Source organism: Sparus aurata, chromosome 17, assembly GCF_900880675.1.
Source record: "Sparus aurata chromosome 17, fSpaAur1.1, whole genome shotgun sequence".
Taxonomy (NCBI): domain Eukaryota; kingdom Metazoa; phylum Chordata; class Actinopteri; order Spariformes; family Sparidae; genus Sparus; species Sparus aurata.
The window spans coordinates 37,826,001-37,948,182 of record NC_044203.1 but is presented as its reverse complement, the minus strand read 5'-3'; the positions used below and the strand labels follow the sequence as shown (position 1 = coordinate 37,948,182).

General features: G+C 46.6%; 11 protein-coding genes across 24 annotated transcripts; 3 read left to right on the top strand and 8 right to left on the bottom strand.

Moving 5' to 3' along the window:
- The first annotated feature begins 5,396 nt into the window (after positions 1-5,396).
- On the top strand, positions 5,397-18,857 carry LOC115567219 (CKLF-like MARVEL transmembrane domain-containing protein 6). The gene is made up of 5 exons (XM_030393583.1): positions 5,397-5,536; positions 6,527-6,647; positions 10,962-11,138; positions 15,700-15,798; positions 15,950-18,857. The coding sequence occupies exons 2-5, from the start codon at positions 6,534-6,536 to the stop codon at positions 16,115-16,117; spliced, it is 558 nt and encodes a 185-aa protein (XP_030249443.1). The 5' UTR covers positions 5,397-5,536; positions 6,527-6,533; the 3' UTR covers positions 16,118-18,857.
- On the bottom strand, positions 12,128-14,762 carry LOC115567218 (THAP domain-containing protein 7-like). The gene is made up of 3 exons (XM_030393581.1): positions 14,252-14,762; positions 13,117-13,781; positions 12,128-12,737 (listed from the first exon to the last, which is right to left on the bottom strand). The coding sequence occupies exons 1-2, from the start codon at positions 14,609-14,611 to the stop codon at positions 13,428-13,430; spliced, it is 714 nt and encodes a 237-aa protein (XP_030249441.1). The 5' UTR covers positions 14,612-14,762; the 3' UTR covers positions 12,128-12,737; positions 13,117-13,427.
- A 1,492-nt stretch (positions 18,858-20,349) lies between the features above and the next one.
- On the bottom strand, positions 20,350-23,687 carry LOC115567215 (uncharacterized). 3 transcript variants are annotated; one of them, XM_030393578.1, is made up of 6 exons: positions 23,519-23,687; positions 22,872-23,258; positions 22,432-22,701; positions 22,096-22,198; positions 21,808-21,856; positions 20,350-21,128 (listed from the first exon to the last, which is right to left on the bottom strand). In XM_030393578.1, exons 1-6 carry the CDS (start codon positions 23,568-23,570, stop codon positions 21,102-21,104), a joined length of 888 nt encoding a protein of 295 aa, XP_030249438.1. In that variant the 5' UTR covers positions 23,571-23,687; the 3' UTR covers positions 20,350-21,101. The 3 variants fall into 3 exon arrangements, with proteins under 3 accessions (XP_030249438.1, XP_030249437.1, XP_030249436.1); XM_030393577.1 differs by lacking the exon at positions 23,519-23,687 and having other exon boundaries at positions 21,820-21,856; positions 22,872-23,456; XM_030393576.1 differs by lacking the exon at positions 23,519-23,687 and having other exon boundaries at positions 22,872-23,455.
- LOC115567214 (thyroglobulin-like) lies at positions 21,061-53,672 on the top strand. Of its 4 annotated transcripts, none has more exons than XM_030393574.1 (51): positions 30,551-30,687; positions 34,613-34,712; positions 34,795-34,908; positions 35,421-35,529; positions 35,634-35,731; positions 35,865-36,020; positions 36,250-36,409; positions 36,500-36,606; positions 37,073-37,216; positions 37,537-37,722; positions 38,031-38,524; positions 38,883-39,267; positions 39,478-39,516; positions 39,998-40,228; positions 40,404-40,508; positions 40,649-40,726; positions 41,327-41,430; positions 41,575-41,686; positions 41,792-41,953; positions 42,130-42,321; positions 42,629-42,756; positions 42,955-43,105; positions 43,209-43,367; positions 43,452-43,595; positions 43,721-43,885; positions 43,989-44,093; positions 44,295-44,404; positions 45,550-45,655; positions 45,763-45,960; positions 46,085-46,255; positions 46,368-46,454; positions 46,772-46,843; positions 47,813-47,950; positions 48,037-48,213; positions 48,296-48,410; positions 48,686-48,765; positions 48,903-49,049; positions 49,141-49,203; positions 49,321-49,455; positions 49,536-49,718; positions 49,795-49,999; positions 50,093-50,180; positions 50,419-50,569; positions 50,640-50,833; positions 50,986-51,150; positions 51,242-51,376; positions 51,628-51,815; positions 52,200-52,304; positions 52,399-52,539; positions 52,636-52,817; positions 53,461-53,606. In XM_030393574.1, exons 3-51 carry the CDS (start codon positions 34,839-34,841, stop codon positions 53,559-53,561), a joined length of 7,221 nt encoding a protein of 2,406 aa, XP_030249434.1. In that variant the 5' UTR covers positions 30,551-30,687; positions 34,613-34,712; positions 34,795-34,838; the 3' UTR covers positions 53,562-53,606. The 4 variants fall into 4 exon arrangements, with proteins under 4 accessions (XP_030249435.1, XP_030249434.1, XP_030249433.1 ...); XM_030393573.1 differs by having other exon boundaries at positions 34,787-34,908; XM_030393575.1 differs by lacking the exon at positions 30,551-30,687 and adding an exon at positions 21,061-21,197 and having other exon boundaries at positions 34,613-34,908.
- Positions 29,848-33,464, bottom strand: LOC115567217 (uncharacterized). 2 transcript variants are annotated; one of them, XM_030393580.1, is made up of 6 exons: positions 33,331-33,464; positions 32,701-33,072; positions 31,924-32,193; positions 31,586-31,688; positions 31,298-31,346; positions 29,848-30,622 (listed from the first exon to the last, which is right to left on the bottom strand). In XM_030393580.1, exons 1-6 carry the CDS (start codon positions 33,380-33,382, stop codon positions 30,596-30,598), a joined length of 873 nt encoding a protein of 290 aa, XP_030249440.1. In that variant the 5' UTR covers positions 33,383-33,464; the 3' UTR covers positions 29,848-30,595. The 2 variants fall into 2 exon arrangements, with proteins under 2 accessions (XP_030249440.1, XP_030249439.1); XM_030393579.1 differs by lacking the exon at positions 33,331-33,464 and having other exon boundaries at positions 32,701-33,279.
- Positions 53,673-57,401: 3,729 nt separating the features above from the next.
- LOC115568125 (mucin-1-like) lies at positions 57,402-61,545 on the top strand. Its single transcript, XM_030395212.1, has 3 exons — positions 57,402-57,581; positions 58,208-58,336; positions 61,403-61,545. The coding sequence occupies exons 1-3, from the start codon at positions 57,411-57,413 to the stop codon at positions 61,457-61,459; spliced, it is 357 nt and encodes a 118-aa protein (XP_030251072.1). The 5' UTR covers positions 57,402-57,410; the 3' UTR covers positions 61,460-61,545.
- Positions 61,546-64,848: 3,303 nt separating this feature from the next.
- On the bottom strand, positions 64,849-67,896 carry LOC115566743 (S-antigen protein-like). 2 transcript variants are annotated; one of them, XM_030392712.1, is made up of 3 exons: positions 67,126-67,896; positions 65,945-66,327; positions 64,849-65,132 (listed from the first exon to the last, which is right to left on the bottom strand). In XM_030392712.1, exons 2-3 carry the CDS (start codon positions 66,311-66,313, stop codon positions 65,109-65,111), a joined length of 393 nt encoding a protein of 130 aa, XP_030248572.1. In that variant the 5' UTR covers positions 66,314-66,327; positions 67,126-67,896; the 3' UTR covers positions 64,849-65,108. The 2 variants fall into 2 exon arrangements, with proteins under 2 accessions (XP_030248572.1, XP_030248571.1); XM_030392711.1 differs by lacking the exon at positions 64,849-65,132 and adding an exon at positions 65,162-65,407.
- A 103-nt stretch (positions 67,897-67,999) lies between these two features.
- Positions 68,000-72,467, bottom strand: LOC115566742 (nucleoside diphosphate-linked moiety X motif 17-like). Of its 6 annotated transcripts, none has more exons than XM_030392707.1 (9): positions 72,391-72,467; positions 71,332-71,458; positions 71,107-71,223; positions 70,747-70,930; positions 70,351-70,376; positions 70,049-70,141; positions 68,767-68,865; positions 68,540-68,673; positions 68,000-68,463 (listed from the first exon to the last, which is right to left on the bottom strand). In XM_030392707.1, the coding sequence occupies exons 2-9, from the start codon at positions 71,407-71,409 to the stop codon at positions 68,298-68,300; spliced, it is 897 nt and encodes a 298-aa protein (XP_030248567.1). In that variant the 5' UTR covers positions 71,410-71,458; positions 72,391-72,467; the 3' UTR covers positions 68,000-68,297. The 6 variants fall into 6 exon arrangements, with proteins under 6 accessions (XP_030248567.1, XP_030248566.1, XP_030248568.1 ...); XM_030392706.1 differs by having other exon boundaries at positions 72,367-72,450; XM_030392708.1 differs by having other exon boundaries at positions 71,332-71,445; positions 72,391-72,448.
- A 400-nt stretch (positions 72,468-72,867) lies between these two features.
- LOC115568138 (uncharacterized) lies at positions 72,868-77,676 on the bottom strand. 2 transcript variants are annotated; one of them, XM_030395244.1, is made up of 8 exons: positions 77,587-77,676; positions 76,592-76,853; positions 75,711-75,812; positions 75,543-75,599; positions 74,735-74,920; positions 74,258-74,383; positions 73,922-74,058; positions 72,868-73,891 (listed from the first exon to the last, which is right to left on the bottom strand). In XM_030395244.1, exons 2-7 carry the CDS (start codon positions 76,814-76,816, stop codon positions 73,960-73,962), a joined length of 795 nt encoding a protein of 264 aa, XP_030251104.1. In that variant the 5' UTR covers positions 76,817-76,853; positions 77,587-77,676; the 3' UTR covers positions 72,868-73,891; positions 73,922-73,959. The 2 variants fall into 2 exon arrangements, with proteins under 2 accessions (XP_030251104.1, XP_030251103.1); XM_030395243.1 differs by having other exon boundaries at positions 72,868-74,058.
- A 1,672-nt stretch (positions 77,677-79,348) lies between these two features.
- LOC115568109 (semaphorin-4A-like) lies at positions 79,349-111,713 on the bottom strand. The gene is made up of 14 exons (XM_030395188.1): positions 111,572-111,713; positions 105,338-105,498; positions 105,135-105,197; positions 101,282-101,380; positions 100,750-100,840; positions 99,722-99,841; positions 96,840-96,967; positions 96,573-96,754; positions 94,571-94,709; positions 93,721-93,910; positions 93,506-93,621; positions 82,748-82,911; positions 82,130-82,200; positions 79,349-81,660 (listed from the first exon to the last, which is right to left on the bottom strand). Exons 1-14 carry the CDS (start codon positions 111,657-111,659, stop codon positions 80,855-80,857), a joined length of 2,418 nt encoding a protein of 805 aa, XP_030251048.1. The 5' UTR covers positions 111,660-111,713; the 3' UTR covers positions 79,349-80,854.
- A 2,201-nt stretch (positions 111,714-113,914) lies between these two features.
- Positions 113,915-122,176, bottom strand: LOC115568122 (vegetative cell wall protein gp1-like). The gene is made up of 7 exons (XM_030395204.1): positions 122,032-122,176; positions 120,923-121,031; positions 120,450-120,518; positions 119,385-119,450; positions 117,856-117,921; positions 117,139-117,287; positions 113,915-116,542 (listed from the first exon to the last, which is right to left on the bottom strand). Exons 2-7 carry the CDS (start codon positions 121,019-121,021, stop codon positions 116,479-116,481), a joined length of 513 nt encoding a protein of 170 aa, XP_030251064.1. The 5' UTR covers positions 121,022-121,031; positions 122,032-122,176; the 3' UTR covers positions 113,915-116,478.
- Positions 122,177-122,182: the final 6 nt, after the last annotated feature.

The window sequence follows — 122,182 nt, the reverse complement described above, 5'->3', positions numbered from 1 at the left end:
CGGACACCCCGGTCAAACTGAATCCAGTAAAGGGCCGCTGTGGCTGCAGGTTTTCATTCCAACCAAGCAAGAACACACCTGATCCAAAAAGTCAACTGTGTGAAGACAATCATTTGATTGAATAGTCGAGTCAGCTGTGTTCTTACTCGGTTGGAGTGAAATCACTGCATCCACAGCGGCCCATCATGGATCAGTTCGAGACACCACTGGCGAGCTGCTGGTCGTCAAATGCTCATTAATACAAACACATTCAGGACCGTACCTTCCTGGCCCTTCACAATAAAATGACATGCTTTAAAAGCTCCTAAATATGCTGAAAAGTCTTTCTTAAATAAAAATGGATTATTAAATAATTTCCCAGTCATTAAAGTAATTCTATCTAATTTCCATTTTTAATGTAAACCACCACCACCTGACCTGCTCAGGCTGAGCATTGCCCCAACCGTTCCTTACTGCTTTCTCTCATCAAAGGTCACTTCTTTTACTAATTAATAAAAGTATAATGCCCATGTACAAATATGATGATTCTTAGTAGTGTGTAAGTTAGTTCTACTTCAACTTCAGTGGCAGTCACCCAGTAGAAGCACCAGCCCTAATCAGAAGCAGCGTGAATATTATGCTAACATCAGCCAATGTAGTATGAACCTATTCGCAAGCACAATAGAAAATTAATTGAAATATTACACCATTTGTATCACCCGATATATGGCAAATCACATAATTAAAAGAATATATATTGTTCAAATATTGATTAAAAAAACTCCAGTAAACCCAGTGAAATGACTCTTGATGTTTTTTGTGTAGCCTCTGAGCAGCAGATAAGCCAGTCTACTGCTGAAAGGGATGATGAAGAGGCCATGACTGCACAATGGACAGGTAGAGAGGATAACAGAGTAAACCATATAAAGTTATTTCATCTGAGATTAGATAACACACAGCAGAAGTGATGATAGATTCTATATCTATCTATCTATCTATCTATCTATCTATATATATATATATATATATATATATATATATATATATATATATATATATATATATATATATATATATATATATATACACACACACACACACACACACACACATATATATATACACATATATATGATATCCAAATATTCAGAATGAACTTAACATTAGGCTATAGATTCAAAGGTATGTTAGACTAAACAGAGTTCATTGCAGTCATGACATCACAGTGTCTATGCCCTTCTGCCTTTTAATTGCCATGCAATACAGATGAGTCAGATGCTGAGAGAGATGACAGTGAGATCATATCCAGGGAGACAGCAGAAGCCCAGCAGAAGATCCCAGAGGCTCAGGCAGATGCTAGTCTAGATGAAGAGAGTGATCATTTAGATTTTTTTGCTCATCCTCAACCACAGGATCTAGAGGTGTTTTTCAGTTACCATCCTCAGCAGCCCACAAAACACCCCCTACTGGCTAAGGTGTTTCACAGCAAACATGGTACCAACCGCAAGTGGTTGACATACAGTGAGAAAACACAATCACTCTATTGTTCTGTGTGTTTGGCATTTGCACCTGCTGCAAGTGATAGTCCTTTCATAAAGGGAGGTATGAAAACATGGAAACATGTTCATCAGCGGATAGAGGAGCATGAGAAAAGTAAAATCCACAGAGATAGTGCTGATGCTTACTTTCTGTTGGCTCAAAGGGCAGATGTAAAAAGCCTTCTGGCTGGCAAACAAATGTCTTTACATCATGAGCAGGTGAAGAAGAAGCGTCAGGTGATGGAACGCATAGTAGATGTGATCAAAGTCATAGGCAAATGTGGACTTAGTTACAGAGGGGATAAAGCAGAGGCTGCTTATACACTTGAAAATACCGCTGTCAATCATGGCAACTTTCTGGAGTTGATGACACTTTTGAGCCGGTATGATCTGTGCCTTCAACAACACATGAGCAGTTGTATTGAGCAAAGCAGGAGGCATCATGACACTGGTGCAAAAGGAAGAGGTTCTCTTGTGACTCTGCTCTCAAAGGACATTGTTGGTAAAGTCGTGGATGTTCTCAGCCAAGTGATAAAGGGCAAGATTGCAGATGAGGTTAGAGAGGCGGGAATGTTTTCGGTTCAAATTGATACAACCCAAGATGTCACATCAAAGGACCAGTGTGCTGTCATTGTCAGATATGTCACAAATGCCATTCATGAGCAGTTGGTTGCTGTAGTGGACTGTGAAAAATCCACTGGCAAGTACTTGACAGAGCTACTGAAACACACATTAGAAAAACTCAACATTGACATTGGCACATGTGTGGGCAACTCCACTGATGGTGCAGCAAATATGCAGGGACAGTACAAAGGGTTCTCTGCATTTCTCTCAGAGCAATCTCCGACACAGATTTATGTCTGGTGTTACGCACATGTTCTCAATCTGGTACTGGCAGACACAACAGGCAGTGTTATAGAAAGTGCATCTCTTTTTTCATTGCTTAATGAAGTGGCAGTTTTCCTCAGAGAGTCATATAAGCGCATGCAGAGGTGGGAAGAGACAAGTGAGGACAAACGTCACAGGAGACTGTGCCCAACAGGGGAAACAAGGGGGTGGGCTAAGGATCAGGCTCTCACTAAAGTCTTTGGGTGTTTTGGTAATCCCCAGGATGCATTGTATGTTGACCTGCTGCTGACCCTAGCCTCTGTTGAGGGAGATGGGAGTATGAAGCCAACAGTGAGCGTCAAAGCAAAGGGATACATTGAAAATCTTCAGAAATATGAGATTATCCTCACTGCTCAAGCCTTCCTCCGCATTTTCCAACATACATCCCCCCTGTCCAAGTACCTACAGACACAGGGAATGGATATCGTGACAGCTCAGCATCTGGTTGAGGGGACAGAGGATAACCTCAAAAAACATGTCAGGGACTTTGAGGGAGTGAAAGGAGCAGCTGATGAGTTTGTGAAGTGGGCCAATGAAAAGCTGCAAGAGATGGACAACTGTGAGCTAGCTGTGCAGACTGCACTACCAGAGAAGTGTGTCCAAAAAAAAGAAAAGAATGCCAGGAGAGCTTACAGATGATGACACAGTAGCCTCACCTGATGCTGCCTTTGAGGTGAATGTCCATAATGTCAGTCTGGACACTGTGGCAGGTGGCATCAATAGGAGGTTTTCAGCAAATGCAAAACTTGCTTCAGATTTTGCTTGTCTTGACCCTAAAAACTTTCCTGAAATAAGGGCAAATGGGCTCCCCAACTCAGCGCTTAAGGAAATCAGCAAATGTCTGCTTAGGTTCGATGACAGAGCTACTGTTAGCACATTACATACTGAGCTTTCTAGCCTGGCATCCCAGTGGGAGAGACTGAAGAAGTCCCTGCATGAAAGTTACACTGTCAGGACAGGTTGTAAGATGGAGAATGGACAGGAGGATAGTGGTGGACGGTCACATATGGAACCAGAGATGGAACTTGAGAGCAGGACCTGTTCTTCCTGCAAAAACTGTGCCATTTGTGTACATCAAATCCTCTCACAGTATAACCTCCTCACAGATGCTTACCATGTGATTGGGCTGGCATATAAGTTTCTGTTGACACTTTCCATCACTCAGGTTGCCTGTGAGAGAAGCTTCTCAACCTTAAAGTTTGTCAAAAATAGGCTACGAAGCTCAATGACACAGGACCACATGGAGGCTTTCATGCTAATGTGCACAGAGAAGGAAATCCTTATGTCTATAGACAATGACAAAGTGATAGACAAAGTTGCAGAAACCAGTGCATTGCTTAGGCGGCTATTGATGCTGTAGATACTGTTGGTGTTATTTGCAGTTTGCAAGTATAAACCAAAACAACTGTGCAACATGCCTCTCTGTAAGGAAGAATGATTATACAACTTTTTATTTCAAATGTTTAAATTTTAAGCGGGCATATCGTTCTATGTGAAATGGGCAACTGTTTTTTGTTAACTTGGTGAAAAAAAATTAAATTCTATACGTTTCAAACATGTTATGAATAAAACTACACGATAGTAAGAGCTGAACTGTTGCCTCATTTTATCAATTTCAACCATGAAAAAAGTGGGCCGGTCATGGGCCTGAAACTCCCGGGCTGAAAAGTGGCCCCACTCCGGCCCTGCCCCTGGGCGAGGGTGTCTGTTGTGAGACCCGAAACACCCGATGAACCCAGGTGTCAACACTGATGATGTGTCTTAAGTTGCACCAAAAGTGTATTTTAGAACGTAGGAGAAAGTAATGAATTACATTCACTCAGATACTGTACTTAAATACAACTTTGTAGTACTTTTACTTTACTTATGGAGTATTTCCTTTTCATGCTACTTAATACTTCAAGTAAAAGGACTTGTTCTTCAGTAATGTACCTGCTGGACTGGGAGATCCAGTGTGTTTTGAGGAAAATATGATCTCTTCAACGATTAATTTTACACGATCACATTGTGTGAAATATTGACTGTTAATGTTAAAGATAGATAGATATATTTTTTTGATCCCAAGCTGGAAATTCCGGTGTAGCAGCAGCATTATACACAGAGACAATAACAGCACAATGAAATAAGAGAAACAACCTAGACATATTAAATAGCAATAGAAAAAAGTAAAACAGTATACAAAATGTACAAAATACATAAAAATGTATAAATAAGCAGAGTAATTGTAGTGCAAGATGAAATATAAGGTGCGGTGAACAGATTGTATAAAACCAAAGTGCGTAGAGACTTTGAGTTATGACCAGAGTTTTAAATATTAAATATTGAATATTTATTTGCTGAGAAAAACTGAATATGAATGTAAAATATTGTACTGGTACATCTAAAAAAATTAGGAAAAAGTTCAATATTTTTTGTCACCCATTTCAGAAAGTGAAAACCAAACATTGTATAGATTCATTGTCAAGAGGAAGATGAGAGACACCAGAACCAACAATGCAGATGACCTGAAGGCCGCTGACGAAGCAGCCTGGGCTTCCATCACACCTGAGCAGTGCCACAGGCTGATGGCCTCCATGCCACGCTGCACTGAAGCAGTGATCATGCAAAAGGGGGCCAAACCTGACATTTCTGTTTAAAATATCCTTTTTTTTATTCGTTTTATGTAATATTCAAACACTGAATTTTGGGTTTTCATTAGCTGTAAGCCATAATCATCAAAATTCCAAGAAATAAAGGCTTGAAATATTTCACTCTATGTGATATGAATCTTTATAATGTTTGGTTTTCACTTTCTGAAATGAATGACAAAAAATACCCAACTTTTTCATGATATTCTAATTTTTTGAGATGTACCTGTGTTTACTGGCGATCAGACGGTTACCTTTTATAACTCAGTATATACTAAAGCTTTCTTTCTTTCTTTCTTTGTACATGAAACTCTTTTCATTTTAATTTGAAGGTTTGAGCCGGAAGCTGCAGTCCTTCCGGCTGCCTTGACAGAATAAAGCGACAGAATAAACGCGGAAGTTGGCCTAAAGTCAGCTCGGCAGAGGAGAAACAAAAAGACAAGTTGAAGTTTAACTTCACAACTGGACACTTTACTTTTCATCGACCTGTAAGAAACCTGAGCGGTGAGTTTGTTCCTGAAACATCCAACTTTTATTATCTTTTACCTGCAGACTAACTTCCTGTTTCAGCGGGAAAGTTTAGCAGATTTTAGGCCAAACAGCCAACACGTCCGTTTGCTCCTTCCTGCGGAGGAAAGCACCACACCAACCTCCATTCAAAATCCAGTCAATTTAGAAAAAGATGTTTCTGTGAAGGAAACACGGCATGAAGCCTGTTTATGTTTCCTACAGAGGGTTAGGTGAGTAAACATCAGCTCATCTGTCAGAGTTGTTCTCGTCATATTTCCTTTGACGATTTTCCAGCAAGATGTACAGCGGAAAGTGTTTGAAGTGACTTATAAAAGATGAGATATTCGTATAATAAACTGCGGAATGTTAGATAAAGCATATGCCGAATTCACTAGAACACACATCTGTTTACGGGAAGGCTTCCAGTCCCGTCCTGCAGTGGTTCTGTGTCCGTCTGTGAGCTCGTAATCATTAAATAACTAAACTTTAAATGAAGTCCGGTGTTTCAAGAGATGACAGAGGCGTGTCAGAGACCATCTGGTGACAGAAGGTCCACAGGATGTAAGTCAGTTTATTTACCTGTATAAATATCTCTGATCAGTGTTTGAGTTCACTCACTCACCTGGACTCACCTGTCTGCTCGGTTTCACTTTCACTCTGAGTCTTTAATGTCACGCAGCCGTTAACAGACACTCACAGCGTCAGTGTCCTGCAGGACGTGACAGCAGTGTTCATGTACTGCTGCTGCTGTCATGTCAGTTAATAGTGAAAAGGTCTAAATAAGAATACAAGTGGAAACTATATTATTGCATTAGTAATCACTTTGAATTTTTGCAGGTGATTTTTGCATATATTTGCAATGTTTCGCAATAATGTTGTAATTCTGCTCCTGAGGCTGACCTGGTCTGGAGCTGGTGCTGCTGCTGGTTCTTCTGTCCAGTGTCGGTGTGATTCTGTCAGACTAACTCTGGTGTCTCTCTGCAGCTTCATCATGGCGAGTCAAGTTTACTCCCCAACGACGGCGCCGAACCCAAAAGACTCCTGGTTCATGGTGCCATCAGACAATCTGGATAAAATCCGCTTTGGGATCAAAGTTGTTGAAGTGGTGAGTTCAAACGTCCTGAAGTGTTTCAGACCGCTGCGCCAACACAACATCGCCCTGTTGTTTGTACAGTCACAGGTAACCAGTGAGAGTCTGAGCTCATCATGAAGACACGCTGACTGTAGTAATGGTGGACGGCGCTGCTGTGATGTCACCAGCAGGTTTCTGCATCAGAGCCAAAGTATCACAAACATGTTGAAAATCAAACATTTAAATAAATGTATCATTCACTTGTAGATCTGATGCTGAAGCACGTTTAACATCAGATACTTAAAGACTTTTACTTGAGCAATAATCGTACAGTTGACTTTCACTTTTACCAAAGTAATATTTTAACAACATATCTGTGTTTTTACTCAAGTGAGACTTCTTCTTTACAACACTGCAAAAAACAAATGCATCAAAGTCTAATCTGTGGAAAACACTGCAGTCTCATCCGATGATGAATGTGGTTTACACATCTGCAGGTCGATGCTCTCAGAAACACGAAACACAGGACAGATGAGTGTGAACCTGGTTTATACACAAAATACAAGCCGACTGATCTGAGAGCAGTCAGACCGGCCTCAGACCTGCTAACAGGAGGAAACCACAGCTCCCAGTGTGTGGTCTGTTAACAGAGTGCTGTTGTGAGTAATCACAGGGGAAACGTCAGAAACACATTTGATATTCCGCTGAATGTTCCTCAGGAAACTTTGTTAAAGCAGTAAACCAGCTGAGAGGCTGCAGAAGAACTGATCTCAGACCAGAACAAACACTCCTGTAGCAGCTGCAGAGAAACGCAGCAAAACAAAATGTTATTTGTATTTTCTGCAAAAGTTTAACAAACACAAACTGAGGAGAATGTGAGAGGCGATTAGAGAGGATGAAGTCTCAGTGCAGGACGTCGTGTTTCCATCCCCGTCATCACCGTGGTGACTGAAGGCTGAGCTGCAGCTGATGATCATCTGAGCTTTAGTTCATCTGGAGATCATTTATTTAATTACATCGAATGATCTTTAAAGAGTCTTCACTCGTCTGGTTCTGTCCAAAGCTCAGATATAAAACACACAACAGAGATCGTTTGTTAGTTCTTTAATTAATGAACCTGTTTTCAAAAAAAGTTCATTGTTTTTGAAATAATAAAGTTCATTTTATGGTTCCAGCTAATCTTTATTTTTAATATCAGTCTGATCCAAATAAATCCAGATGTCACAAAGACGATGATCACATTATTATTATTATTAAATTATCACACAGCTGAAGAGGATTAAACTGGACATTGGCAGGGTTAAGTTCTCAGCCTCAAACATCATCATGTCCGTCTCCGTCTGACTTCCTGCCTGCAGCTCGTTGATCCAGTGAAGACGTTTATCAGACAAACACGAGGAAACAAAGAATCACTCATTCACTGTTTCACCACGTTTCTTTAAATGAAACACAGATTTAAACCTTGTCAGTTTATACAGAGCTGGTTAGTGTGTGTGTGTGTGTGTGTGTGTGTGTGTGTGTGTGTGTGTGTGTGTGTGTGTGTGTGTGTGTGTGTGTGTGTGTGTGTGACCCCTGTGTGACTGCAGCGGCTCTTCAGGAAGCTGCACTTTGGGAAGTGAAAGTGCTGCAGAGCTTCGTTGGCAGATCTCAGACCAGCTGACCCTCGGCTGTTGCAACAGTTAACAGTCGGCAGGACGAGCTGCATCCGGCCTGCAGGCCGCCGGCTGCGGAGTGTGGGACAGAAAGAGGATGTGCTGGACGACTCTGAAACGTCCTGCTGAGGCCTCTGATGTGTGAGCGTTACGTCTGAACGTCTCTGGATCAGTTGAGTGGCAGTAGTCGTTAATGCTCCTGCTCTCTGAACTATGACTGAATATTATAAAGTCCTCCGTGTGGATCGCTCCTCGTCCTCATGTCTCGGCCTCAAACTTTGCTGCTCTGCTTCGTCCTGAAAAGAGAAATGAGCTCATAAAACAAATCAATTAATGGGACATGTAGGATCTGGTGCTGTTTCCTCCTCTGTTGTTTTGAAGCGGACCAGCCGTGTGACTCAGGAGCTTCACATTAACACCAACATGTTGAGTCCATGTTGGTGGGTCAGGTGTTGACAAGACATTCAACACTGGCCTGCTGCAGGTGCCGGACACTGTGTGCTGCAGGTGCTGCAGGTGCTGGACACTGTGTGCTGCAGGTGCTGGACACTGTGTGCTGCAGGTGCTGCAGGTGCTGGACACTGTGTGCTGCAGGTGCTGCAGGTGCCGGACACTGTGTGCTGCAGGTGCTGCAGGTGCTGGACACTGTGTGCTGCAGGTGCTGCAGGTGCCGGACACTGTGTGCTGCAGGTGCTGCAGGTGCCGGACACTGTGTGCTGCAGGTGCAGGACACTGTGTGCTGCAGGTGCTGGACACTGTGTGCTGCAGGTGCTGCAGGTGCCGGACACTGTGTGCTGCAGGTGCTGGACACTGTGTGCTGCAGGTGCCGGACACTGTGTGCTGCAGGTGCAGGACACTGTGTGCTGCAGGTGCAGGACACTGTGTGCTGCAGGTGCTGCAGGTGCTGGACGCTGTGCGCTGCAGGTGCTGGACACTGTGCGCTGCAGGTGTTGGACACTGTGCGCTGCAGGTGTTGGACACTGTGTGCTGCAGGTGCTGGACACTGTGCGCTGCAGGTGTTGGACACTGTGCGCTGCAGGTGTTGGACACTGTGTGCTGCAGGTGCTGGACACTGTGCGCTGCAGGTGTTGGACACTGTGCGCTGCAGGTGTTGGACACTGTGCGCTGCAGGTGTTGGACACTGTGTGCTGCAGGTGCTGGACACCGTGTGCAGCTCCGTGTTCTCCAGAGGAGAAATGGATCCTAAATGTTTTCAGCCGGCTGCTCTGCAGCTCCAGTGTTTATAAGAGCAGCGTGATGTCAGCTGATCTTATTTTAGCTCTGTGGTTCAGGGTTTGTCTCCGTCTGAAGGAAACAAAGACTTTTTTACGAGCTGACATTCAGTTTTAAACACAGTATTCTGACTGTAAAACCCAGAGCAGAGACAAACACCGTCTAGAGCTTCACCACAGCACAGACGGAGAAAACACAAACTACATGTGTGTTTCTCGTGTGTTTAACGCTCCACACGTCTGAACGTGACAAAGTGATGAAGCATCAGATCTCTGCAGCTCTTCAGCCTCCTTCAGCTCTGGTCTGGGCCGTCGTGCTCCTGCTTCAGTCTGAGACAGGAAGCAGAAGTCCTGCAGCGTTATTCAACCACCACAACAACAAAATACTGAAGTGTTACACTGAATACTATTCACAGGGCTGAGAGACGTGACGTCACAACACACTCACAACACATTCAACTGGATAATCACACATCTCCACAAATCAAATTACAATATTTTTGACTAAATATGTCGATATTGAGACGATTTTGAAGGATGATTCTTGGTACTTTGACACAGTAAAGTCACTTGTAACTAAAGCTGTTGTATGTGGAGTAAAAGGACTAAGATTTCCTCTGAGGTGTAGTGGAGTAGTCCCAGTTAGAGGTACTTGTACTGTACTTAGTTACACTGTGCAGAGCAGCAGAGGGTGGAGACGTGTCGGCCTGAAGTCAGACGGTTCATTAAACATAAGATTTAATACAAAGCGATGAACTTCAGCCTTCAAGTGAAGACGTCCAGGGTTCAGTTACAGTTACTCTGAGTAGTTACATTACTTTACTACAACTGGGATCAGACATTGTGATAGCAGAGTTTTCTTGAAATATCAGTTTTTCAGCCTTTTAATAACTGGATTTAAGGTCCAGACCGCTGCTGTGTTCTCTGTTGGATCGTACCATTAAATGTTCCAGGGTGGGGGTGGGCCGGCTGCTCCTTCCTCTTCCTGTTGACTCAGCTCAGTGCGGTCCAGACACGCCCACTACAGTCCCTGAGTCAGCAACTCCCACTGAGAGCATACTGGTCCCCCACACACACACACACACACACATACACACACACACACACACACACACACACACACACACACACACACACACACACCAGTCTGCACAGGGTTCATTTTTACTTTTACTCTTTCTTTGACTTCCTCACTTGGAATTTGTGTGACGTCTTCAACATGCAGCCACTGGACTCATGTTGTCTATTATGAGTAATAATGTATGTTGGGACTCACCTGTGCTGAGTCAGGTGAGTCCATATATGGACGGTCTTGGTCACGTGCTGAGTTGAACAGGTGATGATGTGCATGTTGTCTGTGAGCATCAGCTGGCTGTGTGGGTGTTTCCTGGATGTTCTCATTAATGAGTTCTGACCCGTCGGACTGAAACACGCTGATAATCTGACGTCTGTGTCTCCGTCAGCTGTTCTCCTTCGTGGCCTTCATCCTGGAGGAGGTGGTCAGCAGCTGCGTCAACTGCTCCTCTCTCTACTTCTTTGAGTTCGTCAGCTGCACGGCCTTCCTCTTCACCCTGCTGCTCCTCATCCTCCTCTCCACCGTCCTGCACACCCGGGTGGGCATCACCTGCTGGCCCAGCCTGGTAAGAGCTCACCTGAACAGCTTTAACTCTCCTTCTTCCTCTCTGAGGGTCACATGTTCACACTGACTCTGCTCTCATGTCTCAACATACAGCTGCAGCTGATTAGCTTAGCTTAGCTTAGCATAAAGACTGGAAACAGGATGAAACAGCTCACCTGCCTGTCCAGCAACAGATGATTATTTTCATCATCCATTAATCTGCTACATGATATTCTTAATTAATCATTAAACTTTAAATCTCTTTTCAGAATATATATAATTTTACAATTTTACTGAAATAATGAATCAATCATAAACAGACGCTGTTCAACTTTCTGACGGTTAAAAGATCACATTAACAACCAATCAGCAGCTTTAAAGTCACCAACATTTTTCTTTATTTAAGGGTAAAAACAGTGTTTCAGCTCTAATGGAGGCGATTGTGTTTCAGTTTCTCAGCGGTTTACAGATTAATATCATTCAGTGTGACATCACTTCCTGAGGACGTCATTATCTCTGATGTCCCTCCAGAATAAATGTCTATAGATCCACTAAGATACCAGAGGAGAAAGAATTTGATCACCAATTATTATTATTATTATGATTATTATTATTTATTGATCAGTTTGAATGTTTTTTAAGGAAAACAGTCTTCATTCTGATGTCAGCTTGTTAAATCTGGTTTCTTTCCTCCTCTGTGAGAACGAACTGACAATGTTTGAGTGGAGGACGAAACACTGATCGACATTTTAGGGACTGAACAATAATAAACAGATTAATAGATATTATAGATATTAATCAATATTCATATATTAATATTCGTCTGTGGGAACAGTAGCCATGTTTCCATAAAGCGGGCAGCGAGTTTCAAGAGAACTTTAGAAAGTTTGCAAAAAATGTCAAATAGTGAATCTGGTGTCTGTTCTGAGAGAATGAACTGAAAGTGTAACCTGGTCAGAGGACGGAGCGGCTCAGGCTGCAGAAGGAAACAGAGACAAACTAGAGACCAGAATGAGTCGACAGGCAGGTTTTAATCGTTCTTGCATGTCAGCTAACATCAACCATGTGGCGTGTTGTCCGCAGACGACAGAGAAAACAGCTGATCAGTTTATTCAGCAAATCTGTTTCTGTCAAACACTTTAACTCTGATTCAAGACAACAACCACCTCAAGCCAGTGAACAAACTTAGAAGAGGTTTATTTGAGTTTTGCCGTTTCCATAAAATGTCTAAATCTTAAACTCTTCATAGAAACACAGCTGCTGACGGCTCGTTCTGCTCAAATGCTTTTAAATTATGAGTCATGATTTTCAGATCACTTAAATGTCGAGTATTGAGAGACGATGTCGACAAACAACATTCATAAAGTTTCATACAGGATGAACTGATCATGGTTCAATAATACAACACATTCAGTTTTTCACCTCAATGTGTTTTACAAAAATACTTTGTGAAAGTAGAAAAGTTTTCTTCAAACATGCTGAAAGTTTGTGACATTCACAACAGTCCAAACTGTCCGTGTGCAGCGGTTCTGCCGTGTGCAGCGGTTCTGCTGTGTGCAGCGGTTCTGACGTGTGCAGCGGTCCGTTCTCACACTTGTTGGATCTTTTGAAAGCGGGTCACCTACAAAGAGAACACACAGACAGACTGGATCATCATCACTGATCAATATTTGAAACTTTTCCTGTGCAGCACATTTAATAATCTGAAGCATCATAAAAACACACTTTGCAGGTTTGATGAAACACGATGTGAAATTAATTTAAATATGAAAGTTTAAATGTACAGAAATAATTGATTACTATCAACAAACAAACAGCGATCAGATTCTACTTGACTTTATTTTGGCGGCAGCTGCTTCCTGTCTGTTTCTGTCTTTTATAAAACCATCTAATATCAAAGTAATGCAGTTAGACATGAAACTGAAAGCTGGTTCAACAGCACGTTAAGTTTCAGGTGACTGCAGGTGTTTCCAGCGCCTGCAGGGACCCAGTATACTGACCTCAGTGTGCGCCGGGTGTTGCACTGGTGTTTCATGTCAGGAAGGTTGTTGTTGACGGGCCGCTGTGTGTTGGGACCACATCAGCTGTGAGTCCAGCTCAGGAGTCCTCTTATGAAGCAGATTGGCTCCACAGCATCCCAGCCGTCACCAGCGTCAGTGACCCGGGTCTCAACTAAGTGTTGGAACAAGGACACCACGGACCAGCACCAGTCTGGACCGTTTGGGAGCAGGTGACAGGCAGCGTCTGCACCTCAGTGTTTAAATACGTCTGTATAAATGTCAGTCCAGTGAAAAGAAGCAGCAGGTGAGTTTCATGGACGCACGTCTCTCAGGTGAGGAGAAGACTTCCAGGTACCAGAGTGTCCTCCATCACAGCTCCACTTCACCCTCATCTGTGCGCCCGAGTGGAACACCTCCTTCTCCACGATGGGCTGTCCACACGTCTGACACGTCCTGAACAGCTCCATCAGGTTCTGGTTGTAAACAATCGTACAGTCCTTGTCCATGTCTTCATCAGACTCATCGGAGATTATGGAGGTGAACTCTGGTTCCGAGTGGAAGCTGTCGTCCAGCGGGTCGACCGACACCACGATGCAGAAGCTTTCATCGGACGCTGCTGCTGCAGGAGGCGTCTGTGAGGAGCTTCCTGCAGCTCCACCAGCCGGCTGTGAACGAAACAAGCAGACAGTCAGGCCCGGGTCATGTGTTCTGATCTGCAGTTCCTCTGACAACAGGCGGGAGGGTCGAGGTGAAGTCTGAACAAATGAGTCAGAACCACTATAGCTGCACTGCCAGCTGATCTACCTGATCCTCTGTGGATCAGCTGATTCTGACAGGAAGCTACTTCTGAGTCTTTGCACCTTTTTAACCAACATGATAAAAATCTGTTTTCAGAACCCTGCATGTCCTACTGATGACAACATACCAACACTACGTCACATGTGTTTAATGACGATAGAGTTAATGATCGTATTAACTGATGGTGACGTCACATGGAGGGCCCGCTCCGCTGCATCCTGTAACTCAGTTAGTGAGCTGGTCGTGTTTAAATGAACAGGTTAATGTGTTGGTACCGACCCAAACAGCGGCATAAAGCACAGCCAGAGTGAACACAGCTCACTCAGTGGAGCTCTACCTGTGTTCTGCTTCTCTTCGGAGCGGGCGGAGATGTCCCGGTGCTGCCCGGCTCTCCGTGCGGTCTCCCGGGGAACACTGACGGCACCGCGCCGCTCTTCAGCATCGGTTTGGGCGGGATGTTGAGTATCTTCGCCTTGAAGTCCTCCTCGTAGTCTTCGGGTCTGAAGTGGAGGCTGCACACTCGCACCCCGCTGTACTTGGACACCGGGATGTTTTCGTGCAGTCTGGGGTTCTGGATCGCTCGGAGCCAGGTCCGGCAGCGCGGCGGGTCCCGGGTCGGTAACCCGTGGAACACGACCCCCATCGACTTGGCCTCGTCGTAGCCTTTACATCCGGGAACACAGCACCTCCACGGCATCGTCACCGCGGCGAGCGGACAAAAACCGGCCGGGAAACGTTAAAACGAGCCGTTAATCACCGACGACTGTTGTTTCATGGCCACGGCAGCGGAACTAGCATGTTAGCACGCAGCTAGCATGCGCCGTTTTTCTTCTTCTACGAATGAATTCCCGGCAGGCTGCAGGTGCTGCGGCGCAGTGCTGCCACCTGCAGGCAGACAGCTGTTATCACATGATCACATGTAACGAAGTACATTTACTCGAGTACAAGTTGGAGTTTTCATACTTCCTATTTATTTGAAATCTTCAGTTAGAAGTTAATGTGCAGATAACAATAGAAATAATAAAAAACAACCAATTCTGTGCTGAATATCTGATAATGAGCACAATGACTCATCAGCCCACCCATACTATACACTGTATACACATATCATTCACTTTGACTTGTACTTTTTGATATTTAACTGTCAGATACTTTACTGGAGTACTATTCTTATGAGTGACTTTGACGTTTACCAGAGTCATAAATTATCAGCAATCAATCAATCAATCAATCAATATTAACACCATAGCTTTACTTCACTGTTGAGTACTTTAAACATCAACACAAATAATCAAAATAGTTTTTCCAGTGAGTTGAAAATACTTTTCTGAAGAGAAAAATATGTAAAAGAAGCCAAAATGTAAAAATCACAACTTGCTGTTTTATGGACGGACAATTTTAATATTAAACAAACAAGATCTAACGTGTTTTGGACCTTTTAGAACTCTGGGCCGAGCCGGGCTAACTGTCCCCCCCCTCCCAGTCTTTATGCTAAGCTAAGCCAATCAGCAGTCAGCTGTAGCTTTATAAGAGTGGAATCTTATCATGAGAACAAACTCACACTCAACACCAAAATAACTCATCATGGACTTCTTTTACATAAACTTTATTTAAACATTTGGAGCCCAGTACTTGAGTGCTCCTGAAATTTCATGTATTTTTGTACAATGACAAATAAAGTCTCTATCTCTAACTTCTAAACTGGTAAAGTGTGACAGGTGTGTTTCCACGCAGTAAACCCGAGACAACGTCCTGAGTTCTTCTTCTTCTCCTCCTCCTCTGCAGGACTTTGTGTACACCGGTGTCATCGCTGTGTTGTTCCTCATCGCCTCCATCGTGTTTGCTTCAGACCACAGCGGCTCGGCTTACGAGAACATTGCTGTGGTAAGAAAACAGACGAACTCCACTGACACTCCTGTCTTTTAATACGTCCTCGTCTTCTTCATTAACTCCCTCCTCTTCCTCCTCGATGGTTAAAGTCACCTCCCTTAACTTCCTCTCAGATTGTTCATGTGCTCGTCTTCTCCTCCTGCAGGTGTTTGGTTTCTTTGCGACGGTGCTGTTTGCCGTTGACCTCATCATGTTTGTGAAGACGCAGGGGTTCCCCTTTAAGAAAGACGGGAAGCCTGAGGCCAGTAACGGCGGCCCGGCGGTGGGTCCGGCTCAGCCAGAGGAAGAGAAACTCAACCCGCCGACACAATAAGTCTGTATGTTTGATCATGTGTGCGTTTTCTACGGAGGTCAGATATTACTTTTCGCACTATTCCTTTAACATGACGACAGGAGGCGGAGCTTCAGTGAGCGACAGCTGACCTGACATCAGGTATAACGCCTGTTTTTATTCCACCACTGAGGACGCTCTGAGCTGTGACTGTCAATATAATCAATGTTTCAATAACGACTGGATCACAGTGCAGAGCGTCCATCAGTGTGTGACACTATGAGACCAGCAGGTGAGTTCTGGTTCTGGTTCTGTGCCTGATTTAAAGAAATTGTAAATGTAAAAAGAAGAGCAGAGACACTAAAACCACAGAACCACTAAATCTTCTGCCGTTTATTTTTATTATTTTTTTAAATGATTTAACGAGTTCAGTATATTGATTTTCTCTTTTCTCGAATATCCAGAATTTTAAGGAGTAATTTTGTCTTATTTGATGATACAAATCAAATGTTGTGTAAATGAATTCCCTAAATTGAGTGAAAATTAAAAGCTTTAAACAGCACACGGGCTCCAGAATAAACCTGAGGGCTCAGAGAAGGAAAACTAACATTATTGTGCAACAATAATGTTAGTTTTCTTTTATTTGTCCTCATCCAATGGTCTCGTTAAAGAGTTTTTGTGACCTGAGGAGGCAAATTTTGCAATATTTCACACAAAAAAGAAACAATCACTGAGCAGTCACACTGATGGAGGTCAGCGTGGTTGTTTATTTCACTGGTCAGACGCCTCATGAAGGTAAAATGAAAGTTTGTGCTGAAGTGTGAATGAAAACTCCACTCAACAGAGAAAATGTGTTTATACTGGACGATGTGACCGTCGGCTTCAAACAGCAGCAGAGAAATGAGTCTTTGATTAGACGTGATGAAGTTTCACTGTTTTTATTTCAGATTGTTTCTAATTATAGAAATCTAGTTTTATGTAATTCTACAGAGAGTCATGATGTGTCCAGCAGGTGGAGCTGATCGACTGCTGCTGGACACATCGACCCTCAAATCTGATTGGCTACAATTAGTTTTGTCCAGCTGTGACTCGTCCAGCTGTGACTCGTCCAGCTGTGACTCGTCCAGCTGTGACTCGTCCAGCTGTGACTCGTCCAGCTGTGCAGCTTGTTGTGATAATAAATGATCAGTAATCAATAGAATACCGATCAATAGAACTGTCAGCTCACAGACATTCTGCTGAACTCACACGTCCAATCAGATGTCTTCTTCTTCGTTGAGTGAGTTTGTTTTTCACCAAACATTCAGCACACACACTTTGCCAAATCTTTCCCATGAGCCTTTGCCAGAAGCCCCTCGTTGACCGCGTTAAGGCGGGTAAACATGGCCGACAGTCCAACCTGACAAAGTTCCGGCAACGCCTCTCGTGTGTATGATGTGTGTTTTCATATTGTTTTATATTTTTCAACTTTTTTAGAATTGTATTTTAGAGGTTTTGTGTTCAGTTCATCTGATCGTCACACTGACAGTTTGTTTTCCTTCTGTTCACCAAACTCTGTTTTATATTCTGCTGATTTCAACACTCGTCTTAATCACTTCATATTTTATAATCGACTGTTTTATGGAGGAAATTGTGCTTTTATGTTTGTCAAATATAAAGACTCTCAGATTAGACTCTCAGTCATTTTACAGGACAGGATTGTCTGGATTTATCTGATTTCATGGTTATTGATCTCAATAATTTAAAGGAATTCTTTGCTCGAGCATTGTTGAGTTAATTACGACCCAAAAATATGAATTTGTTCAAAGTTCATGATTTCCCCCTAATGAATGAAGAACTGAAGTCTGTAACCAAATGTTAAATGTCGGATCATAAAGGAGTTATTGATGGGTTATTTACTATATTAAGACCAACAGCACCAACATGTGGAGAACCAGAACCCTCCTCACTGACCCGCCTGTGCCTCACCTCGTTTTGGGTCTTTTTAAAATGAGGTGAAATATTCCTTTAATATTTTGGGTGTAATTTCCAGTTGATCTCCGGACACACACACACACACACACCGACACACACACAGTGGCTTCCTGTCTCCGTCACATTTAAACATCTTTATAGATGTTTTTAATTTTTATGCCCAGAAAATGAAGCGGACTGCAAGTTCAACACAAATACAACCAGCTGTCATCTGTTCTGTGTGGGTGTTTTAATTTGTTCCAAATGTTTAAAGATGAAACTTAATTTGTTCTTTCACGTTATTTTGACAAGAACATGTTTCGACTTCAGGAGATGAGAGTGAAATGATCACAAAGGTGAAACTGATGTGCAGTTGTCAAATATAAACCTGTTGAGACGAGTTTCACAGAACTGAACAGAACCAGCAGAATGTTTCCAGGGTCAACTTCAGTCCTTTATCATTAATTTCACTTTAGCCATACATGTACATTTTATATCCTGCATTTTACAATCATACTATATATTCTTGATTAATCATTGAATACACTGGAACAGTTGATGAATAATGTTTCCTTATTCATTCAGACAATCCAGGAATGTTTTGATATCAGCCTGATTAACCTTCATGTTCAGAACCAAGTCACGTTTATTTTTGTAACATATATTTCCATGATACTCGTGTGTCTGAGTAATAAATGAGCTTTCTATCCAAACATGTAAAATTTAAATTACTGCATGAAAGTACAGTGAAGAATTCACATGCTGCATTTTCATATCTGAGATGATTATTGTATTTCTGTCATTTAATAAACAGATTTTCAAGAAATAACAGTTCTGAATATATTTTAATGAACTGCTGCAGTTCGTCCTGTTGACTGTGATGGAGTTTTACTGTCGCCGCCATCTTCTCAGCTTCTACCTGTTTATTGAGGTGAGTGAGTGAAGCAGCTTCTCTCCGTCCTGTCGGTACATGAGGTCAGCTGTACTGTGGCCTAACATCGAGCTAATTATAACGTTTACAACGCCACTTTAACAAACAAGCTACGTTTAGCAGGTTAGCTTAGCGTTAGTCTGTGCGTACAAGCTAACTCGTCTTTGTCAGACAGTAAGCTAGCAGCGATGGCGGGAAAACGTTCAGAAGGGAGAAGAAGGTCAAATGGACAAAATGGCGTCAGAGCAGCAGGATGTTACAGGTGTCTGTATGAAGCACTTTAACCACCTCCAGGACAGAGAAGACTGCGGATAAGGTGAGTTAAACACTGCAGCGTCGGTCTGTGATCATCTGCTAGTTCAGCTCATTATCAGTAATTAATTAATTAGAAGGAAGAGTGGCTGTTTGTGCTGTTAGCATCAGAGGTTGTAACTTTACCTTCTTTAACAGTTAGCTAAAGCTGGCTGTCTGTTTTCCACACATCCTTCTCTATTTGAACATAAACTCTTAAATACACAGTTTGTATAACTGAATCTGGTGAGCAGCGAACAACTGAAACTTATTTTTCAGAAGCAGAAGTATTTAATTATTTCATGGCATGATAGAAAATATTATAAAACATAATTATACAAAATTCTGTAAAGTACAAGAAGTCTGACAGAAAGTATAAAACAGTGCATGAATGAAACAAAAGTTTTGTATTATTTTAACTTTAGGTTCATCTTGTTAAATATTCAGATCAGAGCCTTCATGTGTTTCACCAGATAGAAATATTATGAATGTGTTTAAGAACTGTAACTATATATAGAATGTATTATATTAGATCATATTAAAAATACATTTTCTAAATCATTTGGTATTATTTACAAAGCAGAGGAATTGTTGAACAAGAAATGTCTGCATATATTGTATTTCTCACTTATAATGCCATATATGTCATATTGTGTTGAGGTTTGGTGAAATACATGCAGGACATATATAGACCCTGTAATTAAACTCCAGAAAAGAGTTATCAGAATAATAAAGCTTCATATCTGAAACCACTAATAAATTATTTATAAAGTCTGGCATCTTAAAATTCTTAGACATTGTATACATAAAAACATTAGAATACTATTTCGAGTAAAGAGTAAAAGTCTTCCCACCTGTATTCAACAATTTTTTAATTAAGAGGAAAAAAATTATAATTTTAGAGGGTTGTGTGTCTTTGAAATTTGTAAAGTGAGAACTAATGTTTAATATAGATGCATTTAATTTTTAGGAGTTAAATTTTGGAATGGATTTAGTGATGAATTGAAACTGTAGACAGCTGTTGAGTTTCAAAAAAACATTGAAGGGTAAAATAATTAAGGAGTATTGTATGATGATGTAACCGAAATTAAACTATTCATTCATTCATTCAAACTATTTATTAAACCACCAAAGAACAGTAGACAGAGAACTACAATCTTCTGATTCACTGCAGACACAAACAGGAGGGTCCAAACATCTGAGGCCACATGTAAAACTTCTAATATTGTCACATAAACCTGGAAATAATCAGAAAGTTATGTACATTTTAATTAAAAGTTAATAAAAGTGTCAGAAGTCAAATTTCTGATCAAAGAGTCTCTGAGTATCAAATCATGTCCAGACAGAAAAGATGTGATGAAAATACAGAAGGTTTTTCAAAGATACAGATTTTCACTTGAGTTTTTAAAATGTTATTATTAATTGCAATTTAAAAAATCAAAGTAAATCAAATTGAAGTGGACACAGACAACTTCTCCCCTCTTGTGTTTCCACGGGGGGTCATTGTTGGTGTCGTAGCAGAGACTGCTGGATCGTTTCTTTTCCTCTCAGAGTCGTAAATAACAGAAGAAAACACGAGTTAATGGAATAATTTAGTCTAAAATAGAAACAGATCGTTATCCTTCATGCCTGGTGGCAGACACACCTACAGAGAGGTTTACAGGGAAAGCAGATGGTTTGTTCATTATTCGATATCTAATATCTTCTTGTAATGTTTACATGATAACATTGTGAGATCAACATTTACTTCATAATGACGTGTTAAAGCAGAGAGCCTGTCTGTGTGTCTACAGGTTGGATCACAGTGTGAGAGCAGTTAGAGACGATGGCTTCAGTCTGTTGCTCTGGACGTCACAGCTGCTGCGTGAAGTCTGGAGGCTGAAACAGAAAGCAGAGGTCAAACAGACGGAGGAGATGAAGAGGAGAGGCAGAGCAGCAGAGCAGCAGGTGAGGCTGAGCTTACAGTAATATCTCTGTGCTTCAGGCTGAATCCTGATAAACAATTTATAGCTCAATATTCTGAAAGCACAGTTCACACGTGGGCTCAATAAGACTTCTGATGAGGAGGCTGGCTGAATGAAGTCCTGCGTGTCTGGGTAATGTTTGGTGTTTGAATACAGCCAATCAGACGATCTCAGCCAGCAGGCACATAAAATACAGTCACATCACATAACCCTGTAGACCAGCGGTCGTTTCTCATGAAATCTGTTGCTAAACAGCTGAAACATTGATGACATGAAGAGGAAGTGATGACATTGTTTTTATCAGCTTCAAATAGAAACACTGTGATCGTCTTCCTCTGACAGGAGGCAGGTTCCTGTTTCTGTTCAGGTCACAGATAGATTGTTAATGTGTGAGTTAATTCACAGTCTTTGTTAGTGACCTGGTTTCATCAGACGATCTGTCAATCAAACATTAGTTCTGAGATAAAGAGGACAAAGACAAACCATCTGTTTTCAGCAGCGTCACGGCTGAACACTCATTAATCCAATAAAGAGGTGAAGGTTAAATGTTGAACGTGTTGGAATGAACTGGAGATGATGATGTCGTGGCTCACCTGCACTCTCACCTTCCTCACCTCTCTGCTGCTGTCTTTCAAACACATCCTGTAAAGATTATTACATTTATTTATGTTGGCAAAAATGTACCAAAGAAACAGGAAGTCAGACAGTTTCAAATAATATTGAGTAAACACTTGAGGTCGAGGTTACAGCCGTGAGAAACTGCAGAGCTGCATGAAGCGGAACTCAAATATCACACTAAATATCAAGCTTCCACGTTATTATTTAAACTGATGATGTTGTTGTCATGGAGACTCGACATGGAGTGACACTGTGAAAGTTACCTTCTGATGATGATGGACGCCACAGTGATGATGAGCACGGTGTGCAGAGTGAAGAGAAGCACACGGACAACCAGCAGTGTGTCGACTGAAGGACTGATTGTTTCTGTGAGACACACACACGAACAGTTTGTTGTTCAGATGTCCCTCTCTCTTCAGCACTGAGGGGATGATGAAGGAGACTGATGAAGATTATGTGACATGATGTTATTGTGAAGTGTGGGAGATGTAAGTGATATATATGAAGCGCTCCTGGTCTCTGAATGATAAACCTGTGTGACTGTTACATAATGCAGGTGTAACAATCAGTGTCACTACAGAGTGAACTGGTGGACAAACCTTCCTGTCCAGCCTCCACCTGCAGGCTGTACGGCCCGGAGCGTGTCTTAGTGCTGGTCTGTAATCCACAGGTGTAGTTCCCAGAGTCCTTTGCAGTGGGAGAGCTGAGCTGGAGGGCGGGGCCAGACTCTGAGAGGGCGCAGTTGTCTCTGAACCAGGTGACCTTCAGTTGGTGGAACGTGCAGCGTGCAGAGCAGAACAGAGTGACGCTTTCACCTGTTCTCACCTGTCCGTCACTGCTGGAGCTGGTTATCTTCATTGTGTCGCCCTCTGAAATAAAATACATTTAAAATCTTAGTTTTCATATTTGTGTTGTGACAACAGAAACCTGAACATTTAGAAACTGACGTTTCAACGTGTCTGTGGTTTGTAGAAACGATGACAAACATTGATGCTCAGTAATATTCATATAAATGTTGTTAATAATAAGATGATCTCACCACTGACTGAGACTCTCACTCCTGATCGTCCAGTCCAGTGTCCACTGCTGTCGTTAGCTTCCATTCTGAAAACAAAAGTTTCCTCATCTTCCTCCCTTATATCTGTGATCTGTAAAGTGCAGTTTCCCTTCTTGTCTCCCAGATATTTGTAACGAGGGTCGTTGGTTGTTGAATCACTGTCGTACACAGTCGGGGTGGATCCATGACAAATCAGATGCTTCTGACACCAGCGGACTCTGACAATCTCTATCGGAACCTTTCTTCCATCCACATCAACAGACTGAAGTGGTGTGAAGGTGCAGGGGAGGGTGACAGTCGACCCTTTTACAGCACAAACAGGAGGTGGATAGTTTACACTTGGAACCACAGCACTTTGACCCACAGCACCTGGAAGAACACCACACAGTGACAGCTGATGAACAAAAAAGGACGTTGATGTAGAGCGAGTACTCTGATGTGAGAGAAAACACAGACTGACAGCAATAAAAGAACCACACAAGACAGAAGATGATGAAAACCGTCTCGGAGCTGCAGAGATGATTCTAGTTTCATAGAAAAAAGCCTTTAACATGACAAACTGTCAGTAAAGACATGTTTTGTTTTTAGAAATGTCTCCCACAGTAACACAGATAAAGTCCACGTCTTACCAGCCAGCATGAACATGAAGGTCCAGAGAGTCTTTTTGTCCCTGACTGCCATCCTAACTTTTCAACACAGTTTATTTAATGATTTTCTTGTTTGTATGTTCAATCTAAATACAGCAGCTCCGGTAAAGACACAGACCCACTGACTGATGGTGCTTTAAACGTCTCTGGTTTCTCTTTGACTTCCTTTTTTTGTAAGATTCTGTGAGAAAGAGGTTTTATCATTTCCTGTCATGTTGACATCTTATTTCCATCAGAAACATCACAGAGAAACGATGCTGTGAGGCGACTGTTTGAGGCGAGAAGTCATCGTATCTGATGGCAGTATATTAGTAGACATGTGATGTAAAGACAAGATCTGTTGTTGGTCATGTTGGCAGCACAGCTCAGTAATAATAATATGATAATAATAATAATAATAATAATAATAATTAGGGCTGTCAAAGTTAAAGCGTTAATCGCGCGTTAACGCAACTTCCTTTTAACGCCATTAATTTTTTTAATGCGCGGTTAACACTCTGTATTAAAAAAAAAAGAAACACGCATTGTTTGATTTACGGCCGTCGGTGGCAACTGTAGTCTTGATCCAGAGGGTGGCAGAAGAATAAGAAAGGGAATCAGAAGAAGAAGAAGAAGCAGGTTTGGCGTTTGGGGAAAACACGGTGGACTGAAAAGTGAAAGTAAATGGAGAAAGGACTTATGAACGGCAAATTCACTTTCAAAACACTGCCAGATGGTTCAGTCGATAGGACAAAAGTTATCTGCATGTACTGTCGACATGAAATGAGTTACCACTGAAGTACGTCGAGTCTCAGATATCATTTGCAGCCAAACACACAGCAGATGCAGAGAGCCCACCTGCATGATTTAAAGTGTTGAATAAACATTTTCATAAAGCAAGCATATTTTCCCTTTCTTATGTTGTTAAAAGTATTAAGAACATGAAAAAAATGCATTAAGGTACATTTAGAACAGAAAAGAATGTGCCAAAAAAATTGCGATTCATTTGCGATTAATCGCGAGTTAACTATGGACAAAATGCGATTAATCGCGATTAAAAGAATTAATCATTTGACAGCCCTAATAATAATGCATTTTATTTATAAGCGCCTTTCAGGTCACCCAAGGACACTTTACAGAAACAAAAGAAAACAGCAGTCAAACAACAAAATGAAGTATACAAATAAAGTATACATAAAACAAATAATAAAAGTATTACAAATCATCAGGGAAAGCAAGTTTAAAAAAGTCAGTCTTCAGTTGTGATTTAAAAGTAGTAATAGATGTGCACTGGTGCAAACTGTGGGGGAGAGCACTCCACAGTGTGGGGCCACACTGAAGGCTCTCTCACCCATAGAGTCTAGAGGGGGGGATGGAGAGGAGACGGGAATCAGAGGAACGTAGTGAACGGGGTGGCGTGTAGGGATGGAGAAGACAGGATACATAGGGAGGCGCCAGGCCATGAAAACATTTAAAAACAAGAAAAAGTGTTTTAAAAGTGATCCGGTATTGGTGGAGGTGATGTTTTCCCAGGACCGGGTGTGAGTGAGGACTCCGGCAGCTGAGTTTTGGACATACTGAAGTTTTTTTAATCTGTGGGTGGTAAACCAAGGAGAAGGCTATTACAGTAATCCAGTCTGGATGTAGGCATGACGAAGGCATGAATGAGTGTTTCAGTGACAGAGTGAGATAGAGAGGGGCGGAGTCTGGAGATGTTCTTCAAGGTCCCATATTATGAAAAACTGACTTTTCTGGTATTTGGTTTGTTATTTTGGGTCTATGGTGCTGCCACACGCCTAGAAACTTTGAAACAAGACTATCTGTGCTTTTTGAGTGAGATCCAGGTTTCTGACAGTGTCTCCCTGCAGTTTCCAGATGAGCGAGTCAAATTTGGCTTCGGTTGCCGACGTCATCAACCGATCATTTGCATATTCCCACCTACCCCCTCCCTTCACCGCTAGCTAAGGTGTCTCCACCCACCAGCTACAGCGTTACCTTCTCGGAGATCCGCCATTATGTTATGAGAGCACCATGTCGGAGCCCAATGCAAAGTGCTCTGTTTATGGCCGTAAAGAGAGCACACAACACTCCATCGTGTCCCAGCCGCAGAGGACGGAAGAGCAGCATGGATTTATTCATTTTTGAAGGCAACGTCCAGCTACAGTTAGCAAAAACTGTTTGTGTGTGCTAACCACTTCCAAACTGACTGTTTCTCCAACCTCGGTCAGTACAAGGCAGGAGTAGTCAGGAGACTTTTTCTTAACCGTCGGGAACTTCCAACTTTGCGTGGAATACCTGCAGATGAGGGACATGTAAGTATACTAATAATTAGCTGTGTGTTTCTGTAGATAAGGCTGAACTTGTGCGTGATGTACTGTGTGTTTTACCATTGAGAACAAGGTAAGGTTATCGGCTAACCGCTAACGTTAGCTTCTCTGACCACACAAGTTAGTGCTACAGCAGAATCATTGTGTGTAGTACCTTTCTGATCTTGCACACTATGTAATACAAGTCCTAGGGAAATGTCTGCATGTACAGATATTTAGCAATATTACACGAACTAACCAAGCAGTGTCACATAGTACAAGCTAATGCTAACCGTGAGCTTCCAAGCTAATGCTAACCGCGAGCCTCTAGTTCGCGATCAACACGGTCTCCACATGCAAACCCAGAGACGCGGTCGGTCAAGCAGTACATACACACACCCTCCGCCGGGTCTAAGTTTTCAGGATTTTGTGAAATAATGCATTTGAAAATGTTTTCTAAACTGGAATATGTTGGCATTGGCCGGGGCAAAACCAGTGTACTGCTGAATGCTACACAGAGTTTAGATTCTCTGCCCCAGCCCGAGCCCGACCCCGCCAATATCCTCGGCCGGGCCGGGTCGGAATGGGCTGGGCCCTTAATCAAGCATTTGTGCTTTTTTGTTTTTAATAACTCAAAATAATGACTATATTTCCAACTAAAAAATGTGCATCTCTCTCCTCCCCAAATTTTTGTGTTGCTGTGTGGTGTACACGTGAGTTATCCTCATGGCTAAAATGTGACTTGTGACATCACTCCCCGAGACGCAAGAAGAAAGCAAAAATATATATTTTAACTAAGGAAAATGACAAAATTAATTGTAATGCACAGTGACTTGAATAAATAACTTTAACCTGATCACTGGTTTGGAAATATTAACGTGTTAGATTACTCGTTACTGAAATAAAGAGGTCAGATTAGAGTAACGTAACGCGTTGCAGACTTTAGTACTTGAATTATACTGTAACAGTGCTGTCATGTGTTACTCCTATCCATATCTAGGAATGCTGTGCAGGATAATTAAACTGTGATTACTTGTTGAGAACATTTGCCCATTTCTTGCAATTGTTTTCATGTTTTATTGTCTTTTTACTGTTCAAGAATCTACCTGGCTGCACTGCATTACAGTGAGAATGCTGATAGAGGACAAGCCACCACATCATCAGGAGATCCTCTTTACAAACTGAGCTTTCCAAAGTCCAGGAAGGGAGAGTGCAGAGCCAAACCAGTGAAGACATGCATGACATCCTGAAAGTTTTACAATCTTTTATTTGAACCTCTCAAATTAAAATAAACATGGATACACAGGCATCACACAAAAGGTTGAACACAAACACAAACGCATAAAATCTGAATTCTTTTAAGATGGTTTTCAAAATCAATAATAAGGAGAATGTATAAATAAGAAGTATTTAGGAGAAATAAGAGAAACTTCACAACAGTACAGCACAGGGCTTTTTGGTTCTACTGCAGTTTTCCTGTAAACATACATTTGTTTATTGCACTGCAGACTGCGGTGATGCACTGTTGGACCTGCTCTCGTGAAGGTTTTCCAGGACCCTGCCCCATATGTGAACGAGGTGCTGAAACTAATAATCCCTGAAGACCTCTCGGACAACGCAGACAGGCAGCACAACTCTCACTCTCCACCCCAGAGAGCCCCAGCACCAGCTTACAGGGCTTCTGTAGGCTATATTGGCTGAACACAATTCAATATAAAGTCAGCACTGAATGTTTACACCCATGGCAACTAGATACTTTCTTTGTTAGTATTTTCATATTGATATTGAAGTGAATATATAAAGTCAAACTGTTTCACTTTAGTTGTTATTATTTCATTCATGTCAACACATGTTTACAAATGTTTCTTACAATAAAACATCTTTCCTGACTGTTCTGTGTTTTCATTGTTTGATAATTAATTTTCATGGTAATAAGTAAAAGATAAACTATAAGCAATGTAAGATAGAGGAATCAGTTATGTACTTTTCATCATAACACTTTTACGATAAATAAATAGTATTTATGTGACTAAAAGCTTACTGCACTATTCCCCTCAGACGTAAAGGTCCATAGTCTGTCTGATAAATGTAAAGTGCATTCTGCAGTGCAGATACATTCAGGCAGACAGGTTACAGGCCAGGAGGGTCCACCATGCATGATGGTGGCTCAGGAAGCTGCTGTAGTCTTCGTGTAACCTAGAAATTATGAAAGTTGAGTGAGTGACAATAGATTAGAGAAAAGAGAGACAGAAAAATGACAACCATGTTTGCCCAGTGTTCACACTTCATTGTGGTATTTCCATGCAGCAGATATTCTCCGGTTATGTAGGCATTTGTACACAATTGCCACAGGAACACCTGCTTTTATGCAGAATTGTTATTATTCATTGGAAACTATAATCGCTAATCACGTCGTGTTGTTTCTTTGGTAATATATCTAAAGTTTATAAACCGTTGTAACTGGTTAAAAAACATTTCTACTGGTAGAGAGGTGATGGGAGGCAACTGTGGCTTATTGAAAACTTGAAAATTGCTGGCAGTAGCTAATTACAGGTCGTCACTACAAATAAACAGGTTCTCAATCAACTTACCTGGCTACATAAAGGTAAATAATAATATGGGGTTACGCTTTGTCTTGTAACGGCTGTTGCTAAATTGCATCCGCGTTACTGCAACTGGACAGCAGTAAACACCAGCCGAGGTTTGGCTAAGCTTTATGATGTAAACACTGGAGGCAGGAGAAGGGGGCTGTTATCTGTAACAATGCGGGGCAGACGGCCAGCTTGCCCGTAAAACTTTCGTTAGTCTGCAGTTACATAAAAGTAATGTCGAGGTAACAAACTTAACTACTAACCACTGAGAAACATCAATGTTCATTCTTGGCTGTTTACTTTCTTCTGGAGCCTCTTGTTGTTCTGGGTCGGACCGCAGTCTGTTGTCCAGCGGCCATTACTCCCACAAACTCCGCCGTTGCCATGGTCACATGATGCCGTCCTCACGTCTTCCGCAGGCAGGAAGAGGTGGGCGGCACCGTGGGCGGCGCGCAGTAGCTCATTAGCATTTAAAGGGAAAGGCACTGAAACAGGCCACCTGGAGCAGGGCTGTGAAACTGGTGTTTCAAGAACCTTGCTGTGCTCAATCCTTCAGCTTATTTCGACCAAAGCATGTTACTAACATCCCATTTAGACTTCAAGGAACCATGTTAAGAGGCAGAAATTAGCATAATATGGGACCTTTAACAGTTAGCTAAAGCTAACTTAGCTGTTAGTTTTCCACACATCGTTCTGTATTTGAACATAAACTGTTAAATACACAGTTTGTATAACTGAATCTGGTGAGCAGCGAACAACCGAAACTTATTTTTCAGAAGCAGAAGTATTTAATTATTTCATGGCATGATAGAAAATATTATAAAACATAATTATACAAAGTTCTGTAAAGTGCAAGAAGTCTGACAGAAAGTATAAAACAGTGCATGAGTGAAACAAAAGTTTTGTATCATTTTAACTTTAGGTTCATCTTGTTAAATATTCAGATCAGAGCCTTCATGTGTTTCACCAGATAGAAATATTATAAATGTGTTTAAGAACTGTAACTATATATATAATATATTATATTAGATTATATTAAAAATAAATTATCTAAATCATTTGGTATTATTTACAAAGCAGAGGAATTGTTGAACAAGAAATGTCTGCATATATTGTATTTCTCACTTATAATGCCATATATGTCATATTATGTTGAGGTTTGGTGAAATACATGCAGGACATAATATAGACCCTGTAATTAAACTCCAGAAAAGAGTTATCAGAATAATTCATAAAGCTTCCTGGGTTATTTTATGGATTGTACAGGAAAGGCAAAACTAAGCCTCGGCTTCAGCCTGTTCCTTTTTCAGTTAGAAATGTTTAGAATTTTGTTGTAAGAAAATGTTTAGTGGAAGCATATATGGTAATATTCTGTCAGTTGATTGCACATAATGTAAGTATTCTATATTGTAACTAAAATTAAACCATTTATTCATTCATTCAAACTATTTATTAAACCACCAAATAACAGTGGACAGAGAACTACAATCTTCTGATTCACTGCAGACACAAACAGGAGGGTCCAAACATCTGAGGCCACATGTAAAACCTCTAATATTGTCACATAAACCTGGAAATAATCAGAAAGTTATGTACATTTTAATTAAAAGTTAATAAAAGTGTCAGAAGTCAAATTTCTGATCAAAGAGTCTCTGAGTATCAAATCATGTCCAGACAGAAAAGATGTGATGAAAATACAGATGGTTTTTCAAAGATACAGATTTTCACTCGAGCTTTTAAAATGTTATTATTAATTGCAATTTAAAAAATCAAAGTAAATCAAATTGAAGTGAACACAGACAACTTCTCCCCTCTTGTGTTTCCACGGGGGGTCATTGTTGGTGTCGTAGCAGAGACTGCTGGATCGTTTCTTTTCCTCTCCGAGTCGTAAATAACAGAAGAAAACACGAGTTAATGGAATCATTTAGTCTAAAATAGAAACAGATCGTTATCCTTCATGCCTGGTGGCAGATACACCTACAGAGAGGTTTACAGGGAAAGCAGATGGTTTGTTTATTATTCCATATCTAATATCTTCTTGTAATGTTTACATGATAACATTGTGAGATCAACATTTACTTCATAATGACGTGTTAAAGCAGAGAGCCTGTCTGTGTGTCTACAGGTTGGATCACAGTGTGAGAGCAGTTAGAGACGATGGCTTCAGTCTGTTGCTCTGGACGTCACAGCTGCTGCGTGAAGTCTGGAGGCTGAAACAGAAAGCAGAGGTCAAACAGACGAGATGAAGAGGAGAGGCAGAGCAGCAGAGCAGCAGGTGAGGCTGAGCTTACAGTAATATCTCTGTGCTTCAGGCTGAATCCTGATAAACAATTTATAGCTCAATATTCTGAAAGCACAGTTCACACGTGGGCTCAATAAGACTTCTGATGAGGAGGCTGGCTGAATGAAGTCCTGCGTGTCTGGGTAATGTTTGGTGTTTGAATACAGCCAATCAGACGATCTCAGCCAGCAGGCACATAAAATACAGTCACATCACATAACCCTGTAGACCAGCGGTCGTTTCTCATGAAATCTGTTGCTAAACAGCTGAAACATTGATGACATGAAGAGGAAGTGATGACATTGTTTTTATCAGCTTCAAATAGAAACACTGTGATCGTCTTCCTCTGACAGGAGGCAGGTTCCTGTTTCTGTTCAGGTCACAGAGAGATTGTTAATGTGTGAGTTAATTCACAGTCTTTGTTAGTGACCTGGTTTCATCAGACGATCTGTCAATCAAACATTAGTTCTGAGATAAAGAGGAGAAAGACAAACCATCTGTTTTCAGCAGCGTCACAGCTGAACACTCATTAATCCAATAAAGACGTGAAGGTTAAATGTTGAACGTGTTAGAATGAACTGGAGATGATGATGTCGTGGCTCACCTGCACTCTCACCTTCCTCACCTCTCTGCTGCTGTCTTTCAAACACATCCTGTAAAGATTATTACATTTATTTATGTTGGCAAAAATGTACCAAAGAAACAGGAAGTCAGACAGTTTCAAATAATATTGAGTAAACACTTGAGGTCGAGGTTACAGCCGTGAGAAACTGCAGAGCTGCATGAAGCGGAACTCAAATATCACACTAAATATCAAGCTTCCACGTTATTATTTAAACTGATGATGTCGTTGTCATGGAGACTCGACATGGAGTGACACTGTGAAAGTTACCGTCTGATGATGATGGACGCCACAGTGATGATGAGCACGGTGTGCAGAGTGAAGAGAAGCACACGGACAACCAGCAGTGTGTCGACTGAAGGACTGATTGTTTCTATGAGACACACACACATTAACAGTTTGTTGTTCAGATGTCCCTCTCTCTTCAGCACTGAGGGGATGATGAAGGAGACTGATGAAGATTATGTGACATGATGTTATTGTGAAGTGTGGGAGATGTAAGTGATATATATGAAGCGCTCCTGGTCTCTGAATGATAAACCTGTGTGACTGTTACAGAATGCAGGTGTAACAATCAGTGTCACTACAGAGTGAACTGGTGGACAAACCTTCCTGTCCAGCCTCCACCTGCAGGCTGTACGGCCCGGAGCGTGTCTTAGTGCTGGTCTGTAGTCCACAGGTGTAGTTCCCAGAATCCTTTGCAGTGGGAGAGCTGAGCTGGAGGGCGGGGCCAGACTCTGAGAGGGCGTGGTCGTCTCTGAACCAGGTGACCTTCAGTTGGTGGAACGTGCAGCGTGCAGAGCAGAACAGAGTGACACTTTCACCTGTTCTCACCTGTCCGTCACTGCTGGAGCTGGTTATCTTCATTGTGTCGCCCTCTGAAATAAAATACATTTAAAATCTTAGTTTTCATCTTAAAATCATAATTCTGTGATTCTGATTGTGATGAGATCGCGTCCTGATGATCCATAATCCAGACAGAAACCTGCTGCACCTCTCCGGACCTCAGGCGCCAGAATCAGGTGCTGGTGCTTTACGTTTGTGTCACGCCTACATTTCTACAACACGTCATTTCACGCTCACATGTTTGTGACCTGATGTTGATGTTGGGAGGTAGAGGCGGCGCTGGTGGACTTACAGCTGCTGGGTTTTAATCAGATGTGTTGGTGTTTGTGGAGACAGAACCAGGCATGTCAAGACAACACGTGATGTCTTTCTCACCTGAACCAAGAACCTCACCAGAACGTGAGGACGGCGTTGTGACAACAGAAACCTGAACATTTAGAAACTGACGTTTCAACGTGTCTGTGGTTTGTAGAGACGATGACAAACATTGATGCTCAGTAATATTCATATAAATGTTGTTAATAATAAGATGAGCTCACCTCTGACTGAGACTCTCACTCCTGATGGTCCAGTCCAGTGTCCTCCGCTGTTGTTAGCTTCCATTCTGAAACGAAAAGTTTCCTCATCTTCCTCCCTTATATCTGTGATCTGTAAAGTGCAGTTTCCCTTCTTGTCTCCCAGATATTTGTAACGAGGGTCGTTGGTTGTTGAATCACTGTCATACACAGTCGGGAAGGATCCCTGACAAATCTCATGCTTCTGACACCAGCGGACACTGACGATCTCTATCGGAACCTTTCTTCCATCCACATCAACAGACTGAAGTGGTGTGAAGGTGCAGGGGAGGGTGACAGTCGACCCTTTTACAGCACAAACAGGAGGTGGATAGTTTACTCTTTGACCCACAGCACCTGGAAGAACACCACACAGTGACAGCTGATGAACAATAAAAGACGTTGATGTAGAGCGAGTACTCTGATGTGAGAGAAAACACAGACTGACAGCAATAAAAGAACCACACAAGACAGAAGATGATGAAAACCGTCTCGGAGCTGCAGAGATGATTCTAGTTTCATAGAAAAAAGCCTTTAACATGACAAACTGTCAGTAAAGACATGTTTTGTTTTTAGAAATGTCTCCCACAGTAACACAGTAAGTCCACGTCTTACCAGCCAGCATGAACATGAAGGTCCAGAGAGTCTTTTTGTCCCTGACTGCCATCCTTACTTTTCAACACAGTTTATTTAATGATTTTCTTGTTTGTATGTTCAATCTAAATACAGCAGCGCCGGTAAAGACACAGACCCACTGACTGATGGTGCTTTAAACGTCTCTGTGGTTTCTGTTTGACTTCCCTTTTTTGTAAGATTCTGTGAGAAAGAGGTTTTATCATTTCCTGTCATGTTGACATCTTATTTCCATCAGAAACAGTGTCTGTGATGTCGGACTGTCACAGAGAAACGATGCTGTGAGGCGACTGTTTGAAGCGAGAAGTCATCGTATCTGATGACAGTATATTAGTAGCAGGGTTCTCCCCAGACGGTGGAACAACGGCGCTGCGCCGCTATACGGCTAGGTCAGCGCCGCTATACTCAACAATGTTAGCTGCTTTATAGCGGGTGTTTGTGGGCTGCCGCGGTTGACGATGACGAGCGTCCGTCCGTCCCCCGGCTGACGGCGATGAACGATCGAGCGTCTCCCCCCCCGCCCCCCCCCGCCGCGGACTGACAGTGACGAGCGCCCGCACACCCCCCCCCCCCCCCCCCCCCGACTGACGGTGCGCCGCTATACTAAAAATTTCTGGGGAGAACCCTGAGTAGACATGTGATGTAAAGACAAGATCTGTTGTTGGTCATGTTGGCAACACAGCTCAGTACAGCAGGATGGTTCAGACATTCGTCTTCTTCTGAAGATAAACTGTTATAACTTTGGTGATCCTGCGACTGTTCAACTATCGACGCCATCAAGTCAACAGTTTAACATGTTGCATATGTGAATTACCTGACAAATAATACATAAATCGTCCCAAAAAATGTCAAGAAAGTGAAAAATATTCCCAAAGTGACATCATCCAACCACCAGTCCAAAACCCAAAGACGTCAGAAAGGATCAAGACAAACTGCAAATCTTTACGTTTACCAGCAGGAACCAGAAAGTGTTTGATCTTCTTGGTTGAAAAATGAGCAAAACGATTCATTGATTGTTAAAATAATGATTTTCTTTGATTTTTCAACTAATACTTTACCTGCAAACACAATACAACACAAATACCTGCAGAAGAAACAACAGTCACATCTGCGTGTGCGTGAGTGTGTGTGTGTTTGGGTGGAGAGTTCCTCCACCTGTCAGAGTGGTGCACATGTTCACCTGGTCCTCAGGTGAGACAGTCTCTGTTGTACTGAACACAACAGACGTCACACTGAACACTGACCGCCACCATCTGTGTTTCAGAGATCGTCTCGTCCAATCAGAGGGCTTCACGGCTCGCTGCCGGCCTCCTGAGCTGTGGTGAAGGACTCCTGGTTCCACCCAGACGCACCGAGGAGGACGGGTAAGAGGAGGAAGAGGAGGGTGGAGGGATGAAGGTGTACTGTTCTGCTGGTCCTGCTCACGGTGACTCAGCAGGTCTGCAGGTTTATAAAGAGGCAGCGATGCTCAGTGTGGCACCACAGAGACGATGGCCTGGCTGCTCCACATCGCCTGCATCCTGGTCTGCTGCCCACAGCTGCTGCAGGGCAAAGCTTCAGGTAGACTCACCTGGACACACCTGTCTGTCTGTCTATGTCTCTGTTGTTGATGTTACAACTGTTTTTGTCTTTCTTCAGTTGTCTGTAACTTAATTTAAAGTGCATCCACAGTAATTATCTTATTATCAACAAACCTCACGTACAGACTCAAACCATCAATGTTCCTTAAAAGGTTAAAAAGTCTCAGTAATTTCCTGCTCACTGTAGTTTTCATTAAATAAACTACTTTTGGCGGTGAATTAATCCACATTTGGTGCTCCAGTGAGTATTTGTGGGACATATTTGAATTACCAACATGACAGCTGACGGCTGTGAGCTGAAGTGTTGATCCAACCAGTCGGCAGTACAGGAGGTACAGGAGTTTTCTTTACAGACAGTAAAAACAACACTGAGCTCAAGTCACCGATGATGATGAGCTGATGGTGTTTATTAATGCGTATGCTGATGATGTCACCGTTTCCTGATGATGTCACTGTTTACTGATGACATCACTGTATTTGGTTGTTGTCCAGAGTACCAGCTGGAGTCAGAGAGCCTGAGCCAATGTGAGTTGCTAAGGGGCGTGGCTGTTGCCAAGCAACAGGGAGACACCCCTCACTGTATGGAGGATGGCAGATTCAGGTGAGCAGCCACAGAACGACATCAGGAAATAAATCAGAATCTTGAGAGAAGACTGAGCGTGTGTGTGTGTGTGTGTGTGTGTGTGTGTGTGTGTGTGTGTGTAGACCTGTCCAGTGCAGTGGGCGGGGTCAGGAGTGTTGGTGTGTTGATGCTGAAGGTCGGGAGGTCGTCGGGACTCGAAGCAACGCCTCCGCTCCTCACTGTAAGAAACATGTCACATGACTGATGATGCCACATGTTACATATTCCAGCTGTTTCTTTACCTACCTGTCTGTCTCTCTACCTGTCTGTCTGTCTCTCTACCTGTCTGTCTCTCTACCTGTCTGTCTGTACAGGTGCGTCTCCCTGCCAGCTGCAGTCTGTCCTGCAGTGTTCTCCCTCAGGCCTCTTTGAGTCAGTTCAGTGTGACTCCAGCAGGGGGCAGTGTTGGTGTGTGGACCATGACGGCATGGAGCTCTACGGGACCAGACAGACCGGGACGCCTCCGCGCTGTACGTACAAGTACTGCTGAGACACTGATCTGATCCTCTTCGCTCCACACACATCTGATGTTTTTATATGATTCATGGACACAATCTGTTATTCACTCAGGTCCGTTTCTACTTTTATCAAAGCAGGTGGATACTCACCTGCAGAAACAGCAGCTCTGATTGGTTTTTGTACCTTTCTGTTCGCAGTGTGTGTTTAACTGTGTCTGACGTGTTGACCTTTGACCTGCAGGTCCAGGCAGCTGTGAGGTGAGGTCGAGGCGTCTCCTCCACAGCTCCGCCTCTCACTCTCCTCCTCAGTGTGATGACGACGGCAGCTTCCTCCCCGTTCAGTGTCGATTCATCAACATGACAGACAGAAGAGAGCTGGACCTGCTGCACGCCTTCAACAGGTGACACACCTGTCCGTCTGCCACTCTGTCTGTCTGTGTATAATTGTGTATTCCAGTGTGTGTGCATCGTGTGTGTTTGTGTTGTTTCAGGTTCCCAGAAGCATTTGAGACATTCAGCAGTTTCAGGAAGTTTTTCCCGATGGTTTCCTCGTACTGCTTCTGTTCAGACAGCCGAGGCCGAGAGCTGGAGAACACAGGTACACACACACACACACACACCCCTATACTGAGTTGTCAGGTACACCTATCTTAAACTAGTGTTGAGACAACAACTGCTACAGCTGGAACAATGAGTCAATAGGTTAACTGATCAGTAGAAAGGTAATATTGATGATTGATTTAATCGTTTAATTGTCAGTATTAATGCAAAAATGTCATTTAAAACTCAGTGATACGTCATTATTGATATATTCAGGAGGTGCACATTGAAAGCAACATGTGAAATTCACCTTTCTGAAGAAAAATTAACTATGAAATTGAGTTTTAACCCTCAAAAAGCTTTTTGATAAACTGATCAGGTCCATCGCTGTTCATGTCTGATATTGAAATATGTTCTCACACAGATAGAACTACAACAAACTGGTTTACTGATGGTGATGATGGTGATGATGGTGATGATGATGATGATGATGATGATGATGAAGGTGTGTACTTCCTGTCCAGGTGTGGAGCTCCTCCTGTCGGAGGTGTACGACTCGGCGTTCTCTGGTCTTCGCTCCGGTCGCTCCGTCTCTCAGACAAACATCTACCGAGTCCTGCAGAGGAGGATGCTGGGAGTCCGCCTCGCCCTCACCGGACACTTCAGATGTAAACTCAACTTTTAAACTGCTTCACACTGGTTTTAATGGACCATAACACTGTTTCAGCTGGTAACAGACGCTCTGAACTAGTTTAAGTTGATGGAAATGAGTGCAAATGGAATGACGCTGGTTTAAGATGCTGATGCGTCCCAGAGGTGTAAATATTTGGATTTATTGTCCCTAAATTAAACTGGTTGAGTCTTTAAACCTGTCATGGACCAAACGTGTGACTAAGGACTGTTTGAGAGTGGCTGTAACCAGTTTAGCTGTAACATTAAACTGGTTTGGACCAGTTTAAACAGAAGTCCTCTCACCATGCTGTCTCAGGTCCGTCTCCCTGTGAGGAGGAGCGACGGGCAGCGACGGAGGCGTCGTCTGTCTTCATCCCGTCCTGTGACAGCAGAGGATCCTTCACCTCCAGACAGTGTCAGCAGGGGGGGCAGTGCTGGTGTGTCGACCCCACAGGGAGCGAGCTTCCTGGGACACGACAGCACGGAGACTCCCTGGTCTGCAGTGAGTCCGAGTGAAGAAGCAGAAGCTTGACTATTGTTTTATCTCTTCCAGGCCTACAGGGTTCTTCTAAAAGAGATCTGTGACTTCCTCTCCTCTCCTCTCCTTCTCTCCTCTCCTCTTCCTCCCCTCCTCTTCCTCCCCTCTTCTCTCCTCTCCTCTCCTTCTCTCCTCTCCTCTTCCTCCCCTCCTCTCCTCTCCTCTTCCTCCCCTCCTCTTCCTCCCCTCTCCTCTCCTCTCCTCTCCTTCTCTCCTCTCCTCTTCCTCCCCTCCTCTCCTCTCCTCTCCCTCCCCTCCTCTCTCCCCTCCAGGTTCAGGTCTTGACTGTCCCTCTCAGCGTCGTCTGGCTCTGTCCCGGCTCTTCTCTGGTCCTATTGATCCTTCATTCCGGGCCTCCTCTGGTAGATCTCTGGCCTCCTGCCTCCCTCTCCTCCGGCCTCTCAGTGAGTTCTTGCCGGTGGAGGCAGATCCGACCTCCCTCCTGTCTCACCTGGTCGAAGTCCTCCAGGGTCTCTTCCCCTCGGTGGGCGGAGCTCTGGAGGCTCTGGCTCGCTCCTCCCCTCCTCGCCTTCAGGAAAACCTGTTTGGAGGGAAGTTCCTGAAGAACGCCGCCTCCTTTAACTTCAGCGGGGCGGTGGGAACTCAAGGAGCTCTCGGTGTGGACCGGCTCTCCTCTCAGAGAGTCAGTCTGCAGAAGAACCGGGATCTGGTCCAGTCTGTCAGCAGAGCTCTGGAGGACCCGGCCTTCCTCTCTGCCCTCCAACACACACTGAGGGGACTGAGCAGATCTCAGTCTCTGGACCAGGTAAACACAGAAACAGGAAGTAGACTTCAAAGTAAATGTTAAATATCAAACTGTCTGTTTAAAGACCCGCAAAGTATCGTAGTCCACAGAACAGTTCTGGAGCTTCACAGTAAAACAGAGTTGCAGCATTCTGCTGAACAACTGAAGCAGCTGAGACTTGATTTAAACATCAGATGTCTCCATCAGCTCGTCTGCAGGAGCATTAGATAAATATTACCTATGTTAATATTTGTGCACGGGTCACGTCAGTTTGTTAAACAATAAAGTTCCATGATGCCACACTACTTACGTCTTCTGATTAGTTTTGATTGAGAGCCCCCTAGTGGCAGAAATGATTTACTGTGCTGTTGTTTTCCAGGTTTTGACTCCTCTGCTGCGATCCTGCTCCGGAGACCAGGAGGACGACGCGGCAGCCATCTTTGTCCCGCGCTGCACGTCCAGCGGTGGTTTCCAGGAGGTTCAGTGTCGGGGCGAAGAGTGCTGGTGTGTCGATCCTCGAGGTCAGGAGGTGTCGGGGTCTCGTACCGCCGGTCGTCAGCCTCAGTGTCCGTCCCGCTGTGAGAGACAGCGAGCGATGGCTCTGAAAGTGAAAGGAAACATGGCGGCGGGCGCTGTAATCCACATCCCAGCATGCTCTGAGGACGGAGACTTCCTGACGCTGCAGTGTGTCGGAGCACGCTGCTTCTGTGTGGACGCCGAGGGGAAAACAATGACTGCTGGGTCAGCAGGGGGCGCTGTCACCTGTAAGATATCACACAAACAGGCTGACACAGAGACATTTCACAGCTTCGATGTGTTTTTTAACTTGAGGAAAATTTAAGAAACTAGCTGAGAGAGCTGCAGGGAACTAAAGCCTGAACAAAGTGCTGTCCAGCAGTCACAATATCACATTTACACTCCACGATAATCATCGACAAACAGAAGGCAACAACTGTGTGTCTGTTGTGTTTCAGGTCCAGACAGAACGACTCAGAAGCTTCAGTCCTCTGCAGGTCAGATATTTAAACACTTCACATTCACTCAGAAACATAAAGATTTAATTTATATACTAAGTTCAGGACAAATCCACTTCTGCTGCCGAGACGTCTCGTTTGTATATTTCAGCTTCATGTGATTCTTTGCTTTCTGTCAAGTCAAGGATGATGATGTAACTGAGCTACAGAAGTTATTTTTACTTATTTTAATATTTAACCTTTGTGACTGTGACATTGTAATAATTAGATGTATAATGAAGAGTAAAATATGACATCAGGAACAAATAACAGGAAGCAGCAGGACAGTTTTCACCTGTAGATTTGAGGTTTTAGACTTCTAATGAACTGGCTGAATGTCCATCAGCTACATGTTGAGCTGAAAAATAAAACAATATAAAAAAGAATAAATACAATACGGAATCATTTGAGCTGCCTGGTCCTCTTTAATCAGCAGTCTATGCTAACCTGTTAGCGACAGTAACCAGATGCTAACTTACAGGTCGGTGCTCGGAGGCGTTGGCCGAGGTCACAGCGTTCAGACAGGAAGTGAAGAGCATCATCGCTCTCTCTAACTCCACCCACCTTCCTCTGGGATATGGATTCCTACTGGCTGAAGGTCTGCGTCTCACCCCAGAGGAGCTCCAGACCAGCCAATCAGAGGAGGAGCTGCAGATCTCTGATAGGCTGCTGAGCCGCTCCAAAGCTGCTCTGCGATTGGCCGCTTTCTCCAGTGAGTCACAGTCTGATGTAGATTCTGTACCACAGTTTGAGACCAGTGGAATTAGTCCAAAAATCATTGCAGCTCTAGAGAGCAGATGAATAATAATAATCCGACTTCGTCAACAGCTTCAGTGTTTCCTGTTTGCTGATGTCACTCTGACAGGAAGTGTGTTTTTGTTTTTCAGCTGTCCAGATGTTTCTGCCTCCTCAGCGTCGTTCATACGAGCCGTTCACTCCACAGTGTGACGCTGACGGACACTGGCTGCACACACAGTGTTACCACAGCACAGGTCTCACACACACACACACACACACACACACACACACACACACACACACACACACACACACACACACTTTATACAATATGGAGATTTGTTTATTGGTGTTTTCTGAACTGACGAGTCTTCATCACTCTGTGTGTGTTCAGGTCAGTGTTGGTGTGTTGATGAAGATGGAGAGTACATCCCTGACTCACTGACCAGCCGCTCACTGCAGCTGCCCAAATGTGAGACAACACACAACACGTAACACACACTGTGGGACAAACAGACTCCATGTTTCTACTCAAAGACAGAAAGTAGTTCATGTAGAACATTTGCTGAATGAACAAGAAGGTCCAAATAATGCAGAATGAGTCAGAGACAGAGTTTCACAGAGTTTATAAAGTGTCTCCAACTCAACAACTCACTAAACTGACACATTTGTTAAGGGAGTCGCTACTTTCAAATTAAAAGCCCCCTGCTAAGAACCCAGTTCTAAACTCCAATGGGGTGCAATGTAAAGCTCTTATTTTGAAGTCATATTCGTTGTCACTGTTAACAGCCCAACTTCCAGCTTCACGTCACGTCACATGTTTACGCCTACCTCAGAGGGCTTTTGGAAAAGGAGGAATATTACGCCTCCGTTTTAGAAAGACAGGCCGGCACATTGCCGTCTTTACCTTGGAGCAAATGTGCCGACTTTTCTATCTAAAAAGGGTTATTCTTTAGTGTCAAAATGTGACATGTTTAGATCAAAAACATGTTTCTTCTTTCATAAATGGAGTGTGTGTGTGTGTGTGTGTGTGTGTGTGTGTGTGTGTGTGTGTGTGTGTGCTCTCCTGCAGGTCTGACTCGTTGTCAGAGAGCTCAGGCTCACTCGCTGCTCTCTGGTTGGATGAAAGGATCTGACCACACCACCGCTTCATCTTACAAACCAGTGTGTGAGGAGGTGGGAACACTGTGACTGTTTATTATCTACAATTATTGATTGATTGATTGATTGATTGCAGGAAACACAGGTTGACAGTTTATTTTAATCTACTTATTTTCATTTTGTTCATGAAGTGTTTGTGTTTACTTGCGTGTTTCTCAGGACGGTCGTTTCTCGGTGCTGCAGACAGGCGGCGCTGCAGGCTGGTGTGTGAACCCTCTGACTGGAGAGACGATACAGGCGGCGACACGGAGCGCTGCAGGCCAGCTGACATGTACGCACACACACACACACACACACACACACACACACACACTGCTGTCCGTGATGTGTTCACTGTCACACTTCAGACTTAACTGTTAAACTGTGATGTGTTCAGGTCCCAGCTGGTGTCAGCTGCAGAGTTCCCAGTGTCGCCCCGACGGCTCCTTCCTCCCACTGCAGTGTGATGTCACTTCCTGTTGGTGCACCTCTGATGATGGGCAGGAAGTGGGTGGGACCCGAACGCCTCGACAGACGGGACAGACACCGTCTTGTGACCGTGAGTGACAGCACCCTCCTCTGTGAGCTTCAGTGTGTGATTTCTGATTTATTTTGAAATTTGACTGGAAGTGGTTTGTGAGCGTGACCTCAGCAGCATCTAGTGGTCAGTAGAGGAACTGCAGCGTCGACTCATCAGCTGCAAGATGGCTGCTGATTGGTTTTTCTCCACTCCAGGTCCTCTCTGTCCCGCCTCCGCCGTTACCCATGGTGCACTGGTGTGCCGCCCAGCAGCTAATGGTCGTCAGAGCTGCGATCTCATCTGTCACCATGGTTACCAGAACTCACTTCCTTTCAGGAGCTTCCTGTGTGAGACTGAGAGTCTACGATGGGTCGGAGACAGCAGACTGCTGAGTGGAGCCTGTCAGAGTAAGAGATCAGATACTGATGTTAATCCTCCAAAAGTCAAACATCAAACAAGTTCAGCTCAAGTAAAAAACCTCCATAAATATATGATTTGATTAGCTAAGTTAGCGTTAGCTTGTCACTAAGCCGCACGTCAAACCATGCAGACAAAAAACTTAATTAAGACCAACAAACTAAATTTATCAGAAAACGTGTTTCCAATGAACATTTCTGTCAGATTTAGTTTTTAGCTTGTAAGCTGCTAATGTTGGTTAATCCTGTACTGTGTGTGTGTGTGTGTGTGTGTGTGTGTGTGTGTGTGTGTGTGCAGTCTCTCAGCCTCTACAGTCACTGTCGTCCTCTCAGCTCTGGTCGTTGTCGTCGTCCTGCTCTCAGATCAGCAGTTTACAGTCTCTGTTGTTCAGTGAGATGACCAGCAGGGGGCTCTGCTCTGCACAGGTGAACTGTCCTGTTCTACACCTTCACCTACGACCTGATACTAAATGCTGCCCGGCACACAGAACCATGATGTGCTGTATTTTTTAAAAGTTCTTTCAAAAACTATTTATTTTGCTGGAACAGGAGCTTGAATTTGAAATGTGAATACTGGTTCAGTATAAAAGTTAAAATGAGGAAATGTTATATTTGTGTGTGTAGCTTCCCTCATCAGGTCGCTCGGTGTCGCTGTGTGACGACTCGTCGGTGCGTCTGCAGTGTGTCGGCGACAACATGCTGCAGTTAACGGTCACACTGACCGCTCACCTGTCTGACCTCCCGACCTCTGACCTCCCCGACCTGCACGACGTTGGTAAGCAGAGACAGGTTCAGACAAATAACACTGACACTTGAAAGGAACTTGTGTTTGTTAAGTTATTTTTGGGTTTTGTTCTGATCTGGATTTGTTTTGTCAGGTCTGTTTCTGAATGAGTCCAGACTTGTTGGGGGAGTTCGGGGACTTCTGGGAAATGTCCGCTCCATGCTTACATCAGAACCTGACCTGGTTTCCGTGACAACACCCAGTTTTGGATGTTCCCGTGGTTACCACCTGGACAGTGAGGGTGAAGGCTGTGGTGAGTCGGGTTCTGTTCGTTCAGTGCTGGTCCTGTAGAGTCAGCTGACAGACTGGTTCAGTGTCTGTGTGTCTGTTTTCACAGTCGTTTGTCCTGCTGGGAGTTTCTCCAGGGAGGGGGCGTGTCTTCTGTGTCCTCAGGGAACCTATCAGGATGAAGAGGGGCGGGATTTCTGCAACCAGTGTCCCAGAGGCTCCTCACCTGCTGGAGCGTCATCTGTCAATCAATGTGAGTCAGTCTGATGTCTACAGGAAGAAGAAAGAGATCGTTCACTGAAGTTAAAGCACCAAAACAACAGCGTCTCATCAATTAACTCAAAGACTCACAGCTTCTGGTTTGTTTGTGTGTTTCAGGTGTGACAAGGTGTCAGAGGCGGGGCCTGCGCTGTTCAGAGCAAGGTGACTTCCTGCCAGCACAGCCTGACTTCCTGTCCGGCATGTGGAGGTGTGTCACCAGTGAGGGGGAGGAGCTTGACTGGACCAACAGTGACAAGCCTCTGACTGATGAGGAGTGCTCAGGTGAAGACTCAGCAGCCAATCAGGAAGCAGCCTTTCTATCAGTTTAGATTGATTTTTAATGTGTGTGTGTGCGTGTGTGTGTGTGTGTGTGTGTGTGCTGCAGTTCTCGGCAGGTTTCAGGCTGTTCCTGGATCAGATGTGATCGTCGATGCTGAAGATGCTGAAGTCCTGCAAACGATGAGCTCCGACCTCACAGCCTGTGTCCGAGGTAACACACACACACACACACACACACACAGTGTATGACTGTTGCAGCTTCAAAACAACTTCCTCAAAGATATAAACTGTTTTAATTCTGCTGTAAATGTCTAAAAACACAAAGATTAATCTGCAGTGATTTGATGATTAATGTGATTCAGAGTGAGATCAAAGGTCAGAGGTCACAGTGTGTTTCCTGTCTCTCTCTCAGCGTGTGCAGCGGAGCCGACCTGCCACCATGTGGCGCTGTTCAACACACAGACTCAGTGTGAACTGTACAGCACACACACACTGAACACACACTGCAACGCCTCGCAGCAGGTACACACACACACACACACACACACTGCAACACCTCGCAGCAGGTACACACACACACACACACACACACACACACACACACACACACACACACTGCAACACCTCGCAGCAGGTACACACACACACACACACACACACACACACACACACACACACTGCAACGCCTCGCAGCAGGTGTACACACACACACACACACACACTGCAACGCCTCGCAGCAGGTACACACACACACAGCAACACCTCGCAGCAGGTACACACACACACACTGCAACACCTCGCAGCAGGTACACACACACACACACACACACACACACTGAACACACACTGCAACGCCTCACAGCAGGTACACACACACACACACACACACTGAACACACACTGCAACGCCTCACAGCAGGTACACACACACACACACACACACACACACACTGCAACACCTCGCAGCAGGTACACACACACACACACACACACACACACACACACACACACACACACACACACTTGGATCTAAACTGATTAAACAGTTTCCCAGTAATTTAACCAACTCTGAATAATTAGAAACAGATGTGTTTTCATAAGTTTTAGTATTAAACGTTTGTGCATTAAAAAAGAGAAAAGCTGAGGAGTATTTAATACTCCACACTTCAGTTTTTATGGTTGGCTGAGAAGTAAAAGTTGGTCCATTGATGAAATCAGAAATATATAAATAAAGATGGACAACTGACGGAGAGAATCAACTACGACTCCCAGGGTGCATTTCACTAACAAACAGCCATCACAGAGCTTCACAGATTAACACGTTCACATTGATTCCAGATCAGTTCAGGACCAATTCAGGTAACCATGGCGATGAACCTCTATGCTAGACTTGATCCACCGGCAGCAGCCGCAGAGGCTCATGGGTAGTGTAGTATTTAGAGCACTTCACCAAACTGACAGGAAAAAATAATGATATTAATCATATGAAACAATTAGTTTAATTATTTCTGTTTGAAATATGATTTATTTATTTTGTCTTAAAAGTCTCCTGTGTCATTAACGATCCATGAGTTTATATTTAATGAAGTATATTATTATAATTATTAATGAGGCTCTTCATATCTGTTAAACTGTTTGATCTCATTAATGTTAATTCTTTACTTTCAGACCAGTGGGTTTCTGGGTAATCCTCAGGCCGAGCTCTATGATTCGCTGAGCTGCGCTCTGAGAGTGAGGGGCGGAGCTTCAGATCTACTGGTCATCAGGAAGAAAGGTACGGTAACCACAGCAACCACATGAGGGACATTAAGAAAATGACAAACAGACACTCATCACAGTTCAGTCCAACAGGTGTGTGTGTGTGTGTGTGTGTGTGTTCAGGGGCGGAGTTTTCCTCGCGGCAGCAGCAGAGTTTTGAGAGGATGACGATGTTGAAGGCGGTCTCAGGTGTGTTCAGGACTCAGGTGTTCTCCTCCACACGGACCTCCCTCTCTGACGCTCATCGTTTCTGTCAGGACGGCTGCAGCCGCGACACCTGCTGCGACGGATTCATCCTCAACCAGAACAGCCTGAATGGAGGTCAGTTACCATGGAGACAGTGAGCAAGTGTCAATAAGTGATTTGATGAACAGGTGAATCAATGAAAGATTGATCGGAGGCGGAGCTCTGCGTCTCACCCCTCCTCCCCCTCTTCCTCCTCCAGGTTCTCTGCTCTGTGGTTGGCTGAGAGCGCCGTCAGTCTTGATGTGTGGTGACCAGGACTGGGATGTGACTGGACAGGGAACAGCCAATCGTATCTGTGGGGCGGGGCTAACCTACAACGAGCAGCAAAAGAGCTTCGTGTTCAACTTCGGAGGACAAAAGTTCACCATCAGTAAGAAATCAAACGACCAACGTTGAAATTAAGTCAGGGAGGAGCCAGCGTCTACTTCCTGTTGATGATTTGTTGTTGTTGTTGTTGTCTTATGTTTGTTTGTTCTCTCCAGCTGATGCTGCACTGCCAGCTGACAGCAAGAACAAGAAGGACTACCAGGCCTCCATCATCAGCTTCCAGGCCGTCTACCTGAACACAGGTACCCACACACACCTCATGCATCCTTTATTGTCAGCAGGAAAGTGACGGAGATACTCGGATCAGAGATTTAATCATATGATGATGACAAAGACATCAGGTCCACACAGAAGCAGCAGGGAATCCACAGGTGAAGAGGAGGGAGGCAGGTAAAGGGTGCAGACAGACTGTAGACACCTGGTGGACTGTTGGAGAATGACAACAACTGCACAGCTTGAAGATGCATCGTGCAGGACCAGACAGCAGAGTGAAGATGATGATGATTCACAGTGTTTGTTGTGTCTCACTGTTGTTGTTGTTGTTGTTGTTGTTTGTCAGATGCTGAGTCAGCAGCTGATGGTCCTACTTCCTCTTCCTGTGCAGCAGCAGAACTCAGCCCTCCTCTGGACGGTTCGTATCATCTCTGAACTGGTTTCAGCTTCTGATGGCAAATTGAAAGTAGATTTAAAACCTGTTTTCATCAGCCTCTTCAAGTCTCTCGTCAACTTTAAATATGGACGAGTTGCACATGTTCTTTCTCAAAATAACTGTTTGGAAATTAAGATTTATGTGAAGTTAACAGTCTCAGTAAAGATTTAAGAATGATTATAAACATGTAGAATTTAGGTTCACCTAGAAAAACACTGTTACAAGATGCATTTTATAAGAGCTGTGGAGTCTCCAGTGTTACGACGTCCCCCCCTTTCAACTGAGGTCTCACACAACAAGTTATACTTTAAACAAAGATTAATTTTATTAATCCACTAATCATCAAACAAACTGATGGTCTGGCCAAAATAAGAGCAGACTCCCAGACCAACCCACCAGGGCCGTCAGAACTGGGGTTAACCCTCTACCATAACCCAACAAAACAACTAAACCTGACTGAAATGAAGCCACGAAAACTGAACTACCGCACCCATCAGATCAACATAAATCAAAAACAGAATACCTCAGCCAGCCTTGGATATTCTCTAATCAGCCAGACAGCTATCACCTGGCAGGTAAACCAATCACCGGCCGCGTCGACACATCCTGGCCAGCAGCGAGGGAGCATGTAACACCAGATCTGATTACAGAACAGTAACAAAGAGACCGGGACAGTATCTGACTGAGCTCACAGCAGCCTCGTCACTGATGATAACAGGAGAGAACACAAACAATCAAACTTTACTCAAACTAAACCGGCAACGTCCATCCACAGGTTCTGAACAAGTTCACTGGGTCAGCTCCAACAATGTGCTTCATTTACAGTCGTCATCTGTAAAGTGACCGAAGCTGTCAGATAAAATACTGAGGGGTGTGTGTGTGTGTGTGTGTGTGTGACTGTGTGTGTGTGTGTGTGTGTGTGTGTGACTGTGTGTGTGTGTGTGTTTTCAGTGTCAGTGCAGCAGCAGTTTGAGTCTCTGTCTGAAGACGACGTCCTCGTGGATCCTCAGAGGAAACTCCTCTCTCTCTCCTTCTGGCTCAACAAGAAGAACTACAACTCCCAGCAGGCACTGCTCTGGTGTCTCTCACGTACGTCTCACACACAGATATACACAGAGTGTGTGAACGGGTGTGTGTTGTGATGACAGATGTTCTGATGCGTGTGTGTGTTTCAGGCTGTGACGAGGAGCCGCTCTGCTCCATCGCTGACCTCAGAGACGCTGACTCAGCAGGTTTCTTCAGCTGCTCGCTGTTTCCCGACACCAGAGTTTGTGGAGCGTACGACAAACCTCTGAGACGACCCTGTCGCCCCCTGCTGGACAGGACACCCAGCAACACCCACAGCAAGAAGGGTCAGGAGCGACTTCCAATCACAGAGACGATGAGCAGGTGTTAATCGATCATCATGTTAACGAACCACTCTGTTGTTCTCAGTGAGTCTGTCCGGACCAGTCAAGAGTTTCTATGAGAGAGTTTCCTTCCAGAAGATGGTTTCTTACTCCGTACGCAGCCGAGTCAGTCTGGGAGAAAACACACTGCTGTCTGAAGGGTAACACACACACACACACACACACACACACACACACACACGTACACACACAATGAAGCGGTGGAGGTAAATGTTGTATTTTCACTGCTCTACACATTCTGCAGTGACATGTTGATGCTGCAAATTATCAATACAACTTTAGTACAGTAATAAAGTTTCTCCTTCCCTGGTTGTTGAAACATTATTAAACATTGCAGAAAGTTTGTAAGAAATGTTCATAAACTCACCTGGTGTGTGTGTGTGTGTGTGTGTGTGTGTGTGTGTGTGTGTGTCAGGTTCATGGACTGTGAGCGGCGCTGTGATGTGGATCCTTGTTGCCGTGGTATCGGCTTCGTCAGAGACACCAAATCAGCAGGTAACCATGGTAACTGTGTTTTTGTCCCCTGATTGATCTGTTCATATAAATTATTTTTAATGACTTTTAACAGTAATTAAACTAAACCGTGTGTGTGTGTGTGTGTGTGTGTGTGTGTGTGTGTGTGTGTGTTGCAGGCGGGTCAGACGTGGTGTGTCTGTCTCTGATCAGTCTCGGGGTTCAGACCTGTGGTGAAGACGACCTGACGTCCTGGAGGACTCAGGACTGCAGCCCGTCTGTGGTGAAGACCACACCTGAACCCTTCGGCTGGTACCAGAAACCCGGTACTGCATACAAGTACACACATACTGTACAAATACACAGTGTAGTAACACACAGATGAAGTAACCAGCTGTGACCCGTTTGTGTGTTCAGTGAATCAGTGGAGTTCTTCTCCGGCTCTCTGTCCTCCGTTCAGCCTGCCGACCACAAACAACGGTGAGACTGCAGCACGACCGTAACTAGTGTTAGTACTGTTACAACAACAACAACAAGTATCTGATAAACTACATCTGTGTTTACATCTTTCCTAATACTTGTACTTTTGTGTCTCAGTGTCTCTGGATCAGTGGACGCTCCTCTCTGATTCGTCAGTTCTCGTCGACCCTTCTGTCTCCATGTATGATGTCATCCACCTGAGCCGTGACATCACCTCTGACCGTGATAAGACCAGAGACTGGTGTCTCCATGGTAACCACTCTTTGTGAAGTTTGTGATGAAGTTCAAACAGGAAGTGCTGGCACCTCATACTCCTCTACTTCCTGTCTCAGCCTGTCAGGAGGCGGAGTCTTGTGTTGCTGTGTCGCTCAGTGAGGCGGAGTCCGCCACTCGCTGTGTCCTCTACCCTGACACCACAGCCTGCGGGTTAAGCTCCACCCCCAGCTCATCCAGCCCCGCCTCCTCCTGCAGGCTGGTCATCAGAGAGCCCGCCCCCCAGGTGTACATGAGGACAGGTGAGCTGATCAGCCAATCACAGCGGGGGTTAATGTTTTGATTCCTGCTGTGTTCACTTGTCTGTTTTCTCTTCAGAGCGGTTGCCAACGGTGACATCCGTCTCCATCCCGGGACATGGGATGCTGCAGGGTGTTGCCATGGAAACAGCCCTTGGCTCAGACAGGAAGACGGTGGTTCAGTTCCTGGGAGTCCCGTACGCCCATCCTCCAATAGGATCACTCCGCTTTGAAGCAGCTCAGCCAGCTGATTGGACAGGAACCTGGGACGCCTCCAAACCCCGGTAACTACCCGCCGTTACTATGACTACTTGGATGAATCATTGAAAGGATTATAAAACTTCTGCTGATGCCTCTGTCTGCCTGCCTGTCTTCAGTCCCAGCTGTATCCAGCCCGGTGACGTTGAGTCTGCAGCCTCCAGTGAGGACTGTCTCTACCTCAACATCTTCACTCCTGCTGCTCTGGTGAGCTTCAGTGTCCATGACAGTCTGCGGTGATGTCATCAAATGTCTCTTGTTCAATCAAAACATATTCACATTATTATCACGTAACAGAAAATCTGTGTTTGGTATTTTGCTTTACAAACAGTTTCCAATTATTTGACATCTTTAGTTATTTTAGTTACTTTGCAGACTTGATAACGGACAATGATGTCATCAGCTGACCTGTGTGTGTGTGTGTGTGTGTGTGTGTGTGTGTCAGACGGGGCGTGTCCCAGTCCTGGTTTTCTTCTTCAACCCTTCAGCCAATCAGAGCCCAGGCCTGTTGGATGGCTCCACCCTCGCTGCTGCGGGTCACATCGTCGTGGTGACAGCCAGCTACAGAACGGCGGCGCTGGGATTCCTGAGCACAGGTGAGAACACACATGAAGAAATGGATCAATAAATGAAGACACATCTAATTAATCAATACTGTATGTGCAGGCTCACCTGGTCTCCCTGGTAACTACGGTCTGTCGGACCAGGAGGCGGTGCTTCGTTGGGTTAACGCCCACATCTCTCTGGTGGGCGGAGACAACAGTAGAGTGACGGTCGGGGCGGAGCGACGTGGTGCTGACATCACCAGCCTTCACCTCTCGTCCTCCTCCTCTCCTCTGTTCCAGCGGATGATGCTGATGGTGAGAACTCCTTCATCTCCTCCTCTCAGTCTCCTCTTCCTCCCGTCAGTCACTGAGCTGCTCTGACGACCCGATGTGCCGTCAGCTGACACTCAGCTGGACCAGACCGTGTTTACTTCATAGTTCTGCTGTTGTTCTTGTTGCTCCTGCAGGGCGGTTCTGTCTTCTCTCCATCACTGCTTCAGACTCCCTCCATCTCCAGGCAGCAGGCGGTCGATCTGGCCCGAGAGCTCGGCTGTGACCTCACTGACCTTGACAAGATGGCCGCCTGCCTCAGAGCGACGCCCGTTCACACGCTCAACGCTGCTCAGACGAAGGTAGAGTTCAAGTCCAGGAGTTTATCATGAAGGTCTGAAAGAGGGAAGTGTGTCTGACCTGTGTGTGTGTGCGTGTGTGTGTGTGTGTCAGCTGCTGGCCGTCAGCGGTCCGTTTCAGTCCTGGTCTCCGGTCCGTCAGTCCGGCTCGCAGTCCTTCCACAGAGTCGACCTGCTGCAGGGAACATCTGAACACGACGGCCTGATCGACCGAGCTCGCAGGATAAAGGTCAGAGGTCACGCAGACAGTCTGCTGCTAGTGTCTGTGTTCATCCTGTGTGAACGAAAGCTTTTCATTACGGTTGCAACTAACAATTACTTTCCTTATCAATAATCTGTTGATTATATTCTGGGGTGATAAAGGATTGAAAATGTATTTTAACTCTGGAATAAAGGAGAAGCTGGAGACTGACTGAGCGTTGAAGCGAGATCGATGACAAAAAGAATCTCAGTTCTAAATGTTTGTGGTCGTCTTCTCAGGACTTTGAGGCGCTGCAGGGTCGAGCGGACGGTAAGACGGCGTTTTACGAGGCTCTGAGTCGCTCGCTGGGAGGAGCCACAGGAAGTGACGTGCTGAAGGAGGCGGCGGCCTGGTTCTACTCTCTGGATCACAGCCCGTCAGCTGCTGGATACAACCTGTTCTCCAGAGCACTCAACAACGCCACCAGGTCAGAACCCACGCTCACACCTTGTGATGACACACACTCTGATGACAGACAGCCAGACCTTGATGGACAGGTGTCTCAGCCAATCACAGCTGGACGTCACTGGTTGGGTCTCCGCTGTGACAGCTCAGATATGAAGAACTGAACCCAACAAAACCAAAACTAAGGAAATGACTAAAGAAATGTTTATAAACCATCTAACATCATAAATCCATGAATTCAGTTATTAAATGTGACACATTGTCATTTCTGACTTTCATGTTTCACAGTTGTACTTTATATTAATAACTATTAATAAATCTACTGTGACATCATCTCACACACTGCACGATGATAATGTGTGTGTGTGTGTGTGTGTGTGTGTGTGTGTGTGTGTGTGTGTGGCAGAGATCTGTTCATCATCTGTCCCAGTCTACAGATGGTTAGCCACTGGGCTAACAGCAAAGCTAACGTCTTCCTGTACCACCAGCCGGCCTCCAGCGCTCACGACAGGTACTGACGACTCATACATGATGTCATCGTCCCTGACGACTGTGTTCTGATCGCCACTGATCAGTGTTTATATTGATGACTGTTTCCTGTGCAGGGCTGACGTGTCTGTTCCTCTGGACGTTCAGTTTGTGTTTGGGACTCCTCATCATCCAATGAGCTCTCAGCGTTTCACCCCCTCTGATCGACGCCTCTCTCTGGCCATGATGACCTACGTCTCCAGCTTCATCCGGACCGGGTCAGACAACAATAATCAATTACTCAGCTTCATTTATTGATCAATGAGAAAAGCTTTCCATACTCAAGTTCATTGTTCCTGTTTTTTGGTTCTCAGGGACCCGAACCCATCTCGTATGTGGGCGGAGTCAGTTCTTCCCCGCTGGCAGCAGGTCCAGTCCTCTGACGCCCCGCCCACCTACCTGGAGCTAAGCCCCGCCCTGCGACATCGTCAGGGTCTGAGTCAGAACTCCTGCTCCTTCTGGAACCAACTGGGAACAAAACTGACCAGGCTGAGAGGTGAGAAGAGTCCAGCAGAGTCCAGTAGAGTCCAGAAGAGTCCAGCAGAGTCCAGTAGAGTCCAGTAGAATCCAGTAGAGCCCAGTAAAGTCCAGAAGAGTCCAGCAGAGTCCAGCAGAGCCCAGTAGAGTCCAGCAGAGTCCAGCAGAGTCCAGAAGAGCCCAGTAAAGTCCAGTAGAGCCCAGTAAAGTCCAGAAGAGTCCAGCAGAGTCCAGTAGAGTTCAGCAGAGTCCAGTAGAGTCCAGCAGAGTCCAGTAGAGTTCAGCAGAGTCCAGTAGAGCCCAGCAGAGTCCAGTAGAGTCCAGAAGAGTCCAGCAGAGTCCAGTAGAGTCCAGTAGAGTCCAGTAGAGTCCAGTAGAGTCCAGAAGAGTTCAGCAGAGTCCAGTAGAGTCCAGCAGAGTCCAGTAGAGTTCAGCAGAGTCCAGTAGAGCCCAGCAGAGTCCAATACAGTCCAGCAGACTTTATTAGAGTCCAGCAGAGTCCAGTAGAGTCCAGTAGAGCCCAGTAGAGTCCAGCAGAGTCCAGTAGAGCCCAGTAGAGCCCAGTAAAGTCCAGTAGACTCTATTCAGTCCACCTCCACTCTGTTTCTTCTTCTGTCCTTAATTTCACTAAAATCATTAAATTCCTGTATTCTTCTCTTCAGGTGAGTTGGGGGCGGAGCCTGTCCAGCCTACATTGACCCCTGTTCTCCCAGTGGCTGCACCATCCAGCCAATCACAGACTGAGAAAGACGCCTACAGCTAAACTAATGACATCATCATCATCATCCTGTCCTCATGACATCATCACAGTTTCCTGCCTTCAGATTCACTTTGATCTTCTGTCAGATAATCAATAAACAGCATATAAACTCTCCATCGTCTCGCTCGTTTAACGTCCGCTGCACTTCCTCCGCCCTCCACCAGGTGCTGCTGTGATCAGCACATTAACACAGTGAGGCTCAGGATTCACTGGAAACAAGAAAACTACATCAGATCCATGAAACTACAGATCACATGATTATGAACACATCGGCTCGTTATCAGATGTTTAGAGTGAAAGTCTTAAAGGGATAGTTAGTGTTTTTTGAAGTGGGGTCATATAAAGTACACTTTATAAGCTCAGCTTTATTAATTCTCTGCGAGCAGCGAAATACAGTGTGAGGCCCAGCTGCAGATAATGCGTAGGGATACGGAGGTTCTACGGTTCAGAAAATGTAGTGCCAAAAGAAAGGGTGGTCTGACGGCGATGTGAAGCGCTGCGAATTCTCTCTATACAACGTACACTTGAACTGATATAGATTGTTTTAGGTGGTTAAATTATCTTTTTCTCTGGACCCGTTCACTGCAGTACAGCGCTGAGCGTCTGGGCTGGAGCGGCTCTCTGCTGCTCCAAACTGAGGCTGCGCTGATCGTGATTACTGCAGGAAACAGATCGACTATAGATATGTACTTTATATGACCCCACTTCAAAAAACCTGAATTATCCCTTTAAGACTTTTACTGTGAACATATAAACAGAATGTTTCATACTGATTCATATAAAAGAATTACAGACAAGTTTGTGTTGGGAACATTACCTTTGATTGACTCAGCCAATCACGGCTGGTTCCACAGGTTTGCTCTCCGGCCTCTCAGCTGAGATACGGAGGACCAGGAGAGTCAAAATAAAGAAGAAATGACTAAATAACCACTATGACATTCAAAAGGAACCAAGAAATAAATACAGGCATTAATACATGTATTATGTAGCAAACTGCTAGTTTGTTTTTCTAATAATTTACAGTTTAGTTACTTTTCCATTCATTTTTTCATTTTCTAATGTATTCATTTAACTTTACATCACTTGTGTTTGTGTTTCTGACATCAGAGGTCAGAAAGCAAGAGAATAATAACTGCACATTACTAACAGAACTAAACTAAAAGGAGCTGACAGAAGTTGTAAGTGAACTGAATATTAATCAGCAACAACTTTTTATAATCTCTTAATTATGGGATAAGGGAATTAAAATGAAGCAGCTTTCTGTTTTTTTTTATCAGTAAACTGAATCTGAGTTTTTGATTGATGATCCACTAAAAGCCCTCTTAACATTAATAAACAAACAATAGAAATATGACTCAGTGATGGAACCAGAGGACGGCAGCAGCTTCTTGCTCACACGTTTTCAGGATTGACTGGAATTTATTCCTTCATGAACTTGAAACTTTAATGAGGAAACTTTACATCAGCTCCAAACTGTGACCACAGAGTGGAGCCCTGTTCCTGCTGACGGTCCTGAGGCATGATGGGAGTGAGCCCGCCCCCTCCCTCCCCCTCCCTCCTCCACCTGTGTGCAGGTGAGGCAGGTGTATAAAGGAGTCTTTCTCCAGGTGGAAACAGACTCCGGCAGCCGCTCACACTGAGATCTTTGTCACTAACTGTCGGATTTCCTGCAGAAAGATGGAGACGCTGCTCACACTCTGGATCGCTCTCAGCGTCACGGCCTCAGGTATGAAAACACTCTCAGCTCACGTTTGATACCTTTGAATGTTTAGTTTGATCGCAGCTCCAAGTGGAATGAAAACAGAATATCTGGAGAACCAAAAACTAAATAAGGAGGTCGAAGAGATCGGACAGATTTCTCTTCCCTCAGACGGACTGAAGGGAAAAACACAGCTGAGGAGTTTTTAGAAGGTTCAGTGAGTGAGTCTGTGATTGGATTTAGGCTGCGACTAATGATAATGCTCATTGTTCATCAATCTGCCAGGTCATTTCTATATTAACAGACATATTGATCCCTCTATAAAAATGTACTTTTATCCCACAGTCTGAAACACAAACAGCTCAGTGTCACAAAGACAAGCTGAACATTTATAAGACCAAGAAACCAGAGAATATTTCTGCTGGAAACTTCATGTTGAACTTCATGTTGGTGCTTCTGTTTAATTGTTAAAACTAATCTTAAATTCTGTCTGTCTTCATTCAGCTGTGTAAGTGTCAGAGGGAAAACTATGCAGAAAAAAATACTGAGAACTAAATGCTTATTAAATCTAACTAAATTGATACGTCCAGCAGGTGATTTGTTAAACAGGCCCAATGGGAGCTCCACCTGCCCCGACACACCTGTACACCTCCCAAAGACATTACTGCAGGACACCTGAACCATAACTGGGACAGTTCTAACTCTACAATTCCATTTTATCCAGTTATCTTCCTTCTGTCCCTACTTCTGACCCTCTTTTTATAACTGTATTACAGTAATGAGTAAGTACTTATTTACACTGTAGCAGTGGAGTTTATTCAGGCAGGTTTCTCATGTTTCTCACACAATACACTACAAGCAGGATTATTTAAGTTACATGACCCCTTTGAATGTTTTACCATCTAAACTCCTTGAAGGAAACACAATGAAGAATGCAAATTATAAATTAGTAGAGCCCGACTGATTTATCTGTAGGCTGATTTTATCGGTCGATATTAGCCTATCACAGATAAACCAGCGCTGTGATTGGTTCTTTCAAACAGAGAAATCACAGCAACATATTCTCTTCTTCTTTAGTGTCTTCCACTACAACTCCTGTTGCCATGACAACCACCCCATCAGTTACGAGCAGTCAAGATGTTTCAATGCCAGGATCCACCGCCAGTCCTCCCAGCAATGACACAACGCCAGGACCCACCGCCAGTCCTCCCAGCAATGACACAACGCCAGGACCCACCGCCAGTCCTCCCAGCAATGACACAACGCCAGGACCCACCGCCAGTCCTCCCAGTAACAACACAACGCCAGGACCCACCGCCAGTTCTCCCAGTAACGACACAACGCCAGGACCCACCGCCAGTTCTCCCAGTAACGACACAACACCAGGACCCACCGCCAGTCCTCCCAGTAATGACACAACACCAGGACCCACCGCCAGTCCTCCCAGTAATGACACAACACCAGGACCCACCGCCAGTTCTCCCAGTAATGTCACAACACCAGGACCCACCGCCAGTCCTCCCAGCAACAACACAACGCCAGGATCCACCGCCAGTCCTCCCAGTAACCACACAACGCCAGGACCCACCGCCAGTCCTCCCAGCAACGACACAACGCCAGGACCCACCGCCAGTTCTCCCAGTAATGTCACAACACCAGGACCCACCGCCAGTCCTCCCAGCAACAACACAACGCCAGGATCCACCGCCAGTCCTCCCAGTAACCACACAACGCCAGGACCCACCGCCAGTCCTCCCAGTAATGTCACAACACCAGGACCCACCGCCAGTCCTCCCAGTAACAACACAACACCAGGACCCACCGCCAGTCCTCCCAGTAACCACACAACACCAGGACCCACTGCCAGTCCTCCCAGTAATGTCACAACACCAGGACCCACCGCCAGTCCTCCCAGTAACCACACAACACCAGGACCCACCGCCAGTCCTCCCAGTAACCACACAACACCAGGACCCACTGCCAGTCCTCCCAGTAATGTCACAACGCCAGGACCCACCGCCAGTCCTCCCAGTAATGTCACAACACCAGGACCCACCGCCAGTCCTCCCAGTAACCACACCACAACAAATGGTTCCAACATAGCCAATGAAACCAGGAACACCACGGCAGCCACACATGGATCCTCAAACACAATGACCAGCAGATCACCAGGTTTTGTTTCCACAGATAAACCAATCACATCCCAGAGTTCGTCTGTGGCCCCGCCCCGGGCTGGTGGCGGCGGTGTTCCTGGTTGGGGGATCGCTCTGCTGGTTCTGGCTGCTCTGGTTCTGCTGCTGCTGATCCTGCTGCTGATCGGACTGGTGAGTTCAGAACTACCCATTTCTGTCCGAGATATTCATATTGGTTTCAGCCTCTGGGTTAGCCTAGCTTAGCATAAAGCCTGCAACAGGGGGAAACAGCTAGCCTGAACAGCTAGCCCACTTATCTCAGGAGCTTGTTTCCACAGTCCTTTCACACCAGCATGTTTTCTTCCAGTAGACAGGATTCACATGGCGGCCATTTACATCTGACTCAGAGGGAAGCTCAGATGTGTTGCTGATTGTAAGCTGTATAAATGACTTTAGCATGTGTTAGCTAACGTTAGCTGTTGTCTAACTGCTAGAGCTGAAAAAAAAAACATGTTTGATAATGATAAACCATAAGCTACATTAAGATGACAAATAATGCTGTCCATCATCTTTTAGCCCACTGATCAACAGAGAAGCTGTGAGTGGAAACATACAACACTCCCGTTTAACAAACAGACTTTGAGCTTCACACTGTCAGCGTGGGGTCGAGGAAGCTGAGGCAGTGGAGTCATTCCTTATTATCTCTTTTGTATTTGTTGAATCCGTTAAATAAACTGAGTAAACCACAGATTGTTCTCTATTCCTCTCTTAGATCTTCCAGTCTTCTTATTGCTAACAGTCAGTATTTTCCTCTGCAGCTGGTTTGGTGTTGCTGCTACAGGGGGCGCTACAAAGGCTTCAGCCCCTACGACCAGCTGACCCACGGAGACGACATCCCTCTGTACACCACACACAGCCGCTTCGAAGGGCCCAACGGCAAACCACACGTGAGTCAAACACCACACAGAGTCAAACACCACACGGAGTCAAACACCACACGGAGTCAAACACCACACGGAGTCAAACACCACACGGAGTCAAACACCTCACGGAGTCAAACACCACACGGAGTCAAACACCTCACAGAGTCAAACACCACACAGAGTCAAACACCTCACGGAGTCAAACACCACACGGAGTCAAACACCACACGGAGTCAAACACCTCACGGAGTCAAACACCTCACAGAGTCAAACACCACACGGACTCAAACACCACACAGAGTCAAACACCACACAGAGTCAAACACCTCACGGAGTCAAACACCACACAGAGTCAAACACCACACAGAGTCAAACACCACACGTGAGTGAAACACCTCACAGAGTCAAACACCTCACAGAGTCAAACACCACACGTGAGTGAAACACCTCACAGAGTCAAACACCACACAGAGTCAAACACCACACGTGAGTGAAACACCTCACAGAGTCAAACACCACACAGAGTCAAACACCTCACAGAGTCAAACACCACACGTGAGTGAAACACCACACAGAGTCAAACACCACACAGAGTCAAACACCACACGTGAGTGAAACACCTCACAGAGTCAAACACCACACGTGAGTCAAACACCACACGTGAGTCAAACACCACACGTGAGTCAAACACCACACGTGAGTCAAACACCACACGTGAGTCAAACACCTCACGGAGTCAAACACCACACGTGAGTCAAACACCACACGGAGTCAAACACCACACGGAGTCAAACACCTCACGTGAGTCAAACACCTCACGGAGTCAAACACCTCACAGAGTCAAACACCTCACAGAGTCAAACACCACACGGAGTCAAACACCACACGGAGTCAAACACCTCAGAGAGTCAAACACCTCACGGAGTCAAACACCTCAGAGAGTCAAACACCACACAGAGTCAAACACCAGACAGAGTCAAACACCTCACGGAGTCAAACACCTCACGGAGTCAAACACCTCAGAGAGTCAAACACCACACAGAGTCAAACACCAGACAGAGTCAAACACCTCACGGAGTCAAACACCACACGTGAGTCAAACACGTCACGGAGTCAAACACCACACGGAGTCAAACACCACACGTGAGTCAAACACCACACGGAGTCAAACACCACACGGAGTCAAACACCTCACGTGAGTCAAACACCCTCACGGAGTCAAACACCTCACAGAGTCAAACACCTCACAGAGTCAAACACCACACGGAGTCAAACACCACACGGAGTCAAACACCTCAGAGAGTCAAACACCTCACGGAGTCAAACACCACACGGAGTCAAACACCTCACAGAGTCAAACACCACACGGAGTCAAACACCACACGTGAGTCAAACACCACACGTGAGTCAAACACCACACGGAGTCAAACACCTCACGTGAGTCAAACACCTCACGTGAGTCAAACACCACACGGAGTCAAACACCACACGGAGTCAAACACCACACGGAGTCAAACACCTCACGGAGTCAAACACCACACGTGAGTCAAACACCACACGGAGTCAAACACCTCACGTGAGTCAAACACCTCACGTGAGTCAAACACCACACGTGAGTCAAACACCACACGGAGTCAAACACCACACGGAGTCAAAGTCAAAACACCTCACGTGAGTCAAACACCACACGGAGTCAAACACCACACGTGAGTCAAACACCACACGGAGTCAACACCACACGGAGTCAAACACCTTCACGGAGTCAACACCTCACGTGAGTCAAACACCACACCGGAGTCAAACACCACACGGAGTCAAACACCACACGGAGTCAAACACCTCACGGAGTCAAACACCACACGGAGTCAAACACCTCACGTGAGTCAAACACCTCACAGAGTCAAACACCACACAGAGTCAAACACCACACGGAGTCAAACACCACACGGAGTCAAACACCACACAGAGTCAAACACCACACGGAGTCAAACACCACACGGAGTCAAACACCACACGTGAGTCAAACACCACACGGAGTCAAACACCTCACGTGAGTCAAACACCTCACGGAGTCAAACACCTCACAGAGTCAAACACCTCACAGAGTCAAACACCACACGGAGTCAAACACCACACGGAGTCAAACACCTCAGAGAGTCAAACACCTCACGGAGTCAAACACCTCAGAGAGTCAAACACCACACAGAGTCAAACACCAGACAGAGTCAAACACCACACAGAGTCAAACACCTCACGGAGTCAAACACCTCACGGAGTCAAACACCTCAGAGAGTCAAACACCACACAGAGTCAAACACCAGACAGAGTCAAACACCACACAGAGTCAAACACCTCACGGAGTCAAACACCACACGGAGTCAAACACCTCACAGAGTCAAACACACGCCACCATGCTAACTTCCTAACGAGGACTCACAAGGAAGTGGGTGGTTCATCGGGAGCTGGTCCTCCATAACACACAAAGACTGATATGTCCCCATAAAGACACACACACACACACACACACACACACACACACACACACTCTGCCCTGTGTGTGTGTGTGTGTGTGTGTGTGTGTGTGTGTGTGTATGTGTGTGTGTTGTAATGTGACTCCTGAGAAAGAGTCTCGTCCTCGCAGCAGGTCAGAATTCATCCATTGACATTAATGCAGTCAAACTGTACGGAGTCGGTTCTGACAGAACCAGCAGAACAGATCCAGCTCCAGGTCATCTGTCAACAGTCTGCAGAGATTCAGAGGTTGTTTATATTAAAGAACCTCAGTCCAGCTGCAGCCAGAACCGCAGCCAGAACACTGCTGGTGCAAGAGCGGCGTTACACCTCGTCTTAATCTGAGTGTGTTCAACTCATGTGGTCGTTGTTGTGTTTGTGTTCTGATGAGTCACATTCAGACGGGAACCATCAGAGAGAGTTTACTGACTTCAGTCTTCAGGTGTCTTTGTTAACCTGCTGACTCACTGTGAGTCAGAGTATAATATTGATTGGTTAGAACTAATCATTGACCTCTAGTTCCACTTTATTCATTCTGAATGACACATTAGTACTGATCCGTTAATTCATCTGTTCCAGGATGACCTGAACAGGCCGATGAAGAACCGGACCGGGACGTACACGGTGACCCAATAACCGAGCAGCATGACGGGACCAGCGGAGCCGTGACGTCACCTCAGATCTTCACTCTGAACACACTGTGTTGTTTCTGTCTTTATACTTTTTAATCCTCATCTGACTGAAAACTTGTTTTGTTTTTGTTTCTAATCTTGTATTTATTGTCAGAAACTTTATTTAAAACACAACAGTGACATTTTTATAAAAATTCTCCAAAATCAACTTTATTCTTTGCGGTTTTTAAATAATCACACCAAAAATATTGTTTTAAATTCTAACAAACTTACATATAAAAGTTATTATGATTAAGAGAATATTTTCCCTGTTAGTTAAATAGATCTGTATTCCCACTGCATCATTATACCAGTTATTATTATTATTATTATTATTATAATACATCTGAATTATTTCATTGTTTGATTCAACTATTTGTGTTTGTTTTGTTTTTAATATTCTGACACTTACATTCATAATATTCACATGTATTTATTATTTGCTCATGTTTTATATCTCTTTAAAAAACACATGCTACAAAAAGCATTTTAGTTTTACTGATATTATACTAAAATGTATAAATATAAACAATATATATTGTTAATTAGTTGTGATATTGTCACCACGGTCATTATGGTTTATAATTTAAAAGATTAATAATGATATCAATACAAATCTTCTGTTGTTTCAGAACCATCTCAGTTATAAATGTTCAGACTTGAGATCATGTTTGATATAAAACTCGTCTACAATCATTTTACAGTGTGAGATCAGCTGACACTGATATCAATAATCGATCCCATTGACGATGTGTTTTCGTCTCATACATCTGTCGGACACATAAAATGCTTAATAAGAAAATATATTGATTTTAATTTGCCATATTGTTTCTGTATCAATTGTACAACATGAGCTTTTTAAATGACTCCTATATATTTTATTCTTTATAAAACCCTCGTCTGAGGTCTGAGGTGATTCTGTATCTGAGCTCAGCTGTTATCTGCTGCAGCTGCTGGTAATAATCAGGTTTCAGTCTGGCAGCAGCCTCACTGGCCCAGTTTTTTCTGTTTTGTGTCTTGAAGCAGGAAAGTGGATCCTCTTTCTTCCGGGTTTGATTTTAACCAAAGTCATCCAGCTTTATTTGTGACAACAAAACGGCTGCTTCACAAAAGAGCCTCACAAAGACAGAAAGAGAAGCCGAGGCGTGGACGAAGTGTTTGATATGAGATGATGGAGCTGATAAAGAAACTGGGCCGGGCTCTGCCTCGGGCCCTGCTCGCTGGGCCGGGCTCTGCTCGCTGGGCCGGGCCCTGCTCGCTGAGCCGGGCTCTGCCTCGGGCTCTGCTCGCTGGGCCGGGCTCTGCTCGCTGGGCCGGGCTCTGCCTCGGGCTCTGCTCGCTGGGCCGGGCCCTGCCTCGGGCTCTGCTCGCTGGGCCAGGCCCTGCTCGCTGGGCCGGGCTCTGCCTCGGGCTCTGCTCGCTGGGCCGGGCTCTGCTCGCTGGGCCGGGCTCTGCTCGCTGGGCCGGGCTCTGCCTCGGGCTCTGCTCGCTGGGCTGCCTCAATGACTCAAACAGGAACGGACATAAAACATGTTTCTCTGATGTGTTTATGACTTTATGTTCAGTGACGGCTTTGTGAATAAATATCATCACATGGAGAGTTTCCATTCAGTCATTTTCTCTTCATCTAACCCTAGCTGAGTTAGCTGTATGCTAGCTGAGTAAGCTGTGTGCTAGCTGAGTTAGCTGTGTGCTAGCTGAGTTAGCTGTATGCTAGCTGAGTTAGCTGTGTGCTAGCTGAGTAAGCTGTGTGCTAGCTGAGTAAGCTGTGTGCTAGCTGAGTTAGCTGTATGCTAGCTGAGTAAGCTGTGTGCTAGCTGAGTTAACTGTATGCTAGCTGAGTTAGCTGTGTGCTAGCTGAGTAAGCTGTGTGCTAGCTGAGTAAGCTGTGTGCTAGCTGAGTAAGCTGTATGCTAGCTGAGTTAGCTGTGTGCTAGCTGAGTAAGCTGTGTGCTAGCTGAGTAAGCTGTGTGCTAGCTGAGTTAGCTGTATGCTAGCTGAGTAAGCTGTGTGCTAGCTGAGTTAACTGTATGCTAGCTGAGTTAGCTGTGTGCTAGCTGAGTAAGCTGTGTGCTAGCTGAGTAAACTGTGTGCTAGCTGAGTTAGCTGTGTGCTAGCTGAGTAAGCTGTGTGCTAGCTGAGTTAGCTGTATGCTAGCTGAGTTAGCTGTGTGCTAGCTGAGTAAGCTGTGTGCTAGCTGAGTTAGCTGTGTGCTAGCTGAGTAAGCTGTGTGCTAGCTGAGTTAGCTGTATGCTAGCTGAGTTAGTTGTGTGCTAGCTGAGTAAGCTGTGTGCTAGCTGAGTAAGCTGTGTGCTAGCTGAGTTAGCTGTATGCTAGCTGAGTTAGCTGTGTGCTAGCTGAGTAAGCTGTGTGCTAGCTGAGTAAGCTGTGTGCTAGCTGAGTTAGCTGTATGCTAGCTGAGTAAGCTGTGTGCTAGCTGAGTTAACTGTATGCTAGCTGAGTTAGCTGTGTGCTAGCTGAGTAAGCTGTGTGCTGGCTGAGTAAGCTGTGTGCTAGCTGAGTTAGCTGTATGCTAGCTGAGTAAGCTGTGTGCTAGCTGAGTTAGCTGTATGCTAGCTGAGTTAGCTGTGTGCTAGCTGAGTAAGCTGTGTGCTAGCTGAGTTAGCTGTGTGCTAGCTGAGTAAGCTGTGTGCTAGCTGAGTTAGCTGTATGCTAGCTGAGTTAGTTGTGTGCTAGCTGAGTAAGCTGTGTGCTAGCTGAGTAAGCTGTGTGCTAGCTGAGTTAGCTGTATGCTAGCTGAGTTAGCTGTACGCTAGATGAGTTAGCTGTACGCTAGCTGAGTTAGCTGTGTGCTAGCTGAGTTAGCTGTGTGCTAGCTGAGTTAGCTGTACCCTAGCTGAGTTAGCTGTACGCTAGTTGAGTTAGCTGTACGCTAGTTGAGTTAGCTGTACCCTAGCTGAGTTAGCTGTATGCTAGTTGAGTTAGCTGTACGCTAGCTGAGTTAGCTGTACGCTAGCTGAGTTAGCTGTACGCTAGTCGAGTTAGCTGTACGCTAGCTGAGTTAGTTGTAGGCTAGTAGAATTGTACCACTTCCTGTTTCGATATCTCGTGACATATTTTATATTCAGGTCTTTAATTAGTGTGAAATCTAGTGAATCACAGCGACAGGCTGATTATCAGCAGAGCAGATGACATTATTATTAATTATCATCTGACTGTTCTGGTGACGGGTCAGAGTCCGTTCAATCCAAACCTTTATTATAATGTGTTGATTCAAAATGACACTATTAATAAAATATTAATTGATTATTACATTTTGGGTGAAACATGATAAATCAATGTTTGTGATTCAGCTTCCTGATCAACGAATTAAGCAAAATAACAAATCATTCATGACTGACGCGAATCATCTCTACCTTTATTTTTCATAATGTTTAACATTAAGCTGCTGATAAAACACGCAGCTCTCTGGCTGTCTGCTCAGGTTTGAAACAGGAAGTGGAATACATTTAAAAAGTAGGTGGGCTGCAGGATGTCCGTGTTTTGGGGTGTAGCTTGATTGACAGATGCCTCAGCCTATCACAGTCAGGTGTGGAGGTTGACGTTTGCTCATTGCCCCTCAGCTCCACTGGCTCCGCCCCTCTGTGACCGCTTCATGATTTAACATCTTCAGAAACCTGTAAAAACCAAAACAGACAGAAAAACAGAGCGACTGATGACTGAGGGGAGGAGGCGGGGCTTCATCACGACGTACAGACTGTCGTCACCTGACAGGTGATCAGTTACAGCTGCAGTGTGCTTGTTATCAATCAGCGTTTGACGGGCGGCAGGGCTCGGCCGTTCTGTCAACACTCTGTTGACTTTAACTTTTCCATTCACTGTTCTGACCTGAGACCTGAGACCTGGGCGGCACCGGTTAATTCAGGTGAACTGGAGGTTCAGTTTTGTGTCTCTGAACAAAAATGAAGAATTACAGCTTTAAAATGGACCCTGAATTAGTCGGACCTGATCGGTGCCACATAATATGTAATTTAATATATTTCCAGAAACCAGAAGGAACAAAAACCTACAGTTATCTATTATTATTTAAATATATTGATTTGATTTATTGACACGTTATATTTTCTGTCTAATCTTGCCAGCAGTCTGTAACAATAATCCCTGATGATATAATGCTATTTAGTATTGAACATTTATGGCTTTAATCTTCTAATGAAGAAGAAACACGGTGTGTTCATGTTCAGTCTGATGACTGACTGACTGTGACACTTTATAACAGCTCCTCTTTATCTAAATATGGAGTTATTAATGTTTGCTCTCGTCCTGCAAACAGCAGCAGAACAAACAGTTTCTGGGGCGTCACCGGGCTCAGCCGGTTCTGATGTTTCATTGAGGTGATTCATTTTGTATCAGCAGTGATTCACCTGAACGCCTCTTTGACTCACTGCAGCTCAGAAACAAGCTGTGTGGTTCTCTCAACGTTCATCACCTGATCGAAAAACATGATGTGACACAGTGGAGGTACAGTCTGGTCTGTGCTGCCCCCTGAAGGCCCAGGTGAGGCGGGGGCCCAGGTGAGGCGGGGGCCCAGGTGAGCCGGGAGCCCAGGTGAGGCGGGGGCCCAGGTGAGGCGGGGGCCCAGGTGAGCCCAGGTGAGCCGGGAGCCCAGGTGAGGCGGGGGCCCAGGTGAGGCGGGGGCCCAGGTGAGCCGGGAGCCCAGGTGAGGCGGGGGCCCAGGTGAGCCGGGGGCCCAGGTGAGGCGGGGGCCCTGGTGAGCCGGGGGCCCAGGTGAGCCGGGGGCCCAGGTGAGGCTCCACACAGCAGAGCAGCTGACAGGAAACATTTTCAGGTCCCACATTCATAGAACTGCATCTGGATATCACAGTTAGAGTGAAAGATAAATGTTTACTGCCATTTTCTAAATGTCTTTTAAGCTGCTTTGTGTTTTGACAGTGAGTCTAAAAGTTAACATCAGTCTAAGTAGTGTAGAGAAGGAGAATGACTCAGCAACAAGTTAAAGTCTGTTTATCTTCTGGGCTAAAAACTGTTTTAAAAACAACTTCACTTTCAAGAACTCAAAGTGACTTTGTGAGAACTTGTTTCGTGTGAAAGACAGACAGATGTTCTGATGTTCCGTCACAGTCCAGCTGACCTGAGAACAGATCCTACAGTCTGCACGGCCCACTGAGCATCACACAGGTTCTTCGTGGCGGCCATTTTACTTCCCGCCATAACTGAACTATGTATTTAACGTGATATCTGCTGAACCGAGCTGGACAGCAGCGGACACATCTCTGCTCTGTTCTAAAGGTCTCATATAAAACATGATGAACTGACGAACTGAACAATTAAAACTGATCCAGAGTCGTGATGACAGGAGGTTATCATCACATCTCTGACAGCATGTTGAGCTTCAGACCCGCTAAAAGTACAAGTACTCATTAATAAATTACAAAAGTACTCATTAATAAATTACATAAGCACTCAGTCCTTGAGGCACGCCCGTCTTTAAACCGCTGTCAGCATCAGGTTTGTCTCATGATGATGTTCACCATGAACGAAAACACAGAATTCTGTTATGGTGGAATATAAAATGGCCGCCAAAAGACGAACGTCTCTCAAACACAGACACGTTCACGTAGCGACGTCACCGACGTCACATCGTCATACCTTGGAAGCTGAAACGTCAGATGTTTGAATCTTCACCTGAAGTCTGTCTGCAGAGTGACTTCATCACTTTATTGTCTCGTTCCTTCAGTTTCAGTGACTGACACCGAGCTGATGACGCCATCACCTCCACCTGCTGCTGACAGGGTGCAGTACCTCATCCCGCCACAGACACTGAGCGCTACCAGCCGTTAGAGCGCAGGGGGCGCTGTTTCCCCACTAACAGTGATTCATTTGAGAAGCGCTGGATGTGACGTCAGAATGAAAAGTGATTTTAAAGTAATAAAGAAAAAAACTGTAAATGTTTATGTTTGTATTAGTTTCTCCTGTTTTACGTCCTTATGAAGCTTTATTTACACTTACATCTGTTGTGTATGCGCTGTTCACACAGACACACACACAGACACACACACAGACACACACTGACACACACTGACACACACACAGACACACACATAGACACACACACAGACACACACACTGACACACACTGACGGCTGTATCTCAGGAGGTGGAGCGGGTTGTCTAGTAATCAGGAGCTCGCTGGTTCGAATCCCAGCTGCATGTCACTGAACCCCAAATTGTTCCTGATGAGCAGTTGGTGCCCTGCGTGTGTGTGTGTGTGTGTCAGTGTGCGTCTTCAGTGCATGAATGTTTGTGTGACACGGTCAGAGACACTCGACCGTGTCCTGTTCTCTTTCATTTTGAAACTAAGTAGTTTCACCTCACGGATCTTTTCATGACTGTTGTTTTCTGTTGTATGACATCATCAGTAGCATGCAGTCATGGACATGTGGGTGCAGAGGTGATTTGATTGGACGATATTTCCTCCATCTTATTGTTCATTTTAGCTCTTTCTTCACGGTCAATATAAAACTGTAGTCGGGTTTTTTTAATGTATTCATTCATAAATCAAACATACATGTATTAACTTTATGAACACTGGAACAGATAATTAAACCCACCATGTGTACAGTTTTAATGAGAGAACATCAGGTCCTCCTGAGGTCCGCGGTTCTTCACTGCATTTGAGGCCCGTGTGGAGGTCCACACGTCACCGTGTCAGTGCTGCCCCCTGCTGGCCTGAAGCCTCAGCTGCTGTTACAGTCACTTCAAATCCAAAGTCATTAATCAGAACCAGAACAGCTCCTCCTGATGCCTGCAGGACAGCAAGGTCAGAGGTCAGAGGTCTCCAGGCTCTTCAGCCACAGCTCCAGGGCGAACTTGGTCCCGGTGCTGACCCGTTCCACGTCCGGGCCGCTGTCCGGAGCCCTGCTGATCAGCACTGACACCGGCAGTGTGGAGTCGCTCAGAGCTCCTTCTGTGGAAACCTGCGACACACTGGAGACACAGCCGGAGGTCAAGGTCACAGCAGCATCAGTATGAAAACATCTAATGTAATCAGCAGCTGCGATACCTGATGCTGCCCGGCAGGCCGTCCACTGGAACCTCGCCCTCCCCTCCATCCACGGCGGACACGATGGCTCTGACCAGCCGGCTGTCGGCCCACAGACAGGCACTGACCTCAGCGGGAGACGGGCTCAGAGACGCCTGCAGGGGGACACGAGCAGAGAGGACGACACAACATGAAGGGGTCAGACTGTCACATGTTCTGCTGGAGCATCAAACCGCATCACAGAGTACCTGCAGCTGCAGGTGAGACAGGGAGGACAGCAGCAGCATGTAGATGACGATGTGATGTCTCTGAGGAAGTCCTCTGGACAGCATGGGGGGGTACACCGACTGAAAGACAGACAGACGGAGAGGAGATGTATAAATGTGATCACATTAAACAGTCAACACACATTTAGCCTAGCTTAGCACAAAGACTGGAAGCAGGGGGAAACTGTTAGCCTAAAGAAAAGAATCTACCTTCCATAGCTGCCTGGTGCCTGCCACGATTTAAAGGTAAAAGAAATCCCAACAGACACATTAAAGTACAGCTTTTAAACACTTCTGTGAACTAATACAACAAAACACATCATTGATTCAGCAAAACAGCTTATTTAAGAAAACAGTGAACAAATAATTGATTCAAGAATCAAAACATGTTGAGAATGATTGTTGAAACATTCGTTTATTATTTTCACTCTGTTTCATGAAATTAAATTAAAAAAATTGTTTCATGAATCCGGTTTGATTTTTTTTATCATGTTTGTTGTTTCGTGGCAATCAACCTGTCTGACTGTGTGACTGTGTGACTGTGTGACTGTCTGTCTGTCTCTCTGTCTCTCTGTGTGACTGTCTCTCTGTCTCTCTGTCTGTCTCTCTCTCTGTCTCTCTGTCTGTCTCTCTGTCTGTCTGTGTGACTGTGTGACTGTCTCTCTGTCTGTCTGACTGCCTGTCTGTCTGTGTGACTGTCTCTCTGTCTGTGTGACTGTGTGACTGTGTGACTGTCTGTCTGTCTCTCTGTCTCTCTGTGTGACTGTCTCTCTGTCTCTCTGTCTGTCTCTCTCTCTGTCTCTCTGTCTGTCTCTCTGTCTGTCTGTGTGACTGTGTGACTGTCTCTCTGTCTGTCTGACTGCCTGTCTGTCTGTGTGACTGTCTCTCTGTCTCTCTGTCTGTGTGTGTGTCTGTCTCTCTGTCTGTCTGTGTGACTGTGTGACTGTCTGTCTGTCTCTCTCTGTCTGTCTGTCTGTGTGACTGTCTCTCTGTCTCTCTGTCTGTCTCTCTGTCTGTCTGTGTGACTGTCTCTCTGTCTCTCTGTCTGTCTGTCTGTCTCTCTGTCTGTCTGTGTGACTGTCTCTCTGTCTCTCTGTCTGTCTGTCTGTGTGACTGTCTCTCTGTCTCTCTGTCTGTCTGTCTGTCTCGCTGTCTGTCTCTCTGTCTCTCTGTCTGTCTGACTGCCTGTCTGTCTGTCTCTCTGTCTGTCTGTGTGACTGTCTGTCTGTGTGTCTCTCTCTGTCTGTCTGTGTGACTGTCTCACCTCCCAGAGTCCCAGTATTTTTGGAGAAACTTCCTGTTGTTCCAGTTTCAGTCCAGTCTCCTCCTGTAACTCCCTGAGGCCTGCATCCAGCAGCTAAACACACACACACACACACACACACACACACACACACACACACACACACACACACACAGACACACACACGGACATGCACGTTCACGCACACACACACACACACACACACACACACACACACACACACACACACACACAATAAAAGGTTCATCCTGGCAGACTGACTGTATTCTGATAAAATCTTTTCCAGAAACTGAATTGTTTACCGTCTCATCTGGCTCAACATGGCCGCCTAGAAAACACAGAGACATGAAACATGAGTCTTAAAAACACGTGTGTGTGTCTGTGTGTGTGTGTGTGTGTGTGTGTGTGTGTGTGTGTGTGTGTGTGTGTGCGTGAACGTGCATGTCCGTGTGTGTGTCTGTGTGTGCATGTCCGTGTGTGTGTCTGTGTGTGTGTGTCTGTGTGTGTGTGTGTGTGTGTGTGTGTGTGTGTGTGTGTGTACTACTCCTCTTGTATTGCACTTCCATAAAGTTAGGGGACTCGTCAGACAGATTAAGGGGAGAACAGTCCAACTCTAAGCAGTAGCTGTCCAAAAACACTCAATCCCACATTTCCCATGATGCACCTGCCCCTTCAACAGAGATCAGTGAGCGTCACACCTGGAGGAACCCAGACGTTGGGAAATATCCGAAGCTCTTTCGCCCGCCGTGTCAGTAGCACTCTCTGATTGGCTGTCTGCAGGATGATGGCCACGCCTACATCTATTCCACGCTGCTGAACGTCCAATGGGATCGCAGATGCCTCTGTGACCGACAGGTGTTTGATGGGACAGAAGGCGGGCCTCTAGGAGAGACAAGCACAGCGAGATGTTGAAAATGAAAGACAGAAGAGCGACATTAAAGGTACAGGACACTTCAGAGTTCCTTCTGAGTGACGAAGAATTAAACTCAGAACTAAACGAGATGACTAACAGAAGTTTACAGGTTAAAGGCTGGAGGTACACCTGTGGTGCGTCTCACCTGCAGAGGAATCCCTCGTCCTCTCTCTGCTCGGTGCAGGACGAACTGGTTCTTGTCCAGAGAGCAGTTCACCTCCACCTCGTCACCACCGCCATCGCTGAAGTGACCCGTTATACTCTGACAGCAGAAGAAGAAGAGATGTGACACAAACAGACAACATGTACTGACACAACGTCCGGACTGTCAGTCAGACGTGTGTGTGTGTGTCAGCTGGTTCAAACTCACCTGAACAAACTGAGCTCGTTGTTGAGCCGCTCCGTCTTTACAGACATACACCAGGATCCTCCTCATTTTATCCATCATGCCTCCTCTCTTCCTCTCCTCACCTCCTCTCCTCACCTCCTCACTTCACCTGTACGACAGGAACAAAGATCAGATCTGAGCTCGTCACTGATTCTGTCCTTTCATTCATCTGCACATTAATCAGCACGTGTTCAATCATTTAGAACAATATTGACGTGTCACTAAGTAAGAACATGGTGTTGACACATTACTTTGGTAAAAGTGAAAGTCACATACATGAAGAGTACTCTAGTAATTTAAATGAAGTAACTTAAACATTCATTTAACGTATGTACATAATATGCGTCGTGCAGCATGTAATCTGTAAAGTAACTAAAACTATTAACAGTAACTGAGTACATGTACTTAGTTATATTCCATCACTGAGTATTATTAATGTGCTGTACTTCCTCTGCAGAGTGTGAACATGAACTTTATCCAGTGGGTTCACAGATTATCACAATCAATGTCTTTTATCTGATTACTGATAAAACATTTAAGGATGTGCTCTTCAGCTGCAGCTGTTATCTGTAAAATATCTTATAACGACAGTTAACACATAACAGTAATGGAGTAAACAGTACAGTATGTGACAGTGGATTAGTGACGTATTAATCGATATCTGATCATCTATCAGTTGTAGCTCTGAACAAATGACTGTTAAAGCTAATGACAATAACAACACTTTGTTGTTGTTGTTGTTCAGTTTGTTGAGTCACGACGGGGCAGTTAGCATGTTGCTAACAACATGAGCAGTTAGCATGTTGTTAGCAACATGAGCAGTTAGCATGTTGCTAACAACATGAGCAGTAAGCATGTTGCTAACAACTTGAGCAGCTAACTTTAGCTCACATTGAACTCTGTCGAGGCTTCAGGCAGCCGGAGTCAAACCCTCCGAACAGAACCGGGTCCTACATTCGACTCTGTGCGTCTTATTGTCCACATTTACATTTACATGAATATTGTCGGAACAAACACCTTGAGACGTTAACGAGCTCGAACCTGAGGACACGCGCGAGACACCGGCGAGCCGTCAGGTTAGCCTGCTGCTACATCCGGTTACGAACTCCAAAATAAAAGACAGCACATGTAACACCGCAACGTGTAACTGAGTATATTTACTAAAGAACAGTATCAAGTACTTTCAGTCCGCTACACCTTTGAAGGAAACATGGGACTTTAATACATTTAGTTACTAGTTACTTTACAGATGCTGCAGCAGAGGCAGAACTTTTAAATCAATTCATCAGCTGATCAACATTAATAACAGAAAGTCTGACTCAGCTGTCACTGACATCATCAGTGTTGTTCAGCTGATCCACACGTTTGTAGGAGAACCTCAAAGATCAAACTTAATATGACTTAAAATGTAATCAATAAGAGTTTACCACAATAAGACGGCAGCAGTCAGAATGACTCTTACAGTTTGTTTTATTGTGTCGGCTGAGAGGCGGAGAGGAGTAAAAGAACCACCACGTGTTTATAAGAACATGTTTTATGAATCTTCATGTTTCTTCAGTCAGAACAAACAAAGTGGTCAAAATGTCAGATTTATTGTAAACAGAGAAAATCTTTCAGAGACAAATAAAGAAGCGTCTCGCAGTGCAAACGTGTCTGGTCTCATCCAACCACGGCCGGTTCTTACCCAGATCCTTCTGATTGTTGATAAGAACATTAAACATTAAAGCAACATCAGCAAGAGAAAAATAAGTGCAACAATTTTCTGTGTGGACGCCTGAGCTGACTGAAGCGTTCACACGTTCCTCCCTCACTCAACCTTCAGCGTAATAAAGTGACCGTACATATAATCCACAGGTTTAAGACACTTTAGTGCGAAATGTTGCCCACATTCATTCATATGATCCCAATATTAATGTGCAGAGCTCATGTTGGTCACATCAGCTCCTCTAATGTTGTTCAAAGTGGATTTTCTGCTTCCTGCTGTGTGTTGAGTGAAGCTCCCACAGCGACAGTCACCTGATCTGCTGAGTGTTTTCAGTGACTGTAAATAGATTCTGAGGACGTTTTCTTCTTCTTTACATGAAGCTCATCTAATCCATCGAACAGTTACTAAATATGTCCCTTTGTGATTCTGTCACCAAACTCTCGTCAGCTGACCTGAGGACAGTGTTCAACACGTCACTCTTTTCTTTAAGTGTCTTCTGTGAATTCAGCATGAAATAAAAAACATGTTTTTAAATCTGCTTCCTGTTGTGTGATAACGTCGTACCTCAGTTTGTCCTGACGTGTCTGTCTGTGTGTGACAGTTATAATTCTTGAAATGCACAAAAGTCTGAATCATCATCTTGATTAAACAAAATAGCAGCTTCAGCAGTTTAACCCTTAATGACCCCGAACACAAAGCAACACAATGAGCACGATGAACCCCGTAAATAAGAAGCAGAAGAAGAGAAACTGATGAAAGATGATTACAGGTTATAACAACAGGCAGAGAGCCAAAGTACTCTGTTGTGGTATTACTGCAGTATTGCATTAATTATTACTGCATTAATACTGTAGTATTAATGCAGTAATACTGCAGTAATACTGCAGAGGTTGTGTCCTCCCCTCTCATGGTGAGTTTGGACACTCGCTGTCCAACAAGGCGACGTCACTGTCAGCTGGTGACGATGCACCGTCCCGCTGAAAGGTGCAGTCATCAACCTCCACCTGAAGGTCAAAGGTCAAACCATAACATCAACAACATCATCATCATCATCATCATCATCATCATCATCTGCTGTTAAACTGTAAAACTTCATAAAGTCCAGATTAAAAATAGAACGGTCCAAATCTGAGCAGCAGAGGAGATTATGAGTTTAAATCCTGCAGTTAACGTGAGGCTAACACTGACAGTAACACGTCTTACCCTGAGGGGGGCGTAGTTGTTGTGGCGTCCGATGGATCTGGCAGAGAAAACACAAACCGTGATGGCGACACAAACCTGCAGAACCAGCAGAACCAGGAGGAGGCCGAGAGATCCGTACAGCGACACCTGAGACACAAACAACAAGGTGCATCAGATTTAGTATCCACAGCTGTGACCTCAGTGTGTCAGAAACATGTCAAACCAACATCAGATCAATATGAGTACAGTCAGTAGTTACTGATATACTGAATGCTGATTGGCTGCTAACAAATACAACATGTGACCTGTATGAGACGTTAGCAGCAGGCAGCTGACAGTCTCGTCACCTGTTTTTATCACCTGATGATCCTTTAGAATATTAATGAGCAGCAGTCTGAGGTCACTCTGCTCCTGTAGTCCAATCAGAGTGTGTGTTTGTGTTTAGAACCTGTGGACCTGAAATGAGGCGGTCCGGATCAATCACAGGGATTAACTCACATCCATCAACCTCATTTCATCCATGCATCTCCATATCTGAGACTGTGTGGGCTGGTAGTCCCCCCACGGTTCTGTGTTACAGAACCGTTCACTGGGGCGGTGATCGGCCAGAAGCCAGCAGGTGAAGGCCACGCCCACCAGGCCCATCACGGCACCAATCACGTTCCACACCAGAGACGCTCGCACCTGCAGCACCAAACACACACAGAGTGAGAGCGACACACACAGTTCAGTCTGATGCAGCGACGGGACGTCTGTGTGAACAACGTTTATCACATTCAGTCATCGTTCATTCTCAAACATCAACATCTGCACCAGTGTTCACTTTGTGGACCCAGATGTTGATTCTGTGCAGTTCTAATGTACTTTAAAGTTCAGCTGCAGGATTCTGCAAAGTCTCATGAATGTAACAGAAGTTTCAACACAGAGAAAATCTCTGACATGAAGCAGGAAACATTCTGCAGCGACCCGGCTCGTATCAGAGCACAACACATGCTCCAGTTTTGGGGCCAAAAGCAAAATAATTGAATAAAAAGAATTTTGATTATGATATCATCGTCCGTAAACACACATTCTTTGCAATGATCCCACAAATGTGATTATTGAACGCCTGTGATGGAGGCGAGAACATCAGCACATCAGACAACATGCAGCGGCGCCCTGTAACGGTGACAGGCGGGTCAGTGACATCATCACTCTCTCTTCTCAGGAGGGAAACAAGGACAAACACCTGAGCTGAGCTAACAGAACACAGAAGTTCACAGTGAATGTTGAGGAAAGTCTCCGTGTGACTGATCAGAAAACTCACCAGTTCGACTGAAGTCCGTCTGACGGCCGCCAACGCCAGAGAGCCGGAGACCACGAACTGCAGGACAGCAGAGACACGTGTTGGTTATCCTCTGTGGCGCCGCCTCAGAGCGCTGACAGACATCACTCAGTAATCTGTTTCATGTGTGAGTGAGTAAAGTTAACGTACTGTGACTCCGAGGCAGAACGGAGCGTGGAGCAGCAGAACCGGCGAGTAGGCAGCGGTCGCACTGAACAGGACACACAGCACGCCGATGAAGATCTGAACAACCTGAAACACACACATCTTCTGTCAGGATTCATTATGACAGCAGTGGAAGAAATACTCAGATCCTTCAGCACAATTAGCAGCAGGAAAGAAAAGAAAAGTCCAACATTCAAGGTTCTGAAAACCCGACGGTAACATCCTGATACAGGAGCTGTCTGTGAGCATGAATTCATTCACATTCAGTTTCCTTATCTGCCTTCACAGTGTGCTGAATTAGCTGTTAGCACTTCCTGTTAGCCGTGTTCCCCTGGACAGATATCACTGGATTACTTTGATACTGAAGAAAACCTGATAAATCTCAGGCAGGTTCTGCAGTGAAAAGGAACCGATTGTGTTCTGTGACTTCTGAGCAGATTGAGGACTGTTAATCTTTGATGGACATCAGAGATGTATATGATGTATGATATGTGTGTCTCGCTGAAGTATAAAATGTGTTCCTTGGGGCGTCGTTCAGCTCAGTGAGTAGAGCAGCGTCCGTGTACAGAGGCTGTGTCCTCGCTGCAGGGGACCCGGGTTCGATCCCGGCCCGGGTCCATTTGCTGTGTGTCACTCCCCCTCTTTCTCTCTCTCCCTGTTTCCTGTCACTTTCTTCAGCTGCACTATCAATAAAGCCATAAAGGCCAAGAAACATCTTTAAACCAAACTGTGTTCCATGTCTGTGTGATGTGATTTGACCGAGTTGTGACTCTGAGCAGGACGAGCAGCAGGTCTCAGATCAGCAGCTGAACTTCATTCACTGACATCCAGTAAATAACATTAAACACATCATCAGCGTGTCTCACCCCGAGACACTGTGGCCCCGCCTTCATGAAGATGGAGGTCATGTCATCCATCTTGGTTGGAGCAGCAGGCGGGGCTTTCCTGGCAGGGGGTGGGGCCTGTGTGGCTGTGGGCGGGGTCTCTGCGGTGTTAGCAGGAGACTGGAGAGGGATGGACTTCTCATCCTGAGGGATCACCTGGGTGACCACCACCACTCCACCGATCTTAGTGACAGACGTGGATGTCATGATAGAGGTCAGAGGTCACAGGTGCTCAGAGGGAATTCTGAGAGGAAGAAAATAAAAAGTAAAAACTCGGTACAGACAATAAAAACATCTGGCTGACATTCTGCATTCAGATAACAGTCAGCATAAAGATGATCATGTGATAGGTTTTTCTATTATTTTGTTGTTTTATTGTGAAAGAGCTGATTCTGCTGTCTGAGCGGAACACTTCCTGCTGCTCTGTCGGTTCCTCCTTCATTAAACTTTGTATTCAACGTGAAAGAAGCTCAGATTACAAGAGACGCGGTGTCTTGATTTTTACATCAAATAACTTAATGTTACAACACAACCTACATTATATTACATATACCGAATTCACCAGAACAATCTCAGGAGTCATCTGAGCTACTAATATCTTCTCCACAGAATATCTGAATCTCCCGATAAGCTCAGAAATCTTAAATTACCAGAATTCTGAATGAAGTCTGGTTCAGAGTTCGAAAATGAAGTACCAGGAAGTGCTTGAGAATAACAGTTCGTTTGACTTTTACAAAGTGACATTTTAAAATCACACGATTGTTATTAAAGACTTTAAGCTGACAGTTATGATGTTATTAAAACATAAACAAGACAAACTGCTGCTAGCTAAAGGCTAACAGCCGTTAGCACATCTGTACGTGTGTGTGACGCAGCAGCTGAAGAGTTCCGAACCTGGAGGCTGTTCAGGTAAAAGTCTCACCTGAACATCCTGGAGCACATTAAAGTCACAGTTCGGTGATTTCAGAGGATCTTACCTGCAGTTTAAACTCGCAGTTCTGAGTCGATGACGCGGAAGTTCTGACCCACACTGGAGCCACAGATAATGCTGCCTTCAGGTGCTTACCATAAACTCGTAAATATAACTCACAGGCCAAACAAGTTACATTAGCTTAGTGATAAAAACAAAAAACAAAACAAATTTAACATCGCAGCGATTTTTGTTAAGTTGTGCTGATACAGCAGACACACAATCACACAATCATCATTATAATGTGGTGCTGTGGTTTAGGGCTTACAACTGCCACTATAAGGTTATAAACTACAAACAACAAAGGAGGAACATATTTCAGATTTGAGGATTTGCAGAGCGTTTAAAAGCTGTGACCGCTTTGTGCGACTTGTTTTAATGTTGGCAGTTTTCCTTCATTAACACAACACCTGCATGCTGAGTCTGCTGCTCCAGGTGTCTTCCCTCCGATAACACGTGAAGGCACCACAAACAGCTACAGAGCGTAACTTCCCAGAATCCACGTGTGACGTCACCACCATTTTATTGACTCAGGGAAACCAGCTGATCTGTAGACCTGAACCATGGACCTGTACCTGTAGACCTGAACCATGGACCTGTACCATGGACCTGAATCATGGACCTGTACCTGGGACCTGAACCATGGACCTGTACCTGTAGACCTGTACCTGTAGACCTGAACCATGGACCTGTACCTGTAGACCTGAACCATGGACCTGTACCTGTAGACCTGAACCATGGACCTGTACCTGGGACCTGTACCTGTAGACCTGTACCTGGGACCTGAACCATGGACCTGTACCTGTAGACCTGTACCTGTAGACCTGAACCATGGACCTGTACCTGTAGACCTGAACCATGGACCTGTACCTGGGACCTGAACCATGGACCTGTACCTGTAGACCTGAACCATGGACCTGTACCTGTAGACCTGAACCATGGACCTGTACCTGTAGACCTGAACCATGGACCTGTACCTGGGACCTGAACCTGTAGACCTGAACCTGTAGACCTGAACCATGGACCTGTACCTGTAGACCTGAACCATGGACCTGTACCTGTAGACCTGAACCATGGACCTGTACCTGTAGACCTGAACCATGGACCTGTACCTGTAGACCTGAACCATGGACCTGTACCTGGGACCTGAACCTGTAGACCTGAACCTGTAGACCTGAACCATGGACCTGAACCTGTAGACCTGAACCATGGACCTGAACCATGGACCTGTACCTGTAGACCTGACACACCTTCTCCAACAGGAACCATATTTACAGTCTAAAGGAATATTCCTCCAGAGAATTCTTCTTCTTCTCTGTTCCTTCCTGTCTTGTGTTTTTTGACTGAATATTTGATCTCAGATGTTTTTATGTAATCGGAACATCTTTGCATCATTCTGCACGTTTCTTAGTTTAGTGAGTGTTTGTGTCAAACACAACAAATCAGAAGGTTCAAGAATAATAAAACCAACAATAATCATATAGTGATATACGTAATAACTTTATTATAACTATGAAAACAAATCCCCTGAAACTGGCCTCAGATTTCTATTAAAACTAGAAAAACAAAGTTGTTTTATTTTGTTAAAAATTAAATCTGTGTGTTCTGTGAGGAAGTTTTGTTGGATGTCTCTGTGTTTTCTGAAATGTTACATTTTGTTATGTTTTCTGAATTGTGTTTTTAAAATGTGTGTGTGTTGTTTTGTGAAATGTTGTCGTAGTATTTTGACCCTCAGGGCCACCGTAGGAATCACCTGAGAGACACTCAGCGGGCGGTTATCTTTTTATTACACCCAGAACGATTGATCACATGTGATTCCTCGGCAGCGTCGTCTCACACATGAAGCACATTTGAGTCATCAGGAGCTCAGAAACTGAAACAGCTGTTTGAGGATTAAAGTAAATACAGATCAATACTCCATAAAGCAAAACAGAAGTCTGTTTGTCCCTGCAGTTATTACAATGAAACAATAAAGGAATGATCTGTACGCTGTCATACTGCCATCGGTCATCAGCTGACTCTGTACAAACACACAAACAAACACACACACAAACAAACAAACACACAAACAAACAAACACACAAACAAACAAACTCAGGATCTTCATCAATAAAACAGATTTAAAACTATCTTCAGGACCGGGACAGGAACAAGTGATAATCAATATATAACAACAGCGTTACCAGAAATCTTGGTTCTAAATAATAAAACAATAAATATTCAACATTTTCACATTTTGCAGTTTAAATTCAAGACAAACAGGAAAAAAGTCTCCTGAATTATAAAATGACTGTAAAATAAAAACAACCTAAACTGTTTGTTTTCATCCACGTGTTACTGATAATCACAGATATATTGATCAGTACTGTCGGTCCCAGCCCTCTTTACATTCACAGCAGGTTTACATTCAGTCACTCAAAGTGATCAATAACTTTGTTCAAAACATAAATATATCAACAGAACACTCAACAAAAAATAATCCCTGATTTTAAAAAACACAGCTGAGTCATTCAGACGTCAACGTTACAAAACATAAAGTTAATATCTCGTCATCGTACACAAACAATCAATAAACTGATCACTGAAATCACTGTTCAATCATTTTACTCTCAGAAGAAACAACTTAATAAGATGTGAGAAATATAATCATCAGATTTGAATCAGATTTCTTTCAGCGAGCAAACACACGTTATTCTGTCATGATGCTCCAGTTTCCTCCAGACTGAAACATTCAATCATCTCGTTAAATATTGTTTCTACTCGTTTGAGAATAAAAAGGATCCAACACGTTTTAAACGAAGATGACACACAGAACTCCTTCAAATTAAGAGACATGATCAGAACTACATCAGCCTGCTGTCGACATCACTGACTGAAGCTGAGACTCGTGTTGTGGCGGAGTCCGACTTCCTGTTCAGGAATCTGCTGCAGTGAAATCAAACATCACGTCACCGCCGAGTCTCCGGAGACAGACAATTCATCTCCACCAGATTACCTGGACAGCTTTAATTTGAAAGTGTTCAGGCTGATTTTGAGCAGGAGCCTTTCATGATTATGTTTGCTGCAGATCTGCTTTTGTATCAAGCAGCTCAAAGTTGTAAGACGACGAGTTTGAGTTCATTTGTCTTCTCGACATCACTCGTCCTGCGACGGGACATTTTCTCATGATGACAAACAAATAAATGAGACACAGAAGCAGGAAGTGGAACGGCCGCAGAGAGAGAAGCGTGATGAGACGAGCTCCTGAGACTCAGCGTGACTTCAGATCCTCCTCGTCACTCCTCCACCTTCACCTCCACCTTCTCCTCCGGCTCCTCCGCCTCCTCCGGCTCCTCCGGGCTGCTCAGAGAGGGAACGCTCTCCATGGACGGATCCGTTCTGCTGCTGACCTCTGGACTGACCAGAGGCTTCTGTTTGAGGCCGGCTCTCCTCTGGTTCCACGTGTGGAGTCCTGCGAGGATCATGACGCAGACGCAGGCCGCCAGCAGGAGAGCGACGACCACCAGCTCGCTGTAATAACTCTTCTGCTGCAACACCTGCTGGGCGTCGTCAGGCTGATCCGTCATGACCTGAGCGTTGTTCTCGGACATCAGGTCCAAGAACAAATCTTCTTCAAGGTTGTTTTTTGATCCAGAATTTTCTGTGTTGGACTCGGTCTCATCTTTCAGATTAGTTGTGAATTTGTCACCCACGTGGGGTCTCCTGTCGTCCTCTGGGTGTTCAGAAGTTGGAGTCGTAGAAGTCGCTGCTGTCTCAGTTGGAATGTCCTCGTAGGGTTCGTCCACGCCGCTCGGCGGAGGCTCGTTGTTGACCTTTGTGACGGGGCTCATGGAGCGCGGAGAAGCGGTCTGTTGGACGTTGTAGCTCATGACCACTTCCTTGTACCTGCCTTCCTCTGCCTCACAGCGGTAGCTCCCAAAGGTGTCGGCGGTGGCGATGAAGCTCAAAGTGCCGTCAGCTGACTGGATGAAGAGGTTCTTGGTCCGGGCGTTGAGTTGAGGCGAGGTCCAGGTCAGAGCGGCCAGGTTGGAAGGTTTCACACACCTGAGCGCCACAACTTCATTCAACTTAACTCCGACTTCTGTAGGAAGAACATTTGAGAATAAATACAAGTGAGAACTTGAGACAGGACGAGTCAAGAAAACAGCCTGACAGGGTCAGTTCACCTCCTCAGGTCCAAACTGAAATATCTCAACAGCCATTCCCCAGAGGATGAACCAGGAGGTGGATCACAGAGGATGAACCAGGAGGTGGATCACAGAGGATGAACCAGGAGGTGGATCACAGAGGATGAACCCTCTGTGATCCACCTCCTGATCACAGAGGATGAACCCTCTGTGATCCACCTCCTGGTTCACCCTCTGTGATCCACCTCCTGATCACAGAGGATGAACCCTCTGTGATCCACCTCCTGATCACAGAGGATGAACCCTCTGTGATCCACCTCCAGCTCCACCGGGAGGTGAACATTAAACTTAGCATTGTTGTTTGAGAACGTTAGCTTGACATGTGTCAGTATGTCGACCGTCTCTTATCAGACAGGATGTTACCTGTGATCTCACTGTTCCTGGGTTGTCCTGCACAAACATCCTCCACTCTGCTTCCCTCCAGGTCCTGAGTCCTGAGGAGGAAACCACAGCCTGTCAGTCGTCACTCAGGGCTGATGGTGCAAAGACTTTATTACAACACTCCATGTGGAGCTCAACCCTCTGTGCTGCGTCTCACATCACACACATCACACACATCTCTGGAATCAAGTCGGACAACAGTTCATATTACATCACATATGAATTAGACAGACAGACTCACTGGGAGGTGAAGACAAAGAGGGAAAGATGTTACAAATGAAACGGGACAAAGTGATGATATGATATATGAAGTTAGAATAAGTCATAACGATCAGACTGTAAACACTCAGCTCTCTTCACCTCTCAGGACGGAGTCAGATATGATTGTATGATGACGGTCAACAGCAGAGCATCTCAATCCAAAGAAAGTTAAGGATTTATTTCCATGTAAACTGAAAGTTAAACATGTTTCAGGCTGGATCCACCTGAAACACGTGACCGTTCTGAAGAGGTTCTGAAGAGGTTCTGAAGGGAACAAGAATTCCTTTCAGCGGCTGAATCTGCGGCTACAGAACCGACCAATAAATGTTTCACTCTTACATGTTGTCGTCACGCCCGTCCAGACGGGTGCAGGCGGTCCCGGACCGGCTCCACCCACACAGAGGATCTCTGGCCAGAACACACTGACGGCAGGTTCTGTAGATGGAGCAGTCCGCCACAGGTACCGCGGTCACGCCCTCCGATGTCCCGATGTAAAGAACTCCCTACAGAACCAGAACCAGAACCCACTCTGACTGACACTGTCACACATGTTCATGTTCAGAGCAACCAGTGTGTGTGTGACTGTTCCTACAGTCGTCACTATGCAGACGACACCTCTCTGTGTGCTCCTGCTCTCTGTGTGCTCCTGCTCTCTGTCTGCTCCTGCTCTCTGTGTGCTCCTGCTCTCTGTCTGCTCCTGCTCTCTGTGCTCCTGCTCTCTGTCTGCTCCTGCTCTCTGTCTGCTCCTGCTCTCTGTGTGCTCCTGCTCTCTGTGTGCTCCTGCTCTCTGTCTGCTCCTGCTCTCTGTGTGCTCCTGCTCTCTGTCTGCTCCTGCTCTCTGTCTGCTCCTGCTCTCTGTCTGCTCCTGCTCTCTGTGTGCTCCTGCTCTCTGTGTGCTCCTGCTCTCTGTCTGCTCCTGCTCTCTGTATGCTCCTGCTCTCTGTCTGCTCCTGCTCTCTGTGCTCCTGCTCTCTGTCTGCTCCTGCTCTCTGTCTGCTCCTGCTCTCTGTCTGCTCCTGCTCTCTGTCTGCTCCTGCTCTCTGTGTGCTCCTGCTCTCTGTGTGCTCCTGCTCTCTGTGCTCCTGCTCTCTGTGTGCTCCTGCTCTCTGTATGCTCCTGCTCTCTGTGTGCTCCTGCTCTCTGTCTGCTCCTGCTCTCTGTGCTCCTGCTCTCTGTCTGCTCCTGCTCTCTGTCTGCTCCTGCTCTCTGTCTGCTCCTGCTCTCTGTGTGCTCCTGCTCTCTGTGTGCTCCTGCTCTCTGTGCTCCTGCTCTCTGTGTGCTCCTGCTCTCTGTATGCTCCTGCTCTCTGTGTGCTCCTGCTCTCTGTGTGCTCCTGCTCTCTGTATGCTCCTGCTCTCTGTATGCTCCTGCTCTCTGTGTGCTCCTGCTCTCTGTATGCTCCTGCTCTCTGTGTGCTCCTGCTCTCTGTGTGCTCCTGCTCTCTGTCTGCTCCTGCTCTCTGTGTGCTCCTGCTCTCTGTCTGCTCCTGCTCTCTGTGTGCTCCTGCTCTCTGTCTGCTCCTGCTCTCTGTGTGCTCCTGCTCTCTGTCTGCTCCTGCTCTCTGTGCTCCTGCTCTCTGTATGCTCCTGCTCTCTGTCTGCTCCTGCTCTCTGTGTGCTCCTGCTCTCTGTGTGCTCCTGCTCTCTGTCTGCTCCTGCTCTCTGTCTGCTCCTGCTCTCTGTGTGCTCCTGCTCTCTGTGTGCTCCTGCTCTCTGTGTGCTCCTGCTCTCTGTGTGCTCCTGCTCTCTGTCTGCTCCTGCTCTCTGTGTGCTCCTGCTCTCTGTCTGCTCCTGCTCTCTGTCTGCTCCTGCTCTCTGTGTGCTCCTGCTCTCTGTGTGCTCCTGCTCTCTGTATGCTCCTGCTCCCTGTGTGCTCCTGCTCTCTGTATGCTCCTGCTCTCTGTGCTCCTGCTCTCTGTGTGCTCCTGCTCTCTGTATGCTCCTGCTCTCTGTGTGCTCCTGCTCTCTGTGTGCTCCTGCTCTCTGTATGCTCCTGCTCTCTGTATGCTCCTGCTCTCTGTGCTCCTGCTCTCTGTGTGCTCCTGCTCTCTGTATGCTCCTGCTCTCTGTGTGCTCCTGCTCTCTGTGTGCTCCTGCTCTCTGTCTGCTCCTGCTCTCTGTGTGCTCCTGCTCTCTGTCTGCTCCTGCTCTCTGTGCTCCTGCTCTCTGTCTGCTCCTGCTCTCTGTACGCTCCTGCTCTCTGTCTGCTCCTGCTCTCTGTCTGCTCCTGCTCTCTGTGCTCCTGCTCTCTGTATGCTCCTGCTCTCTGTCTGCTCCTGCTCTCTGTGTGCTCCTGCTCTCTGTGTGCTCCTGCTCTCTGTGCTCCTGCTCTCTGTCTGCTCCTGCTCTCTGTATGCTCCTGCTCTCTGTGCTCCTGCTCTCTGTATGCTCCTGCTCTCTGTCTGCTCCTGCTCTCTGTGTGCTCCTGCTCTCTGTATGCTCCTGCTCGCTGTGTGCTCCTGCTCTCTGTGTGCTCCTGCTCTCTGTGTGCTCCTGCTCTCTGTGTGCTCCTGCTCTCTGTACGCTCCTGCTCTCTGTGTGCTCCTGCTCTCTGTCTGCTCCTGCTCTCTGTGTGCTCCTGCTCTCTGTGTGCTCCTGCTCTCTGTATGCTCCTGCTCTCTGTGCTCCTGCTCTCTGTGTGCTCCTGCTCTCTGTATGCTCCTGCTCTCTGTGCTCCTGCTCTCTGTGTGCTCCTGCTCTCTGTCTGCTCCTGCTCTCTGTGCTCCTGCTCTCTGTGCTCCTGCTCTCTGTGCTCCTGCTCTCTGTATGCTCCTGCTCTCTGTCTGCTCCTGCTCTCTGTGTGCTCCTGCTCTCTGTGTGCTCCTGCTCTCTGTCTGCTCCTGCTCTCTGTGTGCTCCTGCTCTCTGTGTGCTCCTGCTCTCTGTGTGCTCCTGCTCTCTGTGTGCTCCTGCTCTCTGTATGCTCCTGCTCTCTGTATGCTCCTGCTCTCTGTGCTCCTGCTCTCTGTGTGCTCCTGCTCTCTGTGTGCTCCTGCTCTCTGTGTGCTCCTGCTCTCTGTGTGCTCCTGCTCTCTGTCTGCTCCTGCTCTCTGTGTGCTCCTGCTCTCTGTCTGCTCCTGCTCTCTGTACGCTCCTGCTCTCTGTCTGCTCCTGCTCTCTGTCTGCTCCTGCTCTCTGTGCTCCTGCTCTCTGTATGCTCCTGCTCTCTGTCTGCTCCTGCTCTCTGTGTGCTCCTGCTCTCTGTGTGCTCCTGCTCTCTGTGCTCCTGCTCTCTGTCTGCTCCCTGCTCTCTGTATGCTCCTGCTCTCTGTGCTCCTGCTCTCTGTCTGCTCCTGCTCTCTGTATGCTCCTGCTCTCTGTCTGCTCCTGCTCTCTGTCTGCTCCTGCTCTCTGTATGCTCCTGCTCTCTGTCTGCTCCTGCTCTCTGTGCTCCTGCTCTCTGTATGCTCCTGCTCTCTGTCTGCTCCTGCTCTCTGTGTGCTCCTGCTCTCTGTACGCTCCTGCTCTCTGTCTGCTCCTGCTCTCTGTCTGCTCCTGCTCTCTGTCTGCTCCTGCTCTCTGTATGCTCCTGCTCTCTGTATGCTCCTGCTCTCTGTGTGCTCCTGCTCTCTGTATGCTCCTGCTCTCTGTATGCTCCTGCTCTCTGTATGCTCCTGCTCTCTGTCTGCTCCTGCTCTCTGTGCTCCTGCTCGCTGTATGCTCCTGCTCGCTGTATGCTCCTGCTCTCTGTACGCTCCTGCTCTCTGTACGCTCCTGCTCGCTGTACGCTCCTGCTCGCTGTACGCTCCTGCTCTCTGTATGCTCCTGCTCTCTGTATGCTCCTGCTCGCTGTATGCTCCTGCTCTCTGTGCTCCTGCTCTCTGTGTGCTCCTGCTCTCTGTGTGCTCCTGCTCTCTGTATGCTCCTGCTCTCTGTGTGCTCCTGCTCTCTGTATGCTCCTGCTCTCTGTGTGCTCCTGCTCTCTGTCTGCTCCTGCTCTCTGTCTGCTCCTGCTCTCTGTGCTCCTGCTCTCTGTCTGCTCCTGCTCTCTGTCTGCTCCTGCTCTCTGTCTGCTCCTGCTCTCTGTGTGCTCCTGCTCTCTGTATGCTCCTGCTCTCTGTGTGCTCCTGCTCTCTGTCTGCTCCTGCTCTCTGTGTGCTCCTGCTCTCTGTATGCTCCTGCTCTCTGTATGCTCCTGCTCTCTGTACGCTCCTGCTCTCTGTACGCTCCTGCTCTCTGTATGCTCCTGCTCTCTGTCTGCTCCTGCTCTCTGTGCTCCTGCTCTCTGTGCTCCTGCTCTCTGTACGCTCCTGCTCTCTGTGTGCTCCTGCTCTCTGTCTGCTCCTGCTCTCTGTCTGCTCCTGCTCTCTGTGTGCTCCTGCTCTCTGTGTGCTCCTGCTCTCTGTACGCTCCTGCTCTCTGTGTGCTCCTGCTCGCTGTGCGCTCCTGCTCGCTGTATGCTCCTGCTCGCTGTATGCTCCTGCTCTCTGTATGCTCCTGCTCTCTGTACGCTCCTGCTCGCTGTACGCTCCTGCTCGCTGTATGCTCCTGCTCTCTGTATGCTCCTGCTCTCTGTATGCTCCTGCTCTCTGTATGCTCCTGCTCGCTGTATGCTCCTGCTCTCTGTGCTCCTGCTCTCTGTGTGCTCCTGCTCTCTGTACGCTCCTGCTCTCTGTGCGCTCCTGCTCTCTGTGCGCTCCTGCTCTCTGTGCGCTCCTGCTCTCTGTATGCTCCTGCTCTCTGTCTGCTCCTGCTCTCTGTACGCTCCTGCTCTCTGTCTGCTCCTGCTCTCTGTGCTCCTGCTCTCTGTATGCTCCTGCTCTCTGTGCTCCTGCTCTCTGTGCTCCTGCTCTCTGTGTGCTCCTGCTCTCTGTGTGCTCCTGCTCTCTGTCTGCTCCTGCTCTCTGTATGCTCCTGCTCGCTGTATGCTCCTGCTCTCTGTATGCTCCTGCTCTCTGTACGCTCCTGCTCGCTGTATGCTCCTGCTCTCTGTACGCTCCTGCTCTCTGTCTGCTCCTGCTCTCTGTATGCTCCTGCTCTCTGTGTGCTCCTGCTCTCTGTGTGCTCCTGCTCTCTGTCTGCTCCTGCTCTCTGTGTGCTCCTGCTCTCTGTGTGCTCCTGCTCTCTGTACGCTCCTGCTCTCTGTGTGCTCCTGCTCTCTGTATGCTCCTGCTCTCTGTGCTCCTGCTCTCTGTGCTCCTGCTCTCTGTGTGCTCCTGCTCTCTGTGTGCTCCTGCTCTCTGTGCTCCTGCTCTCTGTATGCTCCTGCTCTCTGTACGCTCCTGCTCTCTGTACGCTCCTGCTCTCTGTGTGCTCCTGCTCTCTGTGTGCTCCTGCTCTCTGTATGCTCCTGCTCTCTGTCTGCTCCTGCTCTCTGTATGCTCCTGCTCTCTGTCTGCTCCTGCTCTCTGTACGCTCCTGCTCTCTGTGCGCTCCTGCTCGCTGTGCGCTCCTGCTCGCTGTATGCTCCTGCTCGCTGTATGCTCCTGCTCTCTGTACGCTCCTGCTCTCTGTACGCTCCTGCTCGCTGTATGCTCCTGCTCTCTGTATGCTCCTGCTCTCTGTATGCTCCTGCTCGCTGTATGCTCCTGCTCTCTGTACGCTCCTGCTCGCTGTACGCTCCTGCTCTCTGTACGCTCCTGCTCTCTGTCTGCTCCTGCTCTCTGTACGCTCCTGCTCTCTGTATGCTCCTGCTCTCTGTCTGCTCCTGCTCTCTGTATGCTCCTGCTCTCTGTGTGCTCCTGCTCTCTGTACGCTCCTGCTCTCTGTGTGCTCCTGCTCTCTGTGTGCTCCTGCTCTCTGTCTGCTCCTGCTCTCTGTGTGCTCCTGCTCTCTGTATGCTCCTGCTCGCTGTATGCTCCTGCTCTCTGTGTGCTCCTGCTCTCTGTGTGCTCCTGCTCGCTGTATGCTCCTGCTCTCTGTGTGCTCCTGCTCTCTGTATGCTCCTGCTCGCTGTATGCTCCTGCTCTCTGTGTGCTCCTGCTCTCTGTCTGCTCCTGCTCTCTGTCTGCTCCTGCTCTCTGTATGCTCCTGCTCTCTGTCTGCTCCTGCTCTCTGTCTGCTCCTGCTCTCTGTACGCTCCTGCTCTCTGTGTGCTCCTGCTCTCTGTCTGCTCCTGCTCTCTGTCTGCTCCTGCTCTCTGTCTGCTCCTGCTCTCTGTGCTCCTGCTCTCTGTCTGCTCCTGCTCTCTGTGTGCTCCTGCTCTCTGTGTGCTCCTGCTCTCTGTCTGCTCCTGCTCTCTGTGTGCTCCTGCTCTCTGTGTGCTCCTGCTCTCTGTGTGCTCCTGCTCTCTGTGTGCTCCTGCTCGCTGTATGCTCCTGCTCTCTGTGCTCCTGCTCTCTGTGTGCTCCTGCTCTCTGTGTGCTCCTGCTCGCTGTATGCTCCTGCTCTCTGTGTGCTCCTGCTCTCTGTATGCTCCTGCTCGCTGTATGCTCCTGCTCTCTGTGTGCTCCTGCTCTCTGTCTGCTCCTGCTCTCTGTCTGCTCCTGCTCTCTGTATGCTCCTGCTCTCTGTCTGCTCCTGCTCTCTGTCTGCTCCTGCTCTCTGTACGCTCCTGCTCTCTGTGTGCTCCTGCTCTCTGTCTGCTCCTGCTCTCTGTCTGCTCCTGCTCTCTGTCTGCTCCTGCTCTCTGTGCTCCTGCTCTCTGTCTGCTCCTGCTCTCTGTGTGCTCCTGCTCTCTGTGCTCCTGCTCTCTGTCTGCTCCTGCTCTCTGTATGCTCCTGCTCTCTGTGTGCTCCTGCTCTCTGTCTGCTCCTGCTCTCTGTGTGCTCCTGCTCTCTGTGTGCTCCTGCTCTCTGTGTGCTCCTGCTCTCTGTGTGCTCCTGCTCTCTGTATGCTCCTGCTCTCTGTGCTCCTGCTCTCTGTGTGCTCCTGCTCTCTGTATGCTCCTGCTCTCTGTCTGCTCCTGCTCTCTGTGTGCTCCTGCTCTCTGTATGCTCCTGCTCGCTGTATGCTCCTGCTCTCTGTGTGCTCCTGCTCTCTGTATGCTCCTGCTCTCTGTCTGCTCCTGCTCTCTGTGTGCTCCTGCTCTCTGTGTGCTCCTGCTCGCTGTCTGCTCCTGCTCTCTGTGTGCTCCTGCTCTCTGTATGCTCCTGCTCGCTGTATGCTCCTGCTCTCTGTCTGCTCCTGCTCTCTGTGTGCTCCTGCTCTCTGTCTGCTCCTGCTCGCTGTATGCTCCTGCTCTCTGTGTGCTCCTGCTCTCTGTATGCTCCTGCTCTCTGTATGCTCCTGCTCTCTGTGCTCCTGCTCTCTGTGTGCTCCTGCTCTCTGTGTGCTCCTGCTCTCTGTCTGCTCCTGCTCTCTGTATGCTCCTGCTCGCTGTATGCTCCTGCTCTCTGTATGCTCCTGCTCTCTGTACGCTCCTGCTCGCTGTACGCTCCTGCTCTCTGTACGCTCCTGCTCTCTGTCTGCTCCTGCTCTCTGTGTGCTCCTGCTCTCTGTGTGCTCCTGCTCTCTGTATGCTCCTGCTCTCTGTATGCTCCTGCTCTCTGTATGCTCCTGCTCTCTGTCTGCTCCTGCTCTCTGTGTGCTCCTGCTCTCTGTATGCTCCTGCTCTCTGTACGCTCCTGCTCTCTGTGTGCTCCTGCTCTCTGTATGCTCCTGCTCTCTGTGCTCCTGCTCTCTGTGCTCCTGCTCTCTGTGTGCTCCTGCTCTCTGTGTGCTCCTGCTCTCTGTGCTCCTGCTCTCTGTACGCTCCTGCTCTCTGTACGCTCCTGCTCTCTGTACGCTCCTGCTCTCTGTACGCTCCTGCTCTCTGTCTGCTCCTGCTCTCTGTCTGCTCCTGCTCTCTGTATGCTCCTGCTCTCTGTCTGCTCCTGCTCTCTGTATGCTCCTGCTCTCTGTCTGCTCCTGCTCTCTGTGTGCTCCTGCTCTCTGTGCGCTCCTGCTCTCTGTGCGCTCCTGCTCGCTGTATGCTCCTGCTCGCTGTATGCTCCTGCTCTCTGTACGCTCCTGCTCTCTGTACGCTCCTGCTCGCTGTACGCTCCTGCTCTCTGTACGCTCCTGCTCTCTGTATGCTCCTGCTCGCTGTATGCTCCTGCTCGCTGTATGCTCCTGCTCTCTGTATGCTCCTGCTCTCTGTATGCTCCTGCTCTCTGTACGCTCCTGCTCTCTGTACGCTCCTGCTCTCTGTCTGCTCCTGCTCTCTGTATGCTCCTGCTCTCTGTATGCTCCTGCTCTCTGTCTGCTCCTGCTCTCTGTCTGCTCCTGCTCTCTGTCTGCTCCTGCTCTCTGTGTGCTCCTGCTCTCTGTGTGCTCCTGCTCTCTGTGTGCTCCTGCTCTCTGTATGCTCCTGCTCTCTGTCTGCTCCTGCTCTCTGTATGCTCCTGCTCGCTGTATGCTCCTGCTCTCTGTACGCTCCTGCTCTCTGTGTGCTCCTGCTCTCTGTGCGCTCCTGCTCGCTGTATGCTCCTGCTCGCTGTATGCTCCTGCTCGCTGTATGCTCCTGCTCTCTGTACGCTCCTGCTCGCTGTACGCTCCTGCTCGCTGTACGCTCCTGCTCGCTGTATGCTCCTGCTCTCTGTATGCTCCTGCTCTCTGTATGCTCCTGCTCTCTGTATGCTCCTGCTCGCTGTATGCTCCTGCTCTCTGTATGCTCCTGCTCTCTGTACGCTCCTGCTCGCTGTACGCTCCTGCTCTCTGTGTGCTCCTGCTCTCTGTACGCTCCTGCTCTCTGTCTGCTCCTGCTCTCTGTGTGCTCCTGCTCTCTGTCTGCTCCTGCTCTCTGTGTGCTCCTGCTCTCTGTATGCTCCTGCTCGCTGTATGCTCCTGCTCTCTGTGTGCTCCTGCTCTCTGTGTGCTCCTGCTCGCTGTGTGCTCCTGCTCTCTGTATGCTCCTGCTCTCTGTGTGCTCCTGCTCTCTGTGTGCTCCTGCTCTCTGTGTGCTCCTGCTCTCTGTATGCTCCTGCTCGCTGTATGCTCCTGCTCTCTGTGTGCTCCTGCTCTCTGTCTGCTCCTGCTCTCTGTCTGCTCCTGCTCTCTGTCTGCTCCTGCTCTCTGTATGCTCCTTCTCTCTGTCTGCTCCTGCTCTCTGTCTGCTCCTGCTCTCTGTACGCTCCTGCTCTCTGTGTGCTCCTGCTCTCTGTCTGCTCCTGCTCTCTGTCTGCTCCTGCTCTCTGTCTGCTCCTGCTCTCTGTGCTCCTGCTCTCTGTGTGCTCCTGCTCTCTGTGTGCTCCTGCTCTCTGTGTGCTCCTGCTCTCTGTGTGCTCCTGCTCTCTGTATGCTCCTGCTCTCTGTGTGCTCCTGCTCTCTGTATGCTCCTGCTCTCTGTGTGCTCCTGCTCTCTGTGTGCTCCTGCTCGCTGTATGCTCCTGCTCTCTGTCTGCTCCTGCTCTCTGTGTGCTCCTGCTCTCTGTGTGCTCCTGCTCTCTGTGCTCCTGCTCTCTGTATGCTCCTGCTCTCTGTGTGCTCCTGCTCGCTGTATGCTCCTGCTCTCTGTGTGCTCCTGCTCTCTGTGTGCTCCTGCTCTCTGTCTGCTCCTGCTCTCTGTGTGCTCCTGCTCTCTGTGTGCTCCTGCTCGCTGTATGCTCCTGCTCTCTGTCTGCTCCTGCTCTCTGTGTGCTCCTGCTCTCTGTCTGCTCCTGCTCGCTGTATGCTCCTGCTCTCTGTGTGCTCCTGCTCTCTGTGTGCTCCTGCTCTCTGTCTGCTCCTGCTCTCTGTGTGCTCCTGCTCTCTGTGTGCTCCTGCTCTCTGTGTGCTCCTTCTCTCTGTATGCTCCTGCTCGCTGTATGCTCCTGCTCTCTGTCTGCTCCTGCTCTCTGTGTGCTCCTGCTCTCTGTCTGCTCCTGCTCTCTGTGTGCTCCTGCTCTCTGTGTGCTCCTGCTCTCTGTATGCTCCTGCTCTCTGTACGCTCCTGCTCTCTGTCTGCTCCTGCTCTCTGTATGCTCCTGCTCTCTGTGTGCTCCTGCTCTCTGTATGCTCCTGCTCTCTGTCTGCTCCTGCTCTCTGTGTGCTCCTGCTCTCTGTATGCTCCTGCTCGCTGTATGCTCCTGCTCTCTGTATGCTCCTGCTCGCTGTATGCTCCTGCTCTCTGTGTGCTATGCTCCTGCTCTCTGTGTGCTCCTGCTCTCTGTGTGCTCCTGCTCTCTGTCTGCTCCTGCTCGCTGTATGCTCCTGCTCTCTGTCTGCTCCTGCTCTCTGTGTGCTCCTGCTCTCTGTCTGCTCCTGCTCTCTGTGTGCTCCTGCTCTCTGTGTGCTCCTGCTCTCTGTATGCTCCTGCTCTCTGTCTGCTCCTGCTCTCTGTGTGCTCCTGCTCTCTGTATGCTCCTGCTCGCTGTATGCTCCTGCTCTCTGTCTGCTCCTGCTCTCTGTGTGCTCCTGCTCTCTGTCTGCTCCTGCTCTCTGTGTGCTCCTGCTCTCTGTGTGCTCCTGCTCTCTGTGTGCTCCTTCTCTCTGTATGCTCCTGCTCGCTGTATGCTCCTGCTCTCTGTCTGCTCCTGCTCTCTGTGTGCTCCTGCTCTCTGTCTGCTCCTGCTCTCTGTGTGCTCCTGCTCTCTGTGTGCTCCTGCTCTCTGTATGCTCCTGCTCTCTGTACGCTCCTGCTCTCTGTCTGCTCCTGCTCTCTGTGTGCTCCTGCTCTCTGTATGCTCCTGCTCGCTGTATGCTCCTGCTCTCTGTCTGCTCCTGCTCTCTGTCTGCTCCTGCTCTCTGTGTGCTCCTGCTCTCTGTATGCTCCTGCTCTCTGTCTGCTCCTGCTCTCTGTATGCTCCTGCTCTCTGTCTGCTCCTGCTCTCTGTGTGCTCCTTCTCTCTGTGTGCTCCTGCTCTCTGTATGCTCCTGCTCTCTGTCTGCTCCTGCTCTCTGTGTGCTCCTGCTCTCTGTCTGCTCCTGCTCTCTGTGTGCTCCTGCTCTCTGTATGCTCCTGCTCTCTGTATGCTCCTGCTCTCTGTGTGCTCCTGCTCTCTGTATGCTCCTGCTCGCTGTATGCTCCTGCTCTCTGTCTGCTCCTGCTCTCTGTGTGCTCCTGCTCTCTGTCTGCTCCTGCTCTCTGTGTGCTCCTGCTCTCTGTATGCTCCTGCTCTCTGTATGCTCCTGCTCTCTGTGTGCTCCTGCTCTCTGTATGCTCCTGCTCTCTGTATGCTCCTGCTCGCTGTATGCTCCTGCTCTCTGGTGTTGAACTCTTTCAGACTGTGTGAATGACGTCATGCAGGTGTGAGCTTTACCTTTACGGAGGACAGCAGCATGCTTTTGATTGGCTGAGCTTGAGTGAAGACCTGAATCTCCTCAATGACCTGCGCACCCCGAGCAAACAAAACCACTTTGTGCAGGAGTCCAGACTCTGCAGGTCAGACAGAGACATGATCAACAACTTTCATACAGATTTCCAGGTGACATTTCTCGGGTCTATCTCAGGTGTGAGCTCTTGTTGATGTCTCACCTGTGAGAAGGAAGAGGACGGTGTACTGTGTGCCGTTGGCGGCCTCGGTCACCATCGCAGCCACGCGACTGTACCGCTCCCCTGAGGAAACCATGATCGGACCACCGCCGTCTGGTTTGACACTGTCGCTGGTCAGGAAGCTCCTCTTCACCTCCGCCAGCACAGAATCTGAAGCGTTCCCGTGTCCACACTGAGGAAACAGAGAGTCTCACAACACCTGACAGCATGACATCACCTGTGTGTGTGCGTGTGTGTGTGTGTGTGTGACATAATGTGCTTCAGTAATATTTGTATAGGTTTACTGTGACTGCCTGGTGCTGGAGGAAGGCTTCATGTTGGACAGAACCGAGCCACGGCGCTGCTGAACAGCTCTGTCACACAGTTCTGTCTCGTTTCTCTTAAAGACACTTCAACACTTTCTGGATTGATGTTACATTCTATTATTTTATATTTTCATGCTCAATAACTTGTTTTCTTTTCTCATCTGGTACTAAAACAGGTTTTTACTTCTCCCGCCTGTTGGAATCAGGAAACGACGGTCTGAAAGATGGAGTCTGTTAAACCTCCATCTGCTTATTTAAAGACCGTCAGCTTCATGTTTCCAGACGCAGATCTTCTGTTCCCAGTGTAGGATTCTGACCTGTCTGCTGCATGTTCGTCCTCACAGTCTGAGCGCTGGTTTGTGTTTGTTGGTTTCTTGTGTGTCTGATTGGATGTCTTTGTGTTCAGCTGTCTGCTGCTCGTGTTATTCTACTGACTCGGCTTCATTAGAATTGAAAACATGGATTTCTGGCTAACATAGAACCTGGACACAGGACGAGGCTGGATATCGTCTGTCCTCCACACTCACCTTCCCCAGGTACGAGTGTTTTCCCACCAGAGGACTCCACTGGTGTGTCTGCATGTCAAAGGTTCTGTAGCTCTGCGTGAACACATCCCGCACATCCTGCAGTTTGAAGACGCACACGGCAGATTCTGGACCCGAAGACCTGAAGAGGATCGCAGATAAAGCTCAGGTCACCTCGTCTGTCTCACACAGAGGAAGTTATTCAAAGACCCGGGAGACTGCAGGGATCCTGGTCTGACTCTGGTCTGATTCTGGTCTGATCCTGGTCTGATCCTGGTCTGATCCTGGTCTGACTCTGGTCTGACTCTGGTCTGATTCTGGTCTGATTCTGGTCTGACTCTGGTCTGATTCTGGTCTGACTCTGGTCTGATTCTGGTCTGATTCTGGTCTGACTCTGGTCTGATTCTGGTCTGATTCTGGTCTGACTCTGGTCTGATTCTGGTCTGATCCTGGTCTGACTCTGGTCTGACTCTGGTCTGATTCTGGTCTGATTCTGGTCTGATTCTGGTCTGATTCTGGTCTTGTCTCAGTCTTGGTCATGCTGTTAAAACACCTGATTAGGGCTGTTTTTGACTAAGGATTTTCATAGTCGCCGTCATGCCAGACAAAAAGTGTCGATCCCTGAGTGCGACCTGACAGGCAGGAGAGTGATGGTGAACCGCTCCTCAAGCGTGCCTGTCAGGTCGCACTCAGGGATCGACACTTTTTGTCTGCCATGACAGCGACGCGCAGGAGCTGCAGCAGCTAACGTGAGTAGTTCAAAAACCTTTTTCATAAACTCTGTGTACACAAACAATGTTCTCAATGCTCGTGTTCATGTGTAGAGACCCTGGTGATACTACCAGCAAAGTTTCATGTTGTGTCGAGACTTCTTAGTGTTCTAAAACTAGAGATTTTGATGCTAGCATGTCCTGCTCCATGCACTCCCGTTCAAAATTAACGTGCCCAAAACCGAAACTACGGTAAATCTTAAAAGTGCCTCTTTCGTCATAATTATGCTTTTACACGAAGGTTTGACTCATATTCAATCCCAAATAAAGCCTCGGTTGCTTTTTGGCGAGAGTTTCACTTTAACAAGCCTTACCCGTTTCAAATGATACAACATGTTGGTTGTCGTCGTGCGATATGAAAGAAGCTGCTGACACAACTTGAACTTAACTTTCTTCGGGTCATCTTTAACCTTTTCAGAATACTCCCACACTTTGGATAATTTTTTTAGTAGCCATTGTGAGCCAATAAATCCATAAATGCTAACGGTCCTGTAGTGTGCTGCTCACCGCCGCTCATTTGGATTGTGCAACTGCAGTGGGTGATTTATTAAAGGGATATTCCGGTGTAAATTTAATCCATGGTCTAACACACAGTGAAACTGTGTTAGACTCCCTCTCGAGAGATAAAGTTTGCAGACCGCTAGCTAACGTAGTTTTAGCATCCTCAGAAACGACCACACGACAACAATACACTGCAGTAAATGGATCCAAATATAAACCGCCATCAAAAAGCCACAAATAATGCTCAGAACAGCACCAAACTTCAGCAACAGTAGAAACAGGGTCCCAGCACGTATTTCGAGGCATCAAACATTTGATATCATTGCCGGATTTGTTGGAATACATAAACAAAACTCACCTCTCCAGCTGCAGGCTCGTTGTGGGGAAGCCCTGCGAGTCGATTACCGAGTGCAGTAGAGTGATGATCATTACTGCAGGACTCTACTGCACTCGGTAATCGACTCACAGGGCTTCCCCACAACAAGGAAGGCTTCTCAGGTGGTGAGATTTGTTTATATTTTCCGACAAATACGGCAACTATATCAAATGTTTGATGCCTTGAAATATGTGCTGCGACCTTATTTCCTCGACTACGAGGTTCATAGTGGAATCAGACCTCTCCGAATCGAATCGTCGAGTAGTCGACTATTGGAGGTCCGCCCTACACCTGATGATTTCTTTTTTTAACGTAATGATCGGACCTCCATGTGGAGGTGTTGGTTCTGTCTTCCTACCACTGGGAGGTGAAGACGCCGTAGAACAGCGTGTCGGCGGCGCCGCTGCCCTCTGCTGGCTGCAGGGTGAACACGTCCTCCAGAACGTTGAAGGGAAGCTGTTTGGGCAACTGACAGATCAGAGGAGCTTTGGCGAAGGACGTCCACTTCTTCTGCAGAGTTCTCTGTCCACCAACGTCGTCCTGAAACATCAGCAGAGAGAACAAACTTCAGTGTTTCTACCTCAGAGATCCATCTTTAGTTCTGCAGGCTGGGTTCTACTGTCACCTTGCACACTTGGGCCACCCGAGCGATTTGCAGGTCGTCTATGAAGCTGAACTCTTTCCCAACTTCACTGAAGAAGAAGTAGAGCTTCTTGTCGGCCGGGTCCAGTGATGAGCTGACAAACGTTGGCTCTGAAATACAGGAAGTGAAGACAGAGGAGGAAGCTGAGGGCGCTGTGCCATGTGAACCACGAGAAAAGAGATCTGAGAGCAGAACAAGTTTCCAGCTGAGAAATGAAGAGAAACGATCAAGCTATTCAAAGATAATAATGTGTTTCACCTCTCTCCTTCTGAACGATCAGTACTGGTTCAGTAAATGAGGTCGTGCTCAGATTTAATACGAGTGTCAAAGCAGGAACGTAAACGATGTTGACCAGCAGTAAACTGGTCAGTACCGGCTGTCACTAGATCAACTTTACATCTTTTGCATCGTTCATTTTCTTTTCGGATCAATTCAAGTTTTATCTTATCGTCTATTAAAACATCAAAGTGCTCAGAAGTCTTGTTTTGGCCTTTTCGAGACATTTAGAGGGATTTTTTCAAGCAAAGAGGAAGTGAATCACTAGAGCAGAGATCAGGAAGTCCAGTCCAGTGTTTCACACTTCACTGCTGCACACTGAAAGTATGTCAGCTTCACAAATGTGTGTCAGACATGTGAGTGCTAACAGCAGCAGTTTGTCAGACTGACAGTCGTCAGCAGAGTCTGCTACAGAACCTCTCTGACCCGTGGTGAACCGCTGGGGTCTCTACAGGAGGATATAAAAACATTTTCATCTGGAAGAAGTTTGTGATTAATCAGAAACGTTCCTGAACAAGTTCCCTCGTTACACAGACGACCCGGGTCATCTGGGTCTGTATGTATACAGATGTCATTTAAATCAGAGGTGCAGGTTCACGCTCCCGTCTCTGAGGTCCAGTCTCCAGGATATTCTGTTGGCATGTTCTGTAACCACGGATACGTCCGAGGTTGACATTTGTACCGTACGTGTCAAATCCCGTTCATATCGTGAGTGTGGGCGGAGTTATTTCCGCCAACAAGGCGCCAAACGGACGATCGCAGCTCGAGTCACCTGCTGGACACCTGGAGATATTTACACGTTTTTGTGGCGACCAAAACCGACTGTTTTTCACAGGAAGTCGGACCAGATCAGGTGTTTTAATCCCAACCATGATGTTTGCTGATTCTGACCCGGTTGTTTCTGTGCCTGAACCAAACCACAGAATACACAGAGCTGAGAGGAGCGAGAAACAGAACATACAACCCAGACAAACAAAGTCTCATCAAAGAGAAACATTCAGCTGGAGGTTGGGTCTGGTTGGTTCTGGTTGGTTCTGGTTGGATGCGGTTGGTTGTGGTTGGATGTGGTTGGTTCTAATTGATTCTAGTTAGATGAGGTTGGGTCTGGTTGGTTCTGGTTGGATGTGGTTGGTTCTGGTTGGTTCTAGTTAGATGAGGTTGGGTCTGGTTGGTTCTGGTTGGATGGGGTTGGGTCTGGTTGGTTCTGGTTGGATGGGGTTGGATGTGGTTGGTTCTAATTGGTTCTAGTTGGATGGGGTTGGATGTGGTTGGTTCTAATTGGTTCTGGTTGGATGGGGTTGGGTCTGGTTGGTTGTGGTTGGATGTGGTTGGTTCTAATTGGTTCTAGTTGGATGGGGTTGGGTCTGGTTGGTTGTGGTTGGATGTGGTTGGTTCTAATTGGTTCTGGTTGGATGGGGTTGGGTCTGGTTGGTTGTGGTTGGATGTGGTTGGTTCTAATTGGTTCTAGTTGGATGGGGTTGGATGTGGTTGGTTCTAATTGGTTCTGGTTGGATGGGGTTGGATGTGGTTGGTTCTAATTGGTTCTAGTTGGATGGGGTTGGATGTGGTTGGTTCTAATTGGTTGTGGTTGGATGGGGTTGGGTCTGGTTGGTTGTGGTTGGATGTGGTTGGTTCTAATTGGTTCTAGTTGGATGGGGTTGGATCTGGTTGGTTGTGGTTGGATGTGGTTGGTTCTAATTGGTTCTAGTTGGATGGGGTTGGGTCTGGTTGGTTGTGTATTTTGTGGTTGGTTCTGGTTGGTTGTGGTTCTGCAGAATGGTACTGAGCTCACATTTATTCTGGAGCCCGGCTCGATCAAAGTCTCTCAGCTTCATAAATGTTTTGCACATTTATATTTTGTAAAGTAAGTTGTTTTTTTCAAGATTTAAGATGGATTATCTGAACGAGCAGAATCTGCGACTCAGACAAAGTAACTTTGACTCAAATCAAACACATCATCGATCTTCATCCAATCAGAGATCGAGAAATTCAAAACCAAGAATGAACAGATAACAATCTTCTCAGTGATGTAACTCTGTAGTCGGGTCCGTTTGGACTGATTCTGACTCCTCTTCCTGTAGTACTGGACTCATATTCTGTGTGTTGAACACATCAAGCATCAAAAGCTCAGCAGAAGCTTTCTGCAGCGACTGACAGCGATCAGGACACTCATGATGACATCTCCTTCAGAACCAACACCAGCTCTGCGTCCTCTCCTGGCTCCAGTTGGACCCAGTTTGGATCATGACCGTTTCTAATTTGTTAACTGGGGCTCAAACTAATCTCCAGACTTTCTTCCGGACGTCTCTTTGCTCTTCACGTCTCACACTTTTATCTTTTCTTCCTCTTTTTCTCACCGCAGCAGTTTGTTCTCGTTCTGCATCAACACTTTAATATTCAGAGTGAACAGCAAGATGCAGATCAGAACAGCAGCAGGTCGTTCAGTCCTCTGTGACACTGACGAGACTGTGTCTGTCCGCTGGGACTGATCTCAGTATTGATCTCAGTATTGACCTCAGTATTGATCTCAGTATTGATCTCAGTATTGACCTCAGTATTGATCTCAGTATTGACCTCGTGTCACTCACCCTTCAAGGCGACGGATGAATCCTGGCTGACGTCGGGGCGGCCATGTTTGCTGAGGTGCCGAGAAATCTGTGGTTGGACTCCTTTGAAGTCGGTGGTTGTGGCAGTGAACAGCTCGCCGTCTGCACGGAACAAACACACGTGTGAAGCTGAACACGTGACAGTTTAACGATCCACAGACTGATCGTCTCCTTTGTTTCAAACACTTTGATCTAGTTACATATTTAATGATCTACTTGGATAAAAGGTATTTTAAAAGCTTTTATTTGCATTTATAAAAGTTTGAACGCAGTTTTACGTGTGTATTATTCATACATTTATGATTGCATCACAGTATAATTAAGGTGATCAACTGTTCGTCTCTTAAAGGGATATTCTGGTGTAAATTTAATCCGTGACAGTCGATTACCGAGTGCAGTAGAGTTCTGCAGCTCAAGGATGAAAATGTATGATTATGACTCCATGGAAAAGCAATCAAAGTTCATATGTGTCTTACCTGCCAGTTTATAACAGTTATTATCGAGAGCGGACAGGGAAAAGAACGTTGAGCATTTCTAACTGTACTTGTTAATCGACTCGTCAGGGCTTCCCCACAAGAGGAAGCTGCTGCAGCAGAGGGGTGAGCTGTGTGAAATCCAGCTAAGCTAGCAGATGTTTGATGCCTGGAACGATGTGCTGAGACCCTGTTTGTACTGTTGCTAAGTTTGATGCTGTTCTGAGCATTATTTGTGGCTTTTTGATGGCAGTTTCTTGTTGAAGGCATAGACTGCAGTGTATTGTTATCGTGCGGTCTTTTCTGAGCGGTTGGAAAACATGATCTCTCGAGGGGGGTCTCACTCAGTGTCATGGTGTGTTAGAACGTGGATTAAACTTAGACCGGAATATCCCTTTAAGCACAGTGAGGTCTGCAGTGTCTGCAGGACGTGTGTGTGAACAGCTTCATCTGTGTTCCTGCAGTGGTTTTGTCATGATTAAACTTGAACTCTTTAAGTCACACAGCGGTGGTTTGGTCATCATGCAGCAGACTGACCCACGGTGATGGCGCTGCTCCTCTGGAACGGGCTGAACGGACAGCGACCTTTAGCGTTGCCATATTGGACGATGGAGAAACTCTCAGCATCCTGAAGGAGGCAAGAAAAACCCAAACTGTAAAATCATCAAAATCATGAGAGATGAGTCAGGACTGCAGATATGTTGAAACTTTCTGTCTCTCTGTGTTCATCGTCCTGTTGTGACACTGTGTTCATGATGGTTAGCTTCAGAAAACATCAGGTTTTCACCTAAAACACCACAAAGACGTTAAAAGATCCAATCAGAGCTTCAGCAGCCTCCTCTGACAGGACAGTCAGCTCACATATGTGATGTGAACATGATAGGAAACAAACATTTAACGTCCAGTGACAGCGTTTCATTCCTGCGGCTGATCACATAAAATCTAACTTGTTTCTTTTAACTCAGTTGTCATTTTAATCAGTTTGTCCACCATTGACAAGACATGACGGACATCAGATACGAGACCCAGATGGTCATCAGTGTTCACTTCACTTCCTGTGTTGACTCACGATAAAGACGTCATGAGGGCTGAAGGCAAAGCTGCCACAGGCGTACAGATGGGTCGAGTTCAGAGAGCGCAGCACGTGCACCAAGTTCGGACATTCGACCTGCAGACAGACAGACAGACAGGTATTATTCACATCTTCATCGTTATCAATCAATCAATAATTCAGAACTGCTTTCACTATGAGAACTTAACTTACCATAGAAAATAAACACAACATTATCAGAAGGTATTAAATATAAAGGAAATAAAGATGAATGTCATCATATTCACTATAAACCTGATATTAAAAACTGAAATGCTGATATTGAGTTCATAAAGCTCAGGTGTTACAACGACCGTCTCCACACTAGTCTTCAGGTGAAACACAGGTTTCATTACCAGCTTCTTTTATTTTTATAGATATGGTGATAATATGGTTGTCAGTTTCTTTGGCCACAGTAATCGTGTAGTTTATCACTAGCATCATCACAAGTTTAGATGTAAAAGTGGTGATAAACATATTTGACTTCAGGCGATCAAACGCTCTTATTTTAGTCTTCACACTTTATCTGTCACGTTTCTTGTGTTGACTGTGAAGTCAGTCTGAAAACGTGCTCAGTTATCAGCAGAACGACTGCTTTTAACTTTAACTGTCGAAGTTTCACCACAAATACAACAACACTGTTCAGTTACTGAGGTCAGACACAGCAGACGCACAGCAGACGCACTGCAGACGCACTGCAGACACACAGCAGACGCACTGCAGACGCACAGCAGACGCACAGCAGACGCACTGCAGACGCACAGCAGACACACAGCAGACACACTGCAGACACTGCAGACGCACAGCAGACACACTGCAGACACTGCAGACGCACAACAGACGCAGAGCAGACGCACAACAGACGCACTGCAGACGCACAGCAGACACACTGCAGACACTGCAGACGCACAACAGACGCAGAGCAGACGCACAGCAGACGCACTGCAGACGCACAGCAGACACACTGCAGACACTGCAGACGCACAACAGACGCAGAGCAGACGCACAACAGACGCACTGCAGACACACAGCAGACGCACTGCAGACACTGCAGACGCACAACAGACGCACAGCAGACGCACAACAGACGCACAGCAGACGCACTGCAGACACTGCAGACGCACAACAGACGCACAGCAGACGCACAGCAGACACACACTGCAGACACACACTGCAGACAAACAGCAGACGCACTGCAGACGCACAGCAGACGCACTGCAGACACTACAGACACACTGCAGACGCACAGCAGACGCACTGCAGACACTGCAGACGCACAACAGACGCACAGCAGACGCACAACAGACGCACAGCAGACGCACTGCAGACACTGCAGACGCACAACAGACGCACAGCAGACGCACAGCAGACACACACTGCAGACAAACAGCAGACGCACTGCAGACGCACAGCAGACGCACTACAGACACACTGCAGACACTACAGACACACTGCAGACGCACTGCAGACACTGCAGACACACACTGCAGACACTGCAGATGCACAGCAGACGCACTGCAGACACTACAGACACACTGCAGACGCACTGCAGACACTACAGACGCACAACAGACGCACAGCAGACGCACAGCAGACGCACTGCAGACACTTCAGACGCACAACAGACGCACAGCAGACGCACAGCAGACACACACTGCAGACACACACTGCAGACAAACAGCAGACGCACTGCAGACGCACAGCAGACGCACTGCAGACACTACAGACACACTGCAGACGCACAGCAGACGCACTGCAGACACTGCAGACGCACAACAGACGCACAGCAGACGCACAACAGACGCACAGCAGACGCACTGCAGACACTGCAGACGCACAACAGACGCACAGCAGACGCACAGCAGACACACACTGCAGACAAACAGCAGACGCACTGCAGACGCACAGCAGACGCACTACAGACACACTGCAGACACTACAGACACACTGCAGACGCACTGCAGACACTGCAGACACACACTGCAGACACTGCAGATGCACAGCAGACGCACTGCAGACACTACAGACACACTGCAGACGCACTGCAGACACTACAGACGCACAACAGACGCACAGCAGACGCACAGCAGACGCACTGCAGACACTGCAGACGCACAACAGACGCACAGCAGACGCACAGCAGACACACACTGCAGACACACACTGCAGACAAACAGCAGACGCACTGCAGACGCACAGCAGACGCACTACAGACACACTGCAGACACTACAGACACACTGCAGACGCACTGCAGACACTGCAGACACACACTGCAGACACTGCAGACGCACAGCAGACGCACTGCAGACACTACAGACACACTGCAGACGCACAGCAGACGCACTGCAGACACTGCAGACGCACAACAGACGCACAGCAGGCGCACAGCAGACGCACAACAGACGCACAGCAGACGCACTGCAGACACTGCAGACGCACAACAGACGCACAGCAGACGCACAGCAGACACACACTGCAGACACACACTGCAGACAAACAGCAGACGCACTGCAGACGCACAGCAGACGCACTACAGACACACTGCAGACACTACAGACACACTGCAGACGCACTGCAGACACTGCAGACGCACAGCAGACGCACTGCAGACACTACAGACACACTGCAGACGCACTGCAGACACTACAGACACACTGCAGACGCACAGCAGACGCACTGCAGACGCACAGCAGACGCACTGCAGACACACAGCAGACGCACTGCAGACACTACAGACACACTGCAGACGCACTGCAGACACTACAGACACACTGCAGACACACTGCAGACGCACTGCAGACACTACAGACACACTGCAGACACACAGCAGACGCACTGCAGACACTACAGACACACTGCAGACACACTGCAGATGCACTGCAGACACTACAGACACACTGCAGACACACTGCAGATGCACTGCAGACACACTGCAGACACACTGCAGATGCACTGCAGACACTACAGACACACTGCAGACACACTGCAGATGCACTGCAGACACTACAGACACACTGCAGACACACTGCAGATGCACTGCAGACACTACAGACACACTGCAGACACACTGCAGATGCACTGCAGACACTACAGACACACTGCAGACACACAGCAGACGCACTGCAGACACTACAGACACACTGCAGACACACTGCAGATGCACTGCAGACACACTACAGACACACTGCAGACACACTGCAGATGCACTGCAGACGCTACAGACACACTGCAGACGCACTGCAGACACTACAGACACACTGCAGACACACTGCAGATGCACTGCAGACACACTGCAGATGCACTGCAGACACACTGCAGACGCACAGCAGACGCACTGCAGACACTACAGACACACTGCAGACGCACTGCAGACACTACAGACACACTGCAGACACTACAGACACACTGCAGACACACTGCAGACACTGCAGATGCACTGCAGACACACAGCAGACACACTGCAGATGCACTGCAGACACTACAGACACTACAGACACACAGCAGACACACTACAGACACACAGCAGACGCACTGCAGATGCACTGCAGACACTACAGACACACAGCAGACACACAGCAGACACACTGCAGACACACTGCAGACGCACTGCAGACACTACAGACACACAGCAGACACACTGCAGACACACTGCAGACGCACTGCAGACACTGCAGACACACTGCAGACGCACTGCAGACACTACAGACACATAGCAGACACACTGCAGACACACTACAGACGCACTACAGACGCACTGCAGACACTACAGACACACAACCACTGAGCTGAACATCGTTTAATAAATCAACGAGGGCGGAGTCATGTGATTACCGTCGGGTTCTTCCCTTTACTTGCACATTCTGTGATTTCTCTCTCAGACGGACTCCACTCCACCTGGACAGAAGACAGACAGAGAGAGAGAGAGAGAGAGGGGGAGGATGGAGACAACACAGTGATTAATAAAATGGAGTGAACAAATGAACAGTATCTATAAATCAAATAATCCTGGAGTGAATAAACCGTCTCTCACTCACCTTCTTCTTCAGGCTGATGACATCACTCTGACTGACGTCCAATGAGAGGAGGGTGTCCTGTGCTCCTACGTACAGGGTGGATCTATCGTCGCTCAGCAGCAGCGTGGTGGTGTTGTGGACGTCGGGGAGGCTGAAGAGGACCAGAGGCCGGTCTGTAGAGTCTGGACCCAAACACAACAGAGAGGTAGATAAAGAGTTTAACATAGACCCAGACCTGCTGGAGGAATAAACACCTGGAGTCTCATCGGGTTCTGGTTCTGATCCAGAGCCGTTCAATGACTCAGAGCTCAGAGATGACTTTGATACTTGTGGGGTTAAAAAGGTGATTTCTCTTCACTCCTGTTGATCAGCCTGACTGCAGCAGTGATCCAGAGTGGACCTCCAGGTTCTGTTCTGCTGACTGCTGCCTGGAGCTGGAGGGGAACTGGACTTTACTTCATGAACATAATGTTACAGAGAGGAGACAGAGAACCAGAACCAGAACCAGAGTCTCTGCTGAGTGCTGACTTCACTCAGAGCTTCACATCAACTCTCTAATGTTCTAAAGTGTCTTCTGGTTCTGTTGGGTCTGGTTCTCAGACTTCTTTCCTCTCTGACTCTGCTGAAGTTACAGACAGACGACAGATGAAACTCAGCGTCTCCTCGAGGACTCTGGAGGATTTCTCTGCTGGAACTTTGTTGGAAACATTTATGATGATGTGAGAACAGAACTGAACTTCACAGAGATCTTTGATCAAATCAATTTTATTTGTACAGCCCAAAATCTAGGATTGTGTTTATTATTGTTTATTTGATGCAGTTACAGAGATAATGAGTGAGACTGTGATCTCTTGGTGGTAAATCTGAGTATCATCTGCATATCTGATGTTATTGTTGTATACAGTGAGGCCTGATAGAAGAAGTCCAGTCCAGTCCAGTCTAGTCCAGTCCAGTCCAGTCCAGTCCAGTCCAGTCTAGTCCAGTCCAGTCTAGTCCAGTCCAGTCCAGTCCAGTCTAGTCCAGTCCAGTCTAGTCCAGTCCAGTCCAGTCCAGTCCCGCCCCCAGGGGCTCGGGGAACTCCTGCCTGGAAGGTTTGACTCAGAGCACTTTAACAGTCAGTCAGGAGTTCTGGCTCTCAGCTGAATCAAAGGATTTAATAAAACAAATCAGTGTCTAAATAAACATCATTCAGTCATGAACGATAACAGACTGAGTGTCAGTTAGTCAGAGGCCTCAGCCTTCCCATCATGCACCTGTTCTCAGCATGTGTGGGAATAGCTCGCTGTTAATGTCTTGTGGGTTTCACACTCTGACCGGCTCATCACCAAACAAAGACCTCACTATAATAAACAGCGAGGTGTAAACCAGATTGAGACACAGAGGTGAGAGCTCGGAGCGATAAATAACAGCAACAGAACATCTTCTGTCTCAGCAGTCAGCTGACCGGCTCGGAGTCAGCACCACTTCCTGTTTCTGAGGCCATGTGGGTTCAGGTTTGGAGAGGATGTGGTCGAGCTACAGAGAAACTCGTTCTGTATCAGCGAGTCTGAACCACACGAGCTGAACAACAGCGTCACGAAGAAGAGTTTAAAATAAGAACATTTCGTGTGAAGGGCTGAAGACTCGCTCGCGTCTTTGTTCCATAATGATCATCGACTTGCTTTGTCTGAAGTGACAAATCAGGTCAAATCCATCCACAATAGATCAACATACTGAAGGAGGTGTTTTATACTGAAAGGAGGTCAGGAAACACTTCCTGTGGGACCATCAGAGACAGAAACATGTTCAGATATAATATAATGTTGTTTATTCTCTTGGAGTTCATTTCATCTCTTTCTTTTTAATGTTTTGGTATCAAATAAACAAAATGGTGAGTTTGTGATTATTTGGCCAAAGACGACATCATGCTCATAACTGTATTTTGAGTTATTAAGAGAACGTGTTTACATCCTCTAACGCTCCTGTCTTTATGAAGCCCCGCCTCCTGAACACCCAGCCTGCTCTGATTGGTCCGCTCACACATGCCTGAGCCGGCACCGCTAACAGCTACAGAGCAGCTGTGCTAAATTCATTCTGACGTGCCGGACTCACCACTGGGCATAAATCACTGCAAGTGTGTGACATGGTGACATAGTGTGATGTCATAAGGTTGCAGAATTAAAGGCGGGACTACTGACGAGGCGTTCAGGGGTGGTGGACTATGTGGTAGAGAGGAGCTTCTGTTGGACCTTTTACATTTCAAGCTCTTACAACAAGAACAGTCCCTCAGTGTGTCTGACCGACCCGAAGCTTCATGAAAATCAACCTGCAACGACGTCACCGATATGCAAATGAGTGATGACATCACAGGGGGAATTTGTTGTGGACTCTCTGCACCGCTGTGATCTAACAGCGAACAGAGACCAGAAACATTTAGCCTCTGACGACAATGTAATGAGTATCAGTCATAACACAACTACCAGAACCAGAGTGAGTTTGTGTGGTTAACGCTGAGGAAGAGTCACTTCTCGTTACCAGCCCGAGCCATGACTGGTCGTCTGTTACCATGGTGACGCTGACTGTCCCTGAGTGGCACACAGGACAACACTTCACACAGTACTGAGCTCCAGAACCAGCCTGAGACAGACGGGTCAGGACAGAATTCAATCATTTTCAGACTAAAGAGCTTGTCTTGAACGTCCACCTGACGTCACGTCTCTGCTGCTCACAGTTTACCTGCCAAGTCTCCACGATAACATGTCGGCAGTCTGCACGAGCACCAGTACCTTCAATTAATCATAATATTATGTTCAGATTACATGTTGATGGGTCGACTGTCAGCTGTGCAGCCACTGAGCACTGTTCAAGACTGTCTCACATCTGCAGAGTGAAACATCTGGACAACAAAACACACACAGAGCGATGATGAAGCTCGTCTGATGTAACGTTACTGATTCTAACTTCAAGTGTTAATTATGTTCATATTTAGAGTGTTTGTGTCACAGCAACATTCAGACGTGTAAAGATCACACACACACACACACACACACACACCCTCTCTGCACAGACAGGAAGTGAGTGGCATCAGTAAACAGCGTCTGACGGTAAACGCTGGGCGTGTCAGAGGAGACGTCTGATCTGAGCTTTAACTCTGGATATTTATCTGATCAGTTAGTTTTCATCAGGGTGCAGGACCATCATGGAGTATGCGCTCAGTTCTGGTCCTGAGGTGCAGAGAACACCTGGTCCATGATGTGAACCAGAACCAGAACATGTGAGAGACTTCCAGTGAAGTGTGACAGAATCAGTCTGTTCAATCGCAGTTACATCACTTCCTGTTTCTGTCACAAACTGTCTCGCAACACGACTCACAAACTCAACACAGAGAGAGAACAGTCACCCACCATCTGCTAAATATCATCAAATATATAAATGTACAAGGATATATAATGTGTAATATATATATATATATATATATACACATGAGGAAAACACATGTACAAGACATATACACAGTGTATATATATATATATATATATATATATATATATATATATATATATATATATATATATATATATATACTGTGTTATGTAGATGTGTTTTCCTCAGTGTGTCTGCTCATTCTCTGCCACACATGTGGCATCATGTGTTTTATGTTTATATGAGTTTATTGTATTTCTTACCTTTTTAGTTGTGTTGTTTATTTTTTACTTGTGTTACTGTTTTTGTAATATTCTGTCCTTTGGCTTCTGTGGCACAATATATTTCCCTGTTTATGATTCTGATTGTGATCACAGTGAAGAGACGTCGTGTTCTGCTTCTTCTGATCACACTGACTCATTACATCCACGTCACTGACCATTACATATCAGAAATGATGTTGGGTTCCTGTTTTATGGAAGTACCAATCACCAGTCATCCATCAGTAACGCTGCCAGAGTAGATGCACTCAGAGTGCTTTACAGTCTCATCAGCAGCAGTGTGGCGTTCAGTATCTCGCTCAGAGACACTTCAGCGTGCAGCCGACGGCCTGAACAGCGACCGCTGTTCTGCTGACGACACCAACGGTTCCTCTCTTTCCCCTCGTCCTCCTCCAACAGCCACGTTGTGACGCTCATCTCTGAATGTCTGCATCATCTCTGAATGTCTGCATCATCTCTGAATGTCTGCATCATCTCTGAATGTCTGCATCATCTCTGAATGTCTGCATCATCTCTGAATGTCTGCATCATCTCTGAATGTCTGCATCATGTCTGAATGTCTGCATCATGTCTGAATGTCTGCATCATCTCTGAATGTCTGCATCATCTCTGAATGTCTGCATCATGTCTGAATGTCTGCATCATCTCTGAATGTCTGCATCATGTCTGACTGTCTGCATCATCTCTGAATGTCTGCATCATCTCTGAATGTCTGCATCATGTCTGAATGTCTGCATCATCTCTGAATGTCTGCATCATCTCTGAATGTCTGCATCATCTCTGAATGTCTGCATCATCTCTGAATGTCTGCATCATCTCTGAATGTCTGCATCATCTCTGAATGTCTGCATCATGTCTGAATGTCTGCATCATGTCTGAATGTCTGCATCATGTCTGAATGTCTGCATCATCTCTGAATGTCTGCATCATCTCTGAATGTCTGCATCATCTCTGAATGTCTGCATCATCTCTGAATGTCTGCATCATCTCTGAATGTCTGCATCATCTCTGAATGTCTGCATCATCTCTGAATGTTTGCATCATCTCTGAATGTCTGCATCATGTCTGAATGTCTGCATCATCTCTGAATGTCTGCATCATCTCTGAATGTCTGCATCATCTCTGAATGTCTGCATCATCTCTGCTTGGACAGCTGCTCATCACCTCAAACTCAACCTGAGTAAACCTGAACTCCTCTTCATCCCGGGACAGACTGCCCTCACATGGACCTGTCAGTCACTGTCCAGGACGTCACGGTATCACCTTCATCAGCGGTGAGGAACCTGGGCGTAATCCTCGATGATGGACTGTCCTGCCCCCCCAACATCACTGCTGTGGTCCGATCCTGCAGATTTACCCTCTACAACATCTGCAGGATCCAGACTTTCCTCAAAGGACACAACAGAACTCCTGGTCCAACCTCTGGTCCTCTCCCTCCTGGACTACAGTAACTCCCTCTTGTCTGGACTCTCAGCCTCTGAGACTGTTGCAGTGTATCCAGAACGCTGCAGCGCCTCGTTTACAATCTACCCAAACTCTCCCATGTGACCCGCCTCCTCCGTCACCTCCACTGACTTCCTGTTACGACCCACATCTGATTCCAGACGATGGTTCTGGTCTTCAAGACTGTCAACAGAACTGCACCGTCTACCTCCAAACCCTGTTCAGCCCACACGGCCCAGAGAGAACACTGCACTGTTCTACATCAGCGGGCCGGCTGGTACCGCCATCACTGAGAGCAAACAAAGCTGCTCAGAGAAGTCACGACTCTTCTGTGTTCTGGAGCCTCAGTGGAGGAACGAACTCCTGACCAACATCAGGACAGCAGAGTCTCTCTCTGTCTGCAGCAGGAGACTCCAGACTCTCTGTTCAGACTCCACCTCCACCACAGAGCACCACTCCCCCCAACAAAAGAAAGAAATTAAAGTATCCACTTGTACGTTCGTATCGTTGCACTTCTATCACAGCATTTACAGACTTAAAGTGTCTTTGATAAATAGCAGTCGACATCCTCAGAGAACACATCACAACCTGATCTCAGAGCAGATTTACACCTTCATCAACATGAAGTCTTCACTGAGCTCGACCACATGTTGACTCTCAGCCACGTGGAGGGAGGAGAGGATCTGATGAGCTGTGACGACTTTGTTCAAACTGTTCTCTTTGTTATTTACAGAGAACAGAATCAGAATGTCTCTGAGCAGCTGCAGACGCTGAGACGAGGGAACGCTCTGACTCTGAGTCAAGTTCCCTTTCTCAGCTCGTTTCTGTCACAACAATCTCACATTGATCTGAACGTTATCAAAGATCTTCACATCATCTGACTGAATGTTCACTGAACAACTTTGGATTTCTACCATCACACTGACATTTTATTGAAACAACGATGATCAATAATCAAATCATCAGTTTCAGCCTCCCAAAAATATAAAAATGTAAAAAGTTTAATTCAACCTGATGAATGACACGATGAACAAGGTAAGATAATAACTGAACAGTTCATCAAAGCACAGATCAGTAAATCAATATGACCATTGATTAATAATCAATCAGAAACGTTTAGTGAACTCACTGAGGAGGAAGGAGGTCCGTGGAGGAGGCAGCGAGCCGGCGGAGCTCCGCAGGCCGAGGAGGAGGACGAGGACGACGGACGGAGACATGATGGAGGATGAAGACTGAGATATGTTTCCTCCGACTGTCAGCGCTGAAAGAATGTGAAGAAACACTGAGGACGAAGATTAACCGCTTCCTCTTTACTGGTCTGAGGTCAGCGGGGAGGGGAGGGGAGGGGGAGGAGGAAGAGGAGGAGGGGCAGGAGGGCTGAAAGCATCTCTGAACATCATCGTCACTGCCGATCAGCCAGTCGTCACCCAGAGACATGAGGCCTGCAGGAAGTCGTTGGAGGAGACGAGTTTTAAAGTTTGTTTCGTGTGTCGCTCTGATCCACTTCATCGCGTCTCACTTCCTGTCGCTCTCCGCTCTCGTGTTTCACTCTCTGGCACACAAACAAACCACTGAGCTGAACGCTGACACGAGGAGGAAGTCGAGTTAAAACCCTCAGCTGCTCCGTCTTCATCTCATGATGAAGATCAGACTGAGAGGAAACAGACCGACAGGCCCGACAGCAGCCGTGTGCAGGTCCAGTCCTCGTGTGATAGACAGACAGGTGAAGTGTCCTCTCACAACAAGAATGTGATGACTGCAACATACTTCTGTTTAAGTGTGAGGCTGAGACGAGGACGCTCAGGTGAGGAGGAGGAGGACACCTGTTGGACAGGTGCAGAAGGTGGGCGGGATGATTCCAGAGGGCTCAAAAACGTTTGACCAGCTGGAGACAAATAAACCTTAGATATCTGAGCACAGAGTGAAGAAGAGGTGGAGAGAGGAAGTGTAACTGGGACAAAGGTCAGCAGCCGTACACTTTATTCAGAACAGGAAGTCAGTAAAGAGCAGGAGGAGCTTCATGAGGCCAGAAGAGGAGCTGCAGCCCAACACCAGACACACCTGAGCACCAGACACACCTGAGCACCACACACACCTGAACACCACACACACCTGAGCACCGACACACCTGAGCACCACACACACCTGAACACCACACACACCTGAACACCAGACACACCTGAGCACCAGACACACACCTGAGCACCGACACACCTGAGCACCACACACACCTGAGCACCACACACACCTGAACACCAGACACACCTGAGCACCAGACACACCTGAGCACCACACACACCTGAGCACCAGACACACCTGAGCACCGACACACCTGAGCACCAGACACACCTGAGCACCAGACACACCTGAACACCAGACACACCTGAGCACCAGACACACCTGAGCACCAGACACACCTGAACACCAGACACACCTGAGCACCAGACACACCTGAACACCAGACACACCTGAGCACCACACACACCTGAGCACCAGACACACCTGAGCACCAGACACACCTGAGCACCAGACACACCTGAGCACCACACACACCTGAGCACCAGACACACCTGAGCACCGACACACCTGAGCACCAGACACACCTGAACACCAGACACACCTGAGCACCAGACACACCTGAACACCAGACACACCTGAGCACCACACACACCTGAGCACCGACACACCTGAGCACCAGACACACCTGAGCACCAGACACACCTGAACACCAGACACACCTGAGCACCACACACACCTGAGCACCAGACACACCTGAGCACCACACACACCTGAACACCAGACACACCTGAGCACCACACACACCTGAGCACCAGACACACCTGAGCACCAGACACACCTGAGCACCAGACACACCTGAGCACCACACACACCTGAGCACCAGACACACCTGAGCACCAGACACACCTGAGCACCACACACACCTGAGCACCGACACACCTGAGCACCAGACACACCTGAACACCAGACACACCTGAGCACCAGACACACCTGAACACCAGACACACCTGAGCACCAGACACACCTGAGCACCAGACACACCTGAGCACCAGACACACCTGAACACCAGACACACCTGAGCACCAGACACACCTGAGCACCACACACACCTGAGCACCAGACACACCTGAACACCAGACACACCTGAGCACCAGACACACCTGAGCACCACACACACCTGAGCACCACACACACCTGAACACCAGACACACCTGAGCACCAGACACACCTGAGCACCAGACACACCTGAGCACCACACACACCTGAGCACCACACACACCTGAGCACCACACACACCTGAGCACCAGACACACCTGAGCACCACACACACCTGAGCACTGAGGCAGGAAGTGTACGAGGACTGTCAGCTAACTCCCGCCGACTTACTGCAGCGTCTTGAACGAGACAGAAGATATTGATGAAGATATTGATGAAGATGAAAACATGACACTGATGACGTAGAAACAGTCGGTTTATTGAGGATATTTCCTCTAGCAGCAAATATGTGAACAGCATCAATACAGATCAATCAATCAATCAATCAATCAATCAATCAATCAACCTGAATGATCACTCAGACTCGTCAGTTTCTTTCTTCTATCTTTGACAGCGTAGGGAACTGACATCACTTCCTGTGGGCGGGGCGTTCTCACATGTTCGTAGTGTCCAATCAGGAGCTTTCAGACACTTTAACCGACACATTCAAAAGTTAAAAAAGTATTTTTACTCACAACTGGTGCAGAAAAGTAACTAAGTACATTTACTCAGGTGTACTGAAGTAAAACGGAGGTACTTGTATTTAACTTGAGATATTATGCAACTTTACACACGTCTCAGAGACAGTTAGTGAACTCGCTGCTGTCCACAGGTGAACAGGTGAACTGAGAGCAGATAGCAGGTTGATCGTGATGATCTGACAGACCATGATGCATTGCTGCAGGTTAAAGCAGCCAACAGGATATAAAGGAGTTAAAACATCGATAGTAAAATGACACGTACACGTGAATGCAGCAGGAATATGAACCCACAAACATCAGATACAAAAACACTGACAGCAAACAGATGAATGCATAATGAGTACTTCTACTTTAAGTACATGCTGCTGATAATACTCACATTACTTTTAGTGCAGTAAAGTATTCGAGTACTCCAGACTCTAACTGTGACCTGGAGAGCCTTAAAGGAATCAAACCTGCAACCTCCTCAAAATGACAGGACAGTGAACGTCTCACAGCAGCAACACAGAAACTGCAAAAGGCAACACGTCCCGTTTCCCACCGTCTTTAAAGGCGTCACCTGTACTACACTGAGCAGCACAACCACTAACTGCTGCTCACTATACTCTCTGTAGCAACTAGCTGCTGTTAACAAGTGGACCAACCAGCTGACTATTGGACCGAACCAGAGAGACTGTGGAGACAGACCAGAACTGTTCTGGTGACTGTGACTCAGTTTGAGTCCAGAGAGTGTGACGATGAGTTAACGAGCAGATGAAACTGATCTGAGTTCAGTCAGAGACACAAACTGGAGCTCAGACGGTGGACGGTTGGATTTTTCTGTTTATAATGAAAATATTTCCTTTCTTCACATTTATGAGTTCATGTTGTTGATTATTAGACTCAGTATGAACTGAAGCTGCAGGCTGTCAGACTGTGAGGAGGCTAGCTGTTAGCATGCTAGCTGCAGAGACGTCTGTGACATCATCACTGAGGTCTCTCCTCTCTGCTCCTTTAAACTTGTTTTCTGTCTGGTGATTATTTTGGTCTCTGCTCTGACGTCGTGTCTTCTCAGCTGATCACTGAAGATAAAAAGCAGCTGTAGCAACAATTTTCATCTTTATTTCAGATCTCGTGTTTAAACGTGGAACATGTAACACGGCTCGTCTTTGGCGTAACTTTAGCAACATTCATCACGTTCCTGACTCTCCTAAAGAAGTCTCAAGGCGGTTTATAAAAATAAAATCTTGATCCAGCACAGAGTTACTGGGTCAGAACCAGTCCTCCTGGTAAGGCTTCAACAGTCCGACTACAGAGAAACACCACCTGTTCAGGTGTCAGCAGGTCCGGTCCAACACGTCTGTGGACCGTCCTGATGGTTCAGAGACATGACGGAGTGTTTCTGAGACTGAAGAATCAAGTCTGAAGAACATTCAGAGAAACACTGAGAACTGTGGAAACGTCTTCAGAGGAAGTCGAGACACTTTGAAGACGAGTTTTAATATTTCAGGAATTATGTTCAAATATTTTGACTTTATTCTCAGAAAGTTATATTTCAGTTCTTTTTCTCCAGATTTACGACTTTTGTCTCAAATTCTTTTACTTCATTCTTAAAATCTCAGAGTGACACATCATCCACGGCACCGCGGGTCATCTGTCCATCAGAACCTTCAGTTCTACAGAACCTCCACTGTCCACCTCTGGTAACCACGAGTTTGTGATTTTATAGCATCTGAAGAATAAATACTGAGTCCAGTAGAGGAAGGTTCAGTCCAACTTCATGATGACAGAATCTCATTTATTAAAATCCAGCTGAGCCGTCGTCTCGTCTGCAGACTGAACACGATTCTTCTGCGTTCTTCAGATTTTCACGTTTTCAGCTGAAAAACAATTAAAAAAGTCTCTGAGTTCGAGGACGCAGCTCGGCGTCCTGCAGGCGTCCTGCAGCAGGTCACTGCGCCGCTCTGATAACTAGTCTCTACGTTCAGACACGCAGGTTTGATTCCCGTCTCAGGGTCCATGAGCAAGGCACTGAAGCCGTCGGCTCCGGGGGCGCTTCATCACCAAGACACTTTAATGTGACATCATCTGCGGCAGCCGGCGGTCAGAGTCCTCATCATCTCTGCCGGCGTGCTGCTGAGCAAGGCACTGAGCTTTGGACACACATCAACATTTATTTACATTCAGCAGAGAGAAATCCGACGACTGAGTGCAAACTGGATCACAGTCATCATCATCTTCATCAGGTCCCTCCGCAGCCTCCGGGCCGGGCCGGGCCGGGCCGGGCCGGGCCGGGCCGAGGTTAGAGAGCAGACGAGTCCACTTTCTGAGGGTTGGCGGGTCGAGCGGGAGGAACCGGAGGACGCCTGCAGACAGGAAACAACACGGTTACTCATCAACATTCACATCCATCATCTGAGGGTCCATCGGACCGGCACCAACAGAAACCAGACAGAACACTGAGTCAGTCAACGATCACTTAACCAGCAAATATTCTGCTGATCGAAAATTCTTAAATAATGAATTAATTAAATCATTATTAATATTAATTAAACCATTAATTTCTTTGATTGACAGCCTGTTAGCTGTAGCAGAGTTAGCTTTAAGCTAAGTTAACATCATTTCACTTCCTTTATGTCTGTTTTTTGTCAGTTTGGTTCAGTACTGTGATCAGTTTGTGTGTTTGGGTCGAGGTGGATCAGAACCTTGTGTCCAGCAGCTCCAGCTCTCTGAACAGCCTCCTGTCCTGCAGAGAAGCTGCCGTCTCACCTGATCAGCCTTCTAGTGTTTATGACTAGTGACATCTTTTATTACAGAGAAAGTAAAGTATCGAGAAAAGGAACAAGTATCGATTCAAATGTCAACGGACCCGACCCTCCAGAACCACGCAGGTCCTGACCCTCAAAGACAGCGTCTCTTTGTCACTTCCTGTCCAACATGTCCGCTGCTGTTTCAGTCTCACCTGTTGGGAGCAGCTGCAGGTGCGACGGCTCCATGCGGTGGAGGTTTGGGGTTGGTGGTGTAGGTGGGGTGAGGGGGCACATGGGGGTGGGGCACTGGGGCCAGGAGGCGGGGCTTAACAGGCACCACGGGTTTGGGTGGAACAGGGACCTGAGAAGAGAAACACATGACGTCACACGGCCGTCAGACTGTGTCAGCTGTGAGCTGCTTCTGTTTCTGCTCAGCTGCTTCACGCTGTAACAAGGCTTCAACACAATCTGTCTGAACACAAACATTTATCTACTTACTTCCTCTTCATCACTGGTTGTCAATATGTTTCAGATTAAAAGCCTTTTAGTTCAAAAAGCTTTCATGGTAAACTTTTATTGTGAAACATCTGCAGGAAGTGACAGCGGCTGAAGAAAAGCAACAAACTGAACTGAATCAAAGAATAAAAACGTCGACGTCGTCACAGCGACTGGATCAAAGTGCAGAAAACTTCATCACCATGGATACAGAACCAGAAACCGGGCCGGCTGAGGCTCATTTGTGTTCTTGAACGCCACACGTCTGATTCAGCGTTCATGTCCAACTGATCACCTCTATTGATTGTCTCTGATCAAACCAACACTCATCGATCAATCAGGCAGATTAACACCATCAATCACACGTGCATCACATTCTTTCTACATGCTAAGTACATGCGAGCTACATGCTAACAGCCACCAGTGTGGTGTACCTGTCCAGGTGAGACGGGGTCGGGGGGGAGGGGCTTGTTGGGTGGAGCTGGCCGACTCACCCGCAGCTGGAAGGTTAGTGAGGAGGAAGAGAGAAGACGTTTTACACTGTGATGAGGAGGGAGGAGACAGACGGCAGCATGCTGAGTCCGTCATTCAAAAACATCTTCATCAAAGTCAGATTAAATAAGATCCGTGCAGATATGAAGACAGACTCGTGCACTGACGCTGCGTTCATGTGACAGTTCACTTTCACTCTGGTGTGTTCATGTTCCGTCGTAATGTGAGAGCAACATTTTCTCTCTCAGAGCTTTTAAAAAACACTTCGACTTGTTTTCAGTATTTGGAAATAAATGTCACATCACAGTGAACCCGGCGTCTTCTTGTGTCCAGCGTGTTTCTGCAACACGTCACATCAACATCTGTCACTTTCCAAGTTGTTGCTCCGACTTTACAGGACGTTCACATGAACACACCATGAATCTGTTAGTCAACCAACTCGTCAGAACAGATGTTGACATGACACGTATGACACGTATGACACGTATGACTGGTCAAACTGAACACGTCTGTGGTCTCAGGAACGTAACATGCCAACATTTCATTCTGGCAGTGTATTTTTAATGCATCAGAGGATGAACTCTCGGAGACGAAGTAAACTCATGCAGCTCTCTCAGATTTCAGCACACAGACTGATAACAAACTGTCCTCACAGTGCTAACAGATACTAGCTATCGTGTTAGCGTTGCGTCACCATGCAGCTTTTTACAACCTGTAGAAAATCTGCTCAACTCGTCCTGCAGCCACCGTCACCGTATGAGCTCCATGCTACCGTCACCGTATGAGCTCCATGCTACCGTCACCGTATGAGCTCCATGCTACGTCACCGTATGAGCTCCATGCTACTGTCACCGTATGAGCTCCATGCTACGTCACCGTATGAGCTCCATGCTACCGTCACAGTATGAGCTCCATGCTACAGTCACGGTGAGAGCTCCATGCTACGTCACAGTATGAGCTCCATGCTACCGTCACAGTATGAGCTCCATGCTACTGTCACGGTGAGAGCTCCATGCTACAGTCACGGTGAGAGCTCCATGCTACAGTCACGGTGAGAGCTCCATGCTACAGTCACGGTGAGAGCTCCATGCTACAGTCACGGTGAGAGCTCCATGCTACAGTCACGGTGAGAGCTCCATGCTACTGTCACGGTGAGAGCTCCATGCTACAGTCACGGTGAGAGCTCGCAGGCTCCAAACGAGCCGTTTAACTGTGTCATTAAAATATAAAACCAATCCACTGAAACAGCAATGAACTGATGCTACTGAGCTGAAATGATCCGTGGATTCATTGATTAGTCAACTGACAGGAAGTCAGGCAGCATTTAGAGACGGACTGACGTGTTGATGGCTGGAGTCTGTAGCTGAGCTGGACCAGCAGGTGGCGCTGCAGCTGTGAGCTGAGCTACGTGTGGTGCAGACAAACAGGACACACAGGAACACTACACACTACAGGTGACAGGTGACTGTACCTGGCTGTAGGGGTCGGGGGGCAGGGCCTTGCTGGGGGGGGCTGGTCGCGGTTTAGCAGATTTTTGCTGAAGCAGCAGAAATAAAAGTGAGAGAGCAGCAGGTCAGTGACCGGGTCCAAAGTTCTGTTCTGCTTCTATCCTGATGTTTTGTTTTTCTCTTTGTTCTGAATGAATCTGGTGAACATGAAGCCTCAACGTGTTTCAGTCTCTGTCAAGTTAAAGTTCATGAAGTTCCAGAACCAGAACCTGCTGGTCCGGAGGCTGCAGCACATGAGACCAGATGATGTTCTGATCCGTGAACAGTGTGACGCTACATCTCATGTTTTGTTTTGTTTCATGCTCAAACTGTCAGCAGTCACACTCAGAACCTGCTGAGCCACAAACTGAATCAATCTGAACCTTTTCACACAAACACCATCAATCAACATCATATTCTTACTGACTCGACGGGTCTTCACAGGTCCGATCCACTGAGGTCTGAGTCAGACCAGGTCCAAATGATCCAATCAGGTCTGTGTGGGTCCAAACACCCGACCTCCAGACCGTCATAATGTACCGTGATGTGTTCACTGTCATGATGTAAAGTCTGTGAGGAGCAGTGTTTCTGAGGCTGGCTGTGAAGGACGCTGATCATTGGCTGTAATCTCGTCACATCCAGAACCGACTCGACTGGATGAATTCTGGATTTGGATAAAGTTCGACCTTCACAGACTACAGAACCTGTTTGAGTCCAGATCCAGATCGTTATCATCGTCACTGAGTGTGAAGTGTGACGTTAAAAGGAAATCAGATCCAGATTTTGGTTTAAGATTGTTACAGATTGTTACGATCGGCCGTCATTTGGACCGGTTCTGACTGTCATCATTTAAGATGGATTTATGTGGTTCTGGTTCAGATCAGGTCCACAGATTTGGACCCGTGAAGACCTCGACTTCAGCCAAAAGACTCAAACACAACTGAACAACGGTCAGCACACGAGACGAGACGACACAGAACACAAAGCAGACGATAACTGATCAGATCAAACAGACGGTCGGACCTCCAGGTGAGGTCCGATCAGGTTACCTGTGGTGGGGGTTTTAGGGCGGGGTCAGGGGGGAGTGGCTTAGTGGGAGGAGCAGGTCTGTCATGAACCTGATAGGAGAGAAACAGGAAGCAGAAGCAGAGTGACGGCTGAGACATGCAGAGCAGAGGAGCGTCTACCAGAGGTCAAAGGTCAAACGAGCAGGCGTTAATGTGACAGGAAGAACAAACATCTGCGGCTGTGTCACTTCCTTCTTCCTGTTCTTTCACAATAAAACCATGTTGAAAGATGTTTTCTCAAATGATTCATCAGGTCAGATGAAACTTAAACTTCCTGTTTCAGATGGAACAAAAGCTCCTTCATTTGTAACGATGATATGAGACGTGAATATTAGCTGCCTGCATCCCACATGCATCTGCACTCCCCGAGACAAACAACTCATCAAACGTCCTATCAGGTCTGTTGGAACCTTCCTGGGGGGTGGAGTAAGTGGAGGTGAGGTTGCTGTGGTTACCTCTTTGTGGGGCGGGGTCAGTGGGATGTCAGTGGGAGGGTTCAGGTGGTATCTCAGAGGTCGGACCTGCTCTCCGTTCCTGCCGTCCACTCGCTCCATCACCGGCGTCCTGACAGGAAGTGAAATCCAAAACATCAATCTTCATAAACACACACACACACACACACACACACACACACACACAGCTGGAACAGGAGGTCACAGCTGGAACAGGAGGTCACTGGGTTCGACTGTTAACATCGATGTCAGAACTTTATCTTCCAATTAAAAGCGACCTCTCTGTCAGCTGACCACACATCAGCACGACATCACTGACCTGTAGGCGACTCTAATGAAACTAAATCAACGACACCAACAGACGGACTTAAAGCTGCAGATCTGACTTCAGTATTTGATCCATCAGTCGGTCTGCAGCTCCTGAATCTGGATCAGTGCAGCTTTAAGTTCTGATCAGAGAGCTGAAGGTTCAAACCTTCATTCAAACCTTCAGTTCTCTGGTTCTACAGGGACAGACTACAGACCAGCACCAGCCGGACCCAGCAGGTCTGAGGAGGACCAGCAGTACCTGGAGACGTGGGCGGGGTCAAACTCCAAACCCAACATTTCACAGTAAGTCACACTGCATTGTGGGTAAGAAAACACAGCAGACGAGTTGAGAGAATCAGAGCCACAGTTAGCTTTGATTAGCATCAACAGATCAGAAGTAAGTGAAGTAAAAAAAACAAGTAAAACTTCAGAATTTATTCAGTTTCTTCTTAAAAAGTAGAACTTTTCAAAGGATTTTTTCAAATAACTGATCATAAAAATATAAAAATGAAATTATATTTAGAATTGATGTACCAACTCTAAACACACCAGCTGATATTATTATTTTATAAAGAATGAAATGACTGTTTATAGACGTATTCAGATTCTTCACAGTCGTTCTTTCAACTGAAGACGTGATTATTAATGTTTGTACACCAACATATGGACACTTACACATATGATACACATTATTAATGTTTAGAGACAGTTTATTCATACTGAAGAAGGACTTCAAATAAAACTGAAAGACACACACACACACACACACACACACACACACACACACACACACAGTGTGTTACCGGTTGTGTTGGCGAGCTTTGTGAAACGGGCTGTTGGGTCCCAGACAGAAGAGACTGCGACGGAAACGAGGGAAGCGCAGAGCGAGGAAGAGGAGGACGACGGGCAGGATGAAGAGGAAGATGACGAGCAGAGCCACTCGGACCGGGTCGG

Excerpts from the sequence above, each read along its gene's own strand:
- LOC115567219 (XM_030393583.1), top strand. The coding sequence starts at position 6,534 with ATGGCGAGTCAAGTTTACTCCCCAACGACGGCGCCGAACCCAAAAGAC. Across the intron at positions 6,648-10,961 it reads GGATCAAAGTTGTTGAAGTG|CTGTTCTCCTTCGTGGCCTT; the intron begins GTGAGTTCAAAC and ends TGTCTCCGTCAG. Across the intron at positions 11,139-15,699 it reads TCACCTGCTGGCCCAGCCTG|GACTTTGTGTACACCGGTGT; the intron begins GTAAGAGCTCAC and ends CCTCCTCTGCAG.
- LOC115567218 (XM_030393581.1), bottom strand. The coding sequence starts at position 14,611 with ATGCCGTGGAGGTGCTGTGTTCCCGGATGTAAAGGCTACGACGAGGCC. Across the intron at positions 13,782-14,251 it reads CGAAGAGAAGCAGAACACAG|CCGGCTGGTGGAGCTGCAGG; the intron begins GTAGAGCTCCAC and ends TTTCGTTCACAG.
- LOC115567215 (XM_030393576.1), bottom strand. The coding sequence starts at position 23,442 with ATGTTAAAGGCTTTTTTCTATGAAACTAGAATCATCTCTGCAGCTCCG. Across the intron at positions 21,857-22,095 it reads GCGTCCATCATCATCAGAAG|GATGTGTTTGAAAGACAGCA; the intron begins GTAACTTTCACA and ends TAATCTTTACAG. Across the intron at positions 21,129-21,807 it reads TGAGGAAGGTGAGAGTGCAG|CCTCCAGACTTCACGCAGCA; the intron begins GTGAGCCACGAC and ends TTTCTGTTTCAG.
- LOC115567217 (XM_030393579.1), bottom strand. The coding sequence starts at position 33,256 with ATGTTAAAGGCTTTTTTCTATGAAACTAGAATCATCTCTGCAGCTCCG. Across the intron at positions 32,194-32,700 it reads AGTGAGAGTCTCAGTCAGAG|AGGGCGACACAATGAAGATA; the intron begins GTGAGCTCATCT and ends ATTTTATTTCAG. Across the intron at positions 30,623-31,297 it reads TGAGGAAGGTGAGAGTGCAG|CCTCCAGACTTCACGCAGCA; the intron begins GTGAGCCACGAC and ends TTTCTGTTTCAG.
- LOC115567214 (XM_030393572.1), top strand. The coding sequence starts at position 34,839 with ATGGCCTGGCTGCTCCACATCGCCTGCATCCTGGTCTGCTGCCCACAG. Across the intron at positions 41,954-42,129 it reads ACAGACACCGTCTTGTGACC|GTCCTCTCTGTCCCGCCTCC; the intron begins GTGAGTGACAGC and ends TCTCCACTCCAG. Across the intron at positions 43,886-43,988 it reads GACTGATGAGGAGTGCTCAG|TTCTCGGCAGGTTTCAGGCT; the intron begins GTGAAGACTCAG and ends TGTGTGCTGCAG.
- LOC115568125 (XM_030395212.1), top strand. The coding sequence starts at position 57,411 with ATGACCAGCAGATCACCAGGTTTTGTTTCCACAGATAAACCAATCACA. Across the intron at positions 57,582-58,207 it reads TCCTGCTGCTGATCGGACTG|CTGGTTTGGTGTTGCTGCTA; the intron begins GTGAGTTCAGAA and ends TTTCCTCTGCAG. Across the intron at positions 58,337-61,402 it reads GGCCCAACGGCAAACCACAC|GATGACCTGAACAGGCCGAT; the intron begins GTGAGTCAAACA and ends CATCTGTTCCAG.
- LOC115566743 (XM_030392711.1), bottom strand. The coding sequence starts at position 66,313 with ATGTGGGACCTGAAAATGTTTCCTGTCAGCTGCTCTGCTGTGTGGAGC. Across the intron at positions 65,408-65,944 it reads ACATCATGTTTTTCGATCAG|AGACACAAAACTGAACCTCC; the intron begins GTGATGAACGTT and ends ATTTTTGTTCAG.
- LOC115566742 (XM_030392707.1), bottom strand. The coding sequence starts at position 71,409 with ATGATGGATAAAATGAGGAGGATCCTGGTGTATGTCTGTAAAGACGGA. Across the intron at positions 71,224-71,331 it reads AACGAGCTCAGTTTGTTCAG|AGTATAACGGGTCACTTCAG; the intron begins GTGAGTTTGAAC and ends TTCTGCTGTCAG. Across the intron at positions 70,142-70,350 it reads ATGTTGAGCCAGATGAGACG|CTGCTGGATGCAGGCCTCAG; the intron begins GTAAACAATTCA and ends GTGTGTGTTTAG.
- LOC115568138 (XM_030395243.1), bottom strand. The coding sequence starts at position 76,816 with ATGACATCCACGTCTGTCACTAAGATCGGTGGAGTGGTGGTGGTCACC. Across the intron at positions 74,921-75,542 it reads GACGGACTTCAGTCGAACTG|GTGCGAGCGTCTCTGGTGTG; the intron begins GTGAGTTTTCTG and ends TTGGTGCTGCAG. Across the intron at positions 74,384-74,734 it reads ATGAAATGAGGTTGATGGAT|GTGTCGCTGTACGGATCTCT; the intron begins GTGAGTTAATCC and ends TTTGTGTCTCAG.
- LOC115568109 (XM_030395188.1), bottom strand. The coding sequence starts at position 111,659 with ATGTCTCCGTCCGTCGTCCTCGTCCTCCTCCTCGGCCTGCGGAGCTCC. Across the intron at positions 105,499-111,571 it reads ACGGACCTCCTTCCTCCTCA|ACTCTACAGACCGGCCTCTG; the intron begins GTGAGTTCACTA and ends GTTTGGGTCCAG. Across the intron at positions 101,381-105,134 it reads GTAAAGGGAAGAACCCGACG|GTCGAATGTCCGAACTTGGT; the intron begins GTAATCACATGA and ends GTCTGTCTGCAG.
- LOC115568122 (XM_030395204.1), bottom strand. The coding sequence starts at position 121,021 with ATGGAGCGAGTGGACGGCAGGAACGGAGAGCAGGTCCGACCTCTGAGA. Across the intron at positions 120,519-120,922 it reads TGACCCCGCCCCACAAAGAG|GTTCATGACAGACCTGCTCC; the intron begins GTAACCACAGCA and ends CTCTCCTATCAG. Across the intron at positions 119,451-120,449 it reads CCCTAAAACCCCCACCACAG|CAAAAATCTGCTAAACCGCG; the intron begins GTAACCTGATCG and ends CTGCTGCTTCAG.